Source organism: Hyperoodon ampullatus (genome assembly GCF_949752795.1).
Source record: "Hyperoodon ampullatus genome assembly, chromosome: 3".
NCBI classification, from domain to species: Eukaryota; Metazoa; Chordata; class Mammalia; order Artiodactyla; family Ziphiidae; genus Hyperoodon; species Hyperoodon ampullatus.
The window spans coordinates 7,324,309-7,468,487 of NC_136916.1; the positions used below are offsets into that span (position 1 = coordinate 7,324,309).

The 144,179-nt window shown below is 40.9% G+C and overlaps 4 protein-coding genes across 6 annotated transcripts in view; 1 reads left to right on the top strand and 3 right to left on the bottom strand.

Annotated features, from left to right (window-relative positions):
* Positions 1-18,797: 18,797 nt before the first annotated feature.
* On the top strand, positions 18,798-75,568 carry DCLRE1C (DNA cross-link repair 1C; the record flags this gene model as incomplete). Its single annotated transcript, XM_079699771.1, has 14 exons — positions 18,798-18,906; positions 46,235-46,286; positions 48,908-48,992; positions 52,961-53,020; positions 55,058-55,113; positions 55,657-55,758; positions 56,420-56,492; positions 56,638-56,778; positions 60,595-60,696; positions 64,731-64,867; positions 65,618-65,672; positions 70,782-70,870; positions 71,956-72,050; positions 74,592-75,568. 14 exons carry the CDS (start codon positions 18,798-18,800, stop codon positions 75,566-75,568), a joined length of 2,133 nt encoding a protein of 710 aa, XP_079555897.1.
* A 5,231-nt stretch (positions 75,569-80,799) lies between these two features.
* SUV39H2 (SUV39H2 histone lysine methyltransferase) lies at positions 80,800-102,272 on the bottom strand (the record flags this gene model as incomplete). Of its 3 annotated transcripts, none has more annotated exons than XM_079700090.1 (6): positions 80,800-80,906; positions 81,680-81,809; positions 83,523-83,669; positions 86,191-86,322; positions 99,524-99,669; positions 102,242-102,272. In XM_079700090.1, the coding sequence occupies 6 exons, from the start codon at positions 102,270-102,272 to the stop codon at positions 80,800-80,802; spliced, it is 693 nt and encodes a 230-aa protein (XP_079556216.1). The 3 variants fall into 3 exon arrangements, with proteins under 3 accessions (XP_079556216.1, XP_079556215.1, XP_079556217.1); XM_079700089.1 differs by having other exon boundaries at positions 85,651-86,322; XM_079700091.1 differs by lacking the exon at positions 102,242-102,272 and adding an exon at positions 101,410-101,480 and having other exon boundaries at positions 85,651-86,322.
* Positions 102,273-110,568: 8,296 nt separating this feature from the next.
* Positions 110,569-144,179, bottom strand: part of HSPA14 (heat shock protein family A (Hsp70) member 14) — a 33,773-nt gene continuing 162 nt past the window's right edge. Inside the window, exons 2-14 of the mRNA XM_079699684.1 lie at positions 143,203-143,283; positions 143,045-143,127; positions 134,872-134,920; positions 134,649-134,754; positions 133,428-133,518; positions 132,386-132,490; positions 131,140-131,301; positions 129,770-129,925; positions 127,789-127,891; positions 114,573-114,785; positions 113,948-114,121; positions 111,612-111,682; positions 110,569-110,743 (exon numbers count right to left, since the gene is read on the bottom strand). Of these exons, the coding sequence (XP_079555810.1) occupies positions 110,665-110,743; positions 111,612-111,682; positions 113,948-114,121; positions 114,573-114,785; positions 127,789-127,891; positions 129,770-129,925; positions 131,140-131,301; positions 132,386-132,490; positions 133,428-133,518; positions 134,649-134,754; positions 134,872-134,920; positions 143,045-143,127; positions 143,203-143,283 (1,473 nt within the window). The 3' untranslated portion in view covers positions 110,569-110,664. The remainder of the gene's footprint in view (positions 110,744-111,611; positions 111,683-113,947; positions 114,122-114,572; positions 114,786-127,788; positions 127,892-129,769; positions 129,926-131,139; positions 131,302-132,385; positions 132,491-133,427; positions 133,519-134,648; positions 134,755-134,871; positions 134,921-143,044; positions 143,128-143,202; positions 143,284-144,179) is intronic.
* MSANTD7 (Myb/SANT DNA binding domain containing 7) lies at positions 139,204-140,956 on the bottom strand (the record flags this gene model as incomplete). Its single annotated transcript, XM_079700897.1, has 2 exons — positions 140,235-140,956; positions 139,204-139,727 (listed from the first exon to the last, which is right to left on the bottom strand). Exons 1-2 carry the CDS (start codon positions 140,794-140,796, stop codon positions 139,204-139,206), a joined length of 1,086 nt encoding a protein of 361 aa, XP_079557023.1. The 5' UTR covers positions 140,797-140,956.

A 144,179-nucleotide genomic window follows, 5' to 3' on the forward strand; every position in this document is an offset into this window, starting at 1 on the left:
ATTTCAGACAATAGTTTATACATTTCTGAAATCACACTCTTGGTTTTAACTGCTCAGGAGATTGTCAGAATATCCCACCACCATTTCATTTAATCATATTCAAAACTTTATCTCCCTTTTTGTCCGTTAAGGGAATGTAAGATCAGTCCTCTCACTCTCTTCCTTTTCTTCTTACTGGGAAGCAATGGTTTCTTCCTTTTCCTTTTCTTGACTGTTTGGAAACATGCCAGTCACTGCAGTCCATTGACTTAGGCCACTGTGTCCTGATGTGAGAAGATGGACTATCGACACAGTCAGTGACAGCTGTGTGGCTGTCCTGACACTGAGATCCCTGACTTTAAAACAATGTAGTCCTTAAAATTAAATTTTCAGCTCTAGTTCACGAAACTGTCTAGTCACCAAACTTGTATAGCCAGTTTTTCAAAGACATAATCTTGCACTTGTTTTTTGTTGACTTATTTTATTACCAAAATAATCATTCATTTAACATTTATTATTATATATATTATATAATACCTATTATATACAATATATGTATATTTTAATATTGTATAATTATTATATATTAATATATGTTACAGTCATTTATTAAAATAAAGTGCCCAGAATTTTCACCATGATTCCTTGAATTCATTCTTCTATTTAAATATGTTTCTATTGGCTGAAATACATTAAAATCAGACCTAATAAAGTAGGTTTCATCCTGTAAATGAATTCATATTTTTTGAATTTTTTCAGTTATAATTACAAATGCTTATTATGTTAAAGAAGTCAAGCAAAACATTAAAGTACAAAAAGAGAAGGCAAAATAAGCATCACAACAGTTAGAAATATCCATCAGGTGAATATCATCCCAACCAAATGATGAGTTAGAAGGAAAGACAAAGTTTTATGAAAAGGAACCTTATAACAAATGCTTTAACAAGTGTAATAAATTTAGCTTTACCTGGATTTACCAGGAGGGAAAATAGGAAATGGAAATAAAATTGATGGGAATTGCTGAACTTCAGATAAATGTTTCTTCAGTATTAAATATGAAATGTTTCTTCAATATTAAAGATGTAGTGTAAAAGTTCTCTAAATGGTTAATAAAAAAGACTGTTAAGTAAATAAAAGTAATAAAAGACTGTTAATAAATAATAAAAGACTTAATAAAAAAGACTGTTAGGAGACTAAATCATTTGTTTGAAGTCCACGTATAAATCACACACAAGTACTGAGTGATTCATTTCTAGGAAAAATAAGGAAATTGGTCTTATGCTTCCTCCTACCTCCTCTAGAATTGTGTTATATAAGTAACATTCTCAGTGTTATGGCACTGACATTCTGTTCTGAAACCATAATTCCCACGGTTGTTCAGACTTAGCTCCGTGTTTAAATGAAGTCATTTGAGTCACCCAGTTCTCACTCTGATGATGGTAGCAACCACCTAAGTGGATATATCATTAGAATTGTTGTTTGCATTTTTTCCCATGTGCATGCTAACACACATATTGATGAGAATGAAGAAAATTAAGGTATTGTTACTATTTGATTTTTTAAAAATTTTGATGCTTACTTATTAATTTAGTTTCAGGCTCATGTTGCAATTTAAGGCAGTACATTGTTATGTTATTGTATAAATTTATGTAAAATTTGGAAAACCTGACACAACAAGACATAAGCCATATTTCAGTCAAACTTTGTCCTTCAACTGCATTCATTTTAATGGGAGGTTGACTGCTTCATTGCTGCACATATACTAATTATGACCAATAAGTGAGTTGGTATGTGGTACAGCCTGATGATCCATTAACATATATAATTATATATTATATATATATATATACATATATATATATTCCACAGGAAAATGACACTAAGAAACATGGAAGAAAAAGAGGCGCAAATTCAGGGTATTAAAAATACTTCCAAAATGAGTCATGTTTTTATATGAATTTAGTGGCTGTAGTATTTAACATTGGTTTTACAGTTTTCTCAGAGCAGTGATACTATCTTAATTTTTGTTTCACCCAAGCCATTTCTGCTTGAGGCTTGGCTTTTTGATATATAATAAAATACTTTTATTTACTCATTGTCATTCAAAAAGTATTTTCCTAAATGTTATCTATGTAACCTTTCATCATTTTCAAACATTTAATAGAGCAGAAAAATATGCTGCATTCAGCTTAACTACTGGGGAAATCGCCATTTTTCTCAGTAGAAATATGCATCCCCCTAAACATATCAGGCATTTGGGAGTTCCCTGGCAGTCCAGTGGTTAGGGCTTTGTGCTTCCACTTCAGGGAGCATGGGTTCAATCCCTGCACAGGGGAACTAAGATCCTGCATGCCACGTGGCCAAATAAATAAATAAATAAATAAACAAACATATCAGGCATTTCAATACTCTGCTTTCCCAAAATATCTAAAGGGAACATGAGTGTATTTTCACCATAAGAGGAACCCTAGTGGCTCTACCATATGGTGATGGTGTAAATTCTTTTGGTCTCTCTTACCACTTACTACTTATCAAATACAGAATGCAACTAAAAATAGGAAAGATCAACTTAAAATTCCTTAAAGATTTCTGTGATTCCCAGAAATTCACTGGCAGCAGCACTAATTTTGCTGGTAGCCTTCAGCACTGTGAAAGTTAGTGGTTTCTTTAATGATAGCTGTGGCAAAAAATAATTTATATAAAATACATTTGACCTCTGTAATACTAAGCTGTGTCTGGAAAAACAGGAAATGGCAATGCCTGACTCTCTAGTTTGCAAAAATCAAATTTTATTAAACAGTATGAGGGTTTATATGGGTATTTTAAAATCCCACCAATATTTTATTATTATTATTATTTTTTTTTTTTTTGCGGTACGCGGGCCTCTCATTGTTGTGGCCTCTCCCGTTGCGGAGCACAGGCTCCGGACACGCAGGCTCAACGGCCATGGCTCACGGGCCCAGCCGCTCCGCGGCATGTGGGATCTTCCCAGACCGGGGCACGAACCCGTGTCCCCTGCATCGGCAGGCGGACTCTCAACCACTGCGCCACCAGGGAAGCCCTAAAATCCCACCAATATTAAGTCCGTGACAATCTGAGGTTTTAATCTAACAGAAGCCTTTGATGTAATTTCAAACTCCCTTCTATGCAAAAAGCCATCACCACCTTCTAGCTCTGAAAAGTGCTTTTACTTTTATAGTCGTATTAAAACCCCAAGGGCTATCAGAAAAGCTAATCTTCCATTTCTTTCCCCATTTTATTTTTTCTATTCCTAGACACAGCAGAATACGGCGGAGGGGCCCTTTAACTAGCATGTAACCGGGGCCAAGTCAGTTCACTCTCGCGGGCCTCTGCTTCCTGAACTGAGAAGAGGTCTCACTAGATTATCTCTACAATTCTTACACTTCCCTTCCCAACTTTGGGGGTTCAGCTGAACAACAGAATTGGTTTCCATAACAGGCCTTGGTGGTCCATGGTCCAGTGTGCATCTGCACAGCAGAAAGCCCCTCCTTTCGGGGACCCCGCGAGCTGACCGATGGGGCTTCTCTGGTCCCTCAAACTTTTTTTTTTTCCTTCCAGAAATCAATAATCATGTCTGTAAGGTAAAATCTGCCTAGAGAAGGCTGAGATGGAGAAAGTATCCTAAACCCTGGGGATCAAATCACTGACCTGCAGGAGGAACTCAGAAAGGAGCCCCCAGAATCGAGACCCCTAAAGACAAAGGGGGCGCGGAAACTACGGAGACTCGAAATTAAAGACCCTTCCTAAAAAAGAGGAAACTAGAAAAAAGAGGAGCGAGGCGGACATATCTCAGGTACCCAGAAGGAGCAGCGGGGCAGAAGGGGCGGAGCCTAGGCTTCGGGGCGTGGCCTGGCAGGCACAGGGGCGGGGCGGGCAGGGCCCGGCCCCGCAGCGACGCGCCCACTCACCCGTGGGTCCTGCTCGCCCGGGTAACCCTCGCTTGGCCATCCTTGAGAGGCCGGGGCGCCCCGCCTGGGAGCTCGCCAGCGAGCCCGGCGGTGCTCGTGTTCTCCACTTGGGATCCGTGGGCTGGGCTGGGCCAGCGAGAGGCCAACTGTAGTAGCCTCGGCGACACTCACTTCGCCTGGCAATGTCCAGCGCAGCTCGAGTGCTCAACTCATTCAGGCCCCTTTGTGCTCGCTCAGGCCCCGCCCACTGCGAACGGGCCTTTGTGCGCGAGCGCGTGGGCGGGGCCCAGTTTGGAGGGTGAAAGTCGATCGCAGGGTGGAGCCTTGCAACTTCTCAACCCCACTTCGAGGTGGAGAGAGGAGTGCTTGCCGCTGCATCAATCACAGACGGAATTCCCTAAAAAAGCCAATCAGAGAACAGAGACCATTGGTGCTTCTGGTCCCTGATGGTAGATACCTCCTATCTGTCCCACCTCTTCTTATTTTGTTGGAATTAAATGAGCCAATCCACTGGGTCGAGCACAGTGCCTGACAATTAGTAAACCTATGATAAATGACACCTATAGCTTTATCTTTTCCCAACATTACCTATATTATTAATCATTTAAAAGACTGCCTATTTACTTACAACTCCCATATTTATTTCCTTAGCCCAGATCTCTCTCCAAATTCTAGACTTGTATAACCAACGTGTATTCAACGTCTCTCTGGTTGTCCAAAACAACCACCCTCCAAGCACCCACCCTCAAACCTGCCCCTTCCACGGTCTCCCCCTTTCGGTAGGTGGTCCCTAGAGTCCACTTTCTCTGGCCCTCCATAAGCAAAACCTGTTGGCTCTACTGATCCCAGCCAGCGCAAGCCACCATCACTTTTCCCCCTCTGGTTATTGTAATAGTTCCCAACAGGCTTCTCTTGTCCCCTGCAGTCTATTCTCAACAAAACAATAGGTTCGATCTTGTTAAAACCTAAACAAGATTATGTCATTTCTCTTCTCCCAATCCTGCAATGGCTTCCTGTTTTACAGAGTAAAAACCAACAAAGCCCTACAAGATTTGCATGCAATCCCTCCTCCCTTGCTCTGTAGCCCGGGATCACTCTGCTCCAGCCACACTGGCCTGGCTGTTCCTCTCCCTGCTTCCACATTAAGGATTTAGATGTAGCTGCTTCCTCTGCCTGGAATGGTCTTCCTCCATTTATTCCCTTGGCTAACTTCCTTGTTTTTAAGTCTTTGTTGATATCTCAACTTGCCCATCCTAATCCCTGTAGCTCTCTCTTCCCATCACATTCTCTATCTGTCTTACTATGTTCGTGTTTCTTTTTTCCAAAGACTTATCACCTCCTAATATACTATTTATATTGCTTGTTTCTTTTTTTCCTTTTCCTAGCATAATGCTTTTTTATATTGCTTGTTTCTTAATTTTATTATTTAGCTTTCACTAGACTGTAGTTTCCATCAAGAGAGAGATCTTGTTAACTAAATTCCTAGAACAGTGCTTAGCACTCAGTAGGTACTAAAACAATATATTCTGAATAACTATATTGAACTACCACTGCCACTATGATGCTGTGGAAGTAGTACAGCATGGTGCCTAGGACACTGGCATCTAGGGCATGACCTTGGATTTGAATCTGGGTCCTACTACTTAAACTAAGTTTCCTTAACTGTAAAATGAAGACAAAAACTGTACCTAACTGATGGGGTTGTTGTGAAGATGAAGAAATAAATATACACCTAAATGTATTTAGGACAGCATCTGGAACTGTATAAATGATGTCAATAGATATTATTATTTCCACTAGAACGTGCGCTCCATTACCACATGGGCTTTGCTCACTGCTGAATCTTTAGTGTCTAGAACAGTGTCTAGCACATAGTAGATGGTCAACAAGTATTTGTTAAATGAAAAAATGAATTCTCACTATCACATTTCCTGGAGTGTTGCAGTAGCTTCCTACCCAGACACCCAGCCCCAGACTGAGTGGTCTTTCTAAACTTGAATCCAGTGGTTCTCAAACTTTAGCATCTATCAGAATCCCCCGGAGGGAAGGTGTGTTAAAACAGACTGCCATGGGACTTCCCTGGTGGCCCAGTGGTTAAGACTCCATGCTTCCAGTGCAGGGGGTGTGGGTTCCATCCATGGTCGGGGAACTAAGACCCCACATGCCAAGTGGCATGGCCAAACAAACAAAACAAACAAACAAAAAACCCCAAAAGACTGTTGGGCCCATCCCCAGAGTTTCTGATTCAGTAGGTCTGGGCTGGGGTAGAGAATTTTCATTTCTAACCCATTTCCAAATACTACTGGTGATGTTCTTCCAGTTGTCATATTTTGAGAAATACTGCTCTAATCTCACCTGTCACTGCCTTGTTTCAAGCCACCCTGGCTTGCCACTGTCACTCAAGTTAGAGTTTCAACTCCTTGGCTTGGTGTACAAGACCTTCTTGATCTGGTCCTTTCCTTAAAATAATTTTCTTACTGAGGTGCAGTTGATGTACAAGATTATATAAGTTTCAGGTGTACAACATAGTGATTCACAATATTTAAATGTTATACTCCACTTATGGTTATTATAAAATCTTGGCTATAGTCTCTGTGTTGTACAATATATCCTTGTAGCTTGTTTATTTTATACATAGTAGTTTGTACCTCTTAATCCCCTACCCCTATCTTGCCCCTGCCTGCTTCCCTCTCCCTACTGGTAACCACTAGTTTGTTCTCTATATCTGTGAGTCTGTTGCTTTTTTGTTATATTCACTAGTTTTAAAAAACTTTTTAGATTCTACAAATAAGCGATATCATACAGTATTTGTCTTTCTCTACCTTATTTCACTTAGCATAATGCCCTCCAAGTCCATCCATGTTGTTGCAAATGACAAAATTTCATTCTTTTTTTATGGCTGAGCAATAGTTCATTTTATATATATCTATCTATCTCATCTTCTTTACCCATTCATCTGTTGATGGACACTTAGGTTGATTCCATATCTTGGCAATTGTAAATAATGCTGCTATGAACCTTGGAGTGCATGTATCTTTTCGAATTAGTGGGTTGTTTTTTTTTTTTTTTGGATATATACCCAGGAGTGGAAGTGCTGGGTCATGTGAGAGTTCTATTTTTAGTTTTTTGAGAAACTTCCATACTGTTTTCCACAGTGGCTACACCAATTTACATTCCCCCCAACAGTGTACAAGGGATCTCTTTTCTCCACATCTTCACCAATATTTATTTGTTTTGTTTGTTTGTTTGTTTGTTTTTGCGGTACGCGGGCCTCTCACTGTTGTGGCCTCTCCCGCTGCGGAGCACAGGCTCCGGACGCACAGGCTCAGCGGCCACGGCTCACGGGCCCAGCCGCTCCGCGGCACGTGGGATCCTCCCGGACCGGGGCACGAACCCATGTCCCCTGCATCGGCAGGGGGACTCTCAACCACTGTGCCACCAGGGAAGCCCCGACAATCTTTTTTTTAAAATTTATCATTTATTTATTTATTTGGCTGCGTTGGGTCTAAGTTGCTGTGTGCGGGCTTTCTCTTGTTGCGGCGAACAGGGGCTGCTCTTTGTTGTGGTGCGTGGGTTTCTCATTGCATTGGCCTCTCTTGTTGTGGAGCACAGACTCTAGGTGTACGGGCTTCAGTAGTTGTGGTGCGTGGGCTCAGTAGTTGTGGCGTGTGGGCTCAGTAGCTGAGGCTCACAGGCTCTAGAGCACAGGCTCAGTAGTTGTGGTGCACGGGCTTAGCTGCTCCGCGGCATGTGGGATCTTCCCGGACCAGGGCTCGAACCCGTGTCCCCTGCATTGGCAGGCGGACTCTTAACCACTGCGCCACCAGGGAGGTCCCACATTGTGACAATTTATGTCAGAGTGTTACGCCTATGTTTTTTTCTAGGAGTCTTATGGTTTCTGGTCTTACATTTAGGTCTTAAATCTATTTTGAGTTATTTGTGTATATGATGTTAGAAGTGTTCTAACTTGTTTTTACATGTGTAGCTGTCCAGTTTTCCCAACACCACCATTGAAGAGACTGTCTTTTCTCCATTGTATATCCTTGCCTCCTTTGTTGTAGATTAATTAACTATAAGTGTGTGGTTTATTTCTGGGCTCTCTGTCCTATTCCACTGATCTATGTGTCTGTTCTTGTGCCAGTGTCATACTCTTTTGATTACTGTAGTTTTGTAGTCCAGTCTGAAGTCAGGGAGTGTGATTTCTCCAGCTCTGTTCTTTCTCAAGATTGTTTTGGCTATCAGGGTCTTTTGTGTTTCCGTACAAATTTTAAAACTATTTGTTATTGGGGCTTCCCTGGTGGCACAGTGGTTGAGAGTCCGCCTGCCGATGCAGGGGACACGGGTTCGTGCCCCGGTCCGGGAAGATCCCACATGCCCTGGAGCGGCTGGGCCCGTGAGCCATGGCCGCTGAGCCTGCGCGTCCGGAGCCTGTGCTCCACCACGGGAGAGGCCACAACAGTGAGAGGCCCGCGTACCGCAAAAAAAAAAAACAAAAAACAAAAAAACAACTATTTGTTATAGTTCTGTGAAAAATGCCCTTGATATTTTGATAGGGATTGCTTTGAATCTGTAGATTGCCTTGGGTAGCATGATCATTTTAGCAATATTAATTCTTCCAGTCTATGAACATGGTATATCTTTCCATCTGTTTGTGTCATCTTCAATTTCTTTCATCACTGTCTTATAGTTTTCCAAGTACAGGTTTTTTACCTCCTTCAGTAGGTTTATTCCTAAGTATTTTATTCTTTTTGATGTGATTGTAAATGGGATTGTTTCCTTAATTTCTCTGTCCGATAGCTCATTGTTAATAAACAGCAACTGATTTCTGTTTATTAATTTTATGTCCTGGAACTTTACCAAATTCATTGATGAGCTCTAGTAGTTTTCTAGTGGCATCTTTAGGGTTTTCTATGTATAGTATCATGTCATCTGTAAACAGGAACAGTTTTACTTCTTCTTTCCAATTTGGATTCCTTTTATTTCTTTTTCTTGTCTGACTTTTGTGGCTAGGACTCCCAATACTATGTTGAATAACAGTGGCAAGCGTGGGCTTCCCTGGTGGCGCCGTGGTTGAGAGTCCGCCTACCGATGCAGGGGACACGGGTTCGTGCCCCAGTCCGGGAAGATCCCACATGCCCTGGAGCGGCTGGGCCCGTGAGCCATGGCCGCTGAGCCTGCGCGTCCGGAGCCTGTGCTCCACAACGGGAGAGGCCACAACAGTGAGAGGCCCACATACCACAAAAAAAAAAAGTGGCAAGAGTGGGCAACCTTGTCTTCTCCCTGATCTTAGAGGAAATGTTTTCAGCTTTTCACCATTGAGTTTGATGTTAGCTGTGGGCTCGTTATATATGGCCTTTATTATGTTGAGGCATGTTCCCTCTATGCCCACTTTCTGGAGGGTTTTTATCATAAATGGATGTTGAATTTTGTCAAAAGCTTTTTATTGAGACAATTATATGATTTTTATTCTTCAATTTGTTAATGTGCTATATCACATTGATTTGTAGATATTGAAAAATATTTGCATCCCTGGGATAAATCCCACTTGATCATGCTATATGATCCTTTTAATGTAATGTTGGATTCAGTTTGTTAATATTTTGTTGAGGATTTTTGCATCTATGCTCTTCAGTGATACTGGTCTATAATTTTTTTGTGTGTGATATCTTTAGTTTTGGCATCAGGGTGATGCTGGCCTTGTAGAATAAGTTTGGAAGCATTCCTCCCTCTGCAATTTTTTGGAATAGGTTGAGAAGGTTAGGTGTTAACTCTTTTGTAAATGTTTGGTAGAATTCACCTGTGAAGCCATCTGGCCCTGGATTTTTGGGGAGTGTCCTTTTTATTATTACTGATTCCATTTCGTTACTGGGAATTGGTCTGTTCATGTTTTCTATTTCTTCCTGGTTCAGTCTTGGAAGATTGTGCATTTCTAGGAATTTGTCCATTTCTTCTAGGTTGTCTGTACTATTGGCATATAGTTGTTTGTAGTAGTCTCTTATAACCCTTGGTATTTTTGTGGTATTGGTTGTAACTTCTTATTTTTCATTTCTGATTTTATTGATTTGGGCCCTCACACTTTTTGTTTTTGATGAGTCTGGCTAAAGACGTATCAATTTTGCTTATCTTTTCAAAGAACCAGATCACTGATCTTTTCTTTTTTTTTTTAGTCTCTATTTCATTTATTTCTCCTCTGATCTTTATAATTTCTTTCCTTCTACTAACTTTGGGTTTTGTTTGTTCTTCTTTTTCTAGTTCTTTTAGGTATAAGGATAGGTTGTTTATTCGAGACTTTTCTTATTTCCTGAGGTAAGCTTGTATCGCTATAAATTTCCCTCTTAGAACTGCTTTTGCTTCATTCCATAGATTTTGGATCATTGTGTTTTCGTTTTCATTTGTCTCCAGGTATTTTTTGATTTCCTCTTTGATTTCTTCAGTGATCCTTTGGTTGCTTAGTAGCATATTGTTTAGCCTCCAAGTGCTTGTGTTTTTTTTTTCTTGTAGTTGATTTCTAATCTCATAGCATAGTGGTAAGAAAAGATGCTTGATATGATTTCAATTTTCTTAAATGTACTGATGCTTGTTTTGTGGCCTAGCTTGTGATCTATCCTGGAAAATGTTCCATATGCACTTGAAAAAATGTGTATTCTGCTACTTTTGGATGGAATGCTCTATAAAAATCAATTAAGTCCATCTGGTCTAGTGCATCATTTAAGGCCAGTGTTTCCTTATTGATTTTCTGTCTGGATGATCTGTCTATTGATTTAACTGGGGTGTTAAAGTCCCCTATTATCATTGTGTTACTGTCTTTTCTCCCTTTATATCTGTTAATATTTGCTTTATGTATTTAGATGCTCCAACATTGTGTGCCTATGTACTTACAATTGTTATAATTTCTTCTTGGATAGACCCCTTGATCATTATGTATTATCCTTCCTTGTCTCTTGTAACAGCCTTTATTTTAAATTTATTTTGTCTGATATAAGTATTGCTACTCCAGCTTTCTTTTGATTTCCATTTGGATAGAATATCTTTTTCTATCCCCTCACTTTCAATCTGTGTGTGTCTTTAGGTCTGAAGGGACTCTCTTACAGGCAGCATATATATGAGTCTTGTTTTTGTATCCAATCAGTCACTCTGTATCTTTTGATTGGAGCATTTAGTCCATTTACATTAAAGGTAATTATTGATATATATATGTTCTTATTGCCATTTTGTTAATTGTTTGGGAGTTGTTTTTGTAGGTCTTTTTTTGTTCTCTTGTGATTTGATGATTATCTTTAGTGTTATATTTGGATTCCTTTTTCCTTTTTTATGTGTATCTATTATAGATTTTTGGTTTGTGGTTACCATGAGGTTTTTAAATAAATAAATAAATGTGTGTGTGTGATTGTTTTAAGTTGCTGATCTCTTAATTTCAAATGCATCTTAAACAACTCTGCATTTGTACTCTCCTCCCCTCACAATTACTATTTTTGATATCATATTTAATTTCTAACTGTTTTGTGTATCCCTTAACTGCATATTGTGGATATAGATGATTTTACTTATGTTATCTTTTAACTTTTCTACTGTCTTTGTGTGTGGATGATTCACTACTTTTACTGTATGTTTGCCTTTACTGATGAGCTTTTTCCTTTTATAATTTTCAGATTTCCAGATGTGGCCTATTCTTTTTCACTTAGAGAAGTTCCTTTAACATTTCTTGTAAAGCTGGCTTGGTGGTGGTAAACTCTTAGCTTTTGCTTGTCTGTAAAGATTTTGATCTCTCCATCAAATCTGAATGACAGCCTTGCTGTAGAGTATACTTGGTTGTAGATTTTCCCCTTTCATCACTTTAAACATACTGTGCCACTCCTTCTGGCCTGCAGAATATCTGCTGAAATGTCATCTGATAGCCTTATCAGAGTTCTCTTGTACATTACTTGTTATTTTCCCTTGCTGCTTTTAATATTCTCTCTTTATGTTTAACTTTTGCCATTTTAATTACAATGTGTCTTGTTGTGTTCCTCTTTGGGTAAATCCTGTATGGGTCTCTCTGTGCTTCCTGGACTTGGATATCTGTTTCCTTTCCCAGGTTAGGGAAGTTTTCAGCTGCTACGTCTTCAAGTATGTTCTCAGCCCCTTTATCTCTTTCTTCTCCTTCTGGGACCCCTATAATGTGAATATTAGTGTGCTTTATGTTTTCCCAGAGGTCTCTTAAACTGTCCTCATTTATTTTCATTATTTTTTTCTGTTCAGCATCAGTGATTTTCACTACTCTGTCTTCCAGGTTGCTGATTTGTTCATTGTATTGTGGATGCCTTCTAGTGCATTTTTCATTTCAGTTATTATATTCTTAATTTCTGGTTGTTCTTTACAGTTTATAACTCTTTGTTAAAAACTTCTAACTTCTCACTAAGTGCATCCATTCTTCTCCCATGTTTTTTGACCATCTTACCTATGACTACCCAGAACTCTTTCTTGGGTAGATTGCCTATCTCCACTTCACTTAATTCTTCTTCTGGGATTTTATCTTGTTCCTTCATTTGTAACATGTTCCTCTGTCACCTCATTTTGCCTAGGTTACCGTTTTTATTTTTATATGTCTGGTAGATTGGTTGTTTCCTGACCTTAGAGAACTGGCCTTTTGTAGGAGATATCCTGTGCATCCCATCAGCACACTCCCCTCTTGTCACCCAAGCTATAGGTTCCCTCTTATGAGGGCTGTTGGGTCCTTCTGTTGTGGCAGGCTGACTATGTAGGCAGGCTGGTAGGCTTGGTTGGCCCCTGGTCTGGTTTGTTGCCAGGGCCTGCCTTGTATGGAGGCTGCCAGCCACTGGTTGGTAGGACCAGATCATGAGGTGGCTGACTGCAGAACCCTGTGTGTAGGGGTGGTCCTGGGGCTAGTGCTGACTCACTGGTAGGAGGAGTCTGGGTCCAGAAGACTTTGGGGCTATTGCTACCCACTGGTGGCTGAAGCCAGGTCCTGGAGCTAATGCCAGTCTACTGGCAGGCAGAGTTGGCTCCTGCAGTCTGGTTGCATGGCCTGGGGTTGGGGTGGGGGGCGGTCTCAGAGCTGGTGTCAGATTGCTGGTGGGTGGGGCTGGTTCCTGACACAGCTGGATGCAGGGTCTGGGGCATCTTGAAGTTTTTATTGGCCTGCTAGTGGGCAGGGCCAGGGCTCAGCTGGTCCCAGTGCAGGGTCCGATCTCCTGGTAGGCAGGCTGGGTCCACAGGCTGTGGAGCTGTGGTTTTCTCGTGACTGGTGTCTGCTCCCCGGTGGGTGAGGCTGGTCTAGAGGCTGGAGCCAGTGCCCACCCACTGCTGGGTGGAGCTGTGTCCTGGGCCCTCTGGTAGGCAGAGCTGTGTCCAGTAGCGGCTGGGGGCTCAGGAGGTAGTAAGGCAGCCTGTCTGCTGGTAGGTAGGGCCGTGGGCCCATGCAGTTAGTTGCTTGGCCTAAGGCATCCCCGCACTTGCCCCTGTAGGCTGTGGGGACAGGGCAGGGCTGGGTCCTGGGACTCATAAGTTAGAGAAAGGGTTCCGTACCGGTGCTTGCCAGTGCCAGTGTCTACAAGGTAGAGCAAGCTCCTAAAAATGGCTCTGAGTGTCTGTGTCCCCAGGATGAGCTGCAGTTGCCTCCTGCCTCTCTGGGAGACTGTCCAAGATCAGCAGGTAGGTTTGACCCAGGCTCCTATTAAATTACAGCTTCTGGGAATTCCCTGGTGGTCTAGTGGTTAGGACTCTGCGCTCTCACTGCCAAGTGCCCAGGTTCGATCCCTGGTAGGGAACTCAAATCCCACAAGCCATGCAACACGGCCAATAAAAAAAAACCAACATTTCAGCTTCTGCCCTGGGTCCCAGTGTGCATGAGATTTTGTGTGTGCCTTTGAAGGTTGAAGTCTCTATTTCCCCCAGTCCTCTGGCACTCCTGAGAGTAAGTCCAGCTGGCCCTCAAAGCCAAATGCTCTGGGACCCTGACAGGGGGCTGGGGTCTCTCTACCCTTTGGGAGAATCTCTGCAATTGTAATTATTCTCTCGCTTGTGGGTCGCCCACCGAGGGGTATGGGACTTGACTGTATCACGATCTGCCCCTCCTAGTCTTGTTGTGGTTCCCTCTTTATGTCTATAGTTGTAAAAGATCTTTTCTGGTAGCTTCCAGTCTTTTTCATTGAGGTTGTTATACAAATAGTTGTGATTTTGGTGTGTCTGTGAGAGAAGGTGAGCTCAGGGTCTTTCTACTCTGCCGTCTTGGCCAGTCTCCTCAGTCTGGTCCTTTCTTAGCTGGTTTAGCCTTGACTTCCCCTGTTAAGCCCCTATTATTTCATCCCTTTTGAGTCCGCTACTTTGGTTAAGAGGAACTATTGATATTTGCAGAGCCCAGATGGAATGAAAGCTCATTCCAGGGACTTCAGCTGTTCTTGGCCCTGGAAGCTGAACTCAAATTTTTCTTCTCTGCTAAATTTTTCTGATGGCCTTTTTCTCCTTTGCAGAAACAAGCTCTTTCCTTGGTCTCCACAGTACACCCTGACACACATCCATTAACACACTTGTGTAAAACCTCTTGTGTTTATTTGTTTCCACGAGTTTCTACTTCTGCCAGACTGTAAGCTCTTGGTAGACCATGGCTGATTCCTTTATGTACATCCAGTTTCAAGCACAGTGACTAGCACTTAGTAAACACCCAGTAAATAGTAATACCTACCATTTATTGAGCACTTACTATTTTCTGGGGCCTTGGATAGCCTTTACAAACTTTTTTTTTCCTAGTTGAATAATAACACTTTTTAATCAACCAGAGGGTTGGGGGTAGGAAGTGAGAAGAAGAGGTAAAAGTGCTGGAGAAAAACATGTAACTAATGCAAAATAACATATATTGTGACTTAAAACAACAACCCCCCCAAAAAAAACCACCTTCTATTATGTGAATTAGCTGCATAGTGCATTTCTTTTTTTTTTGCGGCCATGCCACATGACATGTGGGACCCAAGTTCCCTGACCAGAGATCGAACCTGTGCCCCCCACATTGGAAGCATGGAGTCTTAACCACTGAACCACCAGGGAAGCTGGGTAGTGTCTTCTTAATCAGTCAGCTCCTATAGAGGAGGAATATCCTTGCCAATCTTGTTTACTTTGTTCACATTCGCCTATACACTCTCTAATTTTTTTTCAAATCTATCGCGCTATAATTGAAATGCAATAAATAACAATATTTAGCAGCATATAATTTGATACATTTTGGCATATGTATACACCTATAAAACCACAATCAAGTTAATGAACTTGTTTCCTTGTGTACCCAGGCGACTGCTGATTTGCTTTCTGTCACTTTAGATCAGTTTACATTTCCTATATTTTTATTTAAATGGCATCATACTGTATGTACTCTTCTTTTGTCTGGTTTCTTTTGCTCAGCATAATTATTTTGAGACTCATTCATTTCTTTTGTTGTATTAACAGCTCATTCTCTTTTCCTCCCAATTTTATTGTGATATAATTGACATATAACTGTGTAAGTTTAACGTGTATAACATAATGTCTTGAATCATGTATACATTACAGCAACATGATCACCACAATTGTAGCTAACATCCATCACCTCACATACAGTTTTCCTTTTCTTGTGATGAGAACTTTTAACACCCTCTTCCTCAGCAACTCTCAAGTATACAGTACAGTATTGTCAACTATAGTTGCTATGCTGTATATTACATTCCCGTGAGTTTTTCATCTTGTAACTGGAAGTCTGTACGTTCTGACCACCTTCAGTCATCTCGCCCACCCCTCCCCCACCTCTGGCAACCACCAATCTGTTCTTTGTTTCTATGAGTGCAATTTCTTTAGAGTCCACATATCAGTGGGATCATATAGTAGTAAATACCCCGAATAAATAATAATAGCTAATATTTATTGAGCTCTTACAATTTTCTAGCATGTTGTATGGACTTCATTGTGCCCACCATTTTGAGATGAGAAAGCTGAGTTATGGAGAGGTTACCTTAACCAAGATCACATAAATAGTAGTGGCTCAGATGCAGCGCTAACCAGGGTCTGTATTTTTTCTAAAAGAATAGCATAGGATACAGTAAATTTATAATGCAAGTTATTTATATTGTCAACTGAAAAAAAGAAAGCACAACCTAAAGGTTGACACTTACGGTTTTTTTTTTGTTTTTTTTTTTTTTTTGCGGTATGCAGGCCTCTCACCGTTGTGGCCTCTCCCGTTGTGGAGCACAGGCTCCAAACGCACAGGCTCAGCGGCCATGGCTCACGAGCCCAGCCGCTCCACAGCACGTGGGATCCTCCCAGACCGGGGCACGAACCCGTGTCCCCTGCATCGGCAGGCGGACTCTCAACCACTGCGCCACCAGGGAAGCCCGACACTTACATTTTATCTGGCAGACTGAGGACTTCAGCCTGGGATACAGCCTCTCAGATCGCTCTCAGGGTCTGTTTCAAAGAGGTAAGGGAGGAGCTAGGATATATAGGAGTTTCTGCAAAAAACAAAACAACAACAACAAAGCAGGGAGTCAAACATCACAAAATTACTGCTAATTAAAGAAAAACCAGACATCTCAAGTTAATGACTTGAGTTCTTTTGTATGTATGGGAGGATGCAAGAGTCTGGGCTCACTGAAATTATTCCCTGGATCTGCACCTTAACTATCTAGGGCTGGTATCCTCTTTTTCTCCATCCTGAATCCCCTCAGGGTGCATTGTTGTGGGTGGGGGGGGTGGGTAGCTGCAGTGGCTGATTTCTTGATGGCTGAAACATCCTCTGCTGACTGATATGGCAAGTGACATTCTTCATCCACACTATGGACAACGATTTATAAGTACATAAAATTAAGAAAAAGATATTCTGTACTGATTTCCTAACAAACACTTGAATCTACCTCAATAAGTAGTTTTTAGGTATTTAACTTAAACTTAATAGCAGTTTTCTGTCCTTCTGGGACAGAATAAATTGAGGACTTGGAAGCCCAAAGAGCTCTGAGATTGCAGAAGGATAGAAATTCCCAGCTGGGGAAGGACATAGCGATGACTACTCACGTGTCACTCTTTTCTTTACGACCAACCACAAGAGGCATTTCTCCTGGGACTTAGTATCCAGGTAATTGGGTTTCTTCCAAAAGTCCATTTCATTTGTATTGTGAGGATGCCAAAGTCTAGGAAGTGACTGAATCTTCCTCTACAAGAGCCAATATTACATGTGTCTGGGCTATGCTTACCCATCTTTACTATTTTATACCCTATCTTTTAATCCTGACTCTCTGTTTGCCTTTATTCTCTTGTCCTGTATCCATTGTTTAGAGGAGGGAATAAACACGGGGACAAATAAGTAAGAATATGAGCCTTATCTTGACCTGTGTGTCCAGGAGCTTCATTGTCAGAGGTAGACACACTGGATTCTGCAAATACCAGGCTCAGTGCAAGATTTGGTTTTAGGTATAGACAGCCTAGTCACAGCGACAGCCTTCTTTTATCCTATGACAAACCATCTTATACCAAATCAAAGGTGTTGGCGATGTACACTAGCAGGGTGTTTTCCTCAGATTCGTGACAATGTGTCCACACCTCCCCCCTCTTCTACCCTCCGCTTCCTCCTCTTCCTTTCTTCCTCCTCCTTAGCATTTCACCAGTATCTGTATTTGAGTAGAACTGTCTGCCGTGGCTGCAGGGAACACGCCGATATTCTCTGAGAGTGGCATTCTGATTCTTGTTTTCCCTGGCTAGAATGCATTGTTACTGGATTTATTCCTACATTACCTTGTGTCTCTGTGGAAGCATTTATTTACCACGTTCTGCAAAGTTGTTGTCTCCAAATAGATTGAAAATGACTCGTAGGCGCATCTTAGTCGTCTCTGTCATCACGGCAGGGCTTGTTCGGTGCTGTGCACAAAGTAGGACCTCAAGTATTGGAGTTGTGATTAATAATACTGTGGTGTCTAAGGAGACTTGCTGCTAAGGGGTGCGGGTAATGCCATTGAGACTATTCGGTGAATGTTAATACTTTAGCAAACCTTTTCATAAAGTTGCTTTGGTGGTGAAAAAATTCCAGACCTTTCGCCCATTACCCTACCATTTTTTTTTCTTTTATACATCTTTCTAACTCCCAAAAGAAAAAAAAAGTTAAAAAAAGAGAAAAAAGTAAAAGGTCAAAAGGGGTGGAGGTAGGGGAGGCTAGCAGCTCAGCTCTCCTTGGGATCTTTACTTATCTACCCTAAGATCATGCATCTGAGCTGTGATCATCAGGGATCGTGGATTCACTCCGCTTGTAGATTACGTATAAATGGAAGCAGGGACTAAGAGTTTTCGAATCTACCACAAGCCTGATACCGTTTTCTCACACAATCCTGACGATTATCCTATAAGGTAGACATTGGGAAGGGACAAGAAAGAAGAAGAGAAGCAAAAGAAGGCTTGCAGGATCGCAGCGGACAAGAAGGAAGTGGAATGCATCCGATTTCAAAGCCAAGCTCCGCATCCCTGGGTGGAGCCTCCGGTTCTGGGTGTTGTCTCCCTTGGCGTTCTCGTTCCTGCACAGACACGGGTAACTCTTCACCAGAGTGACACCGTGTTGTGTCAAGGTATCCGGTAGGAGCCTCACTCCTCGCGCTGCACCCTAGATTCCTCCACCCGGCCTCCCAGCTCTGAGCGCAGGGCAGCCCAGTTAGTTGGTTTCACCCCGCAGGTCGCGGGCTGCGGGAACTGACAGGAAGCTCCTTGGCGCTGCCCCCACCCCGACCCACCGGGCCGCGGGGCTGCTCTGATTGGACGTGGCTGCGCCCGGCCGGCCAATGGTGAGGCGGCGGCAGCTTCCCGGAAGTGGCGGCGCGGCCGGCGGCTGTGGCTTCCGTTGCTCTCTAGGCAGGCAGGCAGGCGACCAGTCCGGCCGGGTTGGCGGACGCAATGAGCTGCTTCGAGGGGCAGATGGCCGAGTATCCAACCATCTCCATAGACCGCTTCGACCGGGAGAACCTGAGAGCCCGCGCCTACTTCCTGTCCCACTGCCACAAAGGTGAGCGAGCGCAGCGCGCCGCCCCGTCCCGGGGAGCCGGGCTGCGCGGGTTCGGGCCCCGCGGGGAGGTCGCCCAGGGGCTGGAGGGAGGGAAGGCGGGGGTCGGCGTCCTGCAGGAGGGAGTTCAGGCTTTGGGAGGCCGGGGGAGAGACTAGCGACTCACCTTGTCCCGGCGGGCTCTTCAGCCCGTCTGACGCTTTAATTCCTCATCGGTACCGCGGGACAGAACAGCGACCCCCAGTTGTCACTGACCCAAGCCGCTTTGATCAGGCACGACTATTCGACTTTTGGGGAAGTTCTCCCAAGGCCCAATAGTCAGAGGTTGGCAAGATTTACTTAGTTCTTCCCCCATATCCTCGCGATCATGTTATAAAGACAAGTTTAGATGAAATTGTGCCATACCCGCAGACACTGATTAGCAAGCATGCACGCACTCAAGTTAAACTTAAACATCCCGTCTGTAAGCTCCGCCTCCTTATAGATGTTCTTTTCCCCTATGAAAGGTTCATTTTGGTCTAGAGGCAGGATGCGGTTTACTTTACAGACGGCCAGGTCAGGCAACCAGAATACCAAGATTTCACAGCTGGAGGCGGTTAGGACTTAAGCTTAGAGCATCACCCCCTAATGATATGGTCCCCGAGGCTAGATGCTCCAGGCAAGACTGGAGCGTCTCTAAAACATTTTAGCCAGTCTCCAGAGCTGGAGTACCACTAACTTCACAACCACTGTCCATTTTTAACATCTGGTATGCTGACTGACACGTCACTAACTTTACCTATGAAAACAGGTTTAATATTCATTGTGCTAATTAATTAGCACAGCCTTGGGCATTGACCAGAGATGAAGCTTAACTGAAGCGTTCTAGAAGCTGCCTCTTGGAGTGTGGACTCCCAGAGTAGCTTAAGTAGGATGCCCCCAACCCCTCTTTTGAGGAGTGACTCAGATACATATTCACATATATCACACGGTGTGATTTTAAAGTAAATTACAGATATCAAAACATGCCCTTCATCACACAGCTGGTGTGAAGATCAGCTGTTGTCTTGTGGGTGGAATCACTCACTTTAACCTGGTGTAAATCATTGAAATTTCTGCTTTTGGGAAATGGCTCTGCTTTCCGGTTCTAAGTCCCTAATTCTCTCTCTTTAATGACGAAAATCTGGACCTCCTCTATCGATTTGCTAAAAAAGCACATGAGCCTCTGTGAGGGTCTTTCTGCTGCTTTTTGAGGACAATCTTTTTGTTTTTGTCTTGTTTTTCATTGAGAAGCCACTGCTGGATGAGGATATTTTTACCTTTTGTGTTGAGTCCGCCAGCATTTCTGAACTCACATGTGGTGGCCACAATTAAAGATGGATTTGGGGCTTGGCCTTCATGTTTTGGAGTAGTGAGTTTGGAGAATGAGTTCATCTAGAGGAATTTGTTTGTTTGTTTTTGTATTTTTGTATTTATATTATTTATTGATTTTATTTTTTTAATTGAAGTGTAGTTGTGAAGGCAGCATCATTAGTTTGTACATTAAGCAAGACTCTCTCTTGTCCAGCATTGTATAATAACTTTTCCTGTGCTCTAATCCCACATGGGTCTGTTTTCCCAATGAGGATGTAAACTGATCAAGGGCAAGAACTCAACTTCTGCTTTCTGAGGTTTGCCACATTACCTACTGGGGGTTTTTAACCTTTTTGGGAAACAAGACTTCTTTGGATGTGCCATGGACTGAATTGTGTCCCCCCCAATTCATATATTGAATCCCTAACCCCCAGTGTGACTGTACTTGGAGAAAGGGCTTTTAGGGGGTGATTAAGGTTAAATGAGGTCATAGGGGTGGGGTCCTAATTTGATAGGATTGGCGGCCTTCAAAGAAAAGGAAGAGGGATCTCTCTCCCTCCATATACACAGTGAGGAAAGGCCATGTGAGCACACAGCAAGAAGGTGGCAATTTATAAGGCAGGAGGAGAGGCCTCACCAGAAACCAACCTTGGCACCTTGATCTTGGACTTTAGCTTCCAGAACTGTTAGCAATACATTCTGTTTAAGCCACCCAGCCTGAGCTGACTAATATAGAACATCTGACAAGGTCTATGGACTCTTGTTAAAAGAAATGCACATGAACGTGTTAACATCACAGTTTGATAAAAGTTGAGGTGGGCCATGGACCCGCTTGATGCCTCTTTATGGCCCATCTGGAACCCAGCGCTGTGCTCAGGGCAGACTTGACTAAGCACCAGTGTGGCCTGGAGGACACGAGGGGACCCGTGGCCCGAGATAGTGGCCCAGCGTGGGGGAGGACCCCTTCCAGAGACCACTTAAGATGATTTATTCTGGTCAAGGAAAAGGAAAAAGGCCCTGGAAGGGAGATGCTAGGTGCAGTCCTAGCATCACAAAGTAAACTCCCCAGATTCCCTTGACTGGGGTGGTGGGCTGGGTCGTCTTGATGGGACAGGGTGCTGTGCACTGAGGTAGTTTGGAAGCCTGGAGCAGAGTCCTGAGTCAGCCTTGTGTTTGCCGTGACTCAGACTCTCTGGAAACCCCGATAAGGGAGAGTCCTGCCCTGGGATGCACTCATTGGCCCGAAAAGCATGGACGAGGAGTGACCTGAGGAGATGCACACTGTGAGGGGGCAGGTGGACTGTCCTGTGGCGGCACGTGTTTGGTCAACGTCACCCACTTGAGGTGCGGTGACGGCCTTGTTTTCAAGAGTTAAGGATTGTCACATATAAATTTGAGGGCACGTGTGTTGGTGGTAATTAGGATAATTAGATTTTTTTCTTGTGGGTTATTGTTAGGCTGTGTAACATTGTCTCCCCATCAACCCAGCTGGACTGCCTTTGCCGTTTGTCTTCATCAAGGGTGGTAACAGGCAGTGTTTACATAAATTAATCAAAATGCAAATGAAAGTCATTTTTGGTAAATGATTTGAGGAGGAAAATACTTTCAAAATAACCTACTTGGTTATAGTTTTTTTTTTAAAGTAAAATTAACTTTCCAGCAGCGTTTATGTATTAATCTTAAAAGAGCTGGAAAAAAGTTATATAGAGAAAATAATTTTGTATAATTAGCTTTAAACTTTTAAACTTATTATCAGTTTTTAGAAAACTTATAATGAAGATTTTTAATTCATGGTGAGACAGCAGTTTTCATGGCTGAATAATATTTCATTGTGCATATATACCACATCTTCTTTATGTATTCATTCATTGATGGACACTTAGGTTGTTTCCATGTCTTGGCTATTGTAAATAGTGCTTCAGTGAACCTAGGGGTGCAAATATCTTTTTGAGTTAGTGTTTTTGTTTTCTTTAGTTAAATACCCAGACGTGGAATTGCTGGATCATATGATAGTTCTGTTTTTAATTTTTTGAGGAACCTCCATACTGTTTTCCATAGTGGCTGCACCAATTTACATTCCCACCAACAGTGCACAAGGGTTCCCATTTCTCCACATCCTTTTCAACATTTGTTATTTTTCTTTTTGATAATAGACAGTCTAATGGGTGTGAGGTGGTATCTCATTGTGGTTTTGATTTGCATTTTCCTGATGATTAATGATGTGGAACATCTTTTCATGTGCCCGTTGGCCATCTGTATGTCTTGGGAAAAATGTCTATTCAGATCTGCCCATTTAAAAAATCAGATTGTTTTTTTGCTGTTGAGTTGTATGAGTTCTTTATATATTTTGGATATTAGTCCCTTATCAGATACATGATTTGAAAATGTTTTCTCCTATTCAGTAGGTTTTTTCATTTCGTTGATGCTTTCCTTTGCTGTGCAAAAACGTCTTAATTTGATGTCGTTTGCTTAGTTTTGCTTTTGGTGTCAGATTCAAAAGATCACCACCAAGACCTATATCAAGGAGCTTACTGCCTATGTTTTCTTCTAGAAATTTTGTGGTTTCAGATCTTAGATTCAAGTCTTTAATCTATTTTGAGTTAATTTTTGTGTATGGTATAAGATAATGGTTAGGTTTCATTCTTTTGCATGTGGCTGTCCAGTTTTCCTACCACCATTTATTGAAGAGACTGTCCTTACCCCATCATATATTCTTGGTTTCTTTATCATAAATTCTCAGTAATTGACACTATATGTGTGGCTTTATTTCTGGGCTTGCTATTCTGTTCTGTTGATCTATGTGTTTTTATGCCAGCACCATACTGTTTTAATTACTATACATTTGAAACAATACGTTTTGTAACCAGGGAGTGTGTCTCCAGTTTTGTTTTTTTTCAAGATTGCTTTGGCTATTTGGGGTTCTTTTGTAGTTCTATACAAATTTTATGATTATTTGTTCTGTTTCTATGAAAAATGCCATTGGAATTTTGATATGGGTTGCACTGAACCTGTTGATTGCTTTGGGTAGTATGGACAACTTAACAATATTGATCCTTTCAATCTATGAGCATGGAATAGCTTTACATTTATTTGTGTCATCAGTTTCTTTTATTAATGCTTGTAGTTTTCAATATACCGGTCTTTACTTCCTTGGTTAAATTTATTCCTACGTATTTCATTCTTTTTGATGTAGCTGTGAATGGGATTGTTTTCTTAATTTCTCTTTCTGATGGTTATTTGTCTGTAGAAATGCAACAGACTTCTGTATGTTGATATCCTGCAACTTTACTGAATTCCTTTATTCTAACAGTTTTTTGTTTTTAATATATCTTTATTGGAGTATAATTGCTTCACAATATTGTGTTAGTTTCTGTTGCACAACAAAGCAAATCAGCCATATGCATACACATGTCCCCATATCCCCTCCCTTTTGAGCCTCCCTCCCATCTTCCCTATCCCACCCCTCTAGGTCATCGCAAAGCACCAAGCTCATCTCCCTGTGCTATGCTGCTGCTTCCCAATAGCTAACTGTTTTACATTCGGTAGTGTATATATATATATATATATTTTGAACTTTTGAATTTTATTTTTTTACACAGCAGGTTCTTATTAGTTATCCATTTTATACATACTAGTGTATATATGTCAATCCCAGTCTCCCAATTTGGTAGTATATATATGTTGATGCTACTCTCACTTTGCCCCAGCTTCACCCTCCCCCCCCATGTCCTCAAGTTCATTCTCTATGTCTCCATCTTTATTGCTGCCTTGCCACTAGGTTCATCAGTACTGTTTTTTTTAGATTCCATATATATGTGTTAGCATGTGGTATTTGTTTTTCTCTTTCTCACTTACTTCACTCTGTATGACAGACTTAGGTCCATCCACCTCACCACAAATAACTCAGTGTTGTCCCTTTTTATGGCTGAGTAATATTCCATCGTACATATGTGCCACATCTTCTTTATCCATTCATCTGTCGATGGGCATTTAGGTTGGTTCCATGTCCTGGCTATTGTAAATAGTGCTGCAGTGTGGTACATGACTGTTTTTGAATTATGGTTTTCTCAGGGTATATACCCAATAGTGGGATTGCTGGGTCGTATGGTAGTTCTATTTTTACTTTTTTAAGGAACCTCCATACTGTTTTCCATAGTGGTTGTATCAATTTACATACCCACTAACAGTGCAGGAGGGTTCCCTTTTCACCACACCCCTTCCAGCATTTATTGTTTCTAGATTTTTTGATAATGGCCATTCTGACCCGCATGAGGGGATACCTCACTGTAGTTTTGATTTGCATTTCTCTGATAATTACTGATGTTGAGCATCTTTTCATGTGCCTCTTGGCCATCTGTATGTCTTCTTTGCTGAAATGTCTATTTAGGTCTTCTGCCCATTTTTTAACTGGATTATTTGTTTTTTTGATATTGAGCTCCGTGAGCTGTATGTATATTTTGGAGATTAATCCTTTGTCTGTTGTTTTCATTTGCAAATATTTTCTCCTATTCTGAGGGTTGTCTTTATGTCTTGTGTATGGTTTTCTTTGCTGTGCAAAAGCTTTTAAGTTTAATTAAGTCCTATTTGTTTATTTTTGTTTTTATTTCCATTACTCTAAGAGGTGGGTCAAAAAAGATCTTGCTGTGGTTTATGTCAAAGAGTGTTTTTTCTATGGCTTCCTCTAAGAGTTTTATAGTGTCTGGTCTTACATTTAGGTCTTTAATCCATTTGGAATTTATTTTTGTCTGTGGTGTTAGGTAGTGTTCTAATTTCATTCTTTTACATGTAGCTGTCCAGTTTTCCCAGCACCACTTATTGAAGAGGCTGTCTTTTCTCCATTGTATGTTCTTGCCTCCTTTGTCGTAAATTAGGTGACCATATGTGTGTGGGTTTATCTCTGGGCATTCTATCCTGTACCATTGATCTATATTTCTGTTTTTGTGCCAGTACCAAACTGTCTTGATTACTGTAGCTTTGTAGTATAGTTTGAAGTCGGGAAGCCTGATTCCTCCAACTCCATTTTTCTTTCTCAAGATTGCTTTGGCTATTTGGGGTCTTTTGTGTTTCCATACGAACTGTAAATTTTTTTTATAATTCTGTGAAGAATGCCATTGATAGTTTGATGGGGATTGCATTGAATCTGTAGATTGCTTTGGGTAGTATAGTCATTTTCACAGTATTGATTCTTCCAATCCAAGAACATGGTATCTTTCTCCATCTGTTGCTTTTTTTTTTTTTTTTTTCGGTACACGGGCCTCTCACTGCTGTGGCCCAGGCTCCGGACGCGCAGGCTCAGCGGCCATGGCTCACGTGCCCAGCTGCTCCGTGGCATGTGGGATCTTTCCAGACCGGGGCACGAACCCGTGTCCCCTGCATCGGCAGGCGGACTCTCAACCACTGCACCACCAGGGAAGCCCTCTCCATCTGTTTTATGTCATCTTTGATTTCTTTCATCAGTGTTTTATAGTTTTCTGAGTACAAGTCTTTCGCCTCCTTAGGCAGGTTTATTCCTAAGTATTTTATTTTTTTGTTGTTGCAATGGTAAATGGGAGTGTTTCCTTAATTTCTCTTTCTGATTTTTCATAGTTGATGTATAGGAATACAAGAGATTTCTGTGCATTAATTTTGTATCCTGCAACCTTACCAAATTCATTGATTAGTTCTAGTAGTTTTCTGGTGGCATCTTGAGGATTTTCTATGTATAGTATCATGTCATTGGCAAACAGTGACAGTTTTACTTCTTTTCCAATTTGCATTCCTTTTATTTCTTTTTCTTCTCTGATTGCTGTGGCTAGGACTTCCAAAAGTATGTTGAATAAGAGTGGACATCCTTGTCTTGTTCCTGATCTTAGTGGAAATGCTTTCAGTTTTTCACCATCGAGTATGATGTTTGCTGTGGGTTTGTCATATGTGACCTTTATTATGTTGAGATAGGTTCCCTCTGTGCCCATTTTCTGGAGAGTTTTTTTTTTTTTTTTTTTTTTGTGGTACATGGGCCTCTCACTGCTGTGGCCTCTCCCGTTGCAGAGCACAGGCTCTGGACGCGCAGCCTCAGTGGCCATGGCTCACGGGCCCAGCCGCTCCGTGGCATGTGGGATCTTCCTGGACCGGGGCACAAACCCGTATCCCCTGCATCAGCAGGCGGACTCTCAACCACTGCGCCACCAGGGAAGCCCTTCTGGAGAGTTTTTATCATAAATTGGTGTTGAATTTTGTCAAAAGCTTTTTCTGCATCTATTGAAATGATCATATGGTTTTTATTCCTTAATTTGTTAATGTGGTGTATCACATTGATTGATTTGTGTACATCGAAGAATCCTTGCATCCCTGGGATAAATCCCACTTGATCATGGTGTATGATCCTCTTAATGTGCTGTTGGATTCTGTTTGCTAGTATTTTGTTCAGGATGTTTGCATCTGTGTTCATCAGGGATATTGGTCTGTACTTTTCATTTGTTTCTATGTATTTTTTATCTTCTTCTGGTTTTGGTGTCAAGGTGATGGTGGCTTCGTAGAATGAATGTGGGAGTGTCCCTCCCTCTGCAATTTTTTGGAAGAGTTTAAGAAGGATCGGTGTTAGCTCTTCTCTAAATATTTGATAGAATTCGCCTGTGAAGCCATCTGGTCCTGGACTTTTGTTTGTTAGAAGATTTTTAATTACAGTTTCAATTTCATTACTTGTGATAGGTCTGTATATATTTTCTAATTCTTCCGTTTTCAGCCTTGGAAAATTGTACCTTTTCAAGAATTTGTCCATTTCTTTGTGGTTGTCCATTTTATTGGCATATAGTTGTTTGTAGTAGTCTCTTATAATCCTTTGTATTTCTGCAGTGTCAGTGTGATTTCTCCTTTTTCATTTCTAATTTTATTGATTTGCGTCCTCTGCCTTTTTTTCCTTGATGAGTCTGGCTAAGGGTTTATCAATATTTTTTATCTTCTCAAAGAACCAGCTTTTAGTTTTATTGATCTTTGCTATTGTTTTCTTCGTTTCTATTTCATTATTTCTGCTCTGATCTTTATGATTTCTTTCCTTCTGCTGACTTTGGGTTTTCCTTGTTCTTCTTCCTCTAGTTGTTTTAAGTGTAGGGTTAGATTATTTATTTGAGATTTTTCTTGTTTCTTGAGGTGAGATTGAATTGCTATAAACTTCCCTCTTAGAACTGCTTTTGCTGAGTCCCATAGGTTTTGAGTCGTTGTGTTTTCGTTGTCATTTGTTTCTATGTATTTTTTAATTTCTTCTTTGATTTCTTCTGTGATGTCTTGGTTATTTAGTAGTGCACTGTTTAGCCTCCATGTATTTGTGTTTTTTCCAGTTTTTTTTTCCTGTAATTGATTTCCAATCTCATAGTGTTGTGGTCAGAAAAGATGCTTGAACTATTTCAATTTTCTTAAATTTTCCGAGGCTTGATTTGTCACCCAAGATGTGATCCATCCTGGAGAATGTTCCATGTGCACTTGAGAAGAAAGTGTATTCTGCCACTTTTGGGTGGAATGTTCTATAAATATCAATTAGATCTATCTGATATATTGTGTCATTTAAAGCTTCTGTTTTCTTACTTATTTTCTGTTTGGATGATCTGTCCATTGGTGTAAGTGGGGTGTTAAAGTCCCCTACTGTTAATGTTTTACTGTCTATTTCTCCGTTCATGGTTGTTAGCATTTGCCTTATGTATTGAGGTGCTCCTGTGTTGTGTGCATATACATTTATAATTGTTATGTCTTCTTCTTGGATTGATCCTTTGATCATTATGTAGTGTCCCTCCTTATCTCTTGTAACAGTCTTTATTTTAAAGTCTATTTTATCTGATACAAGTATTGCTACTCTAGCTTTCTTTTGATTTCCATTTGCATGCAATATCTTTTTCCATCCCTTCACTTTCGGTCAGTATGTGTCCCTAGGTCTGAAGTGGGTCTCTTGTAGACAGCATATATATGGGTCTTGTTTTTGTATCCATTCAGCCAGTCTGTGTCTTTTGGTTGGGGCATTTAATCCATTTACATTCAATGTTATTATCAATATGTATGTTCCTATTACCATTTTCTTAATTGTTTTGGATTTGTTTTTGTGGGTCTTTTTCTTCTTTTGTGTTTCCTGCTTAGAGAAGTTTCTTTAGCATTTATTGTAAAGCTGGTTTGGTGGTGCTGAATTTTCTTAGCTTTTGCTTTTCTGAAAACCTTTTCACTTCTCCATCAAATCTGAATGAGATCCTTGCTGGATAGAGTAATCTTGGTTGTAGGTTTTTCTCTTTCATCACTTTAAGTATCCTGCCACTGCCTTCTGGCTGCGGAGTTTCTGCTGAAAAATCAGCTGATAACCTCATGGGGATTCCTTTGTATGTTATTTTTTGTTTTTCCATTGCTGCTTTTAATATTTTTTCTTTGAATTTAATTTTTGTTAGTTTGATTAATATGTGTCTTGGTGTGTTTCTCCTAGGGTTTATCCTGTATGGGACTCCCTGTGCTTTCTGGACTTGGGTGACTATTTCCTTTCCCTGTTAGGGAAGTTTTCAACTATAATCTGTTCAAATATTTTCTCAGACCCTTTCTTTTTCTCTTCTTCTTATAATTCGAATGTTGGTACATTTAGTGTTGTCCCAGAGGTCTCTTAGATTGGCTTCAATTCTTTTCACTCTTTTTTCTTTATTCTGTTCCTCAGTAGTTATTTCCACCATTTTGTCTTCCAGCTCACTTATTCATTCTTCTGCCTCCGTTATTCTGTTATTGATTCCTTCTAGTATATTTTTCATTTCAGTTATTGTGTTGTTCATCTCTGTTTGTTTGTTCTTTAGTTCTTCTAGATCTTTGTTAAACATTTCTTGTGTTTTCTCGATCCATGCCTCCATTCTATTTCCGAGATTCTGGATAATCTTTACTGTCATTACTCTGAATTCTTGTTCAGGTAGGTTGCCTATTTCCTCTTCATTTTTTTGGTCTTGTAGGTTTTTACCTTGCTCCTTCATCTGTGACATATTTGTGTGCTGTCTCTCTTTTTTTTTTTTATGAGTGGGGTTGTGTTCTTGTCTTACTCGTTGTTTGGCCTGCGGCTTCTAACACTGGAGTCTGTAGGCTGTTGGGTAGAGCTAGGTCTTGGTGCTGAGATGAGGAAACCCATGAGCCCTCACTCCGATGAATATTCCCTGGGGTCTGAGGTTCTCTGTTAGTCCATTGGTTCAGACTTGAAGCTCCCACTGCAGGAGCTTTGGTCCGACCTCGGGCTTGTGATCCAAGATCCCGCAAGCTGCATGGGGCGGCAAAAAAAAAAAAAAAAAAAGAAAAGAGAACAATAACAAAGTAAAAAATAAAATTAGACTAGGAAACTAACAGATATATTAGAAAGAATATAAAAATAGAAATATAGATGAATCAACAACTGGAAGGTACATCAGTACCACAATAGTAAAAAAGAGAAGGAGGGAAAAGAAAAAACGGTGGGGGGAAAGGCCTTGGCTGTGGAGGGCGGGGCCTAAGCAAGGGCGAGGTTTGGGTGGTGGGCGGGGCCTATGCTCAGGACCCACAGGGCTGGAAAAGGCCCTGGGGGCCGTGGGGGGCGGGGCTTAGGCTCAAGGAACAGAAGGGGCCCAGGCGTGCCCTCCACCCCTGGTCTCAGAGGGCAGGGGACCTCACCTGGGAGCCCAGCAGGCTTCCTTGGCTCTAGTGGGCAGGGCAATTGCCCTCCGCTCCTCTCCCGCTCCTCCTAGATGACCCCTCCCACCTGCCTCTCCTGATCTCCCCAGCCTCCCTCCTATGCCTCCAGGATCCACGTGGCCTGGATCGGGCTTTGGGGGGGTGGGTACTGGTTTGGGAGGTCAGCAGGCTCCCTGGCCCCAGTGGACCAGACGACTGCCCTCTGCTCCTCTCCTGCTCTTCCCAGAGGGCCCCTCCCTCCTGCCTCTCCTGGTCTCCCCAGCCTCAGGGGCACCAGTCCTGTCTGGCATCCACTTGTCCTCCCCTCTCAGTCCCCCTACATCCTACCGGTTCACTTTGGGGTTCCTCCCGTCTCCTTGGGCATCAGAGTCCCCCACCCGTGGCCTTCAGGTGCCCTAGTTGTGGGGAGATGCTAACTCTGTGTCTTCCCACACTGCCATCTTTTTTTTTTTTTTTTTTTTTTTTTTTTTTTAATCACAAATTTAATCAGTTATATGTATACATATGTTCCCATATCCCCTCCCTTTTGCGTCTCCCTCCTACCCTCCCTATCCCACCCCTCCAGGCGGTCACAAAGCACCGAGCTGATCTCCCTGTGCTATGCGGCTTCTTCCCACTAGCTATCTACCTTACGTTTGGTAGTGTATATATGTCCATGCCGCTCTTTCACTTTGTCACAGCTTACCCTTCCCCCTCCCCATATCCTCAAGTCCATTCTCTAGTAGGTCTGTGTCTTTATTCCTGTCTTACCCCTATGTTCTTCATGACCTTTTTTTTTCTTAAATTCCATATATATGTGTCAGCATACAGTATTTGTCTTTCTCTTTCTGACTTACTTCACTCTGTATGACAGACTCTAGGTCCATCCACCTCATTACAAATAGTTCAATTTCATTTCTTTTTATGGCTGAGTAATATTCCATTGTATGTATGTGCCACATCTTCTTTACCCATTCATCCGATGATGGACACTTAGGTTGTTTCCATCTCCGGGCTATTGTAAATAGGGCTGCTATGAACATTTTGGTACATGTCTCTTTTTGAATTATGGTTTTCTCAGGGTATATGCCCAGTAGTGGGATTGCAGGGTCATATGGTAGTTCTATTTGTAGTTTTTTAAGGAACCTCCATACCGTTCTCCATAGTGGCTGTACCAATTCACATTCCCACCAGCAGTGCAAGAGTGTTCCCTTTTTTCCACACCCTCTCCAGCATTTATTGTTTCTAGATTTTTTGATGATGGCCATTCTGACTGGTGTGAGATGATATCTCATTGTAGTTTTGATTTGCATTTCTCTAATTAGTAAAGATGTTGAGCATCCTTTCATGTGTTTGTTGGCAGTCTGTATATCTTCTGTGGAGAAATGTCTATTTAGGTCTTCTGCCCATTTTTGGATTGGGTTGTTTGTTTTTTTGTTATTGAGCTGCATGAGCTGCTTATAAATTTTGGAGATTAATCCTTTGTCAGTTGCTTCATTTGCAAATATTTTCTCCCATTCTGAGGGTTGTCTTTTGGTCTTGTTTATGGTTTCCTTTGCTGTGCAAAAGCTTTGAAGTTTCATTAGGTCCCATGTGTTTATTTTTGTCTTTATTTCCATTTCTCTAGGAGGTGGGTCAAAAAGGATCTTGCTGTGATTTATGTCATAGAGTGTTCTGCCTATGTTGTCCTCTAAGAGTTTGATAGTGTCTGGCCTTACATTTAGGTCTTTAATCCATTTTGAGCTTATTTTTGTGTATGGTGTTAGGGAGTGATCGAATCTCATACTTTTACATGTCCCTCTCCAGTTTTCCCAACACCACTTATTGAAGAGACTGTCCTTTCTCCACTGTACATTCCTGCCTCCTTTATCAAAGATAAGGTGACCATATGTCCGTGGGTTTATCTCTGGGCTTTCTATCCTGTTCCATTGATCTATCTTTCTGTTTCTGTGCCAGTACCATACTGTCTTGATTACTGCAGCTTTGTAGTATAGTCTGAAGTCAGGGAGCCTGATTCCTCCAGCTCCATTTTTCGTTCTCAAGATTGCTTTGGCTATTCGGGGTCTTTTGTGTTTCCATACAAATTGTGAAATTTTTTGTTCTAGTTCTGTGAAAAATGCCAGTGGTATTTTGATAGGGATTGCATTGAATCTGTAGATTGCTTTGGGTAGTAGAGTCATTTTCACAATGTTGATTCTTCCAATCCAAGAACATGGTACATCTCTCCATCTATTTGTATCATCTTTAATTTCTTTCATCAGTGTCTTATAATTTTCTGCATACAGGTCTTTTGTCTCCTTAGGTAGGTTTATTCCTAGATATTTTATTCTTTTTGTTGCAATGGTAAATGGGAGTGTTTCCTTGATTTCACTTTCAGATTTTTCATCATTAGTATATAGGAATGCCAGAGATTTCTGTGCATTAATTTTGTATCCTGCAACTTTACCAAATTCATTGATTAGCTCTAGTAGTTTTCTGGTAGCATCTTTAGGATTCTCTATGTATAGTATCATGTCATCTGCAAACAGTGACAGCTTTACTTCTTCTTTTCCAATTTGGATTCCTTTTATTTGCTTTTCTTCTCTGATTGCTGTGGCTAAAACTTCCAAAACTATGTTGAATAAGAGTGGTGAGAGTGGGCAACCTTGTCTTGTTCCTGATCTTAGTGGAAATGGTTTCAGTTTTTCACCATTGAGGACGATGCTGGCTGTGGGTTTGTCATATATGGCCTTTATTATGTTGAGGAAAGTTCCCTCTATGCCTACTTTCTGCAGGGTTTTTATCATGAATGGGTGTTGAATTTTGTCGAAAGCTTTCTCTGCATCTATTGAGATGATCATATGGTTTTTCTCCTTCAATTTGTTAATATGGTGTATCACGTTGATTGATTTGCGTATATTGAAGAATCCTTGCATTCCTGGGATAAACCCCACTTGATCATGGTGTATGATCCTTTTAATGTGCTGTTGGATTCTGTTTGCTAGTATTTTGTTGAGGATTTTTGCATCTATGTTCATCAGTGATATTGGCCTGTAGTTTTCTTTCTTTGTGACATCCTTGTCTGGTTTTGGTATCAAGGTGATGGTGGCCTCGTAGAATGAGTTTGGGAGTGTTCCTCCCTCTGCTATATTTTGGAAGAGTTTGAGAAGGATAGGCGTTAGCTCTTCTCTAAATGCTTGATAGAATTCGCCTGTGAAGCCATCTGGTCCTGGGCTTTTGTTTGTTGGAAGATTTTTTATCACAGTTTCAATTTCAGTGCTTGTGATTGGTCTGTTCATATGTTCTATTTCTTCCTGATTCAGTCTTGGCAGGTTGTGCATTTCTAAGAATTTGTCCATTTCTTCCAGGTTGTCCATTTTATTGGCATAGAGTTGCTTATAGTAATCTCTCATGATCTTTTGTATTTCTGCAGTGTCAGTTGTTACTTCTCCTTTTTCATTTCTAATTCTATTGATTTGAGTCTTCTCCCTTTTTTTCTTGATGAGTCTGGCTAATGGTTTATCAATTTTGTTTATCTTCTCAAAGAACCAGCTTTTAGTTTTATTGATCTTTGCTATTGTTTCCTTCATTTCTTTTTCATTTATTTCTGATCTGATTTTTATGATTTCTTTCCTTCTGCTAACTTTGGGATGTTTTTGTTCTTCTTTCTCTAATTGCTTTAGGTGCAAGGTTAGGTTGTTTAGTCGAGATATTTCCTGTTTCTTAAGGTGGGATTGTATTGCTATAAACTTCCCTCTTAGAACTGCTTTTGCTGCATCCCATAGGTTTTGGGTCGTCGTGTCTCCATTGTCATTTGTTTCTAGGTATTTTTTTATTTCCTCTTTGATTTCTTCAGTGATCACTTCGTTATTAAGTAATGTATTGTTTAGCCTCCATGTGTTTGTATTTTTTATAGCTCTTTTCCTGTAATTGATATCTAGTCTCATAGCATTGTGGTCGGAAAAGATACTTGATACAATTTCAATTTTCTTAAATTTACCAAGGCTTGATTTGTGACCCAAGATATGATCTATCCTGGAGAATGTTCCATGAGCACTTGAGAAAAATGTGTATTCTGTTGTTTTTGGATGGAATGTCCTATAAATATCAATTAAGTCCATCTTGTTTAATGTATCATTTAAAGCTTGTGTTTCCTTATTTATTTTCATTTTGGATGATCTGTCCATTGGTGAAAGTGGGGTGTTAAAGTCCCCTACTATGATTGTGTTACTGTCGATTTCTCCTTTTATGGCTGTTAGTGTTTGCCTTATGTATTGAGGTGCTCCTATGTTGGGTGCATAAATATTTACAATTGTTATATCTTCTTCTTGGATCGATCCCTTGATCATTATGTAGTGTCCTTCTTTGTCTCTTCTAGTAGTCTTTATTTTAAAGTCTATTTTGTCTGATATGAGAATTGCTACTCCAGCTTTCTTTTGGTTTCCATTTGCATGGAATATCTTTTTCCATCCCCTTACTTTCAGTCTGTATGTGTCTCTAGGTCTGAAGTGGGTCTCTTGTAGACAGCATATATATGGGTCTTGTTTTTGTATCCATTCAGCCAATCTGTGTCTTTTGGTGGGAGCGTTTAGTCCATTTACATTTAAGGTAATTATCGATATGTATGTTCCTATTCCCATTTTCTTAATTGTTTTGGGTTCGTTATTGTAGGTCTTTTCCTTCTGTTGTGTTTCTTGCCTAGAGTAGTTCCTTTAGCATTTGTTGTAAAGCTGGTTTGGTGGTGCTGAACTCTCTCAGCTTTTGCTTGTCTGTAAACGTTTTAATTTCTCCATCAAATCTGAATGAGATCCTTGCTGGGTAGAGTAATCTTGGTTGCAGGTTTCTCTCCTTCATCACTTTAATTATGTCCTGCCACTCCCTTCTGGCTTGTAGAGTTTCTGCTGAGAGATCAGCTGTTATCCTGATGGGGATTCCCTTGTGTGTTATTTGTTGTTTTTGCCTTGCTGCTTTTAATATGATTTCTTTGTGTTTAATTTTTGACAGTTTGATTAATATGTGTCTTGGCGTATTTCTCCTTGGATTTATTCTGTATGGGACTCTCTGTGCTTCTTGGACTTGATTAACTATTTCCTTTCCCATATTAGGGAAGTTTTCAACTATAATCTCTTCAAATATTTTCTCAGTCCCTTTCTTTTTCTCTTCTTCTTCTGGAACCCCTATAATTCGAATGTTGGTGCGTTTAATGTTGTCCCAGAGGTCTCTGATATTGTCCTCTGTTCTTTTCATTCTTTTCTCTTTATTTTGCTCTGCATTAGTTATTTCCACTATTTTATCTTCCACCTCACTTATCCGTTCTTCTGCCTCAGTTATTCTGCTATTGATCCCATCTAGAGTATTTTTCATTTCATTTATTGTGTTTTTAATCGATGCTTGATTCATCTTTAGTTCTACTAGGTCCTTGTTAACTGTTTCTTGCATTTTGTCTATTCTATTTCCAAGATTTTGGATCATCTTTACTATCATTATTCTGAATTCTTTTTCAGATAGACTGCCTATTACCTCTTCATTTGTTAGGTCTGGTGGGTTTTTATCTTGCTCCTTCTCCTGCTGTGTGTTTTTCTGTCTTCTCATTTTGCTTATGTTACTGTGTTTGGGGTCTCCTTTTTGCCGGCTGCAGGTTCGTAGTTCCTGTTGTTTTTGGTGTCTGTCCCCAGTGGCTAAGGTTGGTTTAGTGGGTTGTGTAGGTTTCCTGGTCGAGGGGACTAGTGCCTGTGTTCTGGTGGATGAGGCTGGATCTTGTCTTTCTGGTGGGCAGGTCCACGTCTGGTGGTGTGTTTTGGGGTGTCTGCAGACTTTTTATGATTTTAGGCCACCTCTCTGCTAATGGGTGGCGTTGTGTTCCTGTCTTGCTAGTTGTTTGGCATAGGGTGTCCAGCACTGTAGCTTGCTGGTCGTTGAGTGAAGCTGGGTGCTGGTGTTGAGATGGAGATCTCTGGAAGATTTTCGCCGTTTGATATTATGTGGAGCTGGGAGGTCTCTTGTGGACCAGTGTCCTGAAGTTGGCTCTCCCACCTCAGAGGCACAGTACTGACTCCTGGCTCCTCAATTTGGGATGATTTGTTGTCTATTCATGTATTCCACAGATGCAGGGTACATCAAGTTGATTGTGGAGCTTTAATCCGCTGCTTCTGAGGCTGCTGGGAGAGGTTTCCCTTTCTCTTCTTTGTTCTCACAGCTCCCGGGTCTCAGCTTTGGATTTGGCCCCGCCTCTGCGCCACACTGCCATCTTGACCAGTATTCCTCTAACAGTTTTTTGATGGAGTCTTTAGGGTTTTCTATACATGTATCATGTTGTCTGTGAATAGTGCCAGTTTTACTTCTTCCTTTCAACTTTGCATGCCTTTTATTTCTTTTTCTTGCCTAATTCCTCTGGCTGGGATTTATAATATTATGTTGAATAAAAGAGCAAGAATGGGCGTTCTTGTCTTATTTTTTATCTTAGAGAAATAGCTTTCAGCTTTTCACCACTGATTATGATGTTTGCTGAGAGCTTGTCACATATGGCCTTTATTATATTGAGGTTTGTTCCCTCTATACCTGATTTATTGAGAGTTTTTATCATAAATGGATGTCAAGTTTTGTCCAGTGCTTTTTGTGCATCTGTTGAGATGATTATATGTTCTTTTTATCCTTCATTTTGTTAATGTGATTATAACATTGACTGATTTGTGGATGTTGAACCAAGTTTGCATCCCTGGAATAAATCCCACTTGATCATGGTGTATGATCCTTTTAATGTTTTGTTGAATTCTGTTTGCTAATATTTTGTTGAGGACTTTTTTCATCTATGTTCATCAGGGATATTGGCCTGTAATTTGTGTGGTGTCCTTGTCTGGCTTTGGTATCGGGGTAATGCTAGCCTCATAAATTGAGTTCTTGGAATGTTTGTAGAATTCACTAGCAAAGCCATCTGGTCTGGGACTTTTGTTTGTTGGATTTTTAAAGTTACTGATATTAGTAGAGATATTTAGTATCCTTACTAGTTATCAGTCTATTCAGATTTTCTGTTTCATCATGATTCAGTCTTGGTAGGTTGTATGTTTCTAAGAATTTATCCGTTTCTTCTAGGTTGTCCACTTTGTTGGTGTATAATTGTTCATAGTAGTCTCTTACCCCTTCTTTTCCATTTTACGAGTAGTAATAGCTCCTCTTTCATTTGTGATTTTATTTATTTGAGTCCTATCTCTCCCTCCCTCCCTCCCTCCCTCCCTCCCTCTCTCTCTCTCTCTCTCTCTCCCTCCCTCCCTCCCTCCCTCTCTCTCTCTCTCTCTCTCTCTCTCTCTCTCTCTCTCCCCCTTCCCCCTTCTCCTTTGTTGCTGAGTCTAGCAAAGGCTTGTCAATTTTGTTTACTTTTTCAAAGAACCAGCTCTTAGTTTCACTGATCTCCTCTGTTGTCTTTTTAGTCTGTTTTTTATTTATTTTTGTTCTAATCTTGGTTATTTCCTTCCTTCTGCTAATTTTGGGCTTTGTTTGTTCTTCTTTTTCTAGTTTCTTGAGTTGTAAAGTTAGGTTGGTTATTTGAGATTTTTCTTGTTTCTTGAAGTAGGCATTTATCACTTGACCTTCCCCCTTAGAACTGCTTTTGCTGCAACCCACAAATTTTGGTATGTTTTATTTCCATTCTCAATCGTCTCAAGGTATTTTAAAATTTCTCTTTTGATTTATTCTTTGACCCATTGTTTGTTCAGTAGCATGTTGTTTACTCTCCACTTATTTTCTTGTAATCAATTTCTAGTTTTCTTCTTGTAATTAATTTCTAGTTTCATACCATTGTAGTTGGAAAGATGTTTGATATGATTTTAATCATCTTAAATTTATTGAGACTCATTTTGTGGCCTAATATATGGTCTATCCTGGAAAATGTTCCATGTGCACCTGAGAAGAATGTATGTTCTGTTGCTTTTGCATGAAGCTTTCTTTATATATTTGTGAAGTTCATCTGATCTTATGTGTTGTTTAGGTCCAATATTTTGTTACTGATTTTCTGACTGAATGATCCATCCATTGACATAAGTGTGGTATTAAAGTCCCCTGCTCTTACTGTATTGCTGTCTATTTCTCCTTTTAAGTCTGTTAATATTTGCTTTATGTATTTAGATGTTCCTCTGTTGGGTGCATAAATGTTTACAAATGTTATATCCTCTTGTTGGATGGACCCAACAAGAGGATATAACATTTGTAAATATTACATTATCATATGTAATATGATAATGTCTCTTATTAGAGTCTTTTTTTTTATTAGTTTCTGCTTTATAACAAAGTGAATCAGTCATACATACACATCTGTTCCCACATCCCTTCCCTATTGCGTCTCCCTCCCTCCCACCCTCCCTATCCCACCCCTCCAGGCGGTCACAAAGCACCGAGCTGATCTCCCTGTGCTCTGCGGCTGCTTCCCACTATCTATCTACCTTACGTTTGGTAGTGTATATATGTCCATGCCTCTCTTTCGCTTTGTCACAGCTTACCCTTCACCCTCCCCATATCCTCAAGTCCGTTCTCAAGTAGGTCTGTGTCTTTATTCCCGTTTTACCCCTAGGTTCTTCATGACATTTTTTTTTAAATTCCATATATATGTGTTAGCATACAGTATTTGTCTTTCTCTTTCTGACTTACTTTACTCTGTATGACAGACTCTAGGTCTATCCACCTCATTACAAATAGCTCAGTTTCGTTCCTTTTTATGGCTGAGTAATATTCCATTGTATATATGTGCCACATCTTCTTTATCCATTCATCCGATGATGGACACTTAGGTTGTTTCCAGCTCCGGGCTATTGTGAATAGAGCTGCAATGAACATTTTGGTACATGTCTCTTTTTGAATTATGGTTTTCTCAGGGTATATGCCTAGTAGTGGGATTGCTGGGTCATATGGTAGTTCTATTTTTAGTTTTTTAAGGAACCTCCATACTGTTCTCCATAGTGGCTGTACCAATTCACATTCCCACCAGCAGTGCAAGAGTGTTCCCTTTTCTCCACACCCTCTCCAGCATTTATTGTTTCTAGATTTCTTGATGATGGCCATTCTGACTGGTGTGAGATGATATCTCATTGTAGTTTTGATTTGCATTTCTCTAATGATTAATGATGTTGAGCATTCTTTCATGTGTTTGTTGGCAGTCTGTATATCTTCTTTGGAGAAATGCCTATTTAAGTCTTCTGCCCATTTTTGGATTGGGTTGTTTGTTTTTTTGCTATTGAGCTGCATGAGCTGTTTATAAATTTTGGAGATTAATCCTTTGTCAGTTGCTTCATTTGCAAATATTTTCTCCCATTCTGAGGGTTGTCTTTTGGTCTTGTTTATGGTTTCCTTTGCTGTGCAAAAGCTTTGAAGTTTCATTAGGTCCCATTTGTTTATCTTTGTTTTTAGTTCCATTTCTCTAGGAGGTGGGTCCAAAAGGATCTTGCTGTGATTTATGTCATACAGTGTTCTACCTATGTTTTCCTCTAAGAGTTTGATAGTTTCTGGCCTTACATTTAGGTCTTTAATCCATTTTGAGCTTATTTTTGTGTATGGTGTTAGGGAATGATCTAATCTCATACTTTTACATGTCCCTGTCCAGTTTTCCCAGCACCACTTATTGAAGAGGCTGTCCTTTCTCCACTGTACATTCCTGCCTCCTTTATCAAAGATAAGTTGGCCATATGTGCGTGGGTTTATCTCTGGGCTTTCTATCCTGATCCACTGATCTATCTTTCTGTTTTTATGCCAGTACCACACTGTCTTAATTACTGTAGCTTTGTAGTATAGTCTGAAGTCAGGGAGCCTGATTCCTCCAGTTCCGTTTTTCGTTCTCAAGATTGCTTTGGCTATTCGGGGTCTTTTGTTTTTCCAAACAAATTTTGAAATTTTTTGTTCTAGTTCTGTGAAATATGCCAGTGGTAGTTTGATAGGGATTGCATTCAATCTGTAGATTGCTTTGGGTAGTAGAGTCATTTTCACAATATTGATTCTTCCAATCCAGGAGCATGGTATATCTCTCCATCTATTTGTATCCTCTTTAATTTCTTTCATCAGTGTCTTATAATTTTCTGCATACAGGTCTTTTGTCTCCTTAGGTAGGTTTATTCCTAGATATTTTATTCTTTTTGTTGCAATGGTAAATGGGAGTGTTTTCTTGATTTCATTTTCAGATTTTTCATCATTAGTGTACAGGAATGCCAGAGATTTCTGTGCATTAATTTTGTATCCTGCTACTTTACCAAATTCATTGATTAGCTCTAGTAGTTTTTCGGTAGCATCTTTAGGATTCTCTATGTATAGTATCATGTCATCTGCAAACAGTGACAGCTTTACTTCTTCTTTTCCAATTTGGATTCCTTTTATTTCCTTTTCTTCTCTGATTGCTGTGGCTAAAACTTCCAAAACTAGGTTGAATAAGAGTGGTGAGAGTGGGCAGCCTTGTCTTGTTCCTGATCTTAGTGGAAATGGTTTCAGTTTTTCACCATTGAGGACAATGTTGGCTGTGGGTTTGTCATATATGGCCTTTATTATGTTGAGGAAAGTTCCCTCTATGCCTACTTTCTGCAGGGTTTTTATCATAAATGGGTGTTGAATTTTGTCGAAAGCTTTCTCTGCATCTATTGAGATGATCATATGGTTTTTCTCCTTCAACTTGTTAATATGGTGTATCACATTGATTGATTTGCGTATATTGAAGAATCCTTGCATTCCTGGAATAAACCCCACTTGATCATGGTGTATGATCCTTTTAATGTGCTGTTGGATTCTGTTTGCTAGTATTTTGTTGAGGATTTTTGCATCTATGTTCATCAGTGATATTGGCCTGTAGTTTTCTTTCTTTGTGACATCCTTGCCTGGTTTTGGTATCAAGGTGATGGTGGCCTCGTAGAATGAGTTTGGGAGTGTTCCTTCCTCTGATATTGTTTGGAAGAGTTTGAGAAGGATGGGTGTTAGCTCTTCTCTAAATGTTTGATAGAATTCGCCTGTGAAGCCATCTGGTCCTGGGCTTTTGTTTGTTGGAAGATTTTTAATCACAGTTTCAATTTCAGTGCTTGTGATTGGTCTATTCATATTTTCTATTTCTTCCTGAGTCAGTCTTGGTAGGTTGTGCATTTCTAAGAATTTGTCCATTTCTTCCAGGTTGTCCATTTTATTGGCATAGAGTTGCTTATAGTAATCTCTCATGATCTTTTGTATTTCTGCAGTGTCAGTTGTTACTTCTCCTTTTTCATTTCTAATTCTATTGATTTGAGTCTTCTCCCTTCTTTTCTTGATGAGTCTGGCTAATGGTTTGTCAATTTTGTTTATCTTCTCAAAGAACCAGCTTTTAGTTTTATTGATCTTTGCTATTGTTTCCTTCATTTCTTTTTCATTTATTTCTGATCTGATCTTTATGATTTCTTTCCTTCTGCTAACTTTGGGGGTTTTTTGTTCTTCTTTCTCTAATTGCTTTAGGTGCAGGGTCAGGTTGTTTACTCGAAATGTTTCCTGTTTCTTAAGGTGGGATTGTATTGCTATAAACTTCCCCCTTAGAACTGCTTTTGCTGCGTCCCATAGGTTTTGGGTCGTCGTGTCTCCATTGTCATTTGTTTCTAGGTGTTTTTTAATTTCCTCTTTGATTTCTTCAGTGATCACTTCGTTACTGAGTAGTGTATTGTTTAGCCTCCATGTGTTTGTATTCTTTACAGATCTTTTCCTGTAATTGATGTCTAGTCTCATAGCATTGTGGTCGGAAAAGATACTTGATACAATTTCAATTTTCTTAAATTTACCAAGGCTTGATTTGTGACCCAAGATATGATCTATCCTGGAGAATGTTCCATGAGCACTTGAGAAAAATGTGTATTCTGTTGTTTTTGGATGGAATGTCCTATAAATATCAACTAAGTCCATCTTGTTTAATGTATCATTTAAAGCTTGTGTTTCCTTATTTATTTTCATTTTGGGTGATCTGTCCATTGGTGAAAGTGGGGTGTTAAAGTCCCCTACTATGATTGTGTTACTGTCGATTTCCCCTTTTATGGCTGTTAGTATTTGCCTTATGTATTGAGGTGCTCCTATGTTGGGTGCATAAATATTTACAATTGTTATATCTTCTTCTTGGATCGATCCCTTTATCGTTATGTAGTGTCCTTCTTTGTCTCTTCTAATAGTCTTTATTTTAAAGTCTATTTTGTCTGATATAAGAATTGCTACTCCAGCTTTCTTTTGATTTCCATTTGCATGGAATATCTTTTTCCATCCCCTTACTTTCAATCTGTATGTGTCTCTAGGTCTGAAGTGGGTCTCTTGTAGACAGCATATATATGGGTCTTGTTTTTGTATCCATTCAGCCACTCTGTGTCTTTTGGTGGGAGCATTTAGTCCATTTACATTTAAGGTAATTATTGATATGTATGTTTCTATTCCCATTTCCTTAATTGCTTTGGGTTCGTTATTGTAGGTATATTCCTTCTGTTGTGTTTCTTGCCTAGAGAAGTTCCTTTAGCATTTGTTGTAAAGCTGGTTTGGTGGTGCTGAACTCTCTCAGCTTTTGCTTGTCTGTAAACGTTTTAATTTCTCCATCAAATCTGAATGAGATCCTTGCTGGGTAGAGTAATCTTGGTTGCAGGTTTCTCTCCTTCATCACTTTAATTATGTCCTGCCATTCCCTTCTGGCTTGTAGAGTTTCTGCTGAGAGATCAGCTGTTAACCTGATGGGGATTCCCTTGTGTGTTATTTGTTGTTTTTCCCTTGCTGCTTTTAATATGATTTCTTTGTGTTTAATTTTTGACAGTTTGATTAATATGTGTCTTGGCGTATTTCTCCTTGGATTTATTCTGTATGGGACTCTCTGTGCCTCCTGGACTTGATTAACTATTTCCTTTCCCACATTAGGGAAGTTTTCAACTATAATCTCTTCAAATATTTTCTCAGTCCCTTTCTTTTTCTCTTCGTCTTCTGGAACCCCTATAATTCGAATGTTGGTGCGTTTAATGTTGTCCCAGAGGTCTCTCAGACTGTCCTCTATTCTTTTCATTCTTTTTTCTTTATTTTGCTCTGCATCAGTTATTTCCACTATTTTATCTTCCACCTCACTTATCCGTTCTTCTGCCTCAGTTATTCTGCTATTGATCCCATCTAGAGTATTTTTCATTTCATTTATTGTGTTTTTAATCGATGCTTGATTCATCTTTAGTTCTTCTAGGTCCTTGTTAACTGTTTCTTGCATTTTGTCTATCCTATTTCCAAGATTTTGGATCATCTTTACTATCATTATTCTGAATTCTTTTTCAGGTAGACTGCCTATTACCTCTTCATTTGTTAGGTCTGGTAGGTTTTTATCTTGCTCCTTCACCTGCTGTGTGTTTTTCTGCTTTCTCATTTTGCTTATGTTACTGTGTTTGGGGTCTCCTTTTTGCAGGCTGCAGATTCGTAGTTCCCATTGTTTTTGGTATCTGTCCCCCGTGGCTAAGGTTGTTTCAGTAGGTTGTGTAGGCTTCCTGGTGGGGGGGACTAATGCCTGTGTTCTGGTGGTTGAGGCTCGATCTTGTCTTTCTGGTGGACAGGTCCACGTCTGGTGGTGTGTTTTGGGGTGCCTGTGGCCTTATTATGTTTTTAGGTAGCCTCTCTGCTAATGGGTGGGGTTGTGTTCCTGCCTTGCTAGTTGCTTGGCATAGGGTGACCAGCACTGTAGCTTGCTGGTCGTTGACTGAAGCTGGGTGCTGGTGTTGAGATGGAGATCCCTGGGAGATTTTCGCTGCTTGATATTATGTGGAGCTGGGAGGTCTCTTGTGGACCCGTGTCCTGAGGTTGGCTCTCCCACTTCAGAGGCACAGCACTAACTCCTGGCTGCAGCACCAAGAGCCTTTCATCCACCCGGCTCAGAATAACAGTGAGAAAAAGTAGAAGGAAAGAATTAGTAGAAGAAAGAAAGAGAGAGGGAAAGAAAGGAAGAAGGGAAGTAAGGAAGGAAGGAAGGAAGAAAGAAAGGAGGGAGGGAGGGAGGATGGAAAGAAAGAAGGAAAGAAAGGAGGGAGGGAGGGAGGAATGAAAGCAAAAGGAAGAGTGAATGGAAGAAGGGAGGGAGGGAGGAAGGAAAGAAAGATAGAAAGACAGGAGGGAGGGAGGGAGGAAGGAAAGAAAAAGAAAGTGGAAAGAAGAAGGGTGGGAGGGAGGGAGGGAAGAAAGAAAAAGAAAGAAGGAAAGGAGGAGCGGAGGGAGGGAGGGAGGAAGGGAAGGTAGGAAAAAAAGAAAGAGCAGGTAAAGTAAAATAGAATAAAGTATGAAATATAGTAGCGTTATTAAAATTAAAAAGTAATTATTGAAAAAAAAACACGGACCGATAGAACCCTGGGACATATGGTGGAAGCAAAGCTATACAGATAGAATCTTACACAGAAGATTACACATACACATTCACAAAAAGAGAGCAGGGGGAAAAATCAAAAATCTTGCTCTCCAAGTCCACCTCCTCGATTTGGGATAATTCGTTGTAAAAAGAGGAAAAGGGCGAGAAGTCTGAAATCTTGCTAAGTCCACCTCCTTAATTTGGGATAATTCGTTGTAAAAAGGGGGGAAAGTCTTAAATCTTGTCCTCACAGTCCACTTCCTCAATTTGGGATGATTTGCTGTCCATTCATACACTCCACAGACGCAGGGCACATCAAATGGACCGTGGAGCTTTAATCCACTGCCTCCGAGGCTGCACAGAGAGATTTCCCTGTCTCTGCTCTCACAACTCCCGGGTCTCAGCCTTGGACCTGGCCCCGCCTCTGCGCGTAGGTCGCCAGAGGGCGTCCGTTCTTCACTCAGACAGGATGGGTTTAAAGGAGCCGCTGATTCGGGGGCTCTGGCTCACTCAGGCAGAGGGGAGGGAGGGGAATGCCCTCTCCTCGCGCACCAGGCAACAAAAGGGAAAAAAGTCTCTTGCCTCTCCGGTAGTTCCAGACCCTTTCCCCGGACTCCCTCCGGGCCAGCACTAACCTCTTCAGGCTTTCTTCCTGCCGCCAGCCCCAGTCCTCTCCCTGCGCTCCGACTGAAAGCCGATACCCGAGCCTCAGCTCCCAGCCCCGCCCGCCCCGGCGGCCGAGCAGACAAGCCTCTCGGGCTGGTGTGTGCCTGAGGGCACCGATCCTCTGTGCCAAAATCTCTCCGCTTTGCCCTCCGCACCCCTGTTGCTGTGCTCTCCTCCGCTACTCCGAAGCTTTCCCCCTCCGCCACCTGCAGTCTCCGCCCGCGAAGGGGCTTGTAGTGTGTAGAAACCTTCCCTCCTTCACGGCCCCCTCCCACTGGTGCAGGTCCCGTCCATATCCTATTGTCTCTGTTTATTCTTTTTTTCTTTTGACCTACCCAGGTATGTGGGGAGTTTCTTGCCTTTTGGGGGGTCTGAGGTCTTCTGTCAGCGTTCAGTAGGTGTTCTGTTGGAGTTGTTCCACGTGTAGATGAATTTCTGATGTATCTGTGGGGAGGAAGGTGATCTCCGCGTCTTACTCTTCCGCCATCTTCCTCCGGCTCCAAAGAGACAGTTCTTTACCATCATATGTCAACTAATAAATGCTCGCCGCCCGCCTTTTCCTTCCATCACCAGAGTCTTTGTTTTAAAGTCTGTTTTGTCTGAGTATAGTTACTCCAGCTTTCTTTCGGGTTTCTGTTTGGAATTAGGATAATTAGAATTGGTTTGATTTAACTAAGCAATTTCAAAATGTTTGGTTCTTGTTATCTGGGCTTTTGCATGCTAAGGATTCAGAATGTAATATTATAATGCACTATATATTTAATGTACCATTTGGTTTAAATGTTACCTTTCTTTAAAAGTCACCTTTCTGTGTTTGTTAATTTGGCAAGCTGTGGAGCAAGCTTCTGTGGGTAGCAATAACCCACCTTTCAACCCAGCAGTCACAGTAGGCTGAGAAGGTAAAGAAACTCTTATTATTCTGGCCTAAGCCTGAATGGTTTTCACGAGGATTCCATGGAAGCAAACTTGAATTTCCAGATGGACTAACTTTAGTGACTGGAATTGAAGGGGTCACAGAGAGCATGGTCCGAAGGGTGGTTGGATTGAAATGATAGAAGAGAGTAAAGGAAAGTGATGGAAGCAGTTCTGAATGAGGTCATGCATTCTTCTGTGGCTACTCTGAGTGATTTAGTCTCTGTCCTAAGATGCAGAGGATCATTCTCCTTTTAAATGGCTTCTGTTGGCTCAGAGATGGTCAACTTTTAGTGGTTCTTGTCCTATTTTCAGTGGATTCTTCATCTGCAGAAGCAAGAGCCAGTAGCTCATACAAATCAATGCTCCTATAAAAGTAAACCTCTCATTTATTTTCTCTTAAAAGGAAGCCTAAAAAGAACAGACAACTCAGTTTCCTTGGGCCAAGGAATCCTCTGAAAAAAATAATGTATTTATGATTTCTGATTCTTTTGTTTTCAGATCACATGAAAGGATTAAGAGCCCCTACCTTGAAAAGAAGGTTGGAGTGCAGGTAATTTCTTCTCTTTTCTTTTTTAAATTTATTTATTTATTTATTTGGCTGAGCTGTGGCTTAGTTGTGGCATGTGGGATCTTCATTGTGGCATGCGGATCTTTAGTTGCAGGATGTGGGAACTTTAGTTGCAGCATACAAACTCTTAGTTGTGGCATGTGGGATCTAGTTCCCTGACCAGGGATTGAACCTGGGTCCCCTGCATTGGGAGCATGGAGCCTTAGCCACTGGACCACCAGGGAAGTCCCCAGGTAATTTCCTTTGCTATTTATTTGTGTGTTCTATTTTTTTAAGTAAAAATTTTAATTGAGCTGTAACATCTACATAGAAAAGTACTTACATCATATGGGAATAGTCTGATGAACTTTTACAAGTGAACACATGTGTAGCGTCTGCCCACTCCAAGAAATAGAACAGCATCAATATCCTGGGACAGAACCCTGTTCCTCCCCCAGTCAGTCTTCCCCACCCACAGGTAACCTCTCTTCTGACTTTTGTCATCATCGTTTAGCTTTGGTTGTTTTTGAACTTTATTTAAATAGAATCATACTGAATAGACTCTTCTACTTGTTTTCTTTTACTTAACATTATATTTGAATGATTCATCCATGCTATTGGGTGCAGTAATAGTCTGTTCATTTTTATTTCTGTAAGAGTGTGTCTGTGTGTGTGCGTAAATGATTGTTCCATTATAAAAGAGTCATATAATATTGTTGGATCCTTTCTTAAAGCTGAGTCATTGCATTCTTTTCCTGCAGTCATTGCCTAAGTCAGATTCCAAATTCTCAAGATATATGCAGTTGACCCTTGAACAATGCAGTGGTTAGGGGCACCGACCTTCTATGAGGTCAAAAATCCACATATAACTTTATAGTTGGCCCTCCCTATCCTGGTTCCGCATCTGTGGGTTCAACTAACTGCATATGGTGTAGTACTATGGTACTTATTTAGTGAAAAAAAACCCTATGCGTAAGTGGACCCTCACAGTTGAAATCCATGTTGTTCAAGGGTCAACTGTATATAGAAAGGACCCTATTGACTTTTTGACTATTTGATCTTTGACTTAGCAGGCTTCTTTGCTAAGTGATATCAGTAGTCTGTGTTTGTGATAATGGTAGCTAATATTTATTAAAAATATATATTCATGGGCTTCCCTGGTGGCTCAGTGGTTGAGAGTCGGCCTGCCTATGTAAGGGACATGGGTTCGTGCCCCGGTCCGGGAAGATCCCACATGCCGCGGAGCGGCTAGGCCCGTGAGCCATGGCCACTGAGCCTGTGCGTCCGGAGCCTGTGCTCCACAACAGGAGAGGCCACAACAGTGAGAGGCCCGTGTACCGAAAAAAATATATATATATATTCATACTAGATGTTGAAGATACAGTAGTGAGCAAAACAGGCAAAAATCCCTCTCTTCTTGGAGCTGACATTCTCCTTAGAGCCTCTTGATAATCTTTTGAATAGATACTATTATTATTTCTATTTTACAGATGAGGAAACTGAGGAACCAGAGGGGTTAAATTAGTTGCCCAAGGTCACGCAGCCAGTAGGTGGCAGGACCAGGATTCCCACCAGGTCTGTCTGATTTTAGAGCCTATGTATTAGTTATCTATTGCTGCGTAACAAACTACCCCCAAACTCAGTGACTTAAAACAACACTAATCATGTATTCTCTCTGTCTGTTTCTATGGGTCAGGAGTTCTGACAGGGTACAGTGGGGATGGCTGGTTTCTGCCTGACTGGGTGTCGTATGGGGGCTGACATTACCTGAAGGCTCATTCATTTAATGTCTGACATCTGGGCTCGAGAGACTCAAACAGTTGGGGCACTTTGGACATCTCTGTCTCTAAAAAATAGCTCTTCAACATAGTGGTTTCAGAATAGCAGGACTTCTTAAATGAAAACTAAAAAGAAAAGTGTATGTCCCAAGAGAGGGCCAGCGGCTGCCATACTGCCTTGAAGATCTAACCTCGAAAGGCCTGCTATATTATGTCCATCACATTCTGTTGGCTAAGGCAGTTACAAAGCTCTGTCCAGGTTCAAGGGGAGGTTAACACAGACGCCTCCTGTCAGTGGGGGAATTTCCATGACCACTTTGTAAGAAGCCAGTGTGTGGTTAGGGTGTATATGTCAGTGTGGGCATCTCTGGAGAGTATGATCCGCTGCAGACTGTATTCCTAACTTCTGAACTGGAGTGTTGAATTTTTAAAGTTTGTCATGAAGTTGATTTCTGCCCACTAAACATAAACAGAATAGATTTATATGAAGTAAAAGGCAGACGTCTCCTGTCCCACTTCCCTTTCTGCAGAGGTAGTTTACCATTTGGTGGCATCTCTCCAGACATACCTGATTGTCTAAAACATGTGTCTTTAAGATGAGAAGGGTGAGGACCAGCCTTTGGGGAGGTCAGAGGACACAGTATTTTCTCTCTTCTGCTTCTCGCCTGTCCCTTTATAGTCTCGATGGGACTGAGGTGGTCACTGGAGTATTGGCCTGCCAGCTCAGTTTCTGAATTATTCGAGGCAATGGACATATATTGAAACATATTTCCTAGTCACCCAGATGTCTCATTCTCGATTGTACTAAAAACAGCTTCTTTTTTTTTTTTGGTCTCTTGTTTTCAGCTTGAAGGTTTACTTATACTGTTCGCCTGTTACTAAAGAGCTGTTGTTAACGAGCCCGAGGTACAGATTTTGGGAGAAACGAATTGTAAGTTTTATTTTTTGAATGACACTAATTCTTCTTTTCAAGTGGGAAATATTTTTTGAGGTGTATTGAACAAAGCATCGGCATTATTCAAAGCTCGCTTCCTCCCTGCTATATTTACCCACAGTAATTACAGTGTTGCTGTTTAGCCTTTGTAATTCATCAGTTTGGAAGAGGTTGACATTTTATGCTGTTGATTTTTCTTTCTTGTCCCTCAACATGTTGACTTAGATTCTTAGTTTTGTCTAATCTCACAGACTCTCTTGCTGAGTTACATTTTATTACTTTAAAGTATAAAACATTCATTAACATAATTGATAAATCCTTTTATTTAGATCATGGGATAGATTAGGAAAAATAAACAAAATTTATGGGTTATAATAAGAAAGGGATAACAATCAGAATAAAAATAGAATGGATAATTTTGAATCTGGCAGAATAAAATGGATCTATCCAACAGAAGGTAAAGGGGAGAAAAAAGCATGGCACGTTGAAAATGCGAAGATGGTGGCACAAGTTCTATTATAACAGTAATTGCTATAAATATGAATGGATTTACTTCAACCCTGGATCAAAAGACAAATTCTTGGTTTAGGCTAAAAAAAAAAATGATCCACCAGTCTTGGTCTACAAGAGACATAAATTACTCTAAAGGAAAAATGCAGGTTGAAGAGGAAAAAATAAAAAGGAAAAAATACAATGAACAATTAAAAGCTAAACATGCCAGAGTGGCAACTTTTATATCATACAGAGATTGAAGGCAAAAAAAATATCGTTAAGTTTCAAAGAAGGTGTTATTTACTATTAAAAGGAACAACCTTTTAATAGTATCAAGAAGATATGAACATAAATGCAATTGACAAAATAACCTCAACCTGGATACAGTAGTACCTGATCACCCAGTGCTTGATCATAGAAAGAACCACGAGGAGAAGATAGCATTAGGGCTTGTGATATGGATTAAACCGTCAGTAATTGGAGGTGCTGGCAGAGAAGTCTGAACAAGCATCACCAAGAGTGTTTGATGTCTGGGCTTCCCTGGTGGCGCAGTGGTTGGGAGTCCGCCTGCCAATGCAGGGGACACGGGTTTGTGCTCCGGTCCAGGAGGATCCCACGTGCCACGGAGCGGCTGGGCCCGTGAGCCATGGCCGCTGAGCCTGCGCGTCCGGAGCCTGTGCTCCGCAACGGGAGAGGCCACAACAGTGAGAGGCCCGTGTACCACAAAAAAAAAAAAAAAGAGTGTTTGATGTCTGATTGCTGGCAGCTTTCAACTCCCACCTCCACTTGCCCCACATCTGGGCAAACTGATAAAAAAAAAACCCTGCCCCTTCCTTGGCGCCTACATGGATTTCAAACATGCAAGCCCAGGCCCACCCCGTAACCACGATAAAAACCAGGGCCACCTGCTCCCATTTTCTCAGGTCACACAAACCACTTCCTCCCAGCCTGGTTTCTACCCTGCTCTCCCCAGAAAGTCCCACAGTGAACATACCGCAGTGTTTTCACACTCTCTTGGTTCATATGTGGCATATTCAGTCTTAGCCTCTGATCTGTCAGTTGGGGTGGGATCCATCCCCCCTCTGCAGAGGGACACAACAGCAAGGCTGTAACCTTGGCCTTGGTATTAGGCCTGAAGTTACTGTGGGTCCATCTGGCCAGCAGTCAGGAAGGAAAGCTGAAAAAGAAGGAGAGAAGAGCGGAGATAGGCTGGAGGCCACAGGGACAAACGGGGACCCATGTCCGCCTCCCACTCTTTGGTCACTGAGTTCCACACACGTGGCCCAGGCCTCCAAGAAGCTTGGGAGGATACCCAGCGGAAGACGGAGCTGCCGCCATACTGCCCGAGTCAGTGAGGTAAGCCAACAGATCAGCAACGTACCCGAGCTGTTATAATTTCTGGTGCCTTTCAGAGCATTGAAAAATGGCTGCTGGTTCACTTCTGCCTTCCAAATCTCACACAGGTGTTTCTTGTGGCCACTGCTGTCCTGGAAGTGTACGTGGAAGGGGCTTGTAGGATAATTCCAGCTCAGCTGAGTGGATGTAGTTCAAGGCCACCCCGTAATCTAAGGGAGAAAGGGGCAACTCAACAGTGGCAGCTGGAGAGCTTACCAGACCTCTCTCAGAAGCTGGAAGATGGAGGAGACAGGAAGTAAGTGAATCTACAGAAGAATTAAATGGCATAATTAATACCTGCAAACCAGCCGAAACACAGAGCTTTACACCGAACAGAGAAAAGAGCTTTGGGTAAACTTGGAACGTTTACCAAAACTGACCATGTGCTACGTCACTAAAGAAGTTTCAGGAAATCCTAGTGATCTGTTCTTTTACCACAAATACAGTGATGCTGGAAATCAGAAATACAAGGAGAGTTAAAATCACCCCCTACATATGGGAGCTAAATGCATACCACAAGCAACTCTAGGTTAAAGAGAAAATTGTAAAGAAAAACATACAATACTTAGGACTGATGGACAATGAAAGTGTGACATGTCAAAGTGTGTGGAGCACAGCTAAGTTAGTACTTGAAGGGAAATTGAGAGCATTAAATGCATTTCTTAGAAAACAGACTGGAACTAAATGGAATAAGTCTTTGACTCAAGAAGAACGAAAAGGAGCAACAAAGCAAACCTAAGGATATGTGAAGGAAGAAAATAATAGAGAGAAAGGACAGGTTAGTGATATAGAGACTAACTACCACAGAAAATAAAAGGGAAGATTAACAAAAGTAAAAGCTGGTTTCTAGAGAAATAGAGATAAATTTAGGGACTTCCTGGTGGTCCAGCAGTTAAGACTCTGTGCTTCCAATGCAGGGGATGCGGGTTTGATTTCTGATTGGGGAACTAAGATCCCACATGCCGCACAGCGTGGCCAAAGCAAACAAACAAAACAAACAAAAGAAAACAAAACGAAATAGAAATCTTGCCAAGATCGATTAAAAAAACAAAGATGCATATAAAAATACAGAATGATAAAAAGGAAAATACCCATGAATAATAGCAGTGCCTTGTTTTGAAAATTAATATGATAGTATATTCAATAATTTAGACACAGTGGATAAATACTGGAAAAGTAGGAAAATACCAAATTGAGGCAAGAAAAGTAGACCACTTGAATAAAGAAGTAGGCATCAAAGACATTAAGACAGTTTTCAAAGATCTCTTCTTCAAAAAAGCACCACATCCAGATGGTTTTATAGGTGCATTTTGCCAAATGTTCAAAGAACAAAAAACCCCTATTGTAGGAGAGACTAAAAAGATAAGCTGTTCAACCTCACTGGCAAAATGGATAATGATAGTAAATGGGGGAAAAAAGGCCATTTCACGTGTGAATATCCTAACTGAGGTCATAGCTGACTGAATCTCACAGTATTAAAAAACAGTGTATCATGAATACAGTGTGTTTATTCCAGAAATGCAAGAATATTTTCACACCTGAATCTCAGTCACTGTAAATTTTATGACATCAGTGGGCTAAAAAGGTGGGAAATTATGTTTATTCATCAGCTACTTACTGAATGCCTCTCTGTGCTGCTTGCTCTTCTAGTAAAATGTGCACGTACACTCCGACCTTTTCATAGCAGCTCACATCTGTGAATTAGGCCAACACGCCAGGGACTGATGGCAGACTGTGTTCTGCAGCAGAAAACCTGAACACGTGGAATACATGGGGAGGTGAAGGGAGGAAAATTGAATTCACAGATGTAGAATTGCTGTGTCTGAGGATGTGCACGTTTATAAGGCATTCAATCCATATTGCCACATCAGCCTCAGGAAAGGTACTGTTATTAGCTTTATCATGCCTTGGGGCTATTAAACCATTATTATAGTGAAATCAGAAATTGTTCCACAGAGAGTCTGTAACATCTCTTAGTTCCCTTTCTGTGTTTGAGATGGCAAAGACATATAAAGCCATGAAAAACCATGAAAATGTATAATGCAGTGTATACATGACCTCTTCTTTTATTTTAATAGATATCCATTGAAATTGAAACTCCTACCCAGATATCTTTAGTCGATGAAGCATCAGGCGAGGTAACTAAATATTAAATACTGTGATTTAAAAATTATTATTATACTCAGCATTAAATGATTGTTTATCTTTCTCCTTGATTTGATTGCTCATGTAACCAGAAATAAAATTTATAGTAAATGAGTGAGTTTGTAGGGAAAAAACGTGTGTGATGTATTTATTTTCTACATCCGAAGGACTGGACCATGTCGGAACTGCTTCTATATAGTGTCACATGCTGTAACTATAGTCATGATATTACCATACAGTATGATTGTCACATTTATTAAGTTTATTATAATGTTCAGGATATAAAACTGTGCTTAATGTTTTTGCAGCAAATTTATGTATATTGTGATTTTTTTTTTTCTGAAGCATTTTCATATTCAAGAAAAAGACATTGTCCAAGTGGATCCAATTTATTTTTTTGTCCTTAAATTTAGAGGCAGGTACTTTTGTGTTGTGCATTTATCTTTTTCAATAGTAAGTAGGAGTACCAACCCACCTTTTCTGTATTTATTTATTTTTATCTCAAATTATACCTAGGGCTAGGCAGTGTTTTCCTATCTTATGGCACATCCAGTTAATATTTGTTCCATAGCCCGATTAGAACCTGCTCTGTGGACACGTTTAACTCTGAAGGGTGTCCTTGGTGGTGTGACCATGATGGGACAGGGGCCGACCTTTCACACCTGCTCCCTGGAGGAGATCAGGCATTGGAGTACTTCTAGACTTACTGTCCTGAGGGAGGGGAAGGGGATGACCTGAACCTTCCTAAATGCCATCCTGAGCTCGGTTAGCTGACACTTTGGGGATATGCTGGCAGTGCCCGGTGGCCTGTAATGTGTGCTGGTGAAAGGCTTTCTCAGAATTGGGCACCGGGCAGCAGGTGGCTCTTGGTGAGCTGAGTCCAGCCGCCCCGCTCTGGTCCTTTCCATTTCTCCTCTCCCACTGAGACTTGTGTGTCTCCAGCTCCAACCAGCGAGAAAGCCCCTTCTAAAGGGCCTTTGAACGAACAATGTCAGACGTCCAGGGGGAGCTGCCGTGGTCGAGTGGAGCTGACGCATCCAGAGCTCTGCCCTGCCATGCACTGAGCCCCGAGAGGCTGTCGTGCCCATCAGGCTCCGCCTAACAGGACAGTACAGTGTGCTGCATGGTGACTTGGGACCAGGCTGCATCAGACTTTTTTTTTTTTTTTTTAACTGTCCGTGCGACTTGCAGGAACCTAGTTCCCTGACCAGGGATCGAACCCATGCTCCCTGCAGTGGAAGCGTGGAGTTCTAACCACTTGACTGCCAGGGAATTCCTTTTTATTTTTATTTTTTTTAAATAACAGCTTTATTGAGACATAATTCACATACCGTACCATTCACCCCAGTTAAAGTACACTATTCAGTGGCTTTTAGTGTATTCACAGAGTTGTGTATCCATCGCCACAATCAATTTCAGAATATTTTCATTGCCCAGAAAGAAGTACAGGACCCTGTTTCTCCCTCCCCCCAGCTCCTGGCCACTACTAAGTCTAGTGTGAGTCTCTATGGATTTGCCCGTTCTGGACATTGTATTTAAATGGAGTCATACAGTATGTGGTCTTTCGTGACTTCTTTCACTTTGCGTAATGCTTTCAGTGTTTATCCATGGTGTAGGATGTATCAGTTCTTCATTTCTTTTTTTGGCCAAAGAATATTCCATTGTATGGATAGACCACATTTTGCCGGTTCAATCATCAGCCAGTAGACGTTTTGGCTGCTTCTACTCTGGCTAGTATGAATAATGCTGCGGTGAACATTCACGTTTTGTGTGGACCTAAGTTTTCGCGTTTCTCGCGTGTATACCCAAGAGTGGAATTGCTGTGTCACAGTGTAACTCTACGTTTAACCATTTGTTTGTGGGTGAGGATTCCACTTGTTTCCAGGGTTTGGAGAGTGGGGAAATGAGGAGAAAGGCACACCACGTTCTTGGGAAGTAGTTGCGTGTGTTGTATTCAGGAGGGCTTTGTTTAGCTGGGTCCTAATGATAACTTCTGTGATTATTATTTTCTTCTTTTATTTTCTTTTTAGAAGGAAGAGATTGTTGTGACTCTCTTACCAGCTGGTCATTGCCCAGGATCAGTTATGTAAGGGGGCTCATCTATTTTGCCTATTTATTTTGTGTAGATATGTATTATATTTGTAGAAATAAACTTGTAGGGTCTAGAAAATAACCTGTACAGGGAGGTTCGAGTCTTACGATGACAATTCCTGTAATCTTTGCTTCCAAATTGGACTTGGGGGACTGAGGTGCAGGTCATGTTCGAAACGTGGCTTTCTTACAGTGGAAGTTTTCAGTAGCAGTCTTTCCACTGGCTTTGCATTTTCCCATCACATGGATTTTTCTCTCCATGAGAAGGGATGATCTCAGTATACAGTGGAAGGTGCTGATGTATTTCAGAGGACGTTTCTTGCAAATTCAGCGATATCTCCATCATGTTATTATTTTCCTCCTTTGGGAAGAGGTGCAGCTGAGTGCCTGGTGTGGTTTAGTGCTGTGGAAATTCCATTATCACCTTATCATAGTGGCTGTGCTTGGCAGGCAAAATGGGCTGTGGATTTAGTATATATTTGCCTTATTAGGATTTTGTCTGAGACTTAGAAGTCACTGAGGTCTGTACCCTTTTCAGGTTTTTATTTCAGGGCAACAATGGGACTGTCTTGTACACGGGAGACTTCAGATTGGCAAAAGGAGAAGCTGCCAGAATGGAGCTTCTGCACTCTGGGGGCAGGTACTCTGGCTTTACGTAATTCTTTTTTTTTTTTTTTTTTTTTTTTTTTTTTTTGCGGTACGCGGGCCTCTCACTGCTGTGGCCCCTCCCGCTGCGGAGCACAGGCTCCGGACGCGCAGGCCCAGCGGCCATGGCTCACGGGCCCAGCCGCTCCGCGGCACGCGGGATCTTCCCGGACCGGGGCACGAACCCGTGTCCCCTGCATCGGCAGGCGGACTCCCAACCACTGCGCCACCAGGGAAGCCCCCTGGCTTTACGTAATTCTTGAATGTTAAGGCTGCACTGTTTTAAAGGTTTTATTCTCCCCCCACCCCCCAAATATGAGCCTTTGTTTCTGTTAGAAATCGAACTCGATTATAATAATATTTGTAACAGTAAAGCAAACTTTTCCTCTTGAAACGAGGTAATGGTAACATTCCGTGTGTTGACTGGGGTAGTAGTTACGTGAATTGGTCAAAATTCACTGAACCGCATATGCAAAATCTGTGTCATTTTGTTACATGGAAATCATTTCCTGACAAAGTTGATAATAAAAAAAAATTCCAAATGGAACATCCATTTGGATGTCTAGATTTTCTCTCTCTAATGAAGAGTTTAGGTTTTATCCATATTTTATTTCCCATGAGGTGAGTCACACCCCTTGTTTCATTTTTGTTTTCAGAGTGAAAGACATCCAGAGTGTGTACTTAGACACGACTTTCTGCGATCCCAAATATTACCAAATTCCTAGTCGGGTACGTCTCCCTGGAGCACAGCCCGCATTTCTTAGAGGGAAGTTTGTGGGATTACAGATCGCATGGTGATTGTCCCCATTTGCGTGAGTATCTGGGAATCCTGAGAATGGAACAGTGTTAACCGCCTTTGAACCTTCCTGCCCAGGAGGAGTGTCTACATGGGATCCTGGAGCTGGTTCGCAGCTGGATCACGCGGAGTCCGTACCACGTAGTGTGGCTGAGCTGCAAGGCTGCCTACGGGTATGAGTATCTCTTCACCAACCTCAGCGAGGAGTTTGGAGTCCAGGTGCCTGACGGCTCTTTCTTTCCTCTTGGTCCTGTCCATCCTCCCAACTCTGCCTTTCCCCTCCTTCCCCATTTCCCTCCAAAGCCCCCCCCAGACTGGAAACCGTGACAGATGGACACAGCCTTTGTCGTCTTTGTTTATTCGCTTCCTCTTGGGAGGAATTGACAGTGGGAAGAGCCCTTTGGTGAAAAGTCCCCTAAAGGAAGTAGTTTTTCAAAACTGTGGGTCATGAAATAAATTCAGTGTTTGTGACCAGCAATGAGAAAAAACTTGAACTAGGAAATATCTGAGTGTATTGCTTACAGTCAGAATAAACACTGTCTTGTGAAAATTTATGTGGGGAATCAGACACGTACATATCTAGATCTTCCTTGACTTAACCACAGGGCTACGGCCCAATAAATCCATCGTAAGTTGAAAATCTCATTGAGTCAAAAATGTATTTAAATACCCCTGACCCACTGAACACCATAGCTTAGCCTCAGCTACCTTAAACCTGCTCAGACTTGAGGACACGGGGAGGGGGATAGGGGAAGCTGGAATGAAGTGAGAGAGCAGCATGGACATATGTACACTACCAAACGTAAAATAGATAGCTAGTGGGAAGCAGCCGCATACCACAGGGAGATCAGCTCGGTGCTTTGTGACCACCTAGAGGGGTGGGATAGGGAGGGTGGGAGGGAGACGCAAGAGGGAGGGGATATGGGGATATATGTATACGTAGAGCTGATTCACTTTGTTGTACGGCAGAAACTAACGGGACATTGTAACGTAATTATACTCCAATAAAGATGTAAAAAAAAGTGCTCACAACACTTAGATTAGCCTACAGTTGGGCAAAATCATGTAACGCAAAGCGTATCATACAATAAAGTGTGGAGTGTCTCGTGTAATTTATTGAGTGCTGTAGTGAAAGTGAAAACCAGAATGGTTGTCTGGGTCCAGAACAGTGGTCGGTGTGTGGACGGTGGCTGTTGACCCGCGTGATCACATGGCTCACTGGGGCGGCAGCTTGCTGCGGTGCTGACCAGCATCACGAGAGAGGATCGAACCGCCAGCTCAGGAGAAGATCGTAACTCAAAATCCAAAGTCCGTTTTCTACTGGATGCATATTGGTTTCTCACCATCGCAAAGTTGAAGAATCATGGGTCGAGCATCCCAAGTTGGGACCCTCTGTACTTACATGCTGCTCCCTCCCCTCCCCCTCCCCTCCCTCCCCTCCCTCCCCTCCTCCTCCCTCCCCTCCCCCTCCCTCCCCTCCCTCCCCTCCCTCCCTCCCCTCCCCCTCCCCCTCCCCCCTCCCTCCCTCCCCTCCCTCCCCCTCCCTCCCCTCCCTCCCCCTCCTTCCCCTCCCTCCCTCCCCCTCCCTCCCTCCCCTCCCCCTCCCTCCCCTCCCTCCCTCCCCTCCCCTCCTCCTCCCCTCCCTCCCCCCTCCCCTCCCTCCCTCCCCTCCCCCTCCCTCCCCTCCCTCCCCTCCCCCTCCCTCCCCTCCCTCCCCTCCCCCTCCCCTCCCCCTCCCTCCCCTCCCTCCCTCCCCTCCCTCCCCCTCTCTCCCCTCCCTCCCCCTCCTTCCCCTCCCTCCCTCCCCCTCCCTCCCCCTCCCTCCCTCCCCCTCCCTCCCCTCCCTCCCCTCCCTCCCCTCCCCTCCTCCCTCCCCCTCCCCCCTCCCTTCCTAAGCCCTTCTTTCTTTAATTTCTTCCTTCCTTAAGTTTTTGTGTCCAAATGTTTTTGGTGTAAAGCTGCCAATTCTCCATTTTGGGAAGGACTTGCTTTCATTCTGAGATTGTCGTTCTTATGTTTTTTGGTGTTCAAATGGTCCTTAATTAAAGTCACAGTGATAATAGGTTGTATGTGTGCACACATTTTACTATTTGCTTTTTTTTTTTCCTCACGTCCTCTCTTGGCACAATATAAAGGTAGCAACCACTTAACCAGTCCCAAATTTGTTTTGTGAATTTTAGTGGTGTGTGAAATTGAAAAGACTGGAAGCTCCTCCAGCTCTGAGGCCTCATAGGGAGAAACCCTGGGCTGAGGAGTGGTCCAGGGATGGAGGTGGAGGAAGAGAAAGCAGGCCTTAGGAAGGTGACCCCGGAGTCACCCCAGAGTGAGCCCTCTTTCAAGTCTCTTAATCCCTCTGTAGGGGTTAGAAACAGTTCTAGAGAAGGAATTTTAAAAGGGAGAACAGTGAGGTTTTTTAATTTAAAATTTTTATTTATTTATTTATTTATGGTCATGCCGGGCAGCATGTGGGATCTTCATTCCCCGACCAGAGATCGAACCTGCGCCCCCTTGCAGTGGAAGCGTGGAGTCTTAACCACTGGACCACCAGGGAAGCCCCTGGTGAGGTTTTTTGATAGAGGGACCTGAGAGATGATTTATGGCAACCTTTTCAAGCATCTTCATTTTTGTGAGGATGAAAGTTTCTCCCTGTTTCTCTGTACATCTCAGAATTTGCCTCTTTTATGTCCTTCTTAGGCCAGAAAAGTCAATTCTTTGTTACTTCTTGTTAGTCATTAGTAAACAGGTAGTGAGAGGAATAAGGATGTTACAGGATATCGCAGGATAAGTAAGAAGTCATGCTCGAGTTCTTTTTAAATTTATTTATTTTTGGATCTGTTGGGTCTTCGTTGCTGCGCGCGGGCTCTCTCTAGTTGCGGCGAGCGGGAGCTACTCTTTGTTGCAGTGCACAGGCTTCTCATTGCGGTGGCTTCTCGTTGCAGAGCACAGGCTCTAGGTGCGTGGGCTTCAGTAGTTGCAGCACGCAGGCTCAGTAGTTGTGGCTCACGGGCTCTAGGTGCGCGGGCTTAGTTGCTCCACGGCATGTGGGATCTTCCTGGACCAGGGCTGTGTCCTGTGTCCCCTGCATTGGCAGGTGGATTCTTAACCACTGCACCACCAGGGAAGTCTCATGCTCGGGTTCTTTCTATACCTGTCTTGGTATTAATTACCGCAGCGATTTAACATTATTCTAAACTGTTTTGTTATTCAGACTTCAAAATGAGAATACTTTTTTGAGGAGTGCTATTTCATTATCCTTGTATTGATTTAAGTACTTTCTGTTGACTCAAAACTACCCAGAAAACAAGATTTAAGTAAAACCGACATGTGGCTTTTAACAGTTTAAAACGTATTCGCTTTAACATTCTAAAGGTGGCTGAGATTTGTTTTGTTTTGCTTTTTTGCATCTGCCCTCCTCCTTTTCATCCAATAAACAGGTGTGTGGAAAGGGAGGATCTGGGTCTCCACTTCCTCGTCCCACTGGCCTCCCTCTCCCCCAGCTGCCCGTATGCAGCGTGTTGTGTGTGTCTTCATGAGCCAGTGATTCATTTTTTTAGTATTTTATTTTATTTATTTTTTGGCTGTGCCTCATGGCTTGCGGGATCTTAGTTGCCTGACCAGGGATCAAACCCGGGCCCTGGCAGTGAAAGTGCCAAGTCCTAACCACTGGACCGCCAGGGAATTCCATGAGCAAGTGATTCTTGATTGTTCTCTTTAGTACACCCCGTATTTAGAATAAAGCTTGACATAGAGCAGGTGCACAATAAATATGAATCGAATGACTCTTGATGGATCGATCCAATGAAATCCACCAGCCGAGTCACCAGACTTTTCATGACCACCTACAATGGGTGGTAACGCCGACTGCTGGGAATGGGATCTCAGCGTCCTGCGTTGAAGAGCTGAAAACTAGGCTTTGAGGAAGAAGAAAGACTTAGTTTTAACTGGATGATTTGCCCTTGCCTAATTACCCTTGTACACTTTATTTACAGGAAATATAATTCCAATAATGTGCTTTATTTGTGTTGTTTTCCTCAGGTTCACGTGGATAAACTAGACATGTTTCGAAACATGCCTGACATTCTTCATCATCTCACAACAGACCGTGACACTCAGATCCATGCGTGTCGGCATCCAAAGGTATGTGGTGAAGTGTTTCTCTTATTGTTTGTGTGATCCATGAAAAACAGAATTTTAGGTCCAGAAGGAACCTCAGAAATTCCATTTTGTTGGCTTTTCAATTTACAAATGTAAAAACTGAGGCTGAGATCTTGTTAGTAGATGAAGGTCATGCAACTACACATCACTGTATTCCATTACCGTAAACTTCCTAATTAGGAAACAGACACAGATATTCAATACTTTTAATTTTTAATGAAATATATTTATACAATTGATACGTGTTTATTTGTAATGACTTATGTAATGAACAGTTTATTTGTAAGGAAATTAGTAACCTGTTAGAGCTTATAATTTAAGAAAACAATCACAACCCGTTGTGATTTACATTTTTTAAAAATAAATTTATTTATTTATTTTTGGTTGCATTGGGTCTTCGTTGCTGCACAGGCTTTCTCTAGTTGCGGCAAGCGGGGGCTTCTCTTCCTTGTGGGGCGCGGGCTTCTCATTGCAATGGCTTCTCTTGTTGCGGAGCACGGGCTCTAGGTGCGAGGGCTTCAGTAGTTGTGGCACGTGGGCTCAGTAGTTGTGGCTCGCAGGCTCTAGAGCACAGGCTCAGTACTTGTGGTGCACGGGCTTAGTTGTTCCACGGCATGTGGGATCTTCCTGGACCAGGGCTTGAACCTGTGTCCCCTGCATTGGCAGGCAGATTCTTAACCACTGTGCCACCAGGAAAGCCCGTGATTTACTTCTGAGACTCATGACACGTGCGCATTTATAAACTTTATTTTTCTTCTCCTCATTTGAGATAAACATCTAGATAAAACTTTGCTTTGAATTTTGAAAGAGTTACATGTATTGCTGGTCCAATTTCAAATGAATGTTTTTACTGTCTTTGAAATTCACTGGTAATTGGTTCTGATGCCACCATAGAACTCTCTTTTCTTATTAACTGCCAGGTGTTAAATTTTAAATTGGCCTTTAACATTTGCATTTTAATTTTTATTGTCATTCAGTGTCACTGCTACTAATTAGTCATCTTCACATGTAGGGGTATGTGTGATCCTAATTGTTCTCTAAATCTTTAATCTTAGCATTCATATGCTGAGTAATTTTTATTTTAGTAAACAGTGCATTTATACATTTAGATAATCATTGTAACAGTAATATTAGGGCTTCCCTGGTGGCACAGTGGTTGGGAATCTGCCTGCCACTGCAGGGGACACGGATTCGTGCCCTGGTCCAGGAAGATCTCACATGCCGTGGAGCACCTAAATCCATGCGCCACAAGTACTGAGCCTGTGCTCTAGAGCCCGCAAGCCACAACTACTGAGCCCGTGCACCCCAACTATTGAGGCTTGCACGCCTAGAGCCCATGCTCTGCAACGAGAGGCTGCCGCAATGAGAAGCCCACGCACCGCAACGAAGAGTAGCCCTCGCTCGACACAATTAGAGAAAGCCCGCGCACAGCAACAAAGACCCAACACTGCCAAAAGTAAAAATAAATAAAATAAATAAATTTTTTAAAAAAACAGTAATATTAGCTCCATCAGCCAAAATCCTAAAGTAAAGTTGCTCAGCACTAAAGTAAAGCAAAATTTAAAAACAACAGCAGCAACAAAAAAAACCCGATTCTTATCCATAGCATGGAAGATTCTATTTCAGAGCACTGCAGGAGAACTACTAGGTAAGAAATTACTTTTGATGATTGGTCAGCTGCATACTATAACTTGCATCATGAATTTATTTCATCATTCTGTTTGTATATGTACACACACACATTCACATGCAATGAATTAATGGATGGATAAAAACAATGTAGATACAAAGTAGAAACTGTTTTGTCCTTTTTCTTTTGGACTTGTAGTCTTTGCCCCTACCATGCCCCGTGAATATTTTAATTGGCAGATTTCTTTTTGCTCTGAATTTTCTCACAAACCACAAAGTAGCTTAACTCTACCCCTGTCATTTCCCACGTGGCTACTCGCCTTAAAACACACTTCTAGCAGCTTAAGGTATGTGTCTCAGGTCACATAGCGTTAAAAATATTCAACAGAACAGCCTGCACAGCCCTGGAGCACTCACATCCACAGCCTCGTGAGAAACAGCACCAAAAGTGCTCCAATGATATTTGATTTGGATGGAGTGTTCATGATTTTGAAGGATTCCTATCTAAATGTAATGTCTTTGGGAAAATAGTCCCATTGGTTTTCAACCTTTTAAAAACACATGTTGGGGCTTCTCTGGTGGCGCAGTGGTTGAGAGTCCGCCTACCGATACAGGGGACACGGGTTCGTGCCCCGGTCTGGGAAAATCCCACATGCCGCGGAGCGGCTGGGCCCGTGAGCCATGGCCGCTGGGCCTGCGCGTCTGGAGACTGTGCTCCGCAACGGGAGAGGCCACAGCAGTGAGAGGCCCGTGTACTGCAAAAATAAATAAATAAATAAATAAATAAATAAAAATAAAAAATAAAAATAAAAACACATGTTACTTTCCTCTCCAACTTTATTTTGATAAATTTTTTTTTTTTTTTTTTTTTTTTTTTTTTTTTTTTTTGTGGTATGCGGGCCTCTCACTGTTGTGGCCTCTCCCGTTGCGGAGCACAGGCTCCGGATGCGCAGGCTCAGCAGCCATGGCTCACGGGCCCAGCCGCTCCGCGGCATATGGGATCCTCCCAGACCGGGGCACGAACCCGTATCCCCTGCATCGGCAGGCGGACTCTCAACCACTGCGCCACCAGGGAGGCCCTATTTTGATAAATTTTAAAGCAGTAAATTTGTTAGACTAGTACAAAGAACACCATGTCCTCTTTTATTTTAAATTGAAGTGTAGTTGATGTACAATGTTATATGTTACAGTTGTACAATGTAGTGATTCACAGTTTTTAAAGGTTGCATTCCATTTATAGTTACTATAAAATATTGGCTCTATTCTGTGTGTTGTACAGTATATCCTTGTAGCTCATTTTAAACCTAAGAGTTTGTACCTCTTAGTCCCATGCCCTTATTTGCCCCTCCCCGTTCCCTCTCCCCACTGGTAACCACTAGTTTATTCTCTATATCTGTGAGTTTTGTTATATTCACTAGTTTGTTGTATTTTTTAGATTCTACATATCATATCATACAGTATTTGTCTTTCTCTGTCTGACTTATTTCACTTAGCATAATACCCTACAGGTCCATCCATGTTGTTGCAGATGGCAAAATTTTATTCTTTTTTATGGCTGAGTAGTAGTTCATTGTATATATTTTTATACACCACATCTTCTTTATTCATTCATTTGTTGATGGACACTTAAATTGATTCCATATCTTGGCAGTTGTAAATAATGCTGCTGTGAACATTGGGGTGCATGTATCTTTTCAAATTAGTGTTGTTTTTTTTTTCTGGATATATACCCAGGCGTGGAATCGCTGGGTTATATGAATGCCACGTCTTCTTCCTCTGGCTTCCCCAGTGTGTTAACACCATCACGTCTGCTCCCGGGTGTACTCTGTGTCTGTCTGTCTCTGTGTAACTAGCACCCCCACCCCCCAGTCCACTTGAGAGTCAGTGGCAGATGCCAGGACACTTCGCCGTAAACAAGGACGCTCTCCTGCATGACCACAGTACAGTTCCCACGCTCAGGAGGTTTAGCATTGATACGACACTACTGGATGTGATGGGGTCCGTTTTCAAATTTCCCTGGTTGTCCCAGTCGTGTCCTTTATGGCTTGTGGAGGGAAGAGCAGGGCCTCCTGCTCTTAATAAAGTCATCCAGGATTTTATCAAGAATCATCTTTTGCATTTGCTCAGGCCTCTTCAGTTTCTTTTGATGTAGATCAAGTCTCAAACCTTTTGCTTTTCTTTCATCACACTGACATATTTGAAGAGTTCAGGTCAGTTGTTTTGTGGAACATTCCTCAATTTGGACTTACCTGTTTCCTCATGTCTATATATATATATTTTTTTTTCATGTCTGAAAACTCATCTACATTTGTTTTTGAGACCCTACCTACAAACAGATTTGTTGAAAATATTAAACTGCTTTACTGTATTTTAAAAATCTTTTTTAGGCAGAGGAATATTTTCAGTGGAATAAGTTACCCTGTGGCATTACCTCCAAAAATAGAATTCCACTCCACACAATCAGCATTAAGCCATCCACTATGTGGTTTGGAGAAAGAGCCAGAAAAACCAACGTCATTGTGAGGTAAGCAAGCAGTGTCTTTGGAGAGAAACCTTGCCTTGAGGTAAATCGATAGTTGAAATGCAATCTAGCCTAAGCCTAAGAAGAGGATGTATTATAATTGTGGAAAATAACTTCTGAAATTTAAACTCTATTTAAACTAAAGAGATGCAGCTTTTGGGCTTCCCTGGTGGCGCAGTGGTTGAGAGTCCGCCTGCCGATGCAGGGGATACGGGTTCGTGTCCCGGTACGGGAGGATCCCACATGCCGCGGAGCGGCTGGGCCCGTGAGCCATGGCCGCTGAGCCTGCGCGTCCGGAGCCTGTGCTCCGCAACGGGAGAGGCCACAGCAGTGAGAGGCCCATGTACCGCAAAAAAAAAAAAAAAAAAAAAGAGAGATGAGGCTTTCAAAGCTGTCTATTGGCTAATACCATTAGCCGGTATTTCCTGGGGTCTACTTGAGTTAGACAAATGAGAGGGTTAGAGACAGGGCGTCTTGCTTGGCAGGGAGTTAGGAACTGACGTTGTATGAAGTAGAAGCCTTTGGCAGAGTAGAGTCTGATCACCATGTTTTAGCAAATTGCCTTAATGTTGGCCATTCAGAGTGTCTACAAAAATTTACATTTCTGGAAAGAGTTCCCCCTTGTCCCAGGAAGAAATTCTTGATGGTAAGGTGATTTCATACTGCAGGAGCCTGAATAAGAAGACTTGAAGTTTAGAACTTAGCTTAGTTTTGATAAGTGACCTTTCATTTTGTGTTTTCATCTCACTTTAGGACTGGACAGAGTTCGTACAGAGCCTGCTTTTCTTTTCACTCCTCCTACAGTGAGGTAAGAGGACCCCGTATATTCCCCCTCGTGGCTTCTGCGGGCACCTCTTTTTCTACCGCTTAAGATTGGTTGTGGCTTTTCCTAAAGAAATGCAGGGAAGACATCTCAGTGGATGTTACTAAGTCTAAAGGAAATCGCTATCATCACTTGTTTTCAGCCTAAACATTGAAGAAAACATATGATTAAGGTTTTCTTTCCAACTTGCTTTCTGAATGTATTTTAAATTCCCCACTTCAATTCTGTTCATGTGTCATAAAAAATCGTAAATCTGACTGTATAGCACCTGGAACTGTATTCAGTGTCTTGTGATGACCTATAATGGAAAAGAATCTGAAGCTGTACACCTGAAACTAACACAATATTGTAAATCAACTATAGTTTAATAAATAAAATTAAAAAGCAAACAAGCAAAACATAAAAAGCTTCCCCAAGGAGGTAATAGTTAAGAAGATAAAAGAAGATACTCCAACATTGTACAACCCAGGGAATATAGCCAGTATTCTTTAATAATGTGGAGTATAACCTTTCAAAGTTGTAAATCACTGCATTGTATACCTGTAACTTACATATAATATTGTACAACTATACTTCAGTAAGAAAAAAAGAAGATTGAAAAAAAAAAAGAATCGTAAATCTTATTTGAAGGAGTACTACAGATAAAATCTCATTATTGGTAGCCTTAGGGTACTGTCCAGATTCTTGGCCTCTTCCAAAATTTGATTGTACTGAAAAGCTATTTAAAAAATAGTCCTGAATATTCAGCAATGAGGAAGAACAAAGGTGACTGAGGTATAGACCCTGTCCTTAGGATCTAGTATAGTAGAATTATTCAGTTGAAGAGGGCTTAAAATGGTTTTGTTATGGTACTTTTTTTTTTGGCTGTGCCACACGAAATGCGGGATCTTAATTCCCCGACCAGGGATCGAACCCGTGCCCCCTGCAGTGGAAGCTCGGAGTCCTAACCACTGGACCGCCAGGAAAGTCCCCGTTATGGTACTTTTTTTTTTTTTTTTTTTGCGGTACGCGGGCCTCTCACTGTTGTGGCCACTGTTGTGGCCTCTCCCGTTGCGGAGCACAGGCTCCAGACGCGCAGGCTCAGCGGCCATGGCTCATGGGCCCAGCCTCTCCACGGCATGTGGGATCCCCCTGGACCGGGGCACGAACCTGTGTCCCCCGCATCGGCAGGTGGACTCCCAACCACCGCGCCACCAGGGAAGACCCTATGGTACTTTTTATATAGGAAATTGACATACTAGAATGGGAACCTAACATACGTAATTTATTTGCAGAATCCTCATGGATTTCCAAAGTAAATGCTAGCATCTTACAAGTGCAGGGATTCAGTAATTTCATGTATTGGAGAAAAAGCAATATAAAATCTGGCTTTTTATGACACTTTAAGTCATACATAATTTTAGTTTTGCCCTTTGTGCACTTAACGCATTTCCCTGATAGTGATTATTTTTGTATTGGGGGTACATGGATACAGCTCTGCAGCAGTGAGCATGGGCATGGTGATGATTTGAACAGGTGGATTCTTGCAGAGCTCCAGGTAGCAGCATTCTTTTTTTTTTTTTTAATTTTTTATTGAAGTATGGTTGGTTTACAATGTTGATAGTTTCTAGTGTAAAGTGACTCAGTTATTTATATATATAAATATATATATTTATCTACATTCTTTTTCAGATTCTTTTCCCTTATAGGTTACTACAAAATATCGAGTAGAGTTCCCTGTGCCATACAGTTGGTCCTTGTTGGTTATCTATTTTATATATAGTCGTGTGTGTATCTGTTAATCCCAAACTCCTAACTTATCCCTCCCCTGCCCCCTTTCCTCTTTGGTAACCATAAGTTTGTTTTCTATGTCTGTAAATAAGTTCATTTGCATCACTTTTTAGATTCCACATATCAGTGATATCGTATGGTATTTGTCTTTCTCTGTCTGACTTACTTCACTTAGTATGATAATCTCTAGGTCCACCCATGTTGCTGCAAATGGCATTATTTCATTCTTTTTTATGGCTGAGTACTATCCCATTGTATATATATACCACCTCTTCTTTATCCATTCGTCTGTCGTTGGACACTTAGGTTGCTTCCATGTCTTGGCTATTGTAAATTGTGCTGCTATGAACATTGGGGTCAGGTAGCAGCATTCTTATCAAGTCAGCCAGAAAACTGTAAATGATTATTTATTATCAAAGTATCACAATGACATCTCTGTTCAATAGCTGGGCTTAGCTTCCAGGTACAAATGGATTCTTTGAGAGTAGCCTGGAAATAATTCATCTGGATGGTATAATGTAATGTTTTCTTTATCAGTTTATCCTGACTTTGAGGTTGTTGTCAAAGCCCCTTCCTGGTGATCTGTCCTGGGTTAGGCATCTGGCCCAGCATCACTGTTGCTCAACCTTCCTCTTACCCCTCAGCATCCTTTTCTGTCTCAGCCACAGGGAGGGCTTCTAATTGGGGAAAACTTTTCAATCATAACTGCTCTTATTTCTCTTCTTCAGTATAGTTAGCAGCCAAGTTGGGAAGCATAGCCTTCCTGGGATCCTATACAGTTAGCTCCCAGTGGGGAGGCATCTCCCTGGGATCCTATACAGTTAGCTCCCAGTGGGGAGGCATCTCCCTGGGATCCTATACAGTTAGCTCCCAGTGGGGAGGCATCTCCCTGGGATCCTATACAGTTAGCTCCCAGTGGGGAGGCATCTCCCTGGGATCCTATACAGTTAGCTCCCAGTGGGGAGGCATCTCCCTGCCGCTTGGGTAGGGGGTGGAGTGGCTGACCTGTTTCCTCTCTTCCCTCTCTCCTCGGATGGCAGCAGCTATCCTGCCTGTGGCGGGGTTACCCTGAGCTCTGGTTACTCATCTTCTCTCACTGTGTCCAGTGAGAAGAGAGAGGCTTTCCAGAAAACTGCTTTAATTAATACGCCTATATCCTGTGTATAGAACATGCTGAACTATATTTTAAAATGTAAATAGTAGGGGGCATTCCCCAGCAGTCCAGTGGTTAGAACTCCGCGCTTCCACTGCAGGGGGCACGGGTTCCATCCCTGGTCAGGGAAGGAAGATCCCGCATGCCGCGTGGCGAGACCAAAAAAAAAAAGGAAAACAAATGGGAATAGATTTAAAGATCATTTCCTTTTTTTTTTTCCCCCAAGTACGGTTGATCCTCATTATTTGCGGATTCCTCATTTACAAATCTGCCTGCTCACTGACGTTTGTTTGAATCCCCACACCAGCGCGAGTGGCGCTCTGTGGTCATTTGCAGACGTGCACAGCAGGGCCGCAAAACATTTGAGTCGCCCGACATGCACATTCCCGACTCAGGTCGCACATGGTGGCCTCCTGCCTTCTTGTTTCAGCTCCCGGGCTGTAAACAAGTGTCCTCTTTGCCGTCTTTTTACTGCTGCGTTTTCCATATTTGTGTGCTTTTGGGGGTGATTTTGCTGTTTGAAACAGCCTCCAAGTGTAGCGCTGAAGTGCGCTCAAGTGTTCCTAAGCTCAGGAAGGCCGAGATGTGCCCTGCTGAGGCGGTGCCTGTGTCGGATAAGTTCTGTTCAGGCGTGAGCTGCAGCGCCACTGGCTATGAGGTCAGTGTTCATGGATCAACAGTGTATTCTACGTACGATATCTTTAAAGAGAAGCACACATAAAACAAGGTTGTGTACTTGATCGGTTGACAAAGCGCTGTGACTGGAGGTTCATGGAAACACTGTATTTATTTCCCCCAGGAACAGTGATCTACTGTTGGCGGTGGCTTTATGGAGCAGAACTACTGCACAGAACCAGAACGGACTGTGTTAATGGGTAGTTTTAAGGCAGGCATCTGAAGAAAGGGCATCGGTGTGGACCAGTGGGAGAGGATGCCCTCTCCTGGGTATCTTGTCTCCTTGTGGCCACTTCATCTCTGAGTAGTTAGGGACCATTTCTGGTGTGGGTCTGACCTCTCTTCATTCTTATTCCCTTCAAAAGCCTCAGATTTCTACCAGCCTCGACTCTGGATTGATTATGCAAATCATATAGGTTGTGGGCAAGGTAAATAATGGCTTCTCTTTGCATGCCTGCTCTGAAAGTACAAAGGAAATTGTTTATGAGAAGTATCCAAAGAATGTATCTTCCTGTCTTTCTCCTTCGTCTTAAGGTTCCCATTTTATTTTAATACAGGGTTATTAATAATTCCTGGGTTCCCTACCTCTTTTGACTTGGTGCTTTATTTGAAAAAGTTGGGTGCTAATAATTACTTTGTGTCTCCGTCTCCCCATTTGCAGAAGGGAATAAAAATCTTTGTGTTGTCATTACCAACTTTGTAATAGATAATTTTATTGAATGTTTAACTATGTGCCAGGTACCAGGGCTACGCACTTTACCCACATTATCTCATTTATACTTTTAGGTGAAGAATCTAAGACTTAGAGACGTTAGGTAACTTAACCGAGATCACAAGCTCACCAAGATCTAATAAGTGGCAAAGCAGAAGCTCTTCTGGGTTGTTAGAGATGTTTTGAGGAATAGTGACAGAAGTCCTCCTGTTTAGCATTCTGAGCTTTGCAGAAAATCAAGGTGTTCACATTTTGGCATGTCCTTGTTTAGATTAGAATAAACCCTGAGAACAAATCAAGCAATCTCAAAGATGTAGTTCCCCTTGGTATTGCTAACGATTATATGTCGGAGGAAAGAAATGCAATTCTAAGACCTTGTTTCCTTGTGCGTGTTAAATACTCAGCTGAATTCTCACTTCCTTGAAGGGGACTGGTTAACTACAGGTGAGTGACCCTAGATAAGGAAACTAATGTCATATGAAGAAATGGAGCCTCTGCATGCCATTCATCAGTGATCCTCACTCCTTACTGGAGAACAGAATCACCTGAAGAACGTCCAAACCTACTGACCTCCAGGCCCCATCATAGCTCAGTTAGGGGACCTTTGGGGTTGGGTCTCTCTTCTCCTAGGAGGTCCCCAGGTGCTCCCCACGTGCAACTGGCATTGGGACCACAGTCTTGAGAGACTTCTGCTTCTCTTTCCCCACATCCCTTTATCTGCTGCTCTAACGCCGGGGCTCTTCACTGTAGAGATAACTGATGCATTTTATTTTCCTTCTTCCAGATTAAAGATTTCTTGAGCTACATCTATCCTGTGAATGTATATCCAAATGTCATCCCGTTAGGCACAAGTATGGGTAAAGTTCAAGAAATGTGAGTAGTTACTACTTGTGGGACTTGTGGTTTTGGGCGGGATGGATCCAGAGAATAGTCTGGGGCCGGAAACCAGGGGCAAGGATGTAAAATGGGTGTGGCTGTAAATATGGTACCGGTTGGGAGCATATGGGCTTTCTTCCTGTGAGTGTGTTACATGAAATCCTAAGCGCTTCTGGGAATCTGGCATAAGGAAGCTGTTGCGATACTGAATTCCCTGAATGCCAGAAGGTGTTCCTCTATTACTTAATAGGTTATTAGAATAGGACCTGCTTTTCTGCAGCATAAGAACAAAGATAAAAGTTTTGCTTTCCCCCCAATCCTACAATTAGATGAGTATCTACCAGGTTGTTTTAAGTGCTTGTATTTACCACTTTATTATACTGAATTTTTTTTAAATTAAATTTATTTATTTTTTGCGGTACACGGGCCTCTCATTGTTGTGGCTTCTCTGTTGCGGAGCACAGGCTCCGGATGTGCAGGCTCAGCTCACGGGCCCAGCCGCTCCGCGGCACGAGGGATCTTCCCAGACTGGGGAACGAACCCGTCTCCCCTGCATCGGCAGGCGGACTCTCAACCACTGCGCCACCAGGGAAGCCCCTATTTATTTTATTTTTGGCCGCGTTGGGTGTTCGTTGCTGCGCGCGGGCTTTCTCTATTTGCGACGAGAGGGAGCTAGTCTGTTGCTGTGTGCGGGCTTCTCATTGTGGTGGCTTCTTTTTTGCGGAGCACAGGCTCTAGGCGCGCGGGCTTCAGTTGTGGCACACAGGCTCAGTAGTTGTGGCTCACGGGCTCTAGAGCGCAGGCTCAGTAGTTGTGGCACACGGGCTTAGTTGCTCCGCGGCATGTGGGATCTTCCCGGACCAGGGCTCGTACCATGTCCCCTGCATTGGCAGGCGGATTCTTAACCACTGTGCCACCAGGGAAGTCCCCGAAGTAATTTTTAATTATTAAACATTGCTTTTCAGTTTTGAAAAGTAGTGGTATGCTTTCCCCCATAGTTAAGTTTTTATAATCTCTAAAAGTGATGCTTACATTCCAGCAACTTCCCAACAGGAAAAATAAAATATTTGTATTCATTTCAGCTTAAAGCCTTTATGCCGATCTTCCCAAAGTACTGAGCCAAAGTATAAACCACTTGGAAAATTGAAGAGAGCAAGAACAATCCACCCAGACTCAGGTAAGAAGAATGACCCTGGAGTCACAGGTGTGGGTTTCCCTGCAAGACTGCTTTTCAGGGTGCTCTGGTCTATGAAAGCTGTCATTTTTACTTTCTTCATGATGTCTTTCAAAGTGTAAAGTTTTAAATTTTTGATGAAGTCCAATTTAATTTCTTTTATAGCTTGTGCTTTTGCTTTAGGTGTCATATCTAAGAAACTATTGCTTAATCCAAGGTAATGAAGATTTACTCTCATATTTTATCATTTCTGGGTAGTTTTGACTTTTTTCCTTATTATATAGGGTATTTTCCCACCTTTCTACATGTCTGTGGTAATTTTTTGAATGCCGTGGCTATATAATGGTATATTTAATTTGTCGTACATGTTAGGTTATTTTGAACTTTTCACTTTTGTAAGTATTGTGATGAGCGACATTACATGTAAGTCTCTTTCACAGCTCTCATTATTATTGGGTTAAATTGTAGAAATTATGGTGCTTGATACATACATATTGCCAAATTGTTTTCCAGTATGATTATACCAGTTTATACAGACATTAACAGTATACAATGGTGGAAAGTACCTATGAATCATGACACTCGTCTTTTTAAATTAGGTTTAGGTGTGTTATCAGTTTGTGTAAATGTTAAGGATTTCAACACTTTATTGTGATGTTTTCTCTGTTATATGCCTTCCCATTTTCATAGAGAGAAATTTCAAATTTTTATATTGTCATAACAGAAAGAATACATGTCAGAATAAACTTCTAATAGTATAGAAACTTTACTTTTTTTTCAGATACATACAGGTGAGTTAATGTGAAAATGTTTTGACAGATTATTTTTACAGTTGAAACATACCATGATACTGGTATAGTCACTGATCCAGAACATGAAACTGTCCAACTTAGAGGTGATACAAAAAAGTTCCACAGAAAGGTAACTGGCACATTAGTGGAGGAGCTATAACAAATTAATCCGTGGGTCAAAATGAAGCCATAGTTTGGAGACCAGGGTGACTCCAAATATAGAAGCTAGACATCTTAGTCACCTTAAGTCCTTTAGAAAAGAAGATAAATAGCTGTTTGTTTAAACAACTATAGTTGTAATATAGAACTCTGGACTTTGGTCTCTTGACCTGTGCATTGTCACACATCTCTTCCGGGCCTACCGCCTCACTGGTAAAATGGGAGCTGGGTGACGGTTTCTAGTCCCCCTCCTCCTCCTCCCTTTAAAAGCAGCTTTTAAAAATGCAGTTTTAAGCTACATCCTTTATCAGTGGGAAAACAGTTAACTTATAATTACCTGCTTCTTAACACGAGGTTCTGCACTAGAACATAAGCTGCCCTATACAATAAGTAGCCTCATGAGCATTTTATTTCCTTCTTCGAGGTTAGGTGCCACTAGAGCGCAGGAAAATACCTGTCTTCCCCCCAGTTCCGTGCCATGTCATTTTAATTTATGTAAATTTCATCCTCCACGTAAGGTTTCCTCATTTTCGGAATGTAAGTGGACGGGGCTCACTCCAGGCTAGTGCAGCATGCTTAAGACAGTAAAATGACACTAGATGTGGCTTATTCAGTGTCTTGGTTAAAGCTGACTCGATCTGTGTGTCCCCCAGTGTCTCTCATGGCCTGTGCTCTTGGCATAGGGCTGCATAACAATGACCAGAGACTGGGTGGCTACTTCTCACAGTTCTGGCGGCTGCTGGGATGTCCAAGCCCAAGGTGCTGGCAGATGTGGTTCCTGGTAGGGGCCCACTTCCTGGCTCTCAGCCACCTTCTCACTGTGCACTCACATGGCCTTTCCTCTGCGCATGGGCATGGAGAAAGTGAGAAATCTGCTTCCTCTTCTCACAGGGACACTAATCCCATCACATGGGTCCCCCCCATGAGCTAATTATCGTCTAAAGGCCCCACCTTCACATACCATCACACTGTAGTCAGAAATTCAAATTATGAATTTTGGGAGGACACAGACATTCAGCCTATAACATGCATAAAGTAGGTATCAGAAAATGTTCATAGAAGGAAAATGTTAGGAAAAAATTGTCTCTGTTAAGTCAATCAGCCAACTCCTTGAGCAGCTACTATCTGCAGAGCACAGAGTTTGCAAACGTCTCTCCTAGTCTGGGTGGTTCGAAAACCTAGCTGATGTACAGAATCAGCTGTAGAACTTAACTTTAAAAATAAATTATTCAGTCCTACTTTCAGGGACTCAGTAGGTGTGAAATGAAATGTAGAAAGCTGTTTTATTTAAAAAGCTCTCCAGAGGAGAACCACTGATTAAGGCTCTGTGGCCTTATTTGGGGAGCACAGATCTTTAGTCTCAACGCACAGCCTGGCTTTATGACAAGTTGAAGGCTGGTAGATAAATTGTTCAGAATAGCCCAAGAATACAGGGCCTTTTAACTTCTCTTGGAAGAAGAGTGAACTCCCATTAATTGCAATTCCATGAATTAAAAAATGTAGCTAAGAGCTACAAATTGGATTTTTAATTAGAAGCACAAATCGGTTCCTTTTGCATCGTGTTACCTACACACCTGTTCTGTTTATCCCACAGAGGAGGACGATGACAGTGATCTCTTTGATGATCCTCTGCCAGTACCTTTAAGGCACAAGATTCCAACCCCGCAAACTCTTCACCCTGAGGTATTTCCCACAACTGCAATATCACAAAACCAGCCTGAAAATCAGAGAGAAAGCACAGGATGCTTCAGAGCAGAGAGTATGCCAACTTTTCTTTGGGCAGACTTTATAGATTGTGAGGAATCCAACAGTGAAAGTGAAGAATCAGAAATCCCAGCTTCAGCTCAAGGAGACATGGGTCCTGTCCCACAGCTCCAGAAGAGGGCTGATGGGGAAGTACCACAGTGGGAAGTGTTCTTTAAAAGAAGTGCTGACCTCACTGATGACTGTTTGGAAAACCTCCCATCCTCCACAGAGGCAGGGGGCTCTCAGTCTCCAAAGCTTTTCAGTGACTCCTCTGACGGGGAATCAACTCACATCTCTTCCCAAACGTCTTCTCAGTCAACACACATATCAGAACAAGGAAGTCAAGGCTGGGACAGCCAGTCTGACACTGTTCTGTTATCTTCCCAAGAGAGAAATGGGGGTAGGACCTCCTCGAGCAGACGCGTCTACAGGCCAGGAATCAAAGACAATACTCTTGCCCCTCAGATGGAACAAAATGTACTTTGCCCAAAGGACACATGCTCTGATTTGAAAAGCAGAGATAAAGATGTAAGTATAGGTTCTAGTGTTGGAGAGACAACTACTCTGAGCAGTGGGAAGCACATGCCTCAGGAGAAAAGGCCACGAAATCTTAGCAGCAGTGCAGATTCACAAAGCTCCTCTGATTTTGAAATTCCCTCCACTCCAGAAGCCGAGCTACCTACACGAGAGCATTTACAATATTTCTATGAGAAGTTGGCAACAGGGGAAAGGATAGTAGTTGAAAAAAGAAACAGCTCACTTCATTCTAGAGCAACCACTAAAAAACCTATACCAAGAGATAATAGTCAAAATCCTAATAGATAAATTAAAATGGAATACTTAAAAATGTTCCTATAACCTAAAAGGTGGCAGTAAAGGGGAAACGGAGGACCAAAAAATAGAGGGAAAACACAGAAAACAAGATACGGGAGAACTAAATCCAAACCTATCAATAATTACATCAAAACAGAGGAAAAACCATAAACCAACTATATACTGTCTATAGGAAGCTGACATCAAAAGACTTGGGTAGGTTTACCAGTGAAAGGATGGAAACCTTTACCATGTAAACATTACTTAAAAGAAAGATGGAGTGGCTGTGTTACTAATGATAAAACATCCAGTTCACTGAGACAGAATCCTAAAAGTACCGTACAACTTTGGAACAACTGAAAGGAGAAAGACAAACTAATGCACAATTACAGCTGCAACAGAATTAGTCTACAGAATATCAGCAAGGATACAGAAGAACTGAACAGCACCGTCAACCAACTGGATTTAACTGACACTAAGAACACTTCACTTCATCCAGCAGCAGAATACACGCTTTTCAAGTTTACAAAGGACAACGTTCACCAAGACAGACCACATCCTGGGTTGTAAAAATACTTCAGATTTAGAGAATAAACTTGGATCTATTACTATAAACTGATGGCGAGAGAAGAAAGTCAGTCCCTTACCTATCTCAGGTGTTCCATTGCTTATGAGTGTTGGTGTGAATACAGTGGTAAAATCAAAACCTAAAAGAAAATACTTACTTAAAAGGCATTCAGCTTCCTTAAAGTCCATCGATAGGTTATGTTTTTGCATAGTTATGTATGTGGATCTAATAAAGTTATTAGCAAATATTCATAAACCCTTTCGTTTGCTGATATTTCATAGATTAAGAAAGGAAAAGCAGAGATTTCACTTCAAACAAGTTTAAGCAGAGTCTCTAAAAAACAATTTGCGGATCAATTAAACAATGAAATGCAATATCACCATGCTGCATTGTAATTAAACCAAAAATCAATACTGGAGCCACAAAACTAATTAAGGTTACAAGACTTAGAGTCAGCGGGAAAGGAAGATAAAATGGGTGTTCAGGGGAACCAGTGTCAAGTGGACCCAGGAAGCCAGCCCTCTCACTTGTCCAGAAGGGAGTTTTCCATTCCCAAATGTTGGCAGAAGGAAAAATTAGCCCTTGTCCATTTACATGGGAGAAACACTGGACAGTGACAACTACACTTCAAATGTCGGCTAAGAAACTGGCACCAGAGAGGGATGAGGGGAAGGAACCGACCTGATTATTAAGGGTCAGGGCTGAGAGTAAGGGTGCAACTCCTTTCTGACTGTTCTTTGAGGAATATGTTGAATCACAATTTATAGCAAGTGTCTCTGCCCTAAATTACTCATCAGTAAGTTTTATTAATATGTACACCAACACAGACTGGTCTGAGCATAGTAAGGTAGCTGAGGGCAGGGGTGTGTCAGCAAGAAAGGGAACACTGACCCCTTTTTTTCTAGCTCAGGTGCTACCTTGAGCTTTTGATGAAATACACTCTACAGACTCAGGATGATTGGGGCAGGATTATATATTATTCCATTTCGCCCAGCTCCCCTATGAGTACCATTACCTAAATTCAAGGTGAATATATAAGTCACTGGAGAGGACCAGTGGGGACTGCAAAACGTTCAATACTCATAACTACAACAGGTCTATTACAGGAACCCAGAGACTTCATTTTTAATTTTAGGCTCTAAAAACTAGTTACACTTCATAATTACACATCACATAATCAAATGTTACTACTACATACATTTGTATATATTCACTGACATTTAAGACTCCATTTTAATAGTATAGCTTATGATCCAAGGTGGGTGTTTAAAACATGCCTGTAAACATTCTTCTGAATATATTCTTAGCATTTTATAATCTCACCATGAATTTAATATTCCATACTGCCACATTTTCATTGTTGTTTCATAGGCAAGTCTGGCATAATAAATGCTGGCTGAACGCATTTAAGGGCTAAGAGCACTAGAACAGACTTCGATCAAAAAACTTGTAGTGACCACCAAATGTTTTAAAGTCCAGGTTTATAGTACAGAGTAATTACAGCTAATGCTTATATATGGTACTTACTCTGTGACAATGCTTAGTCCTCTTACACACTCTTTCCTCCTCGCAGCCACCCTTTGAGGTAGGTACACTTACTATCCCCATTCACAGATGAGGAGGTGAAGGCACAGGGAGGTTAGTCCGTGTAGTTCGTGAGGGGTGAAGCCAGGACTCAAACAAGGCACTTCAGGCCCCCAAGTCCATGCTCTTAACCACCATGCACTAATGCCTCTCAAAAAGAGCATAGAAGTGGGCAGGGTTAATTACAGTGGCTACTTGATTTTTACTTCAAGAACTGTGACGTATGAAGAAGTGAAAAACAAGTTTCAAAATACCAAGATACGTCACAAAGGAAACCCAGTGGCTAGCTACATTTGCCTTAGAGAGGAATCCAGGACTTGGAAGTTTGTTTAAACTAACAAACAGTAGAAATGGATTTTTAAAAACAGTCTGCCTGAAGTTGGTCAAATATTTTAAAAGTAGTCAAGTTTATTTTATGATCCTGGGGATGTTCATGTTCCCTAGCCGGTCTAAGCCTGTTTCTTCAGCATGCTGCTATAAGGAAGACAGCACCAGCCTCACAGACTCATGAGAAGCACAGGAGTGCGGATAAAGGGCTTAAGACTTGCTCAAAGATTATTAGCTCTAATTCTAAAATTCCTCTGTACTTCCAGGCAGTACTTAGCACAATATGTTTAAGTACCTGGTGACTAATAATAATGCTCAAAAAATTTTAAAAAGTATCCATCTACCTTATGCTAAGCATAAAATTCTACTTTGATATTCAAATGCATGAATCATGACAATAATAGACTTTCTTAAAAGTAACATTTAAAGGAATGGTATATAAACCTTTGGTTAATCTCGATAACAGGTAGTCAGGAATACATCAATATTTTTCTGCCCTTTTTGTAGCCTTACTGGAAATGACAGTAAAATATTCAGAAATAAAGCTAAGCCATGATAAATAGAAAATCAAATGCCAAACTAAGTTTATTTTGCTAAAGAGAAACTGTTGAACTATAAGAAAAATAAGTGCAGTCTAGATTTTGTGCACATGTGGGGAAAAAACCCTGAGATTACCAATTGTGTATCACAATCCTCTTCTGGAGATACCGAAAGCAATGGTACCAATACAACTTGAACAGTGGATTAATTTACACTTTAAACTTGATCTAAATATTACCCTTGAATATTTGCTTTATATTGAGAGAACAAATTCTGACAACTTAGGAAACTAAAGAAGCTAAATGTTGACTTAAAATAGTTAAAGCTCCTAACAGCTTCATTTAAATAGTTTCTATCATTTTACTGCTTAAGTTCAGCTTATTTAAAAATTTCAAAGGCTCATTACGTTTCTAGTAATAAGGACAAGACAAAACGGGTTTACCGAAAACAGTCATCTCCCTTTGTCCTCCAGCTTTACATTTCTTTAACAGAGAGTAGACAAGGTCAAATAACTAGACAGTAAAACACTAACCTTTTAAAAAGAATGGTACAATTACATCTTTGAACCTGTGAGAATTATAATTCAAAGCAAGTTTGGCCTGTAAACCTGTGACGCTTTTTTACCACTGACACCATGTGACTATTTTTTCATAAAGAAAAAAGTGGCACTAAAAATATATATTTTTCCTTGACACCTTCGGCAAATTTTGGTGAGCAGATAGAATATACTCTGAGGCTCCAAATATGTAAACAATTTACCCTATATTATGAAAGAGCAAAATCCTGTGATAGCAAATATAACAAAGTGTAGCTTCTCCCACAAAAGAGGTTAAGGATTAAAATGTGAAGTGCTGCTTTCTTGAAGTCAGTTCAGTTTTACCCAAGCCTACTGTAGGTCATTAAAGCCTCGGGCAGGGAGCTCTGGCAGAACTTAATTAAGAATACCAAGATTCAGACTTATCTGCTGCATTCGCCTTCATGCTGGACACCATGATTAGAGGTCCCAGGATCAGAAAGAGATGAAAATGTTTTTCTGGACTGAGGTTTCACTACGTAGGAAAAAACAAAAACAACAAAAAAACCCCAAACAATGAATATATTCCATTTCAGTCTTCATAGTTCAAGTAATAAATGGTCAAAATTCAGACACACACTTTGGCCGAGCCAAGTTTAGCTTTATCACATTAAAAAAATTCACGTATAAAGTAAGTATCAGTTCAAAATATAGATCACTTCTTAAGAAGGGCCTGCAGGCCCTTTATTTATTATAAAAATAATTAAATTTGGTGGAAAGGAAATGTTAAAATTACCTGAAATTCAGAAGATGTAATGTTAATTGTTGTGTGGAACACTGTCGTTACATACAGCTGCTCTCAGGGGCATCTCGTTTCACTGTGGAGACCAGAGCTTCTCAGCATGGATCGCCTAATTCATGTTACCAAGAGGGCCCTTAGGGTGCTGCATCCCGCCAGTCTGGCACTCCAAAAAAACCCTCCTGGTCCCAACTGCCCCATTCTTTCAAAGAAGCATAACAGCTAGCCATTCTAGAATTTTAGGGAGAACATTTTGGATATTTTTCTTCTACAGGATTAAAAAATCTTTTAGAATTACTGGTTCAGACATCCACCGCTCCTAGTGGTCTAGATTGCTTCAAAATATTAAATCAAGCTGTAATTAAATTTTTTTACATTTAATTTTAGACCTTAAATTTCTGTATCATTAAGATCTCAATGTTTTAATGAAAGTAGAAAATAGAGTATAATTCAGTATCACCTATTTGTCTCAAATACAAGTACAATGAGTAGTAAGTAGGTAAACAGGAATGACAATAACAAAAATAGAACTCGTATATTTGTCCAATAAGAATTAACTCTATTTCTCTAAATTCAAGGTGTATGGCAAGTCGAATATTTGATCTTAGTTGACTGTTACATCATTAGTTTAACACTTAAACACTGAAGGAGGCATTTCTCTATTCACACAGACTTCTACACAGATCTGTAAATAGTCTGAATATGTATATTTCAAATTAGTCTATGTGACCCTGTGTTCCTCTCCTTCAGAAGCATCAGTAACGCATTTGGCCAATAGTTTGAAACACGAATTGTAAATTAACATAGTGTATAATCTTGATAATATGAAAAGAGTCCCAAATACTTATTTTTTAAAAATGGTAACATTAGGAAAAAAACTATAATCATCATCAGTTCTATTTCCTGAAAATTCAGTTGAGGTAACCTCTGCAAGTCACAGCTCCACATTTGCACACAGTTCTGGCCCTCTTTTTGGCTGGGCTGTGGTCAATAGAATCTGAAGATATATCTCCAGAACCTGAATACATAGAAAAAGAAATACAGGAGAAAGAGTTAAGACAATTCATAATGAGTTTCAAATTTTCTATCAGTTGTAAATTGATAAAATCATTACAAACTGTCTTGAAAGGATGCTGTGGGCTAGTAAGAGGTAAAGTGTATGTTATTAGTCCATATTTATGAGAATGGATTTGTGAAATGATGAAACTTACTAGTAAAATCCAATATACGAGCATTCATTTCATAAATTGCTTAAGAGCCATAAAGCAAGGTCAAGTAGTAACAATACGTAAAGGGCATCATACTTAGAAAAACAAAGAAAAGAAAACACATGTTGTCACAGTAAAGCAAACAATTAAATGTTCTCTTTAAAAGCCAGATTCAGTTAGGAATGGAATAAGCTCATATGTGATTTAAATCATATTTTCAATCTTACGAATATACATCTTTTAGTAAATATTCAGAAATGTAGGCTTAAAATTTTTTAAATACAAGTAATATTGAGAAAAGATGTTATAATAAATAAGCTTCTGTATGGAAGTTGTGAAAAAAGCAGGCAGCAACATGCTGTAGAAGAAAGAGCATTACTCAGCCCAAGATCAGGCAGACCTGGATTCTAGTATTAGCTCTGTCAGATTAGCTTTGTGCCCTCAGCAAAAAGACAAACTCTTATAGCCTCATTTTTTAAAACCTTAACATTAGTTTGGTTCAGATGCTCTAAGGTCTTCTCCTATTCTGATTAGATTCTTCACACTGAGACTCCACCAAAGAAACTGTACTTGAAAATCATACCTTTCATTTGATAATCAAAAGTGAGCTCTTCTCCAGCATTTATAGTTCTCGTGGAAAATAATGCTATTCGGGGAAGACGGGTGTCGAGGTTATCAATGAAAACGTTGAACACCTGAAGATTCGGGTCACACTAAAAAGGAACATGAGAACCCACTTAAGTAAAATTGACATAAACGAGCTCTTCTACATGCTATATAAAATCTTTAATTTCCCAAAGTATTAGTTTTAAGTTCTACTAGAAATTAAGTTGCTTATTGTTTAGAGGTCTTTGAGGCATGCACATTTAAAAATACTGTGTTCCCTTACAGAAAATTTCAGACATACATAAAAGTAGAGAAAATAACATAGTAAGTCCACATATATCCACTATGCAACTTCAAAGCTTATTAACATTTCTGTCAATCTTGTTTCATCTAGTCCCAACTTCTTAATTGTTTTTGGAGAATTTTAATGCAAATGTTAGATAACATTCTCATTTCACCTGTAAATATTTTAGTAAGGTATACTTTTTTTTTGCTTGTTTCTGAAATTTTTTATTTAATATTTTTGGAGCATTTTGACAGCCGGTAACTAAAACCACAGAAGGTGCAACTGCAGATAAGGAGGGACTACTGTATCAAAAGTTTATTGAAGAGCCTAGAAAGATTCAAAATATGCCCAAGAAGAACATCTAGAAATAGAAATAGAATTATTGAAATTAAAAGTAAAACATGCTCTAGTAAGGCATATTTAAAGAACTTGAGTAACTGTTTTTAAAAAATCAAATCAGCACTGTAGAGCTCAAATTTCATATGCATGGGGTTTCATAAACTTCTGTTTGGAATTATTCAGCATTTTGAGAACTCGGCACTAAATTCTAGCATATGCAAGAAAGATCCGGTGAATCATACTAAGAAATCAAAATAACTGTTTAATTGTCCTTGAATAGAATACATCTATTTGGAGAGTATCTCAATCTTATCATTAAGAAAAAAACATTTAAGTAAACCAGAAAACAAAGGAGTCAGAAGGTCCCTGACATCTCATTACTAATCATAAACTAGTTTTTTGGTATAAAATCCATCAAAAGATTAACATGGTCTACCTCCTTATATGGTCAGCTATAGAACTTATGCTCTGAGACACATTTCCCTTGTAATCTATAAAATGGAGATAATGTCATCTGATCTATAGAATAGAGAGAATGTCAATCTCACAAGCCTAATACTATGTTATCCATCTAGCACTTAGGAGGTGTCCAGTAACTCCTAACCTCCCTTACTTTTGGAAATAGTTTTTATAGAGTATAAGATTCTGGAGTTAAGGGTCCAAGTGTATTCTAAGTTCTTTTCAAACAAGAATTAAGAAGACTAATTCATAATTTAGAAAAGTAGCCCTAAATACTTCAATACTCTAGAAATTCTTAAATTTTATAAAAACGTTAACATGTTTACATTTTAAGAGAACACAGCAATCTACCCTTCTTTAGTTGTGTATCCTAAATTTAGCTGTTAACTTCTGTAACCCATAGAGTTACGTGTTAATTCTTAAACTTTTTTACCTCTTAACGCCTCTGCTCATTAATTTCCTCCTCTATATGAGGACAATACCTATCTCATAAAGTTGTTGGAAAGTGTAAATGAAGTAACATAGGTAAAGACTCCTGCAAAATGGATGTTATTTGGTAGGCACCTCGAGGAATTTTCCTAAAACAGCAATAATACCAGGAATTAAGAGAAGAAGCCTTGTATTAAAATACTTTGGAGATAATGAAAGAGTATATAATTTAAAGACAATTATTCCTCAAGTATGGAAAATCTTTTAAAACAGTACTAATTAGTCCTGTCTATACTTTCTCTCTTACACTGTGATTCACAAAATGAGACACATTTCCGTATCGAGCTGCATCCACTGTGAATTCATCAGATTCATAGTCCAGATCAAAGAGATACGTGATTCCTTTGTTGTCATATAACTGCCCCCGTCTTTCAGCTTCTTCACTTGTGATTACCTAAAAAGAAAAAACTATAGTATATTATATAGCTATTGCTGAAGAAACACCCATCCACAAATCTATTAACATATTAATGCCTTCAAGTGCATAAAAAGAAATAAAAGTGCCATCAAAATAAACATTCACATAAACTACCCTAGAAGAGCTAGATGAACAAAGGAGGGAAATCAAAGAGAGGAGAACAGATGGTGCAAACGAAGTATGACTGTTCAAATGAGAGTGAGGACAACCCAACAATTAGCAAGCTGAAACAGTACCCAACTTCGATTCTAATTTATTGGTATGTTCAAAAAAGCTACACAACTACAGTTCTCTGTAAGACATAACAGAGTGTAAAGGACTAAATTCAGAAGTAGGTATGCTCTCAATATGCTCTGAAGGCATATTTTTCCTATAACCAATCTGTGTACAGTTACAAATGGAAATTTGTTACAAATAGAGGAGAGAAGGTACGTTAAATTTGCAGTCAACTGTTTGGAAAGTTTAATTTTGTAGAATAGGTGGTTTTCATGAACTTCTGTAGCTCACAACCATCATCTATACAGTTCTGCTCTGAAGAACACAGCCTGACCACACGCTCAGCTCAGGAAACCAAAAATGGCTCAAGTGATTCATGGTGTCAACCAAATTTAGCTGCCGCATTCATTAAACCAAAAGAAGAGAACAATCTGATTATACAAGGTCTAGTATTCTGAATAGTGATTTATAATAATCTGCCATTATCTAAAAATTTCAGGATCAAAATAGAGATGCCATTTAACCTCAGAATTCTGGATGAATACAGATAATTAAAGGTGATCCAGGGCTTCCCTGGTGGCGCAGTGGTTGAGAGTCTGCCTGCCGATGCAGGGGACACGGGTTCGTGCCCTGGTCCGGGAAGATCCCACATGCCGCGGAGCGGCTGGGCCCGTGAGCCATGGCCGCTGAGCCTGCACGCCCGGAGCCTGTGCTCCGCAACGGGAGAGGCCACAACAGTGAGGCCCGTGTACCGCAAAAAAAAAAAAAAAAAAAAAAAAAGGTGATCCAATTCCAAACAACTTTTAAAATATCTGGTTTGACAACCCCAGACATGCAGTCACACTCATACTGTTCTTAGCCGCAGCTTAGCCCACCCCTCAGTTTGAGGAAGTGCGGTGTAGGGGTGAAGTGCAGTGATTCTGGAGCCTTGGTTTTGAACCTTGGCTCTTCTCTACTGCTAAGTGACCCTGGGCGAGCTGCTTAATTTCTCTGTGCCTCAGTTTCCTGCTGTACAATAATGGAGGAAATACTACCACCTCACAGAGTTGTTGAGAGAATTTAGTAAGAGCTGAAACGTAAGGTGCTTAGAATAGTATGCTTAAAATAGTAGGTGGTAAATACTATTTTTTGTATATATGCATTATATGTATACAAATAAATGTGCTCAGGAGTTGGTATTTTAGAGAATGGTCTTTGTAGCTGAGTTACAGATGCAAAGAGTTTGGATTTTTCTTATCAGTGGATGCAATAAATGTTTTTATGTGTATTTTACTATACTTGCTCATAAAGCATTCATGTACTCTACAGTATCTTTCATGCTGATGCAAAATTGAGTTTTGCCAACTACACTTAATCATATTTGGTCAAATGGATGAAGTAAATTACAATTTCAAAGTTTCCAAGTCAGGAGGTATTTAGATCTGATATTCTTCTTAGGACTTTTGTGTAAAAATAGTGGTCATATTTTCAAAGTTGCAAATGCCAGTTTCAATGACTATGAGTGGGTGTTTGTTGAAAGGCGACGCTACTTCATTTGTCACTGCGTATAATTTTTTTGGTTCACATTCAAGTTTGTATTTCTCATGATGCCAGTGAACCCTTCCCTCAAACCTGAAGTCTGTACATATCTGCAAACGGTAACAGCAAAACGTACCAAGCGTGTTTGTTACTGAGGTAAAAGGCGGCGCCTCAAGAGCACGAGCCTCCTGCACACTGTCTGCTATGAGAGAAGCGAGCGTACCTCTCCGACATACTCCATGACAAAGCTCCTTCTCCTAATCTTCACAAGGGTCTTTACGCCCCAGCCGCAGCCATTGCTGGTCCGAAAGATGCAAAGTGAATACTGTGTGCCTTTTTGGACAATCCTGTTGGGACAATCGGGTCCACACTGACACCTTGAGTTGCATTCGTAAATGGGGGTGCCAGGTGGGATTTTAATTTGTTGATTTTTATTATAAGCCAAAAGAACTCCAGCTTCAGCAGGACAACATTTCTCAAAGAAGCAATCTGTGCATGAACAACCAAAGGTGGCTTCATTTACTAAGCTGATTCCAGGAGCTGGTTTGTATTCATTAATGTAGTAGAAGTCTGAAGGGGGGCCCTCTAAGTCCACAGTATTTTCAACAAAAATCATTCCTTTGTGATTCTTCCTTCTGTTGAGTTCGTCCTGCCATCTCTGCAGAGCTATCCTTTGTTTAGCCTTCTCTACAATGTATTCAGCAATGGCAGGTTTCAAAGCTCTGTGATTTTCTTTTAGAGTTATTGCTTTGCCTTTCTTTACCTGAGATAAATAATTATGCTTGTCATTAGAGAACTGCTGAAGCAGTAATGGGCACTTGAGATTTTGCAAAGGTTCCCAAGTATTTGTAGAATCTGGCCATCCTTTCCATTTTACAAGATAATATTCCATATCCTTAAAATATAAAAGAAAATGCAAATCAGATTATGACAGACCCAATTACTGAAAAGAATTTAATATCTTAAAGAGTAAGGTATTATCATTTTTCTTAATAAAGTTCAGAATACACAATCACAAGTTACTAGCAGATGAAATACAAATCATAAAAATAAAACTATTTTTCTTTATATTACATAAACTATGCATAGAATTTAGATGTGGCATGATGTTTGACCAGAGACAAAAAAGTCGCACCTGGAGAAAGATAAAAGTACTGAAAGTCATGAATATGTTACCAAACAGTGATCAAAGTGACACAAAAAATATTGATCTTGATCATGGAAATAAGCTGTCCCCAAATGAATAATTTATGACCCAGGTCGGTGGCTTGCTTGGCCAGCAGAGATGTAGGCATCCTCTGAGGTCTGTAATTTCATATTTTACACTGGCTATGAGGGAAGTTCTTTCTCAATGTCCTGGGCACACATCCCCTAGATTTTCTAGAGTGAACTGTCCCATACAGTCATTCCTGGCTGCATGTGGCTACGGAGCACAGGAAATGTGGCTAGTCTGAATTGAGATGTGCTCTAAGTGTAATACACACTGCACTTCAACAACTCAGCACAAAAAAATAACGCAAAATATTTGTTAATTAAAAAAAATATTTCTTAATGTGCAAATATCGATTACACGTTGAAATAATATTTGGGGTTAAATTAAATGTATTACTGAAAGCAATTTCACCGGCTTCTTTCCATTTTGTTTAACATGGTTACAAGAAAATTTAAAATTATAGTTGTCCTTCGGTATTCACCAGAGGATTGGTTCCAGGATCCCTCTCAGAACCCAAAATCCACGGATGCTCATGTCTCATATGTAAAATGGCACAGTATTTGCATATAATCTACTCATATACTTTAAATCATCTCTAGATTACTTACAATATCTAATATAATGTGAATGCTATATAAATCGTTGCCAACACATGGCAAATTCAAGTTCTGCTTTGGAACTTTCTGGAGTTTTTTTCTTTTGCAAGTATTTTCTATCCGGGGTTAGCTGAATCCTGGGGTGTAGAACCCGGGGATGCATAGGGCCGACTGTATACATATGTAGCTTGTACTATATTTCTATTGAACAGCACAATTCCAGAGAGTTCTTACCTTAGAGTCGCCCACGGCTGGATTAGGTGGCAGGCCCTCAAGGCACCAAAGATCAAATATTTTGACTTATCCCTCAGACTGCTGCTGGCCACCATGGTATCTGAAATCTTGCCTTCCCACCCCGGTGACTGGCTACGTTTTCTTCCCTTGAAGCCAGGCAATGCTATGTTAAGTTTCTCTTAAAAAAGGTAGTCTAGTGTATGTAAGAAAAAAATTTTTCAAGTAAAGTCTCTCAATTTTGTCTTTGTTCTCTGGAATAGTGAACATATATCCACGAGCGCTAGGGTAAAACGCCTTCTGAAATATGAAAGTGATTAAACCGCATTCTATGGTTTTTAGTTCTTTTAATTCATAGATATTGATAAAAACTTAACTGGGATACATTTGCTTTTCCCTGAAATTTTTAATAAAGGTTTTATTATAAAGTAAGGATGTTTTACTAGTCATAGTTTATTAATGCCAAGTGACCTGGCAGGTCTAGGAAATGTGGTATAAGCCACACTGTGGAGGCACCATTGGGTAAGGAGAACTGAGGCAGCTTTGCAGGAGGTCACCTGACTAGTGAGAGTGCTTATCTTCATCTCGATGTTTTATTATATTCTACCCAATAAGCAGTAATGCTTGTTAATTAAAAGACCTCTGCTTCTTTGTGAAAATGGTCAAAGTATGTTTTGTTAAAAAAAGTGGCTCAATTATGGTGTGAGCATATGCACAAAAACTGTACTTCTATGAAAATATATACTATGATTCCAGGAAAAAAAAAGCCTAGACATATATTGAAGTGTCAGTCATACTGGCTCACTAAACGTAACATGGATTTCTCCCTCCTGAGGTGACTACTGCAATTTGGGACTGCTGCTGGCAGATCTATGCTCAGTAATAATGAGACCCACTTGGCAGTATCTAACATTACCGATTCCCCTTAATTATGAAAGTTAAAAATGTTTCTGAGGGCTTCCCTGGTGGCGCAGTGGTTGGGAGTCCGCCTGCCGCTGCAGGGGACACGGATTCGTGCCCCGGACCGGGGGGATCCCACGGGCCGCGGAGCGGCTGGGCCCGTGAGCCATGGCCGCTGGGCCTGCGCGTCCGGAGCCTGTGCTCCGCAACGGGAGAGGCCGCAGCGGTGAGAGGCCCGCGTACAGCAAAAAAAAAGAAAAAAAAAAAAAAAGTTTCTGATTCCAGAATAAAGCAATGCAACCCTGGTCTTTTTTTTTTTTTTTTTTTTTTTTTTTACCTGCTGCAGTTTTTCCTACCATAGCCCTGGGTTATACCAAAGTTACCAGCAAACAATGAAAGAAACAAATGGTGGCTTCAAGTCAGATGATTAAACTAAATTATCATTCAGCAAAACTAAAAACACTATGCCACTGTAGTCAACTTCCAAAATAATATATTGTTTTACGATGAGTCACTTGCAAGTTTTGTACGTTAATCACATTGTACCTACCTAATTTACGGATGGTAAAGATGCTTCGAAAACCTAAGTGCTACAGAAATATTAGTAACATTTTATTTCCACTTTGTAGACTCCTTTTATTTTATAAGCCTTGTTTTACTTTTAAAATCCAAAAAAGATCTTTACATTTTGAAAAATAAGATAATTTTATACAGAAAAATCAGTTTGACTTAACAAATTCAATTACTTCAATACCGCAAAATTTCAAAAATTTAGTCAAAAATTTCTTAAGTCTCATAGGATGTCAGTATCTTATTCAGATATGCAATCAACTCTTGATTACCTATAGAAATGGAGTGGCGTCATAAAAATGATCTGTTAATCATTCCTGTGTAATTTGGAATGCATCTTATTAATTTTTTTCTTCAAGACATTTTCCCCACTATGTTTAGCTTAGGTTAAATTCATTCAAATATTTTAGTATCTATTATGAGCATATGAAAGTTTGGTCACTAGAGGGTGTGATGAGATGCAAGGTAATACTAGCCTTTAGGAGCAAAATCTCGCTGGGAAAGGAAGGCAACAGTATGTAAAATAAGTAGCAGTGCAAGGTGGTACAATTTTAAATGCCAAAACAAATAAGACAATAGATACCACTAAAATACACAGAGGGAAATCAATATAGGTCAATGAGAAAAAGGCACAGAGGAAGTAGAACAAACTACACTGTGAAAGACGGATAGCATTTGTTGGGTAGGGCACAGGGCAGGCAGGATGAAAACACAAGCAGAAGCTTGGAGCTAAGATTTGCATGAAGTATCCAGAAAACAGTGAAGAGATGGACTTAGCCAGCTTTAAAGTTTAGAACACTGAAGCGAGAGGTAAAACGGTAACGGCAAGGCAAGAGCAAATTTCGGACAGCTTTGAGCACCTGACTTTATCGTAGAGGCCAATGGTTTTTACAATTCTTAGAAACCATGGTGTTTCTGTGGGGAGCTTCATTCCATGTAAATACATTTAATTCCATCTTGTCTACTAGGAACTGCACTTACACAATGCAGACACTCAGGGCTCTGTCTTTGGCCCCTTTTCACACTAAACAAGTGTTCATCTCTTTTGAGAATCCGAAGAAAGCTACAGACCTTCCCCTATCAAAAGTCACATGTATGATACAATGGGTAAATTCAGGATATGTGGATTCCAGACTAAGAATTCTTGCTCCAAATGTTCTCTCTGGGCAAAACCTCTTCACTCCACTGGTTTTAACGGTAGGCTGATTCTCCCAAAATTTTAGCTGCAACCCCAGACAGTCAACAGCCTACTGGATGTCTGTCCCACAGGTTCTTAATCAATCTATCCACAAGGCACTCGCCACGGTTGTTCCTGAACGGTTTCTCTCTGTATTCCCCATCAATGGCAGCGTCACCCCCATCTACCTAGTCACAGAAGTCGCAAAGCAGGTCAATCTCACCTCTTCCTTCCTCTCAACCCAGCCCATCACCAAGTGTCTCCGTATGCTTCTTCTGGCCCACCTCTTTCGCCAGAACCCCGTTCCCGCAAGCCTTCAGCCTTGCCGGGATTAGGACGCTGATCTCCTGCCGGTGTCCCTGCCCCCAGGCTGACAGCACTCCACTCTGCCCTTCTCGACTAACCTGCAGTTTTCTCATAAAAACAAAAAATCCACAGTGCCAGCCATTCTGTTATTTTCTTGCTTAAAAATTTTAATGGCTCGCCCACTGCCTAAAGAATTAAGCTCAAGCTTCCTATTATAACAAAGATCCTTCTTGACTGGGTCCCTGATGCCTCCCTGACTCAATGTTCCAATATGGCCCCATGCACACACCACCCTCCAGCCACAATGAACTGCTGTTTGTAACTGAACACGCCAGGCCTTTGCATACTTTTCTGTTGCTTTGTTCACACAGCTATTTCTAATTAGAATGTCTTCTTCCATGTGTCTACTGAACACTTATTTCAGTCTCATCTTTTATGTGTAGAAAAACCTACTCATCTTTAAAACTCGGCTCAAATGTCATCTCTCCCGTGACGTCTTCCCTGCCTCTGATTACTGCCAACTCGTGTTCCCATTTCTAATCTAAACTATAAGCCATCTGTGGGGAAGGAAAGAATCTTATTCTTTGCAGCCCCAGAACCAAGCACAATTCCCTACTATATCCCAGCCTTTGACTAAATGTTTCTGAATGTATAACGAAAAATACGACTACCAACACGTATGCAATATAAAAATCACAACAGTAACGACTTGAATCCTTAAAAGAAATGCAGGCTGTTCAACTTAACCTGGAGATAGCAATTCATGGTTTTTCAATATTTGTTCTGTCATCTGCTCTCTGTAGCCAGTAAGTGGTAGCGAGCACAAACCCTTTAAAATACATCTATGTGGGGGCACAAAAAACAACAACAACAAAAATCTGCCTTCCCATTAGCTATTTTTCCCCTGCAAGTTTTGAAGTAATCACAGTATTCACTATTAGTGGTAGAACAGCCTGAATCTGATTATGAAAATCCCAGTGTTCCATGAGAACACAGTTTGAGAACTATTACGGTCAATGGAAAGTCACTAGATTTCCATACCAGCAACCGACACAGGGTAGGAATTTTGGGGCCTGGGTTAGAGGCCCAAGACTGACACAAATGAGCAGCATGACCTTGGAGAAGTCCCTCTTGGAGCTCTGCTTTCCTGGTCTCTAAGATTCAGGTTTTAGTGTAATGATTTCTGTTATTCCAGTTCTTAACGAATCACTCTTAAGTGCAATCAGTCTTTTAGGAGTATGACTCTATTGTTAAAGGTGGATATTCTGTTAGTATGTGGTAGTATGTGGCCATGCAGTACAGTGGTAGTCCTAGAGACATAGAATGGTCTGGACACTTTAAGGAATCAAAGCTTTGAGTAGTATTTCTTTAATATTTGATTCCTAGGGGAGAAGCCCCACCGATGTGCATGGGGCTCGCTCTTCACTGACAAGGTGAGGATGTTAATGAAGAGCACCCCGTTTTGTCAGAAGTGTCTGTGTATGAAAAGGGGTGACATGGCAAGAACATGGCACAGGAAAACCACACAGCAGTGAGACCACCACTGGTCTCACTCAAAGGAACAGCCTTTGAGTTCCCCTGGGCCCGACATGAGCTCATCACGGTAACCACCCGGCTGTTCCCCCAGCTAGCGTTCTCTCCACTTCCCGAGCTGGCTATTCCAGACCTCCTCCACTTCCCTCAGGGGTCCCTATCCCACCGCCTCCCCCGTTATTTTCAGCAGCACGTGACCCTGAGCGTGGAGCTAGACAAGAAGGGGGCCACAGACACAAGAGGAGAGAGGCCCTTCCTCCGTCAGTCACTCCCGTCTCCTGTCTCTTCGGTCTCTTGCTCTCTCCTGGTCCTCACTAGCATCTGAATCTCCCTTAGTTTTTTTTTTAATTAATTGATTATTAATTTATTTATTTATGCATGCATGCATGCGTGCATGCCTGCGGTACGCGGGCCTCTCACTGCTGTGGCCTCTCCCGTTGCGGAGCACAGGCTCCGGACGCGCAGGCTCAGCGGCCATGGCTCACGGGCCCAGCCGTTCCGCGGCATGTGGGATCCTCCCGGACCGGGGCACGAACCCGTGTCCCCTGAATCGGCAGGCGGACTCTCAACCACTGAGCCACCAGGGAAGCCCCTCCCTTATTTTTTAAAGGCAAAATTAAACTAAACCTCCTTTGAGATATAAATGCTTGAATAAGTAAGGGATCTCGAAAAGATATGATAAATTACTAAAAGTTCAGAGCTTGGAGACTAAGGTATAGTCTCAGTATAAGATGCTTTATAACACTCAGTTTTTAAAATCATAGTATCTACTCGGATTTTGTTTTAAATTAAAAATTGTGAACACCCTTAGACCCTACATAGCCCTTCTTCAAAGCTAGAGTGCTTGAAAGAGGCGCCCATGCCACCTGACCCTACTTTCTCACCTCCAACTAATTCTTTAATCCATTCTATTTCGGCTTCTTCTACCCATAGCCCAGAAACGCTCTAAGGGTGTCAATGACCCGTCCATTGCTCGATCCAGAGGGAGCTTTACACTCCTCTGACCCACTGGGTATGACTCTACCTTGCTGACATCATCTCCTCCTCAGGCTGCTGTGTTTGCTCTCCTGATTTTCCTCCTACCGCTCCTGCCAGTTTTCCTCAGTCGCTGTGACGGTTCTTCCTGTGAGTACCACTCACTGCTCCTCAGTCCTGGCTCTTCACCCGTTTTCTTTACCTGGATCACTGCAATGGCCTCTCATCCTTTCAATCCACTCACGGCGCAACAGCCAGAGTAATATTTTCAACACACCTCTCTCCCTGTGTCACTCCCCCTGCTCAAAAGTACAAAGTATTTCCCTATTGCCCTTAAGAGAGAGTCCAAAAGTCCCTTCCTGGCCTACACGGAGACGCACTTTCTGGGGCCCGCCCCATCCTTCCAGCCTCTTTTCAATCCCTCTATGGTCCACTCACACTGCAGATTCCTTGAAGGAGTCAGGCTCTCTTCTGACTCAAGACCCTCCCCCATTATCTTTTCACCCTTTAGTACTAAGTTTAAACATCAGTTCCTCACAGACACCTGCCTCCTCTCTCCAAGAGGAGCCAGAGTCTTCTGTTACATTAGCCTCACCTCAACTATGATTAGGTCCTTTGTACAACGATATTTAAGGTTTTTCGACTCTCACTGGAAGATAAACCCCAGGACATCAGGGACCACACCTGTGTGTCATTCTCTGCTGAGACTGCTAGTGCCCCGTGCGTGACATGGTAGATGGCAGAAGACTGGAGAAGCATCTGCAGAGTTCATGAAGGGGTAACTGTACCCAGTCCCGGGGCTTCAGTCCCCATCTTCTTGCCAATTGCTTCAAGAACAATGCTTCCACTTAGTTCGCACTCTTGATTTGGAGCCACATTTCCAACTAGCTGCTGGGCGTCTTACACTTAAATGTTCTCAACCTTCTTCTCCAACTTGAGTCTAGTCCTCCTATCCTCATCCTCCTTAAGCCTTATCTTCTTATATTCCTGGGTCTTGGTGAACAGTCTTACTATCCACACCATGGCAAGCTTTCCTAGATGTGGACCCCTCACTGCTGGATCCCCAGCCAACCCCCTGACCACTAAACCACAGACTTAAATTTTACATCCGCTGTAATTCAAGAAATCACCGACTTATCTTCATCGTTACTGTTACTACTTTAGTTCGAGCACCATCTCTTCTTGCCCAGATTACTGCAACAGCCTTCCAGAAGGTGTGAGTTATACACGTCCTTCCCCTTCCTGCCCATCCACGCTCCTCACTGCAGAGAGAGAACTCTCTGAGCTGCACATCTGATAGAGTCACTCTTCTCAGAACCGTTCCGATGACCCCCCACTGCTGCAGGACGGCTGGAGTTCCTCTGCTGGTCTCCCCCTTCCAGATCCTACCACCCCATTCTCTATGTTAAGGCCTGAAGGAAAGCCTCTCCTCATCACATCAGGCCCCAGCTGGATATCACCTTTTCTGGGAAGCCTTCTCTGCCAGCCCAGGCATACCTCTCACGGATCACATCATGCTGTCTGCCCTAGCGCTTGTTATACTATTGCACTGGGGGATTTACTCGTCACTCTTTTCCACGGGGCTGTGAGCTCCTTAAGGTCAGGGGACAGTTTCTCATGAGCCTTTATTTTCCCACTGCCTAACGCAGTACCTGACACACAGAGAAACTCAAACGTTTATTGAGTGAGACGACAGAAAGGTGAAACAGGAGACATTAGTCAATAAATTGCTGCTATAATTTAAGCGTGAAGCTATGAAGGTCTAGTCTAATAGTGACGGTGAGGACTGGAGAAATCACTGACGCAAAACCCAATTCAATTCATCAACCATGAACTAAATACCCATTATGTACTAGGGGCTATAGTAAGACATAGTCCTGGCCCTCAAATTGTTGACAGTTCAGCAGGTATGAAACAAAGCTACAAAATGTGAACAGCTCTAGAACAATGACAAGAACAGTGCTTTATAAGTCCTGAATATAAAGCAATTAATTTTGCTAGAGGTGGGGAAGGGAAGAAAGCTCTACGGCTGGTGGTAACCTTTCAGTTGAACTTTGCAGGCCATGCAGATTTTGCAAGGAGAGAAGGGAAACAATATATCAAAGAGAGAACTGGATGAGAAACGCAAAAGGGCACAAAGGTGCATGATGTGTTCAGGTATTGGAATATAAGCTATGCTTGCTTTTTAGTTAAATTCTCAACGCTTAGAAGAGTGCTTAGCTCTTAGCAGATACTCAGTAAACCTTAGCTACGGGGAAGAATTTACAAGTATATCAATGTGGTAAGGAAGTAGGAAATGCTACAAGAGAACACACAAGGAGGATATGTTACAAGTAGGGTATGTCACAAGCTGGAAAGGGGGCTGGTGGCCAGATGATAACAGCCTTAGTCCAAAGGGTCTCAGCTTAGACTGGCAGACACCAGGGAGCCACTTAAAGGGCTAAAGGAAAGTCCTAATGCAATCAGAGCTGTGTTTCAGAAACAACTGTAATAGCTTTGAAGGAGATGGTACTGAGACAGTGTCTTTCATGAGCTAAATGGAGGGGAACATATAAGAAAAGGATAGGGCTTCCCTGGGGGCGCAGTGGTTGAGAGTCCGCCTGCCGATGCAGGGGACGCGGGTTCGTGCCCCAGTCCGGGAGGATCCCACATGCCGCGGAGCGGCTGGGCCCCTGAGCCATGGCCGCTGAGCCTGCGCGTCCGGAGCCTGTGCTCCACCACAATGGGAGAGGCCACAACAGTGAGAGGCCCGTGTACCGCAAAAAAACAAAACAAAACAAAACAAAAAAGAAAAGGATAGGGTGTTAAGATCTTTCACCTGCCCTGAACATGAGAGACAGACCGACAGACAGACAGAAAAGGTAGAGGTACGTTCAAGTACTACTGGCTTACAGATTCAGTTATCTGTGCGAGGCAGGATAAGAAGTGAGGAATATAAGTGGGTTGTAGGAGGACATAAGTGTGCAAAGCGTGCTTATTCCAAAGCAAGGAACCGAAAGGAGAAGGATGAAGGAGAAACTAGTAGCAAAAGTTACCCAAAGTGAACTATAATACTCAGAATTCTGTAGCATAAGAAAGAAAATTGGCAGCTCCTTCAATGTAAGCACAGACTCCTTGGTAACTTACTCTGTCAAAGTATAACAGGAATGAACAGGAAAAGACAGAGAGGTAGAGGCCACATAGTCTGATGACCTATTAGATTTAGAGGGGAGGGAGGAAGGAGGAATGTAAAACGTATGAAATGATAAGGTTAGGTAACTGGGAGTATTATGATTCTGTCAAACTAGGTAGGGAACACTAGATCAGGATGAAGCTTAGAGGGAGGAAGATGGGTGCAGGTTTGAATATGCTGAATGTGGTACCTGTAGGGTGTCCAGCTTGAAATGAAGCTCAGAAAGAAGTCAATGCCTCACAAAGATCTGAGGGTCATGAGGCAAAGAGACAGATATAAGTAGAAACCACTGGGAAAGAGGTCATCTACAGAGCAGCTTCAAGGTGATAAGGGGGCCAAGGACAGAGCCTTGGAGATTATGTATGAACACTCCAGAAGCACAGGTAAGAGACCGTAAAGGAGATTCAGGAAGAACAGTTAGAAAAACTGGTGGCGAAAAGAAGTGGAGATAGAGGTGAGGAACAATGATGACAGTACACACCTCTACGGCATGACCACCACAGGTCAGTCCCCGCTCACACTAACCCCACGAGACGGTGCTGTAATGCCCCTCACCCTGTACGGGAAGCAGCGAAGGAAAGAGAACCTACGTAACGTGCTGAAGGTCACGCAACGAGTACATGGTAGAGACAGAATGTGAACCAGCACCTAGGCCGCCTCTCCAAGACACGAGTTTCAGAGAAGAAAAGAGGAGCCAACGGTGTTAGGTGTTGCAAAGTGGCACAGTAAGAGCTGAGGTCCTCGAGTTTGGCCTTGAGGAGGCCACTGACAGCCGTCAATCAGAACAGAGAGGGTTAAAAAGTCAGTAACAAGTGGAAAGGCAAGCTACAGCAGAAATTTTTTTGCAAACTGTGTATCTGATAAGGGTCTATCTAGAATACACAAAGAACTATTACAACTCAGTATAAAAAGACAAACAGCCCAATTTTAAAAAAACAGGTAAAGGATCTGAATAGACAGTTCTCCAGAGAAGATATACAAATGGCTATAAGCAGCGGTCCCCAACCTCTTTGGCACCAGGGACCGGTTCTGTGTAAGACAATGTTTCCATGGATTGGGGTGGGGGGCGGGGGGAGGACGGTTCAGGCGGTGCCGCGAGCGATGGGAGCGGCAGGTGAAGCCTTGCGCACTCCCCGGCCGCTCACCTCCTGCTGTGCGGCCTGGTTCCTAACAGGCTGCGGACCGATAGTTATACGCACTTGAGAAGACGCTCAGCATCATTAGCCATGAGAGAAATGCAAATCAAACCCATGAGACACTCCATACCCACAAGGACAACTATCATCAAAAAGTCAGTAACAACAAGTATTGGTGAAGATGTAGAAATTGAAACCCTCATACGCTGCTGGTGGGAATGTAAAATGGTGCGGTCACTTTGCAAAACAGTTTGACAGTTGCTCAAATGGTTACACACAGAGGTACCATATAACCCAGCAATTCAACTCCTAGGTATATATCCAAGAGAAATGAAAACATGCCCACACAAAGACTTGTACATGAATGTTTATAACAGCATTACTTATAATAGCCCCCAAACAGGAACAACCCAAATGTCCATCAAGCGATGAATGGATAAATTAAATGTGATATATCCATACAATGGAATATTTGGCAATAAAAAAGAATGAAGTATTGATACGTGCTACAGCATGAATGAACCTTGAAAACATTATGCTAAATGCAGGAAGCCAATCATAAAGGATCACATAAATATTGTACGATTCCATTTATATGAAATGTCCAAATAGGTAAATCTATTGAGACAGAAAGTAGATTAGTGGTCGCCTAGGGTTAGCAGGGAAAAGAGATGGGGAGGTTTGGGGGGTGATGGCTAAGCAGTATGGGGTTCTTTTTAGGGTAATGAAAATGTGCTACCATCTCCACAACAAGTTTTAGAATAATTCTGAGAGGGTACAAAAAGCTTTGAATTAATTCTACAGTTTAAATTGGTGAATTGTAGGGTATGTGAATTATATGTCAATAAAGCCGTTTTTAAAAAGTTAATAGGAAATGAAGTAGAAAGAAAAGACAGGAAATGCTTGAGTGGGGAGGGAAGACCTAAGAAAGATTTCAGAAGGTTAAGGAAGATCTGAATAGGTTTATTGATTAAGATAAAGCAGTGGAAAAACAGTGCTTGATGCAAAAAAGACATCAGAGATTAAGCAAAGTCCTAAAGGGAATGGGTAGGAAGAAAAAAAGAAAAATGGTGACACCTCTGAAAGAATGAACAAAGATACAGATCCCTGGTGTGAAGGTCACTTGAGAGTTCATCCTTGAAGGATCCAGTGAGGCAGGAGTCTGCAGCTGAATATGAGAGGGTGAGGGATAGAGTCGGAAGTCCAGAAAAGTAATAAAATTTGGGGAAACTGATGACAGAAATGGAAGAAGCAAGCAAACGATAAAAAGCTTGTCAAGTAGAACTGAGCAGTGCAAGAATAGAAATAATATGTAAGTGTGATTATATGACACCTGTGGCTAGACTGGTCAGGCCAGGGTTTATAAACTGAATTGGCAGATGACAGGGTTGTTTTGGGGTTGAAGGCTGCTGAGAGTGTAGGTGAAATGCTTCATCGTAAAATCCCACTGAGTGGGGAAGTCAGTGATACCAAAAGAAGATGGATGTTTCAAAGGAAGAATCGGATTTAATGACTGAATCCACGTGGAGCATGAAAAAGAAGGAAAACAAAGAGTTTAACAGGATTCCTGATTCATTCATCTGCAAGAATGGACAGATTAATTAATTGAAACAGAGTTCTTGTAGAGGACGTAGGCTACAGAAAGGTGAATTACTCAAAAATATATTGTAAGGTTTAGATTGAAAGAGCTTCTTGAAGAACAACCCTGTAGAGGAACAGAAACAAAGTGAGGCCCAGAGAAGTTAAATAACTTTGCTGAAGTCATGAGGTTCTAGACGAAGCCTAGAAATGGCTGTGAACTCCAGGCCATTCTACTGCACAACAGAACCTCACTACTAGCAGGAGTTTGACAGGATGGCAGGAAATACAAACGGTGATGCTTCTTGAGGAGATTCAGTACCGCTACAATTGGCTTGAATTTTTAGGTTCGTCTCAGGTGATAGTGGGGAAACATGATTCAGGAGCACAATGAATGGCAGGAGAAGCCAATCTCAGATACAACATTTGCTCTGGTAAAATCCACCTGGAGATAATCAAGAGTTGGATGTAGAATGATATTGATATGAGCACCTTGAAATATTCTAATATAAGAACATTTTATGCTTCAAAAACCTCTCAATGTTATTTGGCAAAACAGATGATAGGACATAACTTTATTATGGCCAAGAATTTTAACCATTAAGAAGAGTTCTGCTTACTTTTAAGGTTCTTTTTATGTCACAGAAATATGAAATACTGAATTGAAGTCTGATTAGGTCTCTTTTAAGGGTCTAGATATTTGCCTTACCTTTACTACCTTGTAGTCACACAAGTATTCCACCTCATAATTGTTTAGATTCCTTTTGGTGATTCCAATCGATTTACATGTGAGCTTTTCTTTTCTACATAATTCCTGAAGAGTATCAAGTGAAACTAGGCAAGGCACACACCAAGCTACAATAAGAAAATAGAATTCTTTACTAGTGAAATAGCTACTCAATTAAAATAAAACAAAACAAAAAACCAAAAGAAAAAAAAAAGGGGAAAACTCAAGACCTCTATATCCCCACCCTTCAACTGGCAATTTTATAAGACTAAAAATTCATATGACAAGAAACCATGTACACATCTTTAAAAAGTTAACCATTAAAGAACTCTTTTGGTAAATTGATCTTCCTGGATTTTCTCATGGGTCTCTACCCTACATGTTTAACTGATGTCAATTTCTAGTAGGCCCCCTGAACAAAATGTTTCATGTCTATAAGCTTGCATAAGATTACATATAGATGCAAAAGTCGAAATAATATTTTTGACTTTTTCATTGTATTCTACACAGAATTGCCCATTTAATAAAATGTAGATCTCAAGGACACACTCATTATTGTTAGAAATACATCTTAAATATATTTTAAAATAATCTTACATTGTTAAAAAGTAACAATGTAAGATTCTTAGTTGAACAATAAGAACTGAAATCTAACTGAAATCTAATTCTATAGTTACATACGCATACATCACATGGCCTACTTTTCCCATTTTGGAAGGTTGCATAAAATTTCAACTCCGATTTTGCCCATGCTGCAATGTATTATTATCAAGGTCAATAAACCCAGGAGTTAAAACAAAACAACGGAGAGTATATTGAGTTTTGTTACTACTCATTTCCTGTATTGCTTTCAAAGCCAAGAATGACAATACAGAGAGTATTCAATTTACATAATCCACACACCAAGCTTGAAGGAAATCAGCCGTCCTCATGATCAACCTCGTAGAAGCCAGTAACTAACTCTGCTGCGGAAGATTTTACCCTCAAATTCCTGTAAACAGTACGCTACCCTACTGCATTTAAAGTATATTAACACAAACTGGTATTTAGAAACAGGTCGTGAACCTGGCTTTAGGGCTAGCGCTAGTAGAAGCACCAGAAAGGATCAAGAGGCCCTCTGGCCCAGCCTCCGCCAGGCCACTGAGCCGCATGATTTTAGGGAGGTTTCCATCTTTCTGGGTTTCAGCTTCGCTGAAAAAAATGGCAGGGTTGTTGTAAACTGGGATTACCAAACAAAATTTATCAGTAAACGCAGGCTTTACTTGGTAGCTCTCCAAGGTAGTGGTGATAATCTTTTGCGTTGGAGGTAATTTCCAGGGAAGAGAGAACAGCTGGTCTTCCTATAATCTCCCCTCGTCCTCCCCACCTCACACCAGGATTTCACGGTCAGAAACCCTGAAGTACGATTTCCACACGCGCCCCCAACCCCTTCCAAAGAAGGACGCATGATTCTAGACCAAGATTTTCCCCCAAAATATCTGGGGGGAAAGTCTGCTGGTTTTGGAGTGGTGGTTTGGGGGGAGGAGAGGGGCAGAATAGAAACGACCCCTTAAGTCCCTTCTATTGAAATCGCCTCGGGATGTGTTGTGTAAAAGGTAACCTCATTATGCGGATCACATGCAGAGGAGGTTCCTCTGGACTATCTACCCAACGTGGATTTGTCTGCCGTTCCTACCATTTTCACCCAGTCCGAGTAACACGAGGATTCAAGACGCGACCCTCCACGGAAATGCTGTTTTGGGGGATAAGAAAACTTGGAACATAAAAAACTGCAAACCCTCCGCCCCCCGCGGCAGAAAAAGAATTCATTGGTAAGATTAAACATTTCATGACCACCACGAAAACTTGACACTAGTTCCAACACTAACCCCTAGCGGAGGAAAAGTTGGGGGGGTGATGAATTCATAATCCACGCAGAGAGGCGCAGCGCTGGAAAATACCTTTCAATTCTAGAAGGCAGCGAAAGTTCCCGTCCTTCAGCGCGCGCACAAACACACGTTCGGCACCGAATTCTTCGGCGTCCACATAAATACCTCGCAAGTTACGGGAGGGGAAGGGAGGGGGGGAAACCGATTCCCGTAAGCCAGGCGCTGCCGCCGCCAGTACCCACTCACTGGGGTTCTCTGCAACGGGGAACCGCCCCTCCCGGTGCGTCCGCATCGGGGTGCATCCTCACTTATTTCCTCGCTTAGCCTTCACACCTCTGCCCCGACCTCTCTCCGCTCCTCTGACACTGAGGTCACACTCACCCCACGGGGTCCTCCCGCTCCCCAGTTCCGAAGCCAGCCCGACCGCAAACGTCCCGCTCAAACCACCACAAAGGAGTCGCGCCCCCAGCGTGCCCACGGACCTCGAGCCGCGCCGGGGCCGCCCGGACGCCCCCGCACGGCTGCCCCGCGGGAAGGGCGCTCGGGCGCGGCGGGCGGCGGGGGCCGGGCCGCGCGGGCCGGGCCGCGCGGGGGTCGGGCGCGGGAGGGGACTGAGGGCAGCGGGCGGGCCGAGCCGCGAGGAGGGTCAGGGGCCGGGGGCAGGGAGGAGCCCGCGGCGCGCGTCTGGGGGCCGCGGTGTCAGTGGCGCGGGAGGCGGCGTCTCGCCGCGTCGCGCTCCGGCCGGCCCGCGCGTCCCGGCCCCGCTTCCCGGGCCTCGGGAGTTTGCTCGGCGGACGGGGGACAGTGCGGGGCGCCGCTCTCCAGCCCTCACCTCCTCGCGCCTCGGCCCCGGCCGCCGCCATCTTGAGGAGCTTTCATTCAAACTGGCGCGGTCTGACCGGATAGCTCAGCTGGCCCGACGCCCCGCCCCAGCCCGGCCCGCGCGGAACTCGGGGGCCAGGGCGGGGGACTAACCCGCGAGGCGTCCTGACGTCAGCGGAGGCCGACACAGCCGCGGCGGCGAGTGCGCCTGCGCCCCAAGTCTCCTCCGGGCGCTCGGAGGGGCGGGGCGCGGGGGCGGGGAGCGCTCGCCTAGGTGAAGGGCCACCTGCCCTGGCCTGGCTGGCTTAGCGCCCGATTCAGGGTACCGACGTTAGGCCTTCCCACGCTTGTTAGTTCTTCTACACGGGCGCTACGTGTACGTTGTACAAAATTGCAAACGCAGAGCGGAGCTATGCGGTGCAGAGTACGTTTCGCTCTCATACCTGCTCCTCAGCCACCTGAGCCCAACAGGCCATTGTTACGTTTCCGTCCACCCTACGCCCCTAGATCACAGGTTCTCAAAATTGGCTGCACGTTGGGATCACTTGCAGGTTTTGTTTTTTGGTTTCACTCTCGGAGATTTGATAGGAATGGGGTGCAACCGGGACGTTGGAATTTTTTAAAGCTCCCCAGGTGATTCTAAGTGTGTAATCTGAAACCACTGTTCTAGATCAGTGCTTCTCACACTTGAATGGGCAGAGGAGTCTGGGCGTCTGGTTAACATGCAGGTTCGAATTAGGTAGGTCTGGACTGGGACCTGAGGTTCTGCGTTTCTGACGACCTTCCAGGCTACGTTCCAAACCGGTAGCCGGGCTGCCGGACGCCCAGGTCCTCTCACCCGGGCCCACACCGGTCTCCACCCCCCAGCCCGCCCCCATCCAGTCGTCGCACCGCATCCATGGTGATTGTTCTAAACAATCTGAGGCAGAAGTCTGCCAAGAGTAAATTGCGAAAGTTCGGTAGAAAGCCGTTTGACGTCTACCAAGGATTTTTAAAAGAAATTTGTGTAAAATACAAAAATATTTTAAAGCATCCAGTGTAAGTTTGACATGTTGGAAATAAACACAGAACATTAAAGGAATTAATTTGTTTTGATTACGTTATGAAATAGTGTCTAGTCATTAAAAAAGATGTTTATGAAGCCTTTGGTGTCATGGAGAAGTGTTTAACAAAACTTCTTAAGCAAAACATATAAAAACAAGCTGTAAAACATACAGAGTTTCAACTATGTAAGGAAATGTATAGGAAGATAGATAATAAGATCTCTGGGAAGTGGTTTCCTTGTTGACTTCTTGTTTTTACATATTTTCTATGAGCATTTTATTACCTTGATAATAAGGAATAAAAAGTCCTCCAACCCTATTACATGGAAGGCCCTTTTTGATTGGTGGTTCCTGCCCACTTCTCAAGCCTCATTGCTCATCATCTCCTCCTGTTCTAATTCGTAACTTCCTCGAGTATTCATTTCCCTGCTCCTTGTCTGCAGGACTTTGGTCAAACCTGTTCTCTCTGCCTAGAAAATGCCTACTTTCCCCATCTGTGCTAGGATTACTCCTACAGACCCTTTAAGACTTGGACAGAGCCTCACCTTCAGCCAAGCCTCTTTCTGGGGCTTCTCCCCCCACCCCCGAATGTACTCTCTGCTCTTCCTGTGTGTTCTTACACCTAGGAAGGAGAGCAACCATCCTCACCAACTGCCCTCCTGGTTTTCCCCCCACCTCATTGGCCACTCTTCACTCCCCCTTTTGGCTCCCTTTCCTCTATCCAACCTAAATGTTGGGGTTCCTCAAGGCTTGGCCTTGAGACATTTCTCTTATGTTTTTTTCCTAAGTGACTGCCTCAATTCCCATGAACTTAAATATCTTTATGGTTAAGATTCCCAACTTTTTGTGTCCAGCCCTGACCTCTACTCCGAATTCCAGACTTGAATATCCACGGTGTCTAGCTGACACATCCACTTAGGTGTTAAACAAACATCTCAAACTGAACACACCCCGTATTTACCTGAGATAAGTTCCAAGACCCCCAGTGGATGCCTGAAACCACAAATAGTACTGAAGCCTATATATACTATGGTTTTTCCTATACATACATGCCTATGATAAAGTTTATTTTACCAATTAGGCACAGTAAGGGATTAACAACAATAACTAATAATAGTAGAACAGTTATACTGTAATGAAAGTTATGTGAATGTGGTCTCTCTCAAAATATCTTGTATGACAACTCACTGTGTTCGTAACTTTTGCAGTTTGAGGTGTGACAGCAAAACTAGCACAAATTTCTTTTTCCTATTTGTTTTTACCGAAGATGGTGGCAACCTCAGCATATGACTTTTTCCCTTTCCTTACTAAGTCGAGAACTTTCACCCTTTCACTTAAAGGAAGTACTTTATGGATTCTCTTTGGCATATATGAATTGCCAGCATCACTCCTCGTGTGCTTTGGGGTCATTGTTAAGTAAGATAAGGGTGACCTGAACACAAGCACTGTGATACTGTGACAGTCAATCTGATAACCCTGACGGCTACTAAATGACTAAGGGGCGAGATACGTTGGACAAAGGGACGATTCATGTCCCAGGTCGGCCAAGATGTCATCACGCTACTCAGAACAGTGTGCAATTTAAAACTTATTGATCATTTCTGGAATTTTCCATTTCATATTCACAGACCAAGGTTGACTGTGGGTGACCGAAACCTTGGAAAGTGAAGCCTTGGGTAAGAGGGGACTAACTGTACTCATAAGAGTACCCTTGATTTTTGCCTCCTGACCTGGTCTTTTCCACACTAGGCCCATGAACCATCTCATCTCCATACACTGGCACCAGCTGCTCAGGTGTTCAACAAGTAAATCTAGTTGTCACTTCCTATCCTCATTCTCCAAATTAATTCCATTAGCAAGTCGGGTCAGTGCCAGGTCCAAAATACACCTTGATTCTGCCCCTTTTCTCTATCACTACTGCTTGGTACAGGCTGTCATTTCTCACCTGGAGTCCTGCAAAAGCCTACGTGGTGTCACTCCACTGTTGCTCCCCTCCAGCCCATCTTCCATACAGCTGAAAAAGTTGCCTTAAACCGAAGTGGGACAAGTCCTCCTTCTGTTCTAAGTTCCCAATGTGCCTGGAATACAACCCTAACCTCTGATGGCCTACACAGCCTCGTGGGACTGCCCCCTGAGCCTTACTTTATGCCCCTCTCCCTCTGCTCGCTGCTCTCTAGGACTTGTTTCACTCATTCAGAAATCTGCACTGTGCACCTATGTGCCAGGTACTGTACGAGGTGCTGGCAATATAACAATGGACAACAAAGAAACAGACCCACTCCTCAGAGAGCTTATATCCTTGTGGGAGGAGCAGATAATAAACAAGGAAATAAATAACTTAAGGCAGCTCTAAATTACTTCCCAGTTCAGAGGACTCTCTCTCTCCACATGGCTGGGTCTCAGCTTAAGTGTCACTTCTTTAGAGGCCTCTCCTGGTCACCCTGTCTAAAGGAGGTATCTTTGGTCTTCTATTCTTTCTCCTTTGCACACTTAAGTGCACTTATCAAAACTTGCAGTTATCTTGTCTGTTTTTTGGGTCTTGATCAGTTTCACTACAAATTTATAGAATGAATGTATTAGACTCTTTTGTAAATCAATTGTTTCCTTTGTTTTTCTGGTTTTGGCTCCCATTAATTCCAGAGGATAGATTAGGCCTTGTGTCCTCAACACGCATCACTGTGTCTACTGTCTAGAGCAGCAACTCTCATTGTATGGTACAGGGACCCTAAGACCCTTCCGGGGGCTCTTAAGTTCAAAACTATTTCACAATAATACCAAAATGATGTTATCTGCCTTCTTCACTCTCCTCTCACGAGTATATGAAGTTTTCCAGAGGTTACACAACTTAGATATTGAATGAAGAAGCAGATAGCAGAATAGAGCAATCTTCTTAAGCCAGACATTAAAGAGATTTGAAAAATGTAAAACAATACCATTCTTGCCACTAAATTTTTTTGAGAAGTTATTTTTCATAAAATGTTACTTATGTTAACATTAACTTTTTTAGTTTAAAAAATGATTTTAAAAATATCTTGGTTTTAATTTCTACATGGTAAATAACAATGTATATAACAAATATAAACAAAAGTTAGGTTCTCAATAATTTCTAAGCGTGTAAAGGAATCATGAGACTAAGAAGTCTGATAAATCCTGGCTATAAATGAAGAGGGAAATAAAAAGGCACTAAGAAACATACACCAGTGTCCTCAAGAAAAAAATAAAAATACAGGATTATGCCTCCATATCCCAGTTTTTTTTCCATAAAGACCACTGAAAATATATTTCTGGAGGGCTATGGAATGTCTCCTTTTCCATTTAAATAGAGTTTCTTCTTCTAGAGGCAGAGAAGAATAGTAGAACGGACACCAGAAAATGTGAATTTAAATTTTAAAAAAAAGGGCACATAATGTGCTTAGGATAGTAAGCAATCAGAAAAAGTTAAGTTTACCAAAAACGCACCTGAATATTACTTCAAAATCCACCATTTATTTGCTGTGAGACCTCGGGAAGTTATTTAACTTCTCTGAATCTATTTCCATATCTAGAACACAGAAATAGGGAACTCCCGGGCAGTCCAGTGGTTAGCACTCTGGGCTTTCACTGCCAAGGGCCTGGGCGTTCAGTCCCTGGTCAGGAACTAAGATCCTGCAAGCCATGCAGTGCAGCCAAAAACAAACAAACAAAAAAAGTAGAACACAGAAATCATACATGCCACATTACTCTCTCTATTGCAACTACTCGTGGTAAAACCACAATTTAAAAAGGAAAAATGAATTAAAGCAAATTAACAGCAGTATTATTATAAATGTTACATGGTCACTCGCAGTTATTTTAGAAATCCTGGCATTTTCCCATAGGACTTGTTTTTGTGCTCTGATAGTTTTTTTTTTTTTTTTTTTTTTGTGGTACGCGGGCCTCTCGCTGTTGTGGCCTCTCCCGTTGTGGAGCACAGGCTCCGGACGCACAGGCTCAGCGGCCATGGCTCACGGGCCTAGCCGCTCCGCGGCATGTGGGATCTTCCTGGACCGGGGCACGAACCCGTGTCCCCTGCATCGGCAGGCGGACTCTCAGCCACTGCGCCACCAGGGAAGCCCTCTGATACTTTGTTTTCAATCTTTCTTTTTTTAATTAAAAAAAATTAATTAATTAGTTAATTAATTTTTGGGGCTGCATTGGGTCTTCGCTGCTGCACGCGGGCTTTCTCTAGTTGCAGTGAGCAGGGGCTCTAGGCGCACGGGCTTCAGTAGTTGTGGCACGTGGGCTCAGTAATTGTAGCTCATGGGCTCTAGAGCGCAGCCTCAGTAGTTGTGGTACACAGGCTTAGTTGCTCCGCGGCATGTGGGATCTTCCTGGACCAGGGCTCAAACCCATGTCCCCTGCATTGGCAGGCGGATTCTTAACCACTGTGCCACCAGGGAAGCCCCTGAATCTTTAAAAGCTCTTTGCGATGAAATATTTTGTGGCTTCCCAAAACTTTCATAGCATTACATATACTGTGAATATATTATGTATTATTATATATCATATTGTATACAGGCATTTCTTTCTGTATTTATATTTGGCTCTGTCCTTTAGACAATGTCAGATATGTAAATAGCAAAATTATAATTTGACATAACATTCTGCTGGTAAAAGCACTCAGGGTTTTAAACATATATGAGATACTGCAAAGATAATTAGAAAGTGATTGAAAAGATTATCAAGATGTTCACCAAAAATACCTTAACAGTTGTTACTCTGGGTGGTAGAATATAGGATGTTTTATATTATCTTCTTTTTACATTTTAATTTTATAATGAACATGTATAATCAGAAAAATGTTAAAGGTATTCTCACCTTAAAAAAAAACACTAGAAAATTTAATTGGCAAATCTTCCATAAACTTAGAAGAAAAAAAAGAAAACTTATTATTTGTGGATACAAGAAAATTTGGGAGTACAGTTGACTCTTGAGCAACACAGGTTAGAACTGTGCAGGTCCACTAACGGGCGGATTTTTTTAAATAAATAGGTACCACGAGAGCTCTGCGGTTGGTTAAACCTATGGACGTGGAACCACAGATATGGAGGGCTGACTGTAAAGCTATGTGTGGACTTTCAACTGCGTGGAGGGTCGGCACCCCAACCCCCAAGTCGTTCAAGGATCAACTTTATATTTCACTGAGCAACAGAGCACTTTTGATGACAATTTCAAATTTGGTATGTTTGGGGGAAAAAAAAGGTGCAAAGAAGACCAATAAAGACGCAGTGGTATTCCTTTCTTTTTCTACTGTATTTCTAAACAAACCATAAAATATGCAGAAGTTGTATTTACTGGCCATTGTCCTGTAGGATACAAAGATGACGTTGTTATTTTTTCCTTCCATGTAATTCACTTATTCAATAGACATTTACTGAACACCGACGTTCAGGGATTATTCTAGGGGCTAGGACATGATGGTGCCTAAAACTTAAGAGTCTCTTGCTTTCACAATGCTTAATAATCCAGTGGAGAAATAAGTAAATAAGCAGTCAAATAAGTAAATTATTACATGGATATGGAAGGGAAGAAAAATCTCGAATAAATCCTTATGATATTTTATTCTATAAGTTTCGATAATCTATTTCAGGGGTTGACAAACTTTTTCTGTAAAGGGCCAGATGGTAAATATTTAAAGCTCTGTGGGTCACACAGTCTGTTGCAACCATTCAACATTGCCATTAGAGTGGCAAACAACCACAAACAACACATACACGTTTGAGTGTGGCTATGTTCTGGTAAAATTTTATTTACAAAGATAGGCGTGGGCTAGGACAGGCACATTGCCAATAGTTTGCCAACCCCTGGTCTAAAGAGCTAACAATAACTACAAAATAAAATCCTACAGCACTTTTCCAAAGCATAACTGAAAGCATTTAGATGTAGCAGTTCAACTAGTTCAGCTGGTATCTTCCTATTTTCTGAAAATACTTAATGGCTTATATATAATTATTTTATTTCAAAGTTTTTGTAACTTGGGAAAAGATCACAAAAGATAACTAAGTACTCAGCCTTAGTCAAAAGGATATACCTTTGAGGCTGCCTCTTTGTGGACTTAGACTCATACCTGAATTTTCCTTGTGTTTCTGTCAATAATTTGATGCAGAATAATAATAAAAAATTTATTTGGTTTCTGCATCTTTAGAAATAGAAGATTACTGCCATCTAACTCCATAAAAAGCAGCTATAATAATAACGCACATCCCAAAGCTTGAACAGGTGGAAAATAGCACAGTTTTAAAATTTTACTGAGTAAAGATATTTCTTCTCAGTCTGCTGGGAACCAAGGAGAGAAATGAATGGAAATCCTCTCTTGGTAATAAAATCTAGAGTCTGATGTGCACGGCTCACCTTCAAGCTCTCCCCTCAATACAGGCAGATTACTTGTCTTGTTTTACTAAGAGAATAATCTTTTTCCTTAGTAACCCACTGAGTATTCTCAATGCACTAGTCAACGTTTTCTGGTGAACAGAATGTGGCTAGCCCTCTCTTCAAAATAAAAAAAATCTTTCAATTTCAAAAGAGAAACATATCTGTTAGAGGGAAAAATCAAACTTAACATAATTGTAAAAAGAAAAAGTGCCTCTCCCCTATTTCCCTCCACAAAAGAAGCCACTGTTAAAAGTCTGGTGTTTAGGGGCTTCCCTGGTGGCACAGTGGTCGAGAGTCCGCCTGCCGATGCTAGGGGAAACGGGTTCGTGCCCCGGTCTGGGAAGATCCCACATGCCGCGGAGCGGCTGGGCCCGTGAGCCATGGCCACTGGGCCTGTGCGTCCGGAGCCTGTGCTCCGCAACGGGAGAGGCCGCAACAGTGAGAGGCCCACATACCGCAAAAAAAAAAAAAAAGTCTGGTGTTTAGTCTTCTATACTTTTCTCTACGTATGTCACATGCGTATTTATAAACAATTATTGAGTTTATGAGTTTAGTTTTTTCTTTTAAGCAAAAATGGTACCTTACTTTGCATATGGCTCTGCAATTTTGTTTCATTTAATATCAAAGACTTTTAAATTGTTCTTAGTTATCTAATAAGAATTAACAAACAACTTCTTAAAATCAGAAGTTCTAAAGACAGAAACAATTTTAAAATGCAACGTTAAATTTCTGGTAAAGTTTCCTTCAATCCACTCAAACAATTTAATTCTAAATAGCTCCATGGTAGAAAAAGTTCCTTGTATTTCTCACTAATAAAGGAAATCTTTAACGGAAAACAAACAAACAAAAAGGTTGCAACACTTAACAATATACTGTAGTTAAAATAGAAACATAAATCATACAGTTCATTCAAAAAGTATTTTAATATAAACATCATTTATAAACAAAACAAATAATGTTGATATTTTAGTTCTAAAAAATTCATGGTTTCTCTCAAACACTAAGATGCCACCTCAATAGTGATTGCCTCACATTTTCCGGTCTCTTGATCCGTGCATGTCACGTGTAAAGATCCATCCCTAAGCAAACAAAAAATAAATAACAATTCATAAGCTCAATTTATAAAAACAGATAGTCCTTAAGAAATTACTTGAGGACTTTGAGTAAACAAGAGATCATTTTATTTTTTGAAAGAAGAGCATTAGGAGATAAAGAAGAGACACAACTTTATGTCTTTACATTTAGAACCGTATGCCATAATTAGGTAGTTGTTCTTAAAAATTTCCTCCTAGATCACTGTGATGAAAAGTTGTATTCCTTGAGAACCCATGATGATAAATACCTTAAGTTGAAAACTTCATGCAAGTTCAAGAAGTATCAAGCTGTCTTCAAGCCCAGGCCATGGCAGACCTACCCTAATGAATTCTACATTTTGGCTAATTATGGTTTATGGAATGAATTGTCCTTAATGTTAATTTGGAACTGATTTACTTGTAACACATAGTATTATGGATGGACTGTTGTTAAGGAAATGATAATAGCTGGATTTAATTAGTAATTTATTTTCTACAGATTTCCTCTTGCAATATTGAAATAAACTTACTCTTTCATAGGACAAAAAATCAATTATGTAAATCTCAGAAAATTATATTTAAAGTTGATGAAAATTATACCTCAAACTTGCATGGACCAGTTTTTTAGGTTGACTACACCCATAATAATCAAAGAGTTCATAAAAAATTCAGAGTGCAAATGACCTGAGATATAATTTTCTTTGTAAATATAGTAATTTTACAGGGCAAAAATTTAAGTTACTGATAAGATCTTTATAAGTTTTTAATAAATAATTTTCCCAGAATGACAATAGGTTAAGAATCAATAAACTAATAAAAAAGGTCAAGTCTCAAAGCGAATTTTCTTAACATCAGAAGTAGTTTAATTTTTTACCTTTTCATAGTAAGAACAGCTAATATGTCACGTAATCCATTTTCTTTTTTATCTAAATCCTGGAGTACAACCTGTTTAGGCAAAAATAATACAAGGATGATTTAGTACTTTGACATATTAATAAATTGATGCATCAATTATTCCAATGGACTAAATCTTACTCATTACTGAAATGAATCTTTTAAAACAGGGCCGTTTTCAATTCTCCTACCATTTATCATAATTTGGAAAATAGAATTAAGCTTTCTTTTTTTTTTTTTTTTTTTTTTTTTTTTTTTTTTTTTTTTTTGTGGTACGCGGGCCTCTCACTGTTGTGGCCTCTCCCGTTGCGGAGCACAGGCTCCGGATGCGCAGGCTCAGCAGCCATGGCTCACAGGCCCAGCCGCTCCGCGGCATATGGGATCCTCCCAGACCGGGGCACGAACCCGTATCCCCTGCATCGGCAGGCGGACTCTCAACCACTGCGCCACCAGGGAGGCCCGAATTAAGCTTTCTTAACTGACATGTCTCCTCTAAAAAGAGGGCATGTAAGATAACTAATATATTTAATATATTTGTCCCTCTTAAATGTCATGTCCTAGATTAAGATGATTATTTATATGAAGTACTGTTTGTCTCAGAAAATAAAGACCAAAAAAAAAAAAAAGAAAACAAAATAAAGACTGCTCTTCTTTTTGGTAATTGCACCATTATAGTAACATGTAAATTACATTTCGGTAAGCCTTTTATATATACTTTAAAAAATTCAAATATTTTAAATGCACTTGGAAAACTTATTTAAAAGAAATACATGTCAAATTCTTTTGTACAGCTAAGATTACATTTGTAAGTAAGAGATACTAATGAATTTACTATAAAATTCCTTGGTTTCTTAAAGGAAGGTATACCAATAGACCAAGTTTGAAAGTGACTTTTCAGATTTTGCCAAAATCAAGTTTTATGACCTTAGGTAAGTACTAAGTCTACTCATTTGTAGAATGAGGAGGTTAGAACAGATGGAATCTCTAGAAGATTCTCTTCCAAATAAAGTATTATGTGACTAATTTTTCTCTTTCCAGCATCTGTAAGTTAGGATGTAGTGACAGTAGCTGTAGTGTCTCAAGAGTAGTATGTGGAGAGAAAAGGTAAGAAATGTACCAGAGAGGAATACTAAGACTTCCACCTGAGTTTAGAAATCTGGTGCACAGGAAAATGCTTTTATAGTGATATACCACAGAAACATCTGGCGGAGCTTTGAAACCTTTACTAGTTGAAAGAGCCCTTCTCCAGTAGATCCTAAGATGTTAAGTCTGAGGTGGAGCCCAGACATATTATGTGTGTGTGTTTTCATTATCCTTTTGTTGAAATTAGAAAACAGATATAAAGCTAAAGATACTATACATTCTCTTTTGTTACCTACGTTTATTTTTACTGTAAAAGTAATTAATCTTCATGTTCTGTGCTGTCTGTAAAAAATTCAGTATAAAGTGTTAAAAAGTAAAAAAAAAAAACCTTCTTGGTACCTTCAAATCTACCCACTGTTCAGTTTCCTCAGTACAGTTCAAATACCTGTAGTTACTTTCTGTATCCACGCGTGGGTATCTAAATACACACACCTATCCAAACACTCCTTCACACACAGCCACGCTCTCAATCATTTTACTTAAACACAATGGTACCATGCTGTAAATACGGTTCTGCAGTCCTTGTGTGTGTGCTTTAATGCAACTATACTTCTTGGGCATGTTTCTAAGCAAATACAATGGCTCCACCTCATTCCTTTTAAAGGATGTGGAGGACCATATCCTATGATATATGCATGTGGTATTTGAAAAAACAAACTTATCCTATGTCAGAGGCAGCACGGTATAATGGCAAGAGCATGGGCCCAGGAGTAAAACCAACCTGAGGCTAAATCTCAGCTCAGTCAAGAAAATAACAAGGTATTTACTACCATGAGCCTGTTTCTGAATCATCTATAAAATGCACATAATAATGTCTATCTCACATCATTTTGAGATTATGTTTGTAAATTGCCTAGTCCAGCACACCTGGCATTTAGCAAACAAAGAAATGTCATTTCCCCTGCCACTGACCTTACTACCAAGGAGGGTTAAGAGCACAAAGACAAGCAGTAGAAATACAATTGTACTTTATTTTCCTCTAACTCTTTCAAATTGAAATTGCCTATTTCTTCTCTCTTTCAAAAATAAATAAGTACAAGTAATCCATTCATAAAAATGTGTTAAATGTCCTATATGCATATTATATTAATTGATATTAAACTGAGTCTAATCCAGAAGGAAAAACTAAACCGTTTCAACTGATTAATTCATAGTCCAATCTGATGTAGTCACCTGTGCAAACTTGTTTTCCTCTTTTGCAGAGTTTTTCCCCTCAGACTCATAGAGTTCAAGACATACTGAGGATGTACTTCCAGGAGCCTGTAACGTGTGCTGTCTTCGAGCTGGCAAAGGAGTCCCCGACGGAAACAGTACTTTGAAACTGTTGGCTCCTGATTCATCGACTCCCTAATAAGCAGGAAAATAATATGCACATCCTTTGATATCATTACAATTATAAAAAAATCACTCCTATTATAAATTAACTTATATTCCTGTTGATAATCTGGAAACTACACAGCGGCAAAGAGAAGACAATAGAAATGATCCTTAATCCCGACCCACTTTATTTAAAAATAAACTGAACCTCTCTACTTGTATTATACAACCTCTCTACTTGTATAAATAAAACCTCTCTACTTGTATTAGAATCTTAAGCTTAAAAACAGTTAATTAAGAAATTAACATATTAGATTAATACTAACTAAAAGAATATCAGAAGCTCATTAAAAGTAAACTTATAACTCGAAATTAAAAATTTTTACCAGTACACAAAGTTTTATTTTAAAAACAGTACGTATGTAAACCTGTGGCAATAAATTTATACTACTATGGAAAAGTGAAGAAAAGCTCAACATACCTTAACTAAAATATCTTTGGCTGAACACTCTATCTTAAGAGCGTCCTCCATTAAAAGGTTTTCTTTCCCAATAAGGATTCCTGCTTCCATAGCTGCACCAATAGGGATAACTTCATCAGGAGGGACAGAATTGAGAAGCTCAACAGCTGGGAAAAGATCTTTAATCATTTGCTGTAGCCTTGGGATTCGAGAAGACCCTCCACAAAGGACAACCTAGAAAATAAAAATAATTTTGTTTTTTACTTTTAGAACAATGATTGTTTCTCAAAATTAAGTGTAACAGGATGAGTCATCTTCATCACATGAAAAGGTAAAATATATTAACATATTATTTTATGTTATACTTACCATATACACATATAAATATGTATTTAATACATTATAAATATTTAACGTACTGTTTACCCATAGCAACAAAATTTAAAATGAGGAGATCTCAGCACATATTAGAAAATATAATAACATATATGTGGCTCATGATGAATACTGGGCATATGAGGCTTAACCATAGATACACATTTGTATAGGAAATATTGTACTTAATATTTCGTGCGGTTCAAGCATTATCTAAAGGAAGTGTTTACATAAATCACAGCATTTCTGTGACAAAATAAACAGTGGCAATCTTCTCTATGTGAAAACTATGCCCTAGATTTTGTCTTCACTGTGGAATAATAATTTTCTTGAGGAAAAAGATGTTTCTTATACAACTACGTTTTAAGCTCTAGGTACCACTTGATTAAATATGCACAAAAACTCCATATAAAATTGTCCCTTTATGAGCCTGCCTACACATCTAGTGCCCCAACTTTTATAGCTGCCACCCAAAGGATGGGCCCCCAGATCTCTAGCTCTGAGAGCCAACAGGGCTTGCATTCATGAGTCCCATAGGATGACAGCAAACAAAGAAGCAGTTTTTAAATGGGCAAAGGAGCAACTCCTGCCCTGTGGCTATACACCAGGGCTCAGCACAGAGGGAGAAGGCAAGCATGCCCATCTCCCAGCTTCTCCCTGGAAGGGTGTGACTGCATCCTTTCCCAGCTGCTGCTGCCTGAGGGTCTGGTTTCTAATCAGCCTATATCTAGGTGCTGCCTTTGATCTTCCTCTTTGTTTGATTATCATCACTCATGATGATCTTGGCACACCCTCAAATACTGAGAGCCACCAAGAACACAAATGGCAGCTTAGACGGGCACAAAGTTTTGAGAAGCTACCAGGAACTCAGGTAGGGCTGACTGACAAGGTTCATCTCCTACACAAGACCAGTCTGTCAAAACTGGAAGAGGGAGCAGTTTTTTGGGTTTTTTTGAGGTAGCAGTTTTATGTAAAGCCCAGAAACCAACACAGAGAGTCTAGGAAAATGCAGATACAGAAAAATATGTTCCAAACAAAATAACAAGATAAGTTTCCAGAAAATGATCTTAATGAAACAAAGATAAGTGATTTACTTGATAGAGTTAAAAATAACAGTAATAAAGATGCTCAATGAAGTCAGGAGAGTAATACATGAACAAAGTGTGGATTTCAACAAAGAGACAGAAAATATAAAGTACCAAAGAGAAATCATAGAGCTGACGAATACAATAACTGAACTTAAAAACTCAATAGAGGGTTTCAACAGCACACTAAATAAAGTGAAAGAAAGGGTCAGTGAATTTGAAGACAGGGCAGAGGAATTTATTCAGAGGAGCAAAAAGGAAGAAGAATGAAGATGCATTCAGGGACTTACCGAACACCAGTAAGTGGACCAATATATGCAAATATAAGGGTCTCAGAAGGAGATGTGGAGGGGGGAGGGGGGAAGAAAGCTCACTCAAAGAAATTATGGCTGAAAACTTCCCTAATCTGGGGAAAGAAACAGCCAGATCCAGTGAGCCCAAAAAGTACCAAATAAGATGAATCTAAAGTGACCCACACTGGGACACATCAGAATTAAACTGCCAAAAGTTAAAGACAGAAAATCTTAAAAGCAGCAAGAGAAAAGCAACTTGGTTAGATACAAGGGGACACCCTTAAAACTATAAGTGGGTCTTGCAACAGAAATCTTGCAAGCCAGAAGGGAGATATTCAAAGTGCCGTAAGAAAAAAACCGTCAGCCAAGAATACCCAATTCAGCAAAGCTGCTCTCCAAAACTGAAGGAGAGGTGAGTGTTTTCACACAAACAAAAGCTGAAGGAGTTCACCACTACTAGATTGGCCTTACAAAAGAGGTCAAATGGAGTTGTTCGAGTTTAAACAAAATGCTAATTAATACACATGAAAACATATAAAAGTATAAAACTCACTGGTAAAGATAAATATAGTTAGATTCAGAATACTCCAATATTGTAATGGTAGTGGGTAAATCACTTATAACCTTAGTACAAAGGTTAAAAGACAAAGGCATTGGGCTTCCCTGGTGGCGCAGTGGTTGAGAGTCCGCCTGCCGATGCAGGGGACACGGGTTTGTGCCCCGGTCTGGGAAGATCCCACATGCCGTGGAGCGGCTAGGCCCGTGAGCCATGGCCGCTGAGCCTGCGCATCCGGAGCCTGTGCTCCACAACAGGAAAGGCCACAACAGTGAGAGGCCCGCGTACTGCAAAAAAAAAAAAAAGACAAAGGCATTAAAAATAACTGTAATTACAATAACTTGTTAATGGATACACAAAAGGTATAAACTGTGACATCAAAAACATAAAATGTGGGGAGAAGGAGTGTAAAAATGTAGAGCTTTTGTATGCGTTTGAAGTTAAGTTGTTGTCAGCTTAAAACAGGCTATTTTAACTGTATAAGAGGTTTTGTATAAGCTTCATGGTAACCACAAAACAAAAATCTGTAGTAGACACACAAAAGGTAAAGAGAAAAGAATTAAAGCAAACAACTATAGAAAGTCATCAAATCATGAAAGAAGAGGACAGGAAAGAAAGAAATGAACTACAAAACAGACAGAAAATGATTAACAAAATGGCAATAGTAAGGTCATACTTATCAAAAATTACTTTAAATTACTTTCTACACACTACAAATTATTGGATGAAGAAATTAAGAAGGCAATCCCATTTACAGGACTATCAAAAAGAATAAAATACTTAAATAAATTTAACCAAGAAGGTGAAATATCTGTACCCTGAAAACTGCAAGACTTTGATGAAAGAAACTGAAGACACAAATACATGGAAAGATATTCCGGGTTTATGGATTGGAAGAATTAATATTGTCAAAATGTCCTTACTACCCCCAATATTCAATGTAATCCTTATCAAAATTCCAATGGCATTTTTCATAGAAATAGAAAAAACAATCCTGAAATTTGTGTGGAACCACAAGAGACCCCAAATAGCCAAAACAATCTTGAGAAAGAAGAGCAAAGCTGGAGGCATCACACTTCCTGATTTCAAACTATATTACAAGCTGTAGTAATCAAAACAGTATGGTATTTGCATAAAATAAGTCAAATAGATCAATGGAACAGAACAGAGAGCCCAGAAATAAACCCACATATATAGGGTCAATTAATTTTCAATAAAGGAGCCAAGAATATACAACAAAGAAAGAAGAGTCTCCTTAATAAATGGGGTGGGGAAAACTGGATATCTACATGCAAAAGAATGAAACTGGACCACTATCTTACACCACACATAAAAATCAACTCAAAATGGATTAAAGACATGGAGTAAAACCTAAAACGATAAAACTCCTAGAAGAAAACATAAGGGGTACACTCCTTGACAATGGTCTTGGCAATGCTTTTTGGATCTGACACCCAAAGCAAAGGAAAGCAAAAACAAACAAGTGGGACTTATCAAACTAAAAAGCATGCACAGCAAAGGAAACCATCAACAAAATGAAATGGCAACCTATTGAATGAGAGAAAATATTTGTAAATCATATATCTAAAAAGGGGTGAATATCCAAAATACACAAGAATCTCATTAACTCAATAGCAAAAAGCCAAATAGCACAATTTAAAAATGAGCAAGGGACCTGAATAGACATTTTTCCAAAGAAGACTTACAAGCAGGTGAAGGTACCTGAAAGGGTGCTGAACATCACTAATCATTAGGGAAATGGAAATAAAGATCACAATGAGACATCACCTCATACCTGTTAGGACGTCTATTACTAAAAAGACAAGAGATAACAAATATTGGTGAAGATGGAGAGAAAGGAGAACACTTATACACTGTTGGGAATGTAAACTGGTATAGCCACTATGGAAAACAGTATGGAAACTCTTCATGAAATTAAAAGTAGAATTACCTTATGATCCAGCAATCCCACTTCTGAGTATATACACAAAGGAAACAAAATCACTATCTCATAGAGATATCTGTACTCTCATGTTCACTGCAGCGTTATTCACAATAGCCAAGGTATTTGGAAACATACTATGGAAAGATCATAAGTGTGTGTCAGTGGATGAATGGATAAAGAAGATGTGGTACAGATATACAATGCAATATTATTCAGTTTAAAGAAGGAAGTCCTGCCATTTGTAACAACTTGAAAGAAACTGGAGGGCATTACGCTAAGTGAAATGAGCCAGACAGACAGAAAAAAACTGCACGGTATCACTTATACGTGGAGTCTAAATTAAAACAAAACAAACAAAACAACTCATAGAAACAGAAAGCAGAAAAATGGTTGGGGTTGAGGGGGTAGGGAAAATAGGGAGGGGATGGTAAAAGGGTACATACAAACTTTTAGTTATAAGATGAATAAGGTCTGAGGATCTAATGTATAACATGGTAATTACAGTTGACAATATTGTGTAGTATATTTGAGATTTGCTAAGAGAGTACAACTTAAGTGTTTTCACCTCCTGCAGAAAAGGTTAATATATAAGGTGATAGATGTGTTAATTAACTCGATGGTAATAATCCCTGCACAATACATATACTAAATCTCATGTTGTATACTTTAAATACCTTACAATTTTGTCAATTATACCTCAATAAAGCTGAATAAAATAAAATTGCTCCTTTATAAATATTTTAATTTCCTCCTTAATTAATACGTTTAACACTTGTAACTCCATGGGTATGCAGAATATTGAATATGTTCTCTCAAAGAGGGAAATCATCAATAATCACTACTAATTTCAGTCTATATATGGATGTTCTCAAAGCTCCATGTGGTGGAGAAGATGAACAACTGATGAAAATGAGGCCCCGCTCACATCAGCCGTGAAATGAGGAGGGAGACCACGTTCCTCCGCAGGTAAGGGCATGAGGAACATCAACTCAGGGTTACAAAGAAAAAAGAAAAGCAGGTTTGCCTCGGCAGAGTTCTCCCAAAAGTCTGCTTTGGAGGTAAGTTAAAAGGAAAGTCTTCTCTAAAATGTCTGATCCCAGGTAAATACCATGAGAATAAAAGTGGAGGTTATGCCTTTTCATGAACTTCTTATAGTCAACATCGAAATGCTTTATAAATAAGCAATAAGTGGTGCTGTGTTAAAACAAAAACCAAAAAAAACCCTGGAAAATCTTGTTTTTTGGTATTCTCATTTAAAGGGTAAAAAGTACTAATAGTGTGTCATTATTAATGCTGACAGTAACCAGAAAATTTTAATTTAAATAAATTCTTTAAACATTTACTCTGTAGTCTGAGATTTCTTTTGCAAACTTAGAGGAAAATTGAAAATATTAAAGATTATTCTGATAATAAAGAAAATAATAAAATCTATCAGAGCCTGTGGAATAAAACCAAGCTGCTAATGAGTAAAACAGTAGTTAATTTTTTTTTTTGCAGTACGTGGGCCTCTCACTGTTGTGGCCTCTCCCACTGCGGAGCACAGGCTCCGGACACGCAGGCTCAGCAGCCATGGCTCACGGGCCCAGCCGCTCCACGGCATGTGGGATCTTCCCGGACTGGGGCATGAACCCGTGTCCCCTGCATCGGCAGGCGGACTCTCAACCACTGTGCCACCAGGGAAGCCCGGTAGTTAATTTTTTGGTTAGGGAAAAAATAAAATAAATTAATTAATGTTCAAAATAAACATTTATAAAAATAATGAAAGTATCCTGGAAAGACTGGAAGAAATAAAGTGCAAACCAGAAATAAAACAATTAGAAAAGAGAAATGTATCACCTGAAAAAAAAAATCTAAGGAAGTTTTTTGGGGTTGTAGTGCCAGGAGTTGGAGCAAAAAAATAAAACAAATATCTACAAAACCTAGGGAAGGAAAAAAATAGATAAACTCAAAAAGAAAAAGAAAAAGAAAAAGAGAGAAAAATCGGCCAGTTTTAATTTAAATAACTTCTTTATACTTTAAAATTTTAATATCAAAAGCTATGTAAAATTAAAAATTACAAGAACATTATGCAAAGTTGTATGTTAAAAGTTTAAATCACTATGAAATAGGTCTATAAAATACTTTAATTCAAAATTGAAGTGATAAAAAGAAATTATTAAAGTTATAAATATACTTCAAAAATTAGTTTCAGACAAAATGTGTTTATAGGCAAATTCTTTAGAATTATTGAGGAACAGAGAATATTTATGCATTATGCACTAACCTGGAATACTTAAAAAGATGAAAACGTATTAAATTCCATTTTATAAGCACCTGATAGTCAGGAACAAAACAGTAAAAATAAACAGCAATAAAACAACACGTTCTGGAGTAGAGGTTGCCAAGTAGCAACTTGCAAATTCTATCAGGCAAGCTATATTTTCTCTCTTCACATAGTGTTTTCAAAAGTTCTGCATTAGCTACTAACATTGAAACACCCCTGGTGGCGCAGTGGTTGAGAGTCCGCCTGCCGATGCAAGGGACACGGGTTCGTGCCCCGGTCCGGGAGGATCCCACATGCCGTGGAGCAGCTGCGCCCATGAGCCATGGCTGCTGGGCCTGCGCGTCCGGAGCCTGTGCTCCGCAACGGGAGAGGCCACAGCAGTGAGAGGCCTGCGTACCGCAAAAAAAAAAAAAGTCTGATGGTAAGTCCTAGTTTTGAGAGTCTGTTAAAACGTCCCGGGCTCCAACAGCACTGGCCTGCATCGCTGGATGGCAGTGACTGGTGGGGAGCAGCAGCTGCCCCTTCTGGGCTAGAACAGCACATGGTGTGTGTGGCCAGCCCACCACTACCTGCCGTGGCCCTCCCACCAGCTACTGGTCCTTGGCAATTATAATCCTATTTGTGCTCTTACTTTTCTTACAGCAAAGAGTTCAATGTGAAACTCTTTACTCTCTAAACCCAGTTCTCAAACTAGTAGGAGAATGAAAGGAAGATCAACAGGACTGTGTGTCTCAGGAAAAATGGTTAGGGACATACTTCTTTAATGGTATGGTACAGTGAGTCTACTGTACTACATGGCATCTGGGCAGCTTAATTGTGGTGTAGGGCCTAAGATACACATACTGTATTTTTATGTGTGGAAAGAAACTGACCTTTCATATCATCTTTGGGAAAAATCCCAGCATCAGTGCATTGGATAAGATTGGGGCCAACGATTTGCTTATGACTGACACTGAATTCCATATAAACACTACCGATACTTTGGTCCCCGTAAAGGATTTGATTTGTTTATTCCTAGAGAAATGAGTATTTTGGAAAACTCACAAGGCAAGGGATTTGGCACACTTTCTTATGTTGAACTAAATTTACAGCTATGAAAGTGATAAATTAAAATCATATTCCCACATTGTGGAATAGAAGGGGGACTTGAGAATTGTACATGTATCTTTGGAGTAGTCATGCGAACCTATTTTGTGAGTTGATATTTTTCATGACGAAAATGAAGTGAGCGTGGACCCTCTCTCACACTATGCTTTGGGTTATGAAGAAAAGGAAGGTACTATCAGCCTATTTCCTGAAGAACATCGTGCATGATTATGTTACCTTGGAATAAAGGGAAATTAAAGCACCGGATGTCTTGGTTTAGAAGGTATTGTTCTGAGTAAATGAATTAGATATACTGTGATATTTTGTCATTCTCGGTAAGTTCAAGCACTTTAAAATTCCCTATTTCTTTGAGTATGTCTCAGGAGCTTTTAAAAGAGAAAAGTAGCCTCTGCTTACAAAGTTATACAACCTTAAAGAGCAGGTCATGCTGTGTGGACAGAAAACAAAAAAGGGAGGTGGGGAGAGGAAGGGTTAGCAAAGGTCTGAGCATTGGCTCCAGCTTCTCACTCGCTCATTGCTTGAGACTCAACCATGTGCCTCTGACTCTCCCTAAACGGAAGCCCTGGGGACATATCGATAAGCCATGGCCCATCTCATCATCCAGGAAGGAGAGAACGAGCTGGAGGCAAGAAGCTAAGGCACTTCTTTAGACCAATGCAACCCAAAACACAGGACGATTCCCCTTTCCAGTGTCTGATGTTAAAACGCGTTACGTTATTCAGACAATATGCATAAGGCAGGAAAGTTCGAAATAGCCCATCTCACTTCTGCTAACTTAGCATGAACAGCATGAAAATGATACATGAATTATCACAGAAAATTAACATATCAAAAGAATAATTCCTCATAACCAAATAAGATCTATCCCAGGAATACAATGATAGTTCCATATTAGGAAATTATCAATAATTCATCAAATAATTTGAAGACAAATATAAAGAAAACCATAAGACTGTCTTGCAGGTGTCCGAAAACAATTGTAATGACTCAACACCTATTTCATATTAAAACACCTTTAAAAAGAAATAAAGAGAAGTGCTCAATATGATAAAGAGAATCTATTTCAAACCAGTTACCAGTAATTAAATCTGTTGGTAAACGACTAACACTATTCCCCTTATAAAGAGAATAAAAGAAAGAGGTCCAGTGTCAACTAAAATATTCAAGGCCTGACCAAGGCAATCAAATATAAACAAGAAGCGAGAACAGGGAACTCTACTCAATACTCTGTAATGGCCTGTGTGGGAAAAGAATCTAAAGAAGAGTGGATATATGTATATGTATAGCTGAGTCACTTTGCTGTATACCAGAAACTAACACAACATTGTAAATCAACTAAACTCCAATAAAAATTAAAAAAAGGCTTCCCTGGTGGCGCAGTGGTTGAGAGTCTGCCTGCTGATGCAGGGGACGTGGGTTCGTGCCCCGGTCCAGGTAGATCCCACATGCCGCGTAGCGGCTGCGCCCGTGAGCCATGGCCGCTGAGCCTGCGCGTCCGGAGCCTGTGCTCCGCAACGGGAGAGGCCACAACAGTGCGAGACTCGCGTACCGCAAAAAAAATAATAATAAATAAAAAAAAATCACAATGGGATTTTTATCTAAGAAGTTGAAAAAATAATTCTAAAGCGCTCTGAAAAAAACCAATATGAATAAAAAGAATTTTTAAAAATTGCAACGTTAATAATGAGGGTTTACACCTACTCAGAAAGTAAATTGCTTTTGGTGAGCGATCTGATAAATACTAAAAGTCTTAAAATTTGGGATTCTACTCACAAATCTTCTTCCAAGGAAATTAAGGATGTTAACAAAGCCACAAAGACTGCTATTTATAAAATCAAAATAACGTACACACTCAACACAAATAATTGGCTGTGTAAATTATGATACATCAATGCAACAAAATACTATGCAGGTATTAAAATTGCAGCTGAAGAGTCTGGATGCTTGGTAAAAATGGCGAGAATTAACTGCATCGGTATATCTACGTATCCTTCTACAAGCCCACTTGTAGACAATAAGGGAATTTAAGAAGATATAAATGGCAGAATAAATGCAGGAGAGAACTTGAGCTTGAGATTTCAGCAAATTTTGGAAGCTGAAAGGGAGAGAAGTAACTGTCTTAAAGCTGACGTGGCCTGAGATAACCAAAGGGGAAGCAAGGTGGTTTGAGTCACAGAACCTAGAGCGGCTTGGGACTGCGAAGCACCAAAGGCCACAGGAAGCGAGGGCCAAGCCGAGGGGTGAAAGCGGGACACCGGGCGGAGAGCAGCCCCGCCAGCACGCGCACGGGGCCAGCAGACCCCCAGACCTCGGCCCTGACCCAGCAGCGCCTCCTGCCCCCTCAAACACGGGGATTCAGCCCAGCTTGGGGACAGCAGGGGAGAGAGGGGAGCACGGTGCTGAACACGAGGGGGATAAAGGGAGTCTAACGTAAAGAAGAGTAGGAACCCTGACGCTCCCTGTCCTCAGAGATCAGACGTGGCCTTCTCAAGCAAGCGATGAGGGGATTCCTTTGGGAAAAAACAAATACTCCTAAGACTAGACTGCCCGATACTAACGTGGGAAAGGCGATGGGCATAAGTAAGAGTAAAGAAAGAGCACGGACCGCGAGGGCAGACTGTGAGCTCCAATTCCAGCGCCAGCACGAGCGTGCCAGCGTTACTTTAAGCAAAGCACTTAACCTCTTCGGAACCTTTTTAGTTTCCTCCTCTGGAAATGGAGATAGCGGTGCCTATCTCCTGATGCCTTTGTGAGGATTAAACGTGTCAATGACAGTAAAGCCCTCCCTCCATCCCCATAAAAGGATTATACTTCCCCGCCCATTGCCACTGCCCTCCGTGCAGGTGATTTCCCTGCCCACGCACTCAGGCCTGGCCATGTCTAGCTTTGGCCAAATGAATGTGAATACACTGAAGTACAATGTGTCTAAGCAGAAGCTTTAAAGGCCCTGCCCATTCCACCAGCTCTCTTCCTCTTTCCCCTCCACCGTGAGAACCGCAGGTCCCAGAGAGCTGCTCCTTTAGCCTGGGTCGTAGAACGAGAAGCACGGAAAAGAGCCATAGCAGTAGACCTACGGCCAACTTCAGCTGCCCACGTGAAACACTAGCAAGAAAAGATTGTCTACAGTAGAAAACCAGTGAGACTTGGGGGTTGTTTGTTACTGCTGCAAGGTCAACAAACTACAGAGTCAACTCTAATATTTTTAAGTTCTCAAAAGTTTGTATTTTAGAAGTATCTGGAGAGTGAATCTTTAACAATATTCTTAATCCTAAGAATGTACTTGACCTCTAGTCAAGCAATTGAGGATCGTACCATTGGTGGTATCTAATGTGAGGGCTGTATGACCAGTTAATGAAGGAAGAGAACTCACATTAACTGATCATCTACAATACACCACACCCTGTGCCATACATGATATTTCATTTAATCCTCATAACAAACTTATAGAGTAAGTTATACTTATATACTTATAAGTTAAGTATTATCACCCTCCTTAATAAGAAGAGACAAGTAAGGCTCAGGAAAGTAAGTGAGTTGCCTGTTCTGGAACTACCAGCGCCGTGAGCCTTCCCGTTCAGGCGGGTCTGTCTCCAAGCTCATTCCCTTCCAGCCCTGCCTGGTACCACTCTTCCATATGCCTTAATCTTTGTAAGCCACCTTCACCACCCCCACCACACACACACCCCCAATCACCTAGCACAACGCATGGCATGTTATAAGTGTTCAAAAAAAAATACTTACTGAACTACACTGAAAGGAAAACCTCCACCAAAAGACAAAAAAATGCAATTTCCATCTTACAGCATACAGCAAAATAGTGAAAATATAAAAAGTTTCAAACTATAGCAAAAAGAAAATAGTATTAAATACACCTGAACAAAGATGGAGTTTATAAACTTAGAAGCAGCTGAAGAATTCAGAGTAACAGACCAACAGATTTAAATAGATAAATAAATGAAACCTCAGTGTATCAAATACCCTCCTCCATAACAGGACCAAAGTTAAACAGTAAACTGCATGCCTCAAAAGAAGATTATAGTAAACAGCAGTTAATTTTCTGATTATATAAAGCATTTACACAAATACATTTTAAAAAGTACTAAGATTTAATTGATCAAACAGGCAAAGAATATGAAATATTTACACATAAGGAAACACAAGATTAAACATTTATTATTTATAATATTAATAATAAATATTTTAAAATAATCCTATAGTAGCCAATAAAATATAAAGTAAAAATATATCTCTTTTTCAAGTACTTAATGGAAAATTTATCTTTAAATGATAAAACTCAGTGTCAGCAAGGTTACAGTAAAATGTCTTTTCTCATATATTGCTGATGAAAGTATGAGTTAATTCAACTCTCTTGGAAGGTAACTGAAGGTAAAAATAGTTTTAAGCTATTTATACTCTCTGACCCAATGATTTTACTATGGGAATCTATCCCAAGGAATAACATTAAATATGGGAAAAGATGGGCATCACTGTTCTGGGGAGGGGAAGACCTGATCTAGGAATCCAAACAGAACAATGAAATAATCTATGGTGCTCTTCCTTTTCTAGGATATTGAGTCTATTTAAAATTGTGTTGATGAAGACTACACAGTAATATGGGCAAAGAAATTGATTATATTATTATTTAAGGAACATAGAATTCAAAATTGTGCATACAAATTAGACTAGTTTATTATAAAATAAAACACTGGTTACCTATTTTCTGAGTTTTCTTATATGAAAATGCCTTTATTAACAAAAATGAAAAAAATTTATATGTATTTTATTTTATTATTATTTTTTTTTTTTGCGGTACGCGGGCCTCTCACTGTTGTGGCCTCTCCCGTTGCAGAGCACAGGCTCCGGACGCGCAGGCTCAGCGGCCATGGCTCACGGGCCTAGCCGCTCCGCGGCATGTGGGATCTTCCCGGACCCGGGCACGAACCCGTGTCCCCTGCATCGGCAGGCGGACTCTCAACCACTGTGCCACCAGGGAAGCCCTGTATTTTAAATGAGTAGAAATAATCTTGGGAGAAAAGGTAACATTAAACAGTTGGAATATTTTTGAAAGTCTCAAAATCTTTTCTTATGCAAGCAAATATGCAATATTTCCCAGCAAGCAGACAGAAGCAGTTTGGTGTACTGGTTAAGAGCAGACTTGGGAACCACACTGAGTTAAATCCTAGCTCTACCACTAAACACACAATTACCATGAAGTTACTTATACCTTTGTACCTCTGTGCCCCCAATTATAAAATGGGGATAAATAATAACACCTACTTCATGGAGCTGTTGGTGAGCATTCAGCAAGTTAATACATGTAAAACGCTTAGAAACAGTGCTTGACACATGGCAAATGTTCTAATATCTGTCAGTTTTTGCTTACATGTAAAAAAATATACTGAAAAGGAATTAGTCTTTTTTGCTAAGAAAATGAACATACAGAACTATGAGTTCATTAGAGCCATTAATCAAAATTTAATCAATGTCCTTCCTAACATAAGCTAAGAAAATATTTAAATGTATAAAAATATTCTTTCAGTACCAAGGGGCTGTTTCCTAAATTCCAAATTGAAAATTACTCCCAACATAAATAAGAAAATACAAAAGTATTACCTTGTTGATATCATCTGCTGTAAATCCACTTTGTTCTAAGAGTTCTCTGATTGCTTCTATACATTTATTAAAAAGTGGAGAACAGAGAAGTTCAAATCTTGCTCTGTACACACACACATACACAAATACACATACACACAGAGAAGAGAAGACACAGAAAAAAGTCAAACAAGACATCTTTTTCTTGTGAAGGTTAATGACAAAACCTACTGTGATGAATCTCTTTAGAATAGGTTTATGATCAGAACAGGATAGTAAACACCCAGCAGTGCAATATCATGGAGTGAAAAAGTCTAGGTTATCCATCTACAAATGTATGAAGATGTTTAGTATTAAATTCAGATGGAAGATTATCTTACCCATAGCCTGCTTGTAAGCTTTCAAAACACCTAAAAATACTCCGTGTATGGCATTTCTGACAATAAATCTATTGCTCCAAATCAAACCATCATTTGGAAATTTTTGCTATTTTTATGTGTAAAGTTTTAAAAAATTGTTTCTCACTACTTTTCTTTATAGTCTGAGCCTATGCTGCACATAGGTTTAGTTCTTTTGCACCACCTGAGAAGCTTAAATGCTAGCAAATAAAATTACGAATTCTATTTCCTTCTTTTCCTTCTTAATAAATTTTTTCCTTCTATTTCCTTATTAATAAGCAAACATATACTGAGTACTTGGACAAACAGCACTAAGTTAATATAAAGACTGTTGCCACAAATTTAAATTCAATTTAACAACTTTCTATCTTTTAGATTGTAGCTTGAAATCTCTCTTAAAAGATCTAGAGAACTTTCTGGAGCCACTGGCTACATGAGACTACTGAGCACTTGAACTGTGGCTAATGCTACTGAGGAACCAAATTTTTAATGTTATTTACCTGTAATTAATTAAAAAGTTTAAACAGCCACAGGTGGCAGCGCTGACCTGGAGTCTTCGGGAAAGCCCAGAGAGAGTGAGGAAGCTAAACTACAAGGGCCAGATGAAGAGAGAATTTAACCACACAGAGTCAGTAAAAGCCTAAAAATAATATAATACTGCAATTCTGGACATCTTCACTATGCTTCCAAGTCACCCATTAGCTTGTTGGGAGGTTTAAATTGTGCTAACGGTAGCTATTATTATTGTGAGTAATATGCAATGCAAAATGATAGGATGATAGGACAACAGCCTCCCTTGGACTTCCTGGGTGAAGGTGCAATCATCTGTAAGCAATGTTTTGGATTATGTAAAAGATATGAGGATTAAAAACAATTTTATGCACATTAAACCTGTGTTTACTAAATGTCATAAAAGCTATTAAAATTTACAATGCTGCCAACGGATGACAGAGCAAATAAAACCAAGAAAGGGATCAATCCTCAAAGTACTGTGATAGGTAACGGAACTCTGGAGTCAAAACTAGCTGGGTTTGAGTCCAAGGTCTGTCACTTACTAGCTGGAGAACCTCGGACAAGAAATGAAACCTATGTTTCAGCTTCCTCCTGTGTAAAGTAAGGAAAATAACAGTACTTACCTCATCGGGTTGTTAGGAGAATTTGAGAGTTAATACATAGAAAGTACTTAGAATACAGCCTGCCACACAGGGGTAACGATCAAGTTATAGTAACATCCACTGATACATGTGCAAGCCCCACAAAGAACTAGGGACTATACAGGTGGGACTGCTATTCAGTAAGAGAAACTCGCAAATCTCAAACTTCAAGTCTTCTCTCATCTTTCTTTCAAAGATCTAGGAAGCCCTTTTCACACACTGCTCTTTGTAGCTGTAAAATAACAGGGCAATCACAGCTGACATGATTACTTTGAGAATAGTTATTTAGTCTGACAAGAGTTGGACCCCAGAAGTAAAGACAAGAAAACTCCCCTTTTACAGAGGGCTAATAAACCTCAAATGAGCAAACGAAAAACCCAAAGTGAGAAAATTACACCTAAATGTGAATACCCTTGGAATTTTTTTAAGTTTTTTGAACTGCAGTTTTACCTGGACACATTGCAGTCAAAATCTTGACCTTTATACAACGAGTCAAGGAAACAATTGGCACTTCCCAAGGTTGACAAAGAATGTTTTGCAGTGTCAGCACTGTTCATCAGTTTCACCATGGCACGGGCATTTCCTCTCACGTCATGTTTAAAGGATCTAAATTAAAAATACAATCTTTGAAGTTTAAAAATTACTAGGTCATTTAGAATTTATTGTAACTAACATCTGGATAACCCCTATTAGGATAACTATAAGCTCATGAATCAATATTAATACCAGATTTTAGTATCTCCAAAATATACAAAGAAAATTCTCTGCAATTTAAAGAAGTGTCTCAAGAAAAATGAATAATCAATATACTTAACACTTTGAATTGCTGGATTCTGTAACCACAATAATGGACTGTGCTTTGAAGAAGTACAGGAGCCATCATCTTTTTGCAGATGAGACAAAAGGAGGTTGAATGAGATTCATGCAACTGGGTCAAGTCTCACACCTCACCCCTTACAACTGCAGCATGATTACTGTTTGATGGCACAAAATTATCTGTCCAGCATTAAAAAAAAAAAAAAAAAACTAAAAGTGCTTCCTCAGAGAAATCTGAAACATAACGAAATACGTAAAATTATAGTTCCTCTACCTCCAAGGGGAGTTAATTGTTAAAACTGCTTGCTAAGTGGTGATATTGATGGCCCTGTTTTTAAACATGTTTAAAAACTGAAATCCGTAGTAAAATTAACAATGCCCTGCCTTGAGTTGGAACACCTTTACAACAAAAAGCAGTATAGATCTTTATTAAAGAAATGAGAAATTATCACTTTTTCAAGACTTTTTTTACCCAGTTTAGTCAAACTGATGAAAATGCTATTTCAGCTTCTTTTCACAGCAGGAATGTCCCAAATATAACCTTTATATATTTGACTCATGATGTGCCAAACAGGATTAGAATTTTGAATGGAATAATTATATCCAGCAACAAAACTAAAATATTCCTTGTTGTAGTAGATTAGTAATAAAATAGCAACACTCTGCAAGACATTCATTTACTGGAATCTAACTATAACATAATTTCTACACCTGTAAAAACTGTTCAGAAGGTAGTGAGGCCTCAGTGCTTTTACCCTCCTTCATCCAGACATAAAAGCAACCACTGAAGAATTGAGGGAAAAATCCAAGTACACTGCACTGGGCAGCTTGGCCTCTGCTTCCCCGTTTACCAGAACAGACCTTAGAACTTTAGACACAAAAATATCCAGCGCACTGGAAAAAACATGTCCTCCTTTGAAGGGCAATTTCAAACAAATTAGGAAAAAATTAAACCTGAAGTGAAACTTCAATCGAAATATATCATCAAGTCCCTTTATACTCACCTCTGAAACTCAGAAGCTAGGTACTGTGCTAAGGTTTCTGTGAAATGTGTACCTCCAATGTTATTATCAGTGTTTGTTGAGAGAACACGATATATTCCACTGTTAACTTCCATGACACTGATAGATAAGGATGTTCCTCCAAGTTTGAATACCAAAATGTTGCTAAAAAAAAAAAGATAACATGAGTAAGTTCTGAGAGAATCACAGAATTGTAAAGCCAGGTTCGACTTCTTAAACTAACAAGTCACTGTAAATCACATATGAGGAAACTGAAAATCTCACATGAGTAACTAAGTTGTCCATGGTCATCACTCAGTGATGACTTAAGCTTAGAAACCAGATCTTCTGATTTTAAGTCAAAGCTCTTTTTCATTTAGTTGTACTGGTAAAACTGTATTCTTCTGACTAACTGGAGTTCAAAACACTAACTTTTCAAAGTAAATAATGAAGAGATTTGTAATTAAAGTGAATTGTAAGAGAATTAAACAGACAAATTTTATGTTAATATTATCCTTGTTACTACTGCAATAACATGTTCTACAAAAGTAAAACATATACAAAACTAGGAGCTAATTTCCTATGTATCAAAATCCAAAATTTCTGATATTCTAATTTATATTCTATATTTTAGTTTACCTAAAAAAAATCTCCTAGTAATTTATACATATTAGTTTAATTGTGAGATATGGATGAAATGACACAATTAGGGGAAATTAACACATCTGAATTGATTTCCCTAAAATTACACGATGTGTCAGACCTATTAAGACAAGTTTTATAATTAAATTAGGAGTATGTCTTACTATTTCATTATCAAATGAAGTCTTAAATCCCCATACTGGCTTTTCCCCCATCTCCTGCCAAGACAAATGTACATAAAAGACCTCACTGTTTCTAAGCATGTTTAATACTTAGAATTGGTAGTAAAATTAACAGTGCCCTAGAGCTTCAGTTGGAACTTGGCTGGGCTTATAAATTTCAAATCTTCCTCCACTAAGGGGACAAAGTGTAGGTGATAAGAGAAGGGCGGAAAAGCTCAACCTTCCCTCCTGCCTGTTATATCCTTTCTCTACTTTCCTAGGACATCTTTCTCATCTATTTGAAAAACTCTAGGTGAGTTTCGATGTCTTTCCATCCATAAAGGCTTGGAACCACTGTGCTATATAACAATCTCTACTGAAATAATTGCTATAATCTAAAATGTTTTCTGCAGTGAAAAACTTAAAGCTGCAAATATGGTTTTTACCTTTTTCCAGTGGGGGAGTCTTGTCCAATTCCATAAGCCAAAAGAGCTGCAGATGGTTCGTGGATTAATCGCAAAACATTGAACCCAGCAGCTCTGGCTGCTTCCCTGTGGACAATTTACTTTTAATACATTTAGTATCACAACATGTTCAAGTACATTTTTAGAAATGCTCTGCTAAAGATTTTATGCAATAGCATATAAGACTTCGTAAGTAGAACATGAAGGGTAATGAATGATCTTTAGAAGCAAGATAACAGAACATAAGAAATAGACTTAAGTCTTTAAGCGTAGATCACTTTCTGTTTAAAATAATAATGTTCAGAGTCTATTTCCTTGACAAAGAAAATAACGTGCTTATACTGAGTAAGGAAGAGAGAGCTCTCCAAGTGCTCAAGCTTACGAACTTTAGAAAGAGATTAGGACATATTTATAATACATTTTAGCATTTTCCAACTTCTTTAATTTAGGGTCACAGTTTTAACACCCCACAAGTGCAAGTAAATAAAGCAATTCTTCTGCCCCAGAAGCAACTCAGGTGTTCAGCAAAGCCCCATAGGGAACTCTATCCACAGAGCAAAAGACTGGGTGCTTGCCAATTACATTTGCATAGCAACCTATAAAAACTAAATATAACTTTTTGTTTAGATGTTAATCTAAGGTGAAAAAATAATCGCAAATATTTTCTAAAATTGCTTATTTTTATATAATTCCCACGTAAGCCTTAATTACATGACACTAAGGCAAAGTGATTTATAAACATCAACTTAACCTGGTAATCAAAAACATTTCCAATCAAAATAGCTAAGAAAGTACATTTAATTTTATGTTCTTTTGACATTTCACAAAATAAAGGAACTATTAATGATTATTACCATAACTTTTTACCACGATTTACATATGTAAATATACATGTATTTACAAATACAACTTTACTGTGTAAGTTATTTTCAAATGCAATTTTACCTTTCACTATATAGTGGTACTGTGAAATCTGTTATTTCCTTTAACTAAGCAAGTAAAAGAAACCCCATATTATACTTACCCAAGAGCATTTTTTTGTTTTTCTCCAAAATCAAATGGAACAGTAATAACTACATCATTTGCATCTGAGCCCAAGACAGAATGTGCTGTTTCTGTACGTGAAAAAAATATTTTCAAAGTTCACAAAACGTACTGTGGTAATCACGTCATGATATACGTAAGTCAAATCATTACGCTGTACACCTTATACAGTGCTGTATGTCAATGATATCTCAATAAAATGGGAAGAAAAAACTTATATAAAAATAAATTCTGATGATACACAAAAATGTCAAGTGATACTCTGAGGTTTGTTAATTTGAGCCAAAGACATTCTCACTATAAGGATTTTCCCATTCACTTGACTGCTCTAACCCAATGATCTTCTCTTGCTCTCTTAAATTGTGCACTACTTTTTTGTGGTTTTGGTATAGTTTGTGGACATGGAACTAAGTACTTTCCAAAGTGCCTTGCTCTTAGGCTTCCAAGTTTCAACCATCTCCCAAATTAGACGGGTTCTTAGACAATGAGCTTCTAATGCACCTATGTGCAGACCAACGACCATGGTGAAAGGCTGCCTTCCATCCCACAAATCCATTACACATTCCAGAGCTGAAGTGAGCCTTGTCAGTAATCTACTCCAGAACCCCTCAAGCTGCTCCACAGGAGGCTGCTCAGCTAGCTCCAAGCCTTCACCTGAAGTGGAGATAGAACCAGACCTACTTAATCTGCCTAAATTACCATGGAGAGTGCACTGTCAATCTTGAAGGAGATACGACATTCACTATTCGCCAAGCTTATTGGCCACTTCATCTTTTTTAAAAAAATATTTATTTATTTGGCTGCACTGGGTCTTAGTTGCCGCATGTGGGATCTTTAGTTGCCGCATGTGGGATCTTTAGTTGCGGCATGTTCCCTGACCAGGGATTGTAGCAGGTCCCCTGCGTTGGGAGCGCAGAGTCTCAGCCACTGGACCACCTGGTCACTTCATCTTAAGAAGTTTTGAAAATGCTAATTTGGCCCCATCCATTTACATTACTTCTAGGGAAACCAAGGTCAGGGAAAATAAGTCATTTAACCACGGTCACATAGCCAGTTAGTGGCCCGGGCAGGTCTAGCATAATTTAGGTCTCCTCACTGCTCATTCGCTCAATCACCCTGCTTATTACCCCCAGATCAAAAACCATCTCTAGATTTTTTTAAAAGGTCAGTTTTTAAAAAGATCTTTTCTTTTGCTCAATACCTTTCATTTTACTAAATATCAGTCTGGCAACATCTTCTGGGCTGACAAATTTCTTTTCTTCTCCAGTATCTATTTCATATCGTAATTTCCCATTTTTTTCAATGACCTAAGAAGGAAATGAGTGTGTTAAATAAGGAATGATTTTAATAAAAATACAGTTTCAAATCAACATAACTGGCAATTACTTTGTGTAATAGGGAAATAATAATAGAAGCATACTCACTAAACATTTACTATCCCTGATGTATTTCTGAGCCTGTGGATCATCAGAGCTGTCCATAGAGATAAACACAGTTAAATATTTATATCACTATTGTTGACATATAAGTTTTAAAGAAGACTATATTCTTCAATATCACTTGACAAATATAAAAATATAAACAAAATTAAGTTGCTTAATATTAAAAGAAATCTTGCAATATTAGGGTAGGTTTAGACGGTAGGAATGAACGGCTGTAGAATTTACAAGGTTTAGAGTAATTCTATTAAAGTGCTAACTTCACATTTGAAAGTGAATAGCTCTTCCCTGTTCTGATCTTACTATCAACAGATGTTAAACATTTGGGGATGATTTTCATAATATCAATGATTTTATGTCATATATACTCGTATCTTTGATCCTGAAGACCCAACCACTGAGATAAAAAGGACAAAAGGTCCACAAACTAATGGCAAACCAGAATACCTAACACCATCTTTGCTGCTTGGTTTCTGAATATGAATCAATGCCTGAAACCTGAAAGGACTAAGCAAAAGTATGAATGTTATATATGTAAAAGTGCAGAGTACTACAGGTAGATAGATATATAACATCCTATACGAAGTAGGCACTAAACAATTGTGTATGGCAATGGAAAAATTAAAACAATGGGTGTTATGTTGCTCAAAATAGTAATACGAATTAATGCAGACTGCAAAATGTTTTCACATGTATTACCTTACTTCCTTCCCAACACTATAAGGGGCAGCGTCAGTACTTAATCCCAGGCCTTCTCTACCAGGCTAGGGTTTAGACTGCCTCGCGGTAAGATGCTAAATGACTAAGGTACTTTCGCCGTGAGCAGGGACAGGAGTCTGATCTTTGGCTTAATTTCATCTAGAAACGAAGATGAGGTAGACCCTTTCACTAAATCCTTCTTGCAAGGGGCAGTGGCTATTCTGTCCAGAGACCAGTCTTAACTGTTTAGTAAGAGCAGGTGAAAATTAACACTGGCTAATTGCAGAAGGGTAACTGAACATCTGAGGACCCTAATCTGTGTAAAGAAGGGGAAAATGCCCAAAGTCACATGGCTAATTAATAGAACTAGCTGGAGTCCAGATCTTTAACGCAAGGTTTAATATTCTTTCCACTAGCCTTCCCCCACCCCCACCCCTTTTCTAAACCCAATATTTATACTAGCTCCTGGACAAATATTTTAAGGGTAAGAAAAAAAAGATTAAGTGTGCCCACAATGATTTTTTTTTCCTACCAATACGGTAATTTTGGCATGACACTTAGTGGTTCTGTTTCCTTTAAAACAGAATTTAAGTCAACCAGGATAATTTCACCAAATAGCTATCTATCACTCAGACAAGATAACTTGCCAGAAAAGGATATTTTAATGGAATTTATAGAACTCTTAGAAATGGAAAATTCTTTCTCAATTGCCATGCTCAGGTGAGGCCAGAAGCACACGTAGCTCTGAGGGCCACAGAGAGGCCAGACCCTGGAGGTTAGCCAGCGGAGAAGCAGAAAGCAGAGAATGGAGGTGACGACAAATGATCACGGTAGCGCCAGAAAGTAGTGGACTGACCACAGCCAGGTACAGATGACAACTTTATTTGTCCACACCAGGATTGAGTTACTGAACAGAGACAGAGGGTGGTGGCAGGCTGGCATACACAGCGCCATTTACGTCGAGAGCTTCAGGAGGCCGAGCATCACTCCTACCAGGGTACCAGGGCCTTCATCCTGCCCCTGAAGGGCCCTGCCCCGCACTCACCAGCACTCACGTACTGCTGGGCTTCTTCCCCCCACTCTCCCAGTACAGAGCCCACCCGGTCTGGAAACGTCTGTCTTTACATTCATCTGCCCACTGGGCCCTCACACAGCTCCTGCGAGGTAGCAGGGATAGCCTCCCACTGGATAGGTGAGGGGCCTGAGGTACAGAATGGTCAAGTGACCTGCCTGCAGACTGACAGGGAGTCACGGCTGGGCCTAGAGATCAGACAGGATTTCTGGGCCTGTTTCTCGACAGCCTCCCCTTATTACGACTTCTCTCCTCTTCACAAGATTTGGCCTGTTTTTTCCTGTTTTTAAAGATTTTTCCCTTTAGTTTTATTCCTAACCTTAAAGTTACTCTGCCCATTAGATCTGCACACTACTACCTCCCAAGTTCACCTTGACTTCTGCTCTTTAGCACTTCTCTTATCTCAAATAATCCCTGCCTGTGTACTTTGCTACCATTAATAGATTAATATAGTACAGGCCTAACTCTTTCAAGTACTTCCCTGTTTTTCCAGAAAGTCTACCTATCTACAGTAGTGTTATCCAGTTATAACTGACATGGACCCCTCCATGTAAGGGCCTAAAACTGAGAAAAAAAATTATATATCTCCATTTCCGTGTCTTAAACATATGCTCCTTTAAAGCATGGAATCTGTGTCTGGGTGTGGTGCTTACAGAAGTTCACGAGTACATTCATAAATATTAATGCCATAGAATGCTTCCTTAAAACACATACATTAACACGCTGCTGTGACTGAAAATATCGCAATCAGAATTTCACTTTGCCTTTTGTTATGCTATTCATCTAATTTTTTAGAACTGGAAGGTACAAGAAACATCACCTAGTATAAACCTCTCATTTTAGAGATAAACCGAGGCACAAAAAGGGCAAGTGATTTGCTCAGTGTAACGAAGTGTAGCAGCATTAGAATCTGGGGGTTATGGCTAGATTCCAGTGTGTTCTACCTCACGCTGCTTCCTACAGAATGGCCCATTCCCAAGAGAAACCTGCCATCTATTCCTGCTCCCTGTATGTTCCCGCTGTGGTCTGGACCATTTCTCCACCTATTGCTATTTCCAGCATTTAGGTAAGCAACCAAGCTGGCAAAATAGAAAATAAAACCTCTCCCAACATGCCTGCACTTTTTTCCCAGCCTCTTGATTAGAGGAAAGCTCTTTACGTTCTAAGTCTCCTTTTTGTACTTTCTGAAAGTACTAAATAACCACTAAGAGCTTTAAGTTAGGTTAACGATGGCCAGTAATGGCTTCCCTTCTAGAGTAAATTGGAAGCATGGCTCAACACCATCATATCTCCTCTAGGAAGTGTATGTGTTTTGGAGGGAAAAGGGGATGGATTTGTGGAGGGTTGGTGCTTAAAAAGAGTTAGCTACTGCAGGCCGTCCTTATCCACACCACCCAACTGTTCCCAAAGCTGTTCTATTCCATCATATGCCATTAATGAGGTGAACTTTTGTCTATAACGTGAGAAAAAGTGACTTTGGAAAGTTCCCTAAAAGAAAAGTTTTCTAGGGCTTGCCTTCTGTAACATACTAGACAGAAAAAAAGGCTAACAGAGAAGAACAAAATTAGCTAAAAGCATTTGGGAAACTGATATCAACTGAATTGTTTCCACGAGGTCCAAATGGCAAACCAATGTTAAAGATATACAATTATGCATAATCAAGGAACCTAAAAAATATGGAATGCAAAGAATTTACTTACATGTAATATTTTATAAGACAGCCAATTTCTCATTATATCAAAGATTATCAATATGAACCAAAACACACGATTGTGGCTCCCTGTCAGTTGTGAATTATATCCATAGTGATAAGAGACTAAGGACTAGTAAAATGGAGGGAAAGATGGTTTGACTATTGAGTGTGTGCTAGTCGGTATGTCACAGACACAGCAGTGAAAATATGAGATAAAGGTACCAATACGTGTTGTGTCTCTATTAGCCTCATGAGCTATAGAGAGATTTAAAGAAGTGAAGATTGTAAACTCCAGGAAGCAGTCAAGTTAAACTAGTAGATTCAAGCAATGAGGTCTTGGTATACAGCCCTAATTCTACATCTTGTCAGCTACCGTGCTTCATCCTAGCCTGACCTCAGCCAAGGTCATATGCTTTAATAACTTACATGTGTATAGGGCTTTTAAACTTTTAAACCCTTTCACATCTATTTAAGCCATCTGATCCTCACAACAACCCTGTGAGGTAGGCAGGCTGCCCCCTTTTAACAGCCAAGGAAACTGGTGTTGAGAGGTAAACTAAGTTGTCATGCATCAGTGGTGAAGCCAGGGCTAACTAGCTCTCTGGACTTGGCTGCTTCCGTTGTCTACTAGGCCACCTCTCACGTTTCTGAAACGCCTTTCAACTAGTGGAGACGCTTGGGAGAAGCAAGTATTCTACCCTTGAATATTCTAGTATTACTACCCTTCTGCACATTAATGGTCCATCCACTCTTTTTTTTCTGAGGACACGGAAAAGGAGGCAGGCTACCAGAAGGCAGCCGTTGGACCCGGGCCTCTGCCAGAGTACGAAATACACCCTTGTGTGATCAGCTCCTAACTTTTGGTGTTTGAAATTAACCTCTGAAGCAACTTTTCAAGCCCTAGCTGGAAAGCACCGGTTGCCTCTTCCACCGCCGTGGCCAAGCGTCTCATGGCGACCACTGCATCCCTACGCAGCTCGTTGGCTGTGTCCTGCTGAGCACTGGCCTCCTCGCCAATGGCAATCAACCGGTCCAATTTTTCCTCCTCCCGCTTTGAAAGTTCTCGTGCCAATCTCCTGTTTTCTGCCAACTCGGCTGCGATAGTCCTGGCCACGGACCGCCTTCTTCGCCTTGCCCACCTGGGAGGGGGCTCACTGGTCAAAGGCCCATCCCCACCAGAAACAAAAGGAACTCTGGAGGAGGAGCCTGGAGGCCGCTGTGCCGAGGCCACCCCGGGAGTGTTTCGGCCGGAGCTGGTGCAGGGGCTGGGCTCACCGGACACCCCCAGTCTGGTCACGGGGCTGCTCTGACAGGGAGCAGCTGCACCTCTGAAAAGGTGGTGGGAGCTGCTGTAGCTGGGGGTCCCTTGAGAGCACCCTGAAAAACAAAGCAACAATGTTGCAGAGATTACATTCCTGTTACGGGAATGCTTGGAGCCAGCAGCAGAGCTGAGGGACAGTGACAAAGCTATGGTATTCCCAGCAAGGCCTCTTTCCACAAGGGATGGGGAAAAATTCACTTCCTTATCTGGACATTTTGTTCTGTTGCAATCATACATCCAAAACCTCTCCCCTCGCCTTCCTGAGCCCCTTTCCACATAGCTATCCAACCTACTCTACAGCCACAGATTCCTAAGTCTCCATTATTAACGATGCCCAAACTAGTCTGGTTTTAAGGAGTGCTTCCAGGTTTAAAGGAGCTCTAATATCTTACATACCTAGGGTCACGCCTCTTAAAAACCCGAAGCCCTTTATCTTACCATTAGATTTAAAAAAGAGGGCAGGGGGCAGAAATAGGGACTATGCTGACGAGGTCACCATCCAAACATAACGATTAGAACCAAGTGACTCTGGGACCCTGATCCTTCACACGCTGGGGAGTTACCTGCACCCGAAGATTCATCCCAGGAGTCCTCAAGGTCACTGGTTTCTCGCATCTGGTCACTGATCCTCAGTTGACAATCCTCATCTGATTCCTTAACTGTTTTCAAGATAGGCTGATGATCTGCTGCCTGAGTCCTCTTTGCTCCCAGAATGCTGGTTCCCTCTTCCCCTGGGGTGTCAGGGGCCGCTAAGTTCTGATCACAGTGCTTGGCCCAAGCAGCATCCTCCATTAAGTTGTCTGCGTCAGTCACTATCTGATTTCGGAGAAGCTGATCCAACGTATCATAAAAGGGACAGTGTGGTGGATCACCCATACTTGTGGCGTGGGCCACATAGGCCTTTAAATATAATGCCTTCAGGACTTTGAACTTGGAGCGGCACTGACGCTCGGTGCGGCGGAAGCCTTCCTGCTGCATCCGCTTAGACACAGCCTGGTAGACGTCCGCATTGTGATGCACGGTCTGGAGGCGCTGGATATACTCTGCCTCACCTAGTATGGAGAGAAGCGTGCGTGTCTCCTGTCTGGACCACCGGATGCCTGCGCTGCTATTGGAAGTGGCCATAGCGGACTGGGAAGGAAGGCTAGCTGGAGGAGGCTCCTGGGCAGCAAGGTGCCGATCGGAAGGTGTGGGGAGGCTCTGTGTGTTCAGGTCTATCTCCAGGAGCCAGCCGATTCTTCCCTCTCAGGGCTAATTGCTGAGAAGCCAGGTCCAAGGACCGCATTTCTGGCTGGAAGGCCACAGGGGAATGAAAGTTACAGGGATGGGTAAGGATAATTGCGGCAGCAAGTTAAGCGGTGCTACCTGTAAGTAGGCTGCAAAGAGGCAGGATGCCAGCACTGAGAAAGCCCAACTTTGGGAGTTTGCTCAGGATGGGTACTGGATCAAGGGCTAAAAAGGGCCTTACTGGCTTGGTAACAAGGGGACTGGCTCCTCCACAAAAGGCAGAATGCTTCCAAGGCTGAGACCTGGTACAACTGTGTATCTGTAAAAATCACCATTAACTTCTAAGCAGACAGACCGAGCCGGAGAAATGCCTGGACCATGAGGCAGCTCATTCTGGAGAAGTCCTAGCAGCACCATGGCATAGCCATACATGTCTAAAGGGGATCATTCCTTACTAACCTTGGCCTAAGTGGCATGCTGTGGCTATGTATTACCCAGCTGACTGTCACCATTGCACTCTTTTGTTAAAAGGTAACTTCCAGGGCCAGAAAAGCGAGCTGAAGTTGTTCTTGCTAATACAAAGCTTTTTGCATAATATGGCAGAAGACCTCCACATCTTTACTTCGACCACCTGCCCCAAAATAGCAGCAAAAAAACAAACAGGGCTACCAAGGGGATGGATCTGTGGAACTGTTCTGTATCTTGATTATAGCAATGCCAGTACCTTGGTTGGGATACTGTAGTATAGTTTTGCAAGATGTTACCACTGGGAGAAAATGGTAAATCCAATAATACATTCCATCTCTCTGTATCATTTCTTGCAACAGTATGTAAACCTACCATTATCTCAAAAAGAAAAAAAGTTTACTTAAAAACATACATTGTTGGCTGCTTACAGTGAGTGAAGCTAGCTTCTACAACTCCCTGCTTTTTTTTAGTCTATAATTTAAAAATTTTTGATACCAACTCAAATTATTTCCAATATGCTCAGTACTAAATTTTGTCAACAGATAAATGGATATGGGAATATATGTATCATCAGAGAATATCTGAATTCTCTCTGAAATACTACAAGTTTTGACGTAATGCATAAAGATCCTAAGGGAACAAAATGAGCATCAAGTTCAGTTTAACTAAACACAGGTAAGGGATAGTAAAAAATACCTGTATGTATAAAAGAAATACATTTTAAATTTAATCCATGATCCCCAAATCCTAAAGTCAACACGAGGAAATTTCTACCTAAATTCTTAACTGACCAAGTAGAAAGGAAAGAACCTGGGGCTAACGGTTAGGCATCCTGGACTGCAGCCCTTTCTAGTTTACCCCCTAACTAATTTAGGGATATCTAACTTCCGTGTGCCTTGATTTTCTCATCTAGAAATGGGAAGGGACAAAACCTGCCTGACAATCTTACAGGGATTTGAGAGAATTCAATAATAGATGGGAAAGCACTCTGAAAATTTAAAAACACTATATCGAGTGTTACAACTCCAGTGAAAATGAAAACCCCTAATTATCATGGTAATCTATAATTTGAGGAGTCAGAAGTCTGGGGAAGCAAGCCTCTTTAATCTTTTAATTAAAGTTATAACAGCTGATTAACCTGATTCTTAAGACATTAATTAAGCTGTTTCCCTAATGCTTAAATTTGAAAGCCAACTGTTAAAGTTAGTTCCCAGAAAGTGTCACAAAAAGATCTGAGGAAGAAAATCAATAGCTTCTACATAAATATTTCACCAATTATAATAGATTCCACGAAATTCAACTACAGTGCAAAGAAATCTTCAAATTCGCACACAATCTTTCAAGTTCCCTCAGTTAAAAAAGTACTGTACGAATGTGATAAGTCCAAATTCCCACCTCTGGATGACACAAATTATCAAAACTAAATGTATGTTGGCATCTATCAATACTAACAGATCTGAAAGCAAGAAACAAATGTCTGAGTGAATCCCATCCTTGAGAAGACTCAGCAGAAGATAATATCAGAAGATAACAGCCTCCTAGAGTATTCTGTGAAATGACCCAGTCATAGAAAACAATGAAAAAACACACTGGCGTTTCTAGTTTCATTTCACATTACACTTAGAATGTATAAACACGTTTTTATTACCATGGGTAAAAGTATTATTTTATTCCATACCTTCTGCCAAGGATCTGCTTTACTTTCATTACTGTATTTGAAATATTCCTCATTCTACTTTGTTTTGCTGCCAACCCAACAACCTGAAAAAGAGCAATATATTACAACGCACATAATTTTTTCCTTATTTCAAAGTTCAAAACTGAGGGGAACAGTACCTCTTCATTTTCTGAGTAAGCAACAACAGCTGGAGTAACTCTGTCACCTGCATCGTTGGCGACCACATCAGCCCGGCCATCCTGGAGAAAAATATGCAACTGTATTAGTTCTTCTGTGATGAAATATACAGTCTCTTTAGATATATTCAGACATGGGTGGGCCAGTGTTACTCTGACATATATATGAGGAGAGAAAAACTGCTTTATCATTATTTTAAACACGTAGATTTAATTGTCCTTATCAATTTCCTAGATTTTAATGAAGACCAGAATTCCATGAAGAACTACCTCATTTTTTTCAGTCTGCTCTGTATATTGGATAACAGAACAGACATAATAACAACCTATCTATGTACAATAACAAGCCTTATTGCGTTAAACTTTCTACTTCTCTTCCTTTCCCTATAAATGCATCTTTCTTCCCTTTCTCTACATATGATGAAATAGCATTAAACCCTTTGGCTTTTCCTTACAAATCATTTGACATTTAAACGTGAGACTAGGATCAGGGCTGTCCCTCATTATTGTTCCTTCCACCTGCCCACTGATGACAGGAAGCCCCTAACTCCTAGTCAGGCTCTCTCATTTCCAGAAAGGACAACTGAATAGAGCACACACCATCATCTGGCTTCACACGCTTCGCGGGATCAACACCTCCAGTTCCAGAACGCGGCCAGCCCGCCCTTTCTTGGCCAACGTCCAGAAACCTCTGGGTACCACACGTTCAGGTCCCCCTCGGGGCCTCCTGCGCCCGCGATGTCCCGGGTCCGCCCCCGCTCGGGGCCTCCTGCGCCCGCGAGGTCCCGGGTCCGCAGCGGCCTTCCTTGAGGAGCCGCGGGGGACGAGGCCGGGTCCGCCCAGCTCTCAGCCCCGAAACTTCCCCACAGAATCACCTCTCCGCGCGACGTCCCCAGGCCGGCGACACGCCGTTCACAGCCCCGCAGGAGACCAAAGGACTTGGCCTCGCACCCAGACAA